This window comes from Chiroxiphia lanceolata, chromosome 4 (assembly GCF_009829145.1).
Source record: "Chiroxiphia lanceolata isolate bChiLan1 chromosome 4, bChiLan1.pri, whole genome shotgun sequence".
NCBI classification, from domain to species: domain Eukaryota; kingdom Metazoa; phylum Chordata; class Aves; order Passeriformes; family Pipridae; genus Chiroxiphia; species Chiroxiphia lanceolata.
In genome coordinates, this window is record NC_045640.1 from 24,670,555 (window position 1) to 24,799,740 (window position 129,186).

Genomic DNA, 129,186 nt, shown 5'->3' on the forward strand with positions numbered 1-129,186 from the left:
AGCTGGAGAAATGAGGAAACATCAACTACCGTTACCAACTTCACTAAATTCTGACCCTGGCATGGGGAGGAAGAGATTTTTATTTTAAGGGATTCTCATCAAGGAGGTGATTAGCTTTATAAAAACCCTTGGTTTGATAGGCTGGCATATTTTCAGATAGGAGGATTAGAAATGCAATGCATGTTCTATAATTACTTGTTGGAGTTATAAGTCTTCTTTTACATAGCAACTAAAACTGAAACAGTTGGTAAGTAAATGAGACCTGCTTTCTCCTGAACATTGGGATTTTCACATCTCATCAGCTCAGAATCCTAAAATCATTATCTCTACAACAAAATAATATTTGCAAGGTTTTTCCACTCAAGATCCTGAAAAGAAACAGAAGGGGATATAAGAGGAGTATTACTTTAAGACATAAAAGGGGGAACTATTTCTATTCACAATTCTTTCCTAAAATGTTAATTAATGGTTTCACACATTTTTATCATGTTAAGGATGAAAGGCTAAGCATACTGACTCCAGAAAGACCTAAAGTACTCTTGTACAACTGATGACTTTGCTATGGGAATTCACTGCATTGTGTGCAGATGCTGGTGAATCATTATTCATGTGGAAGCTGGAACTCTCAAAATTTCTAGAATTTATAAGTGTTGAATTTAAGTAATTAAACTCTTCAAGAATAAAGGGGAAGTAATAGAAGCATAGAATCACAAAACTTTGTTTTGGAAGCAACCTTAAAGATAATCTAGTTCCAACCCCTGCCGTGGGGAACCCCTTTCACTAGACCAGGTTGCTCAGAGCTCCATCCAGCCTGGCTTTGAACACCTCCAGGGATGGGGAATCCACAGCTTCTCTGGGATTCACTGGCTTCCAGTGCCTCACTAGTCTCACAGTAAAGATTTTTTCCCTAATATCCAGTCCAAACCTATTATCTTTTAGTTTGAATCCATTCCCCTCTGTCCTGTCACTACATGCTCTTGTAAAATGTCCCTCTCCAGCTGTCTTTTAGGCTCTCTCTGGGTCCTGGAAGGCTGCAGTTAGGTTACTCCTAAACCTTCTCTTTTCCACACTAAACAAACTCAATTCTCTCAACCCTTCCTCATAGGAGAGGTACTCCATCCTTCTAATCATCTTGGTGACCTCCTCTGGACTCATTCCAACAAGTTGATGTTCCTCCTGTGCTGGAGACCCAGAGCTGGATGCAGCACTCCAGGTGGGGTCTGAGCAGAGGAGAGGGGCAGAATCAGCTCCCTTGCCCTGCTGGCCATGCTGCTCGTGATGCAGCCCGGGATACAATTGGTTTTCTGGGCCGCAAGTGCACATTGCTGGGTCATGTCCAGCCTCTCATCCACCAGCACTTCCAAGTCCTTCTTGGCAAGGGCTGTTCTCGATCTGTTCATCCCCCAACCTGTATTGATACTGGGGGTTGCCCTGACCCAGGTGCAGCACCTTGCACTTGGTCTTGTTAAAACTCATGAGATTCCCATGGGCCCACTTGTCCAGGTCCCTCTGGATGGCATCTCATCCTCCAGGTATGTCAACAGCACCACTCAGCTTGGGGTCATCTGCAAATTTGCTGAAGGTGCACTCAATCCCTTCATCTATGTCATTAATGAAGACATTAAATAACACTAGTCCCAGTAGGGACCTCTGAGGGACATCACTTGTCACTGATGTCCATCAGGACTCTGTGCTGTTGACCACTACCCTCTGGATGCAACCGTCCAGCCAATTTGTTATCCATCTAATAGTCCACTCATCAAATCCAGCTCTCTAATTTAGAGAGAAGGATGTTGTAGGGCACTGTGTCAAAGGCTTTACAGAAGTCCACATAAATCACATCTGTAACCCTTCCTTTGTCTACTCTTGTGGTCAATCCATCATAGAAAGCCACTAGGTCAGGCAGGCAGGACTTGCCTTTGGTAAAGCTGTGCTGGCTGCCTCAATCACCTCCCTGTCCTCTGTGCCTTAGCATAGCTTCTAGGAGGATCTGTTACATGATTTGCCCAGGCACAGAGGCAAAGCTGACAGTGTGGTAGTTCCCAGGGTCCTCCTTTCTAACCTTTTTAAAGGTGGTTACAGCGTTCCCCCTTTTCAGGCACCTGGGACTTCACCTGACTGCCATGACTTTTCAAATACCATAGAATGTGGCTTGACAACTACATCAGCCAGTTCTCTCAGGACTCTGGGATGCATCTCATTGGGTCCCATAGACTTATGTATGTTCAGGTTCTTCAGGTGGTCACAAATTTGACCGTCTCTTACAGTGGAAAGCACCCTGCTCCCTCAGTCCTCATCCTGCTGTCCATCTACTCAAAAAGTGTGGGAAGACAGGTTTACATTGAAGACTGAAGCAAAAAAATTGTTGAGTGCCTCAGCCTTCTTCTCATCTGTTGTTACCAGATTTCCAGCATTGTTTATGGGGGAGGGTACACCTTCTTTGACGTTCCTTTTCTGGTTTACATATCTGTGATTAACTGTATTTTTTATTAAAAAACCACAAAAACTTTCTTTGTAGACCTGGTTGATATGCATTTGATTCCATTCTGATTGTGATGCTTATATCAAATACATATTGCTTAGAATGACAGAAATAATGTTGCCTATTAATTACTTCAGAATAATTAATCAAGAATTTTACACAGCTAAAATTCTAATTTTTGAAATTGTATCTCAGAATTCATATTCCTGAAATAGATGAAATTTGAAAGAAATTCAAGATATTCTTTCCATATCTACTGAAAATGAAGTAGGTAAAAAAATCAGATATCTCTCAGGTTTCACACCAGCATCCATGAGTACTTGCTTGTAAAACAAAATCATTCCCTAGTAGTCTGCCTAAACAGCATTCAGTGTCCTAGGATAGCTAAGACCTAAGTCCAGAAAACAAAGGATAAATAGGCAAATGCCTTTAAACCTCTTAAGGTTTTCTTTTCAGTGGTTATATAGAGTGTTATAAAAAGTGCTGAGAATACTTTTTGAGACAAACTGCAAATGCAAGCAATTGTGTCTCCCATACTTCTGTTTCTTGTTCGCAACCAACACCTGGATAAAATGTACCTAGAAAAAGAAAACCTTATAGATTGAGGGCTTCACTGATTTCCTGCTTTAAACATCCCCAAAGTGCCTTTTGCACACTTAGAAGTCTTTGTCACATTGACTTACTTGCTTTCAGATATGTATATCCAGCAGTTGTGATGATACTTGTACATTGAAGAGACTTGAGCATTCCTCTCCATAGCAAGAAGGACACTGACAATCTGCAGGAGCTGTAGTAGCATCATGCTGGGCACAACGTGCTCTGCTTACTCTGTTCTTGCTTTCTGTTGAATTTGTTTCATTTCACATTCTTAAGTCATACCTCTTCAGGAGATTTGTAATTACTAATGTTGAAGACTTGGAACATGTATAGAATTGAAAGTACATTTATTTTAAGATATCTGAAGGAAAACAATGTTTTTCAGTCAGGATAGGTGAAGAAGGCTCTCTTACATGTTGTGATGCAGGCTTGGCTAGAAGCATTAGCATGGCACTGAATGCAACAATTGCTCATTGAATCATCTCTTCCAATGAGATGTCATAATGTGTTTCCATCTTGTTCTCTGAGTTTGGCTGTGTATTCACTGAAATATGTTGCTTAACCACACTAACTACTTATATTGCCTTGAAGTACTGGCAGAAGAAAACAATTACAGAACAACGTGTCGACATATCCCATGGTTTTTTCCTATGTATAGCTCCCCACCAAGAACAGAGTCCAGATCTGATTGTACCTCAGTCATTACTATTGGATTAGGACCAGCTGTCTCAAATGGCAATGTAATATGCTCCTTTTTTTACAGCTCTGGAGTAAGCCAATATGGAATTTCTTGCTAAAATTGTTCCACGTTCTAGGAACGTTCTTACACTAGCTCTTTTATATTAGTTGAGGGACTGGCTCTTGCACTTTTATACACATTTTCCAAAAGCAATAACCACAGGATGATTGTAGGATAGTCTGACTTCTCATAGCTCTATTATAGCTATAAATTGTACTAATCCCTCTTGCATTTTGTCCATCATCTTGGTTCTGCTCCAGAATAAAATGACCTTCCTTAAGCTACAGACAGCTGAGCAATTGGCAAAGATACTTCACAGTACCTTGCCAATTATTGGCAGGCAAGCAGCAAATGTCTTCCAAAGCACACAAACCAATCAGTATATGTGGTTATAGTAGAATTTTAATATTAAAGCACAAATTTTTTTTTGGTTTTAACAGCTTTTATACCTCATATCACCTTTCCCAACACTTGAAAAATAACAGCTATTTAAGCCTGTAAGATTTAGGTCAGTGTTGTAGGCTAACATTTCTAGATGGCAAATCCTATGTCATTATGGGCAAAATAGGTTTTTTCAGCCCACTAACACTTTAACTTCTTTTTTTTTTCCTTGGAAGTACTAAGCTTTCATTTCATATATTTGTTATGGGTTGAAAAGAAGAAAACAATATAATGGCATTGGACAATTGCTCAGAATTTTGCAGATGAAAATGAACACTGTGAATACTGCCTTTCTTAAATAAGCCACTGCGCTCAGAGATGCTTAAGACAAGGGATGCTGTCTTCAGCTGAGATGGTGATACTTTGTTCCCAAGATAAATGATTCTATTGTGTCAGAATGAGTGTAGTTGCAGAGTTTGAATAAAAGTTCAGGTTTTTACTACCATATTTTGCTCAAGAAGAAATAATTTTGCTTAGACCATAGCATAATGTAGGTGTGGTCATGCTAGGACATTTTAAAGAATGACAATATCCATGTGCCATAAGATATTTAAGCAGTTTAACCCATGATTTATCAAAGTTCTTTTCCCTCAGAGATGAGTAGTTGCTGCTTCTTTATTCCACAGGGAGGTTTGTTTGGGTGTAAATGCATTGCAATAATTTAGAGTTGTGTTCTCCACCATGTAGTTGGTCTGATATTTTCAAAGTAGGCAGCTCTGCAATATTTGTAAACTTAGAAACTAGTTCATTTGGCTTACAAAAAAACTTGCTCTTGCAGTGGTTTGCCAAGGTGGGTATTTTGGACTCTCATGAAAGCAATATTTGTGTTTTCTTCCTCTAAATTCTGTGAACATGGAAAAATCATCCGGGCAGATTGATGAATGTGATTAGATGGAACAGAAACAATTAGATAATGCAATTTCTGCAGTATAAATGTTTGTTTACTGTCTTTTTCGGAAAGATTTGTAAAATATATAACACTTGTGAAGTACCACGTATGAATTCTGTTTTAGCAGTCTTGCAATGGGAGTTCTGTGAATTCCTTGCAAACACAAAGTTTAGGTTGATACATTATGGTCTGCTTTCTTCTTTTTTTATTTTCTTGTCTTCATGATCTTTTTACATCCTGCCTTTTCAGCCAGCTGCACTGTATTAGTGCAGAGCATTAGTCTTAATTCTTTGTAGGGAGCTCTTAAACTCTGAGGAACTCACTAAGAACACAGATGTTTAGATGTACCATATTTTGTGTTGCAAGGTGGATGTGAGCTTACCAGGAAAGCATATGTTTTCAGGGGATGATCCTCTATGCAGATACTCTTGTGAACATGACACGTTTTGGTAGTGTTTTAAAGGGATGTTCCCACTCTCTTCTAAATTTTGGAGAGAGTGAAACTGGTTCTGAGTTAGTATCTAAACTGTTGCCTTTCAGTCTTACTTCTTCAGATACTGGTTTAATCTCTGTTTTTTGTGATATAGATACAAGCTAAAGAAATTGCTTTCTGGGGAACCTAGAGCTGTCTTCAGCCTGCAGTGGTAGTTGGGAGGCTTCCCTTTACTTGCAGAATCTGAGGTATTGTGCTGTCTTCCATGACTCAAGAGTAATGATCAAGAGGAAGATACTCGAGTCTGTCAGCACTCTTGTAACCAGGTAGAAAATTTCTCTAATTCAGTTTGTTTGGAGCATCAGGCAGTCTATCACAGCAAACTTGTTATCTGGAACAGTGTCTAGGCCCAGAGGTTGTCTTTGTGTAGAGCATAGATCCTGCCATCAGAAGCATGTTACAAAGTTGAAAAAGATCTGTATATAAAATAGCTTTCTGATAGCTAAAATTACATACTAGTTTTGTTCTTAATCCTGCCAGATACCGATAGACAAAATATTAGTCAGCTTGTAAGCAAGCTGATGAAAAAGGATTAACATGCTGCATTTTAGACCATATTAAATAATACCAGACTTCTAGGTGCAAAAGGTTTCTCTTCAGGTGCTGTGAGGTGGTCAGCAGAGCTGCCTGTGTAAGGTCACCCAAATAAAACTTATATTCAGAAAAAATCCACATGTAAATGTAGCATGTAAATGAGGATTTCTCATCCCTGGAAAATGTGGTTAATATTCTACATTATGTCATGACCTAGAATTATGAATGCTTCCTAAAATATATCCTATCTTCCATGTGTACAGGAGGGTGGAAGAAAATAAGAATGAGTATGTTGATTTCTGATGGAAGGGGATTTTTAGAGAGAAGGAAGGAGCAGTCAGTAGGTGGGTGAGAAAAAATGAGGTGGCGAGAAACACATTGCATCTAAATGAGGTGCTGTATTCTCCAGAGCAGGCACAGTGAGGCTGTTCCTGGCAAGAAGAGCTGTTGTTACTTGTACTGTTAAGACCAGTTAGACTAAGGAGGGAAGTCTGACTCTGAATAGCTAGTGTGCTGCTTGACCCTATCACCCTGTCACCCCTTTCTGTAGCAAATGCTGTGAAGAACGTGAATGCAACAGCTTCTGTGGAGAAAAATTGGCAGGAAGGCAAGTAGAAGCAGACTGTGAGACACTTCTTACAAACTGTGCTTAGAAACCAATCTGTTCTTCTTTATTGTTCTCTGATGAAGGGAGAGGGTAATAAATGGTGTTGTGTTGGATTGTAGAATGATTACTTGTGTGTAGATGGCCTTGAGGCCTCAATAGTACAGTATCTGTAGCTTTTCCAGCTGGAGGTTTAAAAACTCTTAATACATGTAATGCAAAAAAGGGTAAGAACCATTAAAAAAAAGTCTGAAAATGTAATGTCAAAACCACAGGCTTAGGAGCAAATTATTATTTTATGTAGGAGAAGAAAGATTGAAAAAACAAAATTTTAAATACAGTTTTTACATTTCTCTACTGCTTTGTTTATTGTTTGTCAAAGATAAAGATATAAAGTTGGAAGTTTTAATATGAAAGAGATTTCTCCCTTGTCATCTCCACTTCAGTCTGTCCTTAGTGTGCATGCAAAGTCAAACTTCCCTTACACTAAATTTAGATTTTTTGATGATGTCTTGATAATAGCCTGTGTGTGTCTAGAACCATAAAAAGTTACATGTGTTATGTGAGGGTGTAATAGCTCAGTGCACCAACGAGTGGACACTCTTGTCCCACTGAGTGTATGCATGGACACAATGTTCTGCGATGTTAATAGCCCATACTCATTCCCACAAGGTCAAATGCTTGAACAAGATATCTGGAAGGAGGCTTGGATATTGTGCCGTGGGCCTTAATCACTCTCTGCATCAGCAGAAGCAGCCTTTGGTCTGAACATGGTTTATATCATCGTGCCATTGTTGACAATGAAATATATTAGCTCACCCTGAAACCCTCTTGTGACTGGTCTCATGTATGGCAGGCAGACGCAAGAAGGAAGTCAGGGGAGATCCCGGATTCACCCACAAAACGGTTTTGTTTCTTCTGCTTATCTTTCTGTTTAAAAGAACATCTTGTCTCACCTTGTCTTACATCAAATGTAAGGCAATAGCCTGTGAAATTAATCAAAGTAGACTAAAATGCGGTGTGATTTTTTGTGATAGGCAAAAATTGCCTTGGCTCTCTGGGTCGATCAGTAGACTGGGTGACAGGGCCATCTGCTGGCAGAGGGACTCTAACAACATCCCTGTGAATTCTGCTGGGAACGACTCAAGTTCTGGAAGGGATTAATGGCCTGATTCTAACTTCCAAACACCCGTGACTCTTCTTAGATTAGCTTCATCATCTTTTATATTAATTCTTAACTTGGTAGCAGAACTTCTTACTATAGAGAACTGTTTAACTATAAATTTAAATGGGATGTCTGATCTGGGAGTAGTATTGCCATAGATTACATCACAATTTAAAACTATGTTGCAAGGAAGCATGGGTTTGTAGATGAGCCTCTCAGATCAATAAGAAACTATTAATGTTAATGCTTGCTTTTCACACAAAATGTCTACATTAGGGACATTTTGATTCAAATACAAATCAGATTTCCTGTGAACAATATAAGGAAGCCAAATGGTCTGGCATACTAAGATTGTTAAATTCATTGTGTCTTTAATAATAAAAAGCCTTTAAAATGTAATTTAGTTTTACTTTTACAAGCACTGTGCAGCATCTCGAACATAACAAGCATGTTCTTGTGTATGAGTGCTCATGTTCGCCTGTCTGTACATCCAATGTGATGGAAATAAAGATTATAACTGAGAGATTATGATCTATCCCTTTGCAAGTTTATAATTAATAACATGAAATTATATATGCATATAAGAATAAATTGAGTAAACCACATGTAAACATGCTTCTTGATTTTGTCTTTTGAGAGCCTGAAGATTTTGTTACAATAAATGAGTAGGGTTCTTTAATATAAATGATCTTATGCAAATTAAATAACATGAGTCTGCACAGCTTGGCAAGTGTGTATTGCTGGTGCAACAGATCACAAGGTTGTCTCAAGCCTGTGGTAAAGCAAGGTTAGTCGTGGTTCCTGTAGTGTTTATATCAGCTCACTTAAAGCAGTACCACGATCACCCTTGTAATTACAGTAAGAGATGTGAACCAGTAGCTACTTGTTGACAGAATGGCAATGTACTACAGGTATATGCTACAGTGGACTATGGGTGTCCCCTGAGGATGCACTGATCTGACTGTATGCAAGAATCTTTCCTCTTTGTATCTGATTTTTGTTGTCTCTAACAGCATATACCTTCATCCCACAGAGAGAGCAGTTTATTATTTACTGCTCAGGGACTGTGGGACCTTTTTGATTTCTAAACTGTTTTCCACTTTTTTTTCATCTGACAATTCAGCAAATAAAGTGATGTGGATGGATTTCATTACACGTGCTTTGACCAAAAATATTTATTGTTCACCTAGTAAACCTGACCATAAATGTCACTGGCTTATAGATTCCACAAAAGCACAAACAAGCCAGTGACTACCTGGAGTGCTACTATAGAAACTATGCATATTGAGGGATCACCTTTCTTCTAGCCAAAAAACTATGCCAAAAGACTATGCAAGAGTAAAGAAATAGTATTTTATGTTTTCTGTGGATCAAGACTATTCTGAACCAATTGGGTTTTTTCTGATAGTTCATTCTATATTTTCACTTTCTGTTTTAGTGACTGTTTTCTGTTACCTGTTCTAAAAGGATGGCAAAATGGACAGGAAGGATGGGTTGGAGTGTGAAAAGGAGGTTTGTGGTACTAGGAAACTAACTTGGTATCATGAATAATATAGACAGAGTGAATGAATTTCTGACCATCAGGGTAGATGGCAAGACAGGTGTGGTATTGTTTCATATTCATTTCTCTCATGTAACTCTTTTGGCCAAATGTAAGAGCTGTCTAGTAACTACGTAAATTTTTTTTTAATGACTCGTCAAGTTCACCTAGTAAAAATTGTACCATATAGGGAAATAACATTTTATCTGCAGAGTCCAGTTTTGCTCTGATTTACTGTGCTGAGTACTGGTCTCAAAGTTGTCTACATCCATTGAAGCTCTTCTTTTCACAGTGATACTGGGCTACTGCAAATATTGCCTGTGTTGTCCGACTTTGGTGTAGCTGCATCTCTTCCATGTGGCATCACTTCCGTAGGTGAAAACATTTTGTCAGCATAGGAGTTAGTAGGTCGTGTTTGTTTTGTTTTTTTTTTTCCGTGTGATATTGGACGTGTGATGTACAGTGTAACTATACCAATTAAAGTACTGAGAACATTTTTTGTGAGGGTTCACAAGTTCCACAGAAATGGTTCTTAGCAGGTTATTGCAGAACATAAGAGCAGTGAAACATGGCCCACCAAAGAACTGTCAAAGGATTTTATTTGTTTTCTGACTCAGTATTAGCTTGAGAGCAGTCAGCGCTCAGGTTACCAAGAGAGGGGAGGGTTCATCAGAGCCCCAGGCGGTGGCAGAGACACAGTCGATGCTCTTGGACTCTGACAACTCCTGAGGGAGGACTGAGTTGCTTCTAGCAACGCAGTGCATCAGCATCTTTATGCAGCCGTGCAACTTGATTTACTTTTTTGGTTAGTTTTGGATGGCGAGAAACACTTTTGTGCCTTTGGGTGAACAGTTTTATTTAAGGTCCAGAAATGAAGAGAAAGAGCTTGTCCTCCTTCTACGTCTCTCTGGGGTTGCTGTTCACAGCAGTGATACTCAAAGGTGAGAATACTGCTAAATGTTGCATTGAGGTTTATTTTATTCAGATGGGATCTTGTGACCTGCTGTGCTTTACATCGTTAATCTCCCGGAGTATTTAGTCTGTTGTGTTTTACTTTGTCTCACCAATGCATAGGCAAAATGATAATGCAGACCAGAATTGCAATGCTCCTTGTGAAGCTTTGATTTGCTGGGATATCTTTTTATTCAGGAATATTTGCTTTCGACTCTAAATAGTGCAGGAAGTCAGTGTGAATCACCAGAGAGAGATGTTATCCAAAGAACCCTTGTTCCCTACATTGCTCACCTGGCATTTGCATAAGTCTTGTGAATGTATGAGAGATTGAAATGTGAAAGGGCTAATGATGCAAACAACAGGCCATTTGCAAAAGCAGCAGGTGCTTTGATGAGGCCAGGTTTGCACCCTCCAACCGAAGGGAGGAAGAAAGGTTTCGAATGGCTGGTGATCGGCATACTAACAGCCCCGATGCAAAGGAGTTGAGAGCTCGCCACCGGAGGGTGACCATGACAAAACAACCTTTGTTTAGGAACAAACTGGGTTTTGAACCAGATAAGGGAGGAGACTGATAAGAAATAGACCTTGGGTGGGATAATGGTTTTTATCATATATGGTGATATCTTTCTTCTCCTATATCTACTCTTATCCTTTCTCTTTCTTTCTTTTTCTTATATGTTCTCTTAAGTGATATCTTGATACTTTTATATTGTTTCATTTCTGTAGATAATAACCAAAACGGGTACATACCTCCTTTCCATTGCAAACAAATTTTCTAAAATAAACCTGCCATGTGTACACACACCACACACACACACACACACACACACACACACCACACACAGGTCATTTCACTCTAATCTGCCCGAACCTCAGTTACCTCACCTTCAGTGGTGGTTTGTAACATAGTGGTACTGTTCTTTGCTTGCAGAAATATGTGAATCTATATAAAGGTGATACAGAGGCTACCTGGAGAAACTGTGATGTACAAAACAGTATGGAACAGCCAAACACTGTCATTTAAAACCTCAAGTTTCAGTGAATTATCCTTAGTGACTAAGTCTGGATAACAAGAAGCATCTCCAGATACATGGTTTTGAAAAGATGTGCAAGGATGTGTTCATACATCAAGCAATTGACAATTTGTGAAGAAAAGCAGCTCAGACTTTTTACAGGTGATAGTTTAAAAATAAAAAGACTAAATTCTGAAAGTAGCATGTCTTACCAGTGCTGCTTTTGGGGAGACACCGAAAGTCAATAATCTGGGAGAAGTTTGACCGCAGATTTTGCTGACTAAGTCAGCAATCTCTGCCTATGAAAGATATTGGTAAAATAAGAGTAATGATATTTATCTTCCAGAATTGTATGATTTGCTGTATACAGGTGTTTTTCAGTGGATGTGAAAAGCTCAAGTTAGCTTTTAATTTACCCCAGGTGGATGCTGTCCTTATTTGAATAGGTTCATCAGACGTACTCTTGTATCAGAACTAATGATGTTTGACAGTATATGAATGATAAATGTATCATCTTATATATACAATATAATATATATAATGATTATATAGTTATATCAAATACTACTTGAAGCAGTAGAAAGAGGATGTTTTCTTATACTGCTTAGTATACTTAGTCTGATTTACTGAACAAATCTATGTTATCTAGCTGTAGAATCAGCCAAAGGAAAATATGCTCATATGCTGTTTAACGAACTGTTTGAAGACTACTCCAATGCTCTAAGACCAGTTGAAGACACAGATAAAGTACTGAATGTCACCCTTCAGATCACATTGTCCCAAATTAAAGACATGGTGAGTAAAAGTATAGTTCTGTTTTTCTAAAAATATGCAGAAATGTATTAGGTGTAAGCCTTTTGTTAGGAGCAGGAAAAGTACCCTTCATTTTGTTATGACAAATTCAGTAATGCTTCCTCAGGAGGGTCCTGTTCTCCAGTTCTTTGTAGATTCTTATCTGCTTGCAACATTGAATTTTTAAGACTTCTTTTGTAGTTAGGTGTTGGCATCAAACCCTCCAGGCAACTTCTGCTGAGTTTTAAATATAGCAAATGCTTTTTCTAAGATGCAATTATTTTCTACATAAAATCCCTAAAATCAGCCTTCAGTAATTTTTTATAAATATGATTCTGCTAGATATACTTTTAAGGCAAAACAAAATGTGTCTGGAAGGAGAAGGGAAGATTATTTTTGTGACTTCAAGGCCTCACCAAGCTTTCAAAGAATTTCTTAGCCTGAATCTGTTAGCTGTTTGGTATTTTAAAGCTCACAAAAGGAAATTCTTAAGATACTGCGAGCCTTAGACACTGTGATTAAAGCTAGGGAGGGTGCAGGGGGAAGAAGGTTTGGCCAAGAGAAAGTCCAAAAAAGTGATCTCCCTATACAATGTATAGGCATATATACCTGTCTGAGAATTACTCTTGTGGCCTTGCTAGTATTCTGGTCTGTTTTGAGCAGTACATCAAAGCTATACCACAAGTGCTGTCTGCATCTAAGACATGATTTTGTCACCTTCAGCTAGAAATATTTCTACGTTTTTATGCAGGATGAAAGGAACCAAATTTTGTCAGCTTACTTATGGATTCGACAAAGCTGGTATGATGCATACCTCAAATGGGACAAAGATAAATATGACGGGCTGGATTCTATCAGGATTCCAAGCAGTTTGGTTTGGAGACCAGATATTGTCCTATATAACAAGTGAGTGTGGCTGGAAAATATTAGCTTGCATATTTGAGGGAGGGAGAGGGTTGAAGGAGGAATTGACCCACAGAGTCTGAACTTTACCTTACCTTAGCAAGGGCTATATTTGTTGTCTTAACATTTGTTGTTGATCATCTAAATATTTTGCAATAAAGCTATAGCCAAGATTTGGAAATTGATTATGCTACACAACAAAGCTGTTCTGAATTTCTCTGCACTGGGAATTGAATACCCTGGCAGTCTGTAGTGCTTTCTGCTGAGGCTCCTTGAGAGCTCTGGAAGATTGTCCACAAAAAGGTGGTACATGAAGGCTGCACTTCTTATCTGCCCTTCGAAGCCAGTAGTGACCAACAGGTTGTTTTAATCTTTTAATGGACTCTTATCCTACTGATTCCTGTTTAAGATCAAGTTTGAGGAAGCTATAGACAACAAATACAACATAGTTTAGCACCACTGGTGTTTGACATTAATGGGCCGTGGTACCTGTAAATATTACTTAATAGTAAGTTCCTACTAAAATTCAGCGTTAATATGATTTCAGAGCATGCTTTTAATGGTGTGAAAGGAGGGTCTTCCCCTTGCCCCCTCTTCCCTGGTCCACACTCTTAAGTTGTTGCCTGTCAGTCCTGGCTGTCATTTTTCTATCTTTTAGGGCTGATGATGACTTTTCAGAACCAGTGAATACTAATGTTGTGCTGAGATATGATGGAAAAATCACTTGGGATGCACCTGCTATCACGAAGAGCTCATGTGTAGTGGATGTGTCTTATTTTCCTTTTGACAGCCAGCAGTGCAACCTTACCTTTGGTTCCTGGACCTATAATGGTAATCAGGTAGACATCATCAATTCTCTCGATAGTGGTGACCTCTCTGACTTTGTAGAAGATGTGGAATGGGAGATTCACGGTATGCCAGCAGTTAAGAATGTCATCACTTATGGCTGCTGCTCTGAGCCTTATCCAGATGTGACCTTCACACTGATTTTGAAAAGGAAGTCATCTTTCTACATATTTAATCTGTTGCTTCCTTGCATTTTGATCTCTTTCCTGGCTCCACTGGGATTCTATCTCCCTGCAGACTCTGGCGAAAAAGTGTCTCTGGGTGTTACCGTTCTTCTTGCTCTGACTGTGTTCCAGCTGATGGTTGCAGAGATCATGCCTCCATCTGAAAACGTACCTTTGATAGGTGAGCTTTACATGCTTTGTCTTTAAGCATGACTTGTTAATAGCAGGGCTGTATGTCATGGAATCTATATGCAATTTGTGGCTTTTAGGAAGATGAATTTGCTACATTTTTAAAACATAGTGAAATACTTAAAATGTGTGTGGAAGTTGTACAGGTATGCTGCAGTTTTTTAAAGTTATTTTGTGTTTATTTTAAATTATGTATTAGCTATTTTATATTTATATAGTTAGATATTTAGAAATAAGGTATCATGTCTTGAAATAAAGCTAATAATGGAAAGCTATTTTAGAACCAACACATGAAATGTAAGCAAGAGCTATAAGCACAAGGTCAGACTGTTTCAAGATATTGTTTCTGTCAGATGCAGATGGTTGGATGGCCTGGCTGACACACTCACAGTTGACTTAATATCTGACAATTTCTTCACTGAATTCCTGGAAATCCATTATGCTGAAATTTAATCTATGTCTGAAAGTTCAGAAGAACTCGTGTATGTACAAAAGGGACCTAGCTTCAGTCTGTTTTCTCTGTTCGCTCACTCTCTCGCTATTCTTTCCAATTCCTTTGAAAACTGAGATCACATCACATTTATCTGTGGTGTGTCCTGTGTCCTTGCTGCCAGACCTTGCTTTTCCTGCAGAGGCTGCACAGAGGCAGAGCAGGGCTGGGAGCTGCCTCTTGGCATAGGCACAAGGCAGGGTAGGTTGGTTGGCTGGTCAGCTCTGCACTTCAGTTGTGAAAATCAAGGGCAGAGGAGCACAGCTTGTATTCACTTCAGCTCACCACCCTTCAGCTCTGTGCTGTGACATCTTAGCTGTCAGCACACTAGCTGTGGATACGAGCACAGTCTGGATATTCACTGGCCTGTGTGAGTGTGAAGGCATTGATCTGCTGGTGTGGGGTGCATCAATAGCTCCAACAAAGCATTATCATTGCTTTTGTTAATACATTGAGAAATGGGATTCCTTGTGTGCCAGGTGAAGCTGTTTACACTGGGATTTTGCAGACACTAGGAAAAGAGCAAGGCTCCTGACAAACATTTTTGAGCTGTTTTCTGAATGGGTGTGTTTCAAGAAATCAGAGGTTTGGGCTTGTAGATATTTGCAATGCTGATACAATAGTCACTTACTCATCTGATAACAGGTATACCAGCAATGAAGATGAGATTTTATTTTAATGACTTTAATCTTTGGTTTTAAGTGGCAAATTAAGTGTGATCTCAGTACAGAGAATTGGCATGATTAAAAATTTGTTTCACTTGCATTTATGCTTAACACTATTTTGTCACATTGTTTTTTCTCACTGATTTTTTTTTTTAGTAGGATAGCATCTCTAATGTGATTTTATTTTGTATTCCAGGAAAGTATTACATAGCAACAATGACCATGATCACAGCTTCCACTGCATTGACGATCATTATAATGAATCTCCATCATTGTGGCTCAGAAGCAAAGCCTGTTCCACAATGGGCCAGGGTGGTTATTTTGGACTACATGTCAAAAATTTTTTGTTTATGATGTGGGTGAAAATTGTACAAGCCCAAAAAGAGAGAAAGAAGAAGAACGTAGGTTTGAGGGGATGATGGGTGTCGGAGGAGGCAGAAAGAGGTAAGGAGTCCTCTTTCCAATAGGAATGATGACTGTAATCTTGGGGAGAAGCTCAATGGAAATTTGCATGGAGTTCATGGTGAAAATGTTAGGGAGACTGTTAATTGCTGTTCCTGTTACAAAATGCTGATTAAAAATATCGAGTATATTGCTAATTGTATTCGAGACCATAAAGCAAACAGGGCCAAAGGAATTGAGTGGAAAAAAGTAGCAAAGGTGATGGACAGGTTTTTCATGTGGATTTTCTTTGTCATGGTTTTTTTATGAGCGTGCTTATCATTGGGAAAGCAGCTTAACTGAAAACGAACACATTCCTTTTGTAAATCTGAATAACTGGGTCAGTTTGTTTTGTTGGACTTCTGGGAGAGGGGTGCTTTTGAGATCTTTGTTTTGCATTCTGTAACAATAAACAAATTGATTCTGTAGGCTGTGATAGTGTGTTGAGATAGTGTGCTGAGGACTTTGTTGGTGATTGTCCTTGATGTCTAGTATGGGAGCCGACTCCTGAGAGATGTTTTTCGGTTCTGGGCTTACCTGACCAAAAGAGTGTGTGACCGGCACCATGTTCTCTGAGGCTGCCTTCCTCGTGAAGCCTTCTTAAGGAAGGCTTAAGAAGCTGCTGAGCTCTTTGGGCTGGAAGTCAGCTTAAAGAAGACAGAAGTTCTCCATCAACCAGCACCTCAGGAAGTCTTCCATCATCCCCATATCACCACTGGCAAATCAGAGCTCAAATCAGTTCAGCAACTTAATTACCTAGGTAGCCTCATCTCCTCGGATGGTAAGATTGATGGGGAGATAGACAACAGGTTAGCAAAGGCATATAGTGCTTTTGGAAAGCTTCATAAAAGAGTTTGGCAAAATAAACACCTGAAGAAAAGTACAAAGATCAGTGTTTACAGAGCCGTAGTGCTGTCTACTCTCTTATACGGATTTGAATCATGAGTCATCTACCGCCACCACCTGCATCTCCTAGAACACTTTCATCAACACTGTCTCTGCACAATCCTAAACATCCACTGGTCTGATTATGTGACCAATACATCTGTTTTAGAGCAAACAGCAGTCACAAGTATTGAGGCTCAAGTATTGAGTATTGCTGAGAACACAGCTGTGCTGGGCAGGGCACGCCTCCAGGATGAAGGACCACCGCCTCCTTAAGATCTTGCTTTATGGTGAACTTGCCACCGGCTGCCGCATGAGAGGAGCCCCGAAGAGAAGATACAAGGACTCCCTGAAACAACATCTCAGCCTTGGCCATATTGATCATCATAACTGGTCTCCTCTGGCCTCCAATCGGGAGGTCTGGAGACACACCGTCTATAACGCTGTGGATGCTTTTGAGAAAGCACGCAGGATCACCCTTGAGGAGAAAAGACAACACAGAAAGAATCGTGCCTTGCAGAATATACCACCTAAGGAGTCTTTCTGCTGTGCCTTTTGCAACCAGACGTGCCTGTCTTGTATTGGCCTTTTTAGCCACCAACGCGCTTGCAACAAACGTGGGTAGAGCCCTTCCCAAATCTTTGTTGGCGAAGCCCAGCCATGATGATGCTAGTATGGAAGTGCAGCCCTGATGAGGCTGCAGGGTAAGCACTCTGTGTTCCACCTTGATAGGTGGTGGCCATGACTTCAAGATGAATGGGCTGGAGCATTGCATCAGTGGAGCAGATAGCCTAGCAGGGAGCACTGTATTCACAAGCCTGCATCTCTGCACCTTATAGTTTGATCAGCCCTTTCTCTCTCCCAGGAGGAAAAAAAAAAGTGTTTTTGTAACACAGTGGCATTTTCTGGAAATCACCCCTTCATGGCATTGCCCTTTTGCCCTTTTTTTTTTTTAGCTTGTCTTCACTGATCACTGTTCCTATCATTTTATAGGCTCTGTATGTCTATTTGCAGTGCCTTTCCCTTGTAATACAATTGAACTTACTAAATATGATGGCTACCTCGATCTTCTTCTTTATCGTTTCCTGATGCTGAGTATTACTGTGTTGTCACCGTGGCTCCAGTATGCCAGATCACCAGGGCTTGTTCCTCACCGATCAAAGGGCCTATCTTCAATTCTTTTTCTCGAGCCTAAAAATAGGAAGAACTTCTTCTGTCCCTCCTACATGTCTCATTGCCCTGGGCATTTGTGCAAGATGGGCCTTGAAATGCTATTTGCCACTGCTAAAATAGGAGGCTGTGACTTTTGTCTCTGCTCATTTTATTTACCTTCACCAGTGTTCACCTCATGTGTCCTTTGTCCACTGTTACATGCTCTTTAATACTTAAATTTTAAACTGTTTACAGGAATGCCAAGGTTGTTCTGTGCATTACTTAGCAGAAAATCATGATCTTACAGGCTTATTAAAGTAGTGCCATTATCAACATTCCTTGCTCAGCACCTTAGTACTTACATGTATGTGAATGTGTTTGTTGCTGACAACACCAAAACCCACTCTTCTGTGTGTTAATTTTTCTTAACCCTCTCAGATTGACAGAGCTCTGAAGGATTTCTCTTGTAGTAAAGTGAGAAACCAGTACCCTGGGCATGCCCATGGCAAATAAATTACTTTTACAAAGCACCCTGAACTTTGAAACCATGATATTCTAGATGCAGTGGGAGAGGCAGAATGACACTGTAATGGATACCAGTCAAAAGTTCATGTGATAAAACTAATTTTCATAATTATTGCAGTTAATAGGAGCACACCTGTGAATAAGTAACTTAAGAGCAAGGAGCCAAGTGGCAAAGTGGGGCAGTTGTTATGCCCAAATTTACTGGAAGAAAGGGAATCTTCATTTTATTATGATGATATAAATGATGCATTGAATTGCTAATGGTAGGTTTTCTTTTGTGTGGAATAATTAATGCTGTAAACTTATCTGGATTCTCATACATAATGCAACACTTTAAGTCCAGGTTTTAATGTAAAGCTAAACTGGGTGTCTAGCCAAGAATAAACTCAGTATATGGAAAAAGTCTCAAGTGTGTTCTCTGCATATTATCAGTTCCCAGTCAACCAGGGTAACTTTGAATAGCTCCTTTAGAAGACAAGCTGTTCATTTTCACTCATGGTGCAGAAAAATGATTGCACCCATTTGCTATGCAATTCAGGGTTTGGCACTTACACTGCCTGCTTGAGCAAACTGATTTGCACTTTGTTGTGGAAAAAAATATTGTTTATAAAGCTGAGAGAGCAAAGTATGTAAAGATAAGGGTAAATATTCAGAACATGAGTCTTCATCATGGAAAACTCATGACCAAGGGTTTGTTCAAGGCTTATGGGTGGCATAAAGAGTTATTGTTCACAGTCTCTTACAATATAGGAACTGGGTACATGAAATGGGTGCAGTGTGGAGTAGTCTGTACAATATATAAGAAGGCTGAGGAACTCTACAACAGGATTGGTGAATGCTGAAAGACTACATGGATTTAAAGATGGGAGAAATATGGAAAAAAATCTATTGGCATACTTCTAAATACAGTCACCAAGTATTAAAAGGTGAAGCAATATTTTAGGGATTCATAACTACATGTTCTTCAGTGCTCTTCATCCCACTGGTGACAGTTTCCATGTTTAGACAGACCTTTAGTCTGACTCAGAATATCTTTCTTAGGAATTCAGATTGTGTCTGTGCCATTCTGTTCAAAACAAACTGCTGCAGTTGCGGGCTGTCCATGTGTAAGGGAAAGTTTGCAACCATAGGTGGATCGTGGGCCTCTATCATACTGGTACTTTTCATGTGTTGCATGCTTGGATGTTGAAATAATACTTTGCACTTCCTTAGTATTTTTATGTGAAAATCTGATGGTACTAAAGAAGTATCTTACAAGAACGGGATTTGAAAAATACTGCTGCTATTTGAACCTATTAACTATTAAATTTGCTTGTTAATTATTTTGTTATCCTTTTCTTTGGATCAGAAGACATTCTCAAGTGTTTCTTTCTTCCTTTATTTACATTTAGTGATTGTTTTTGCTCTTGTAAGAAAAACTTTTCTCTTGTAGTTCATAAGAGGATTGGATAAAGATTGTGAGCAGCAGATGAGGGGTGCCAGTAGAAGCTGGTCCCTGAACTTTTGTGCTAGGACCCTCAGAGTCACATCTTTGGACTTGATAATTTTCCAGGATAAAAAACATAATGTGATGCCACATGGCCATGACTCTGTTGACAAGGCCCAAGCTACTGCTGCCATAAAAGGGCTACCTGGTTTAAAGCTAGCTCAGGATTTTCTAACTAAACTATAGGGACAGTAGCTTAGGTGTCTCTCCAAGGTCTTAATGTTTGCAGAATCACAGAATCATTTAGGTTGGAAAGACCCCTGAGATCATCAAGTCTAACCTTTAACTGATCACCAACCTTGTCAACTAGATCATAGCACTAAGTGTCATGTCCCATCATTTCTTGAACACCTCCAGGGATGGTGATTCCACCACTTCCCTTGGCAGTTCATTCCAATGCCTTACAACCCTTTCCACAATGAAATTCCTCCTGATGTCCAGCCTGAACCTCTCCTGACACAGCTTAAGGCTACATCCTCTAGCCCTGTCATTTGTGTATCTGTTATGTAGTTTGTATATCTCTGCATTTAGCTATTTCAGCAAGAAGAAACTTGGTCTAAATCAACCATGTATGTTAGTAGTCAGAACTGTACGTGACAACTCCAGTGCTGAGTGGAGACAGGACTGTTTAATGTAATTCTATCTGTTTTGCTCTCTTACTTTTTCTTTGTGCACCTCGTGCTTAGATCCAGTAACCTTTCAGGAAGATTAAATGCAGAAATGATGAATGTGATTATAGTAACGGAAAAACAACTATTTATACACTTGTCTGAGTAACTCTGCAGGCTTAACATGAAGGCAGCAGGGTGACTTTTATTTACTAAAGAAGACAATGATGCCATAAAAATAGGGCTGCAGAGACCTTTGAGGAATGAGCTGACAGATTCTTTTGTTGTACCATCTTTTTGCAGAGAGATCACCTCTCCTCTCTTGTGTTGAATCATTGCAGTATTGAAATGAGGAGAACCTAAGCTATCGCCTATGATGCCTTCACTGCTCTCTTCACGAACAGAATTACAGAGTTGAAGTGTGAGGATGTTGGGGTATTGCATTTCCAGTGCTGCAGAAAGTTAGGAAGAAGTCCTTTCCTAACCTAGAAAATCTGTTTCTGTTTATGGAAATTGCAGCCTAAGGATTCAAACTAAACCCAAGAGGATCATCCTGAACGTAAATGACATCATGAGATAGAGACGTGATTTTCAACATGCTTCAGGAACACAGACATCTGTAAGCATCTGTGTGTTTGTCCACTGGTTAACAAAGCTTGGTTCTCTGACCCTGCCAGAATTATGGCAAGTGTCTCAGACATGTTTCTCAAGAAATGCAGAAGTGTAGCAAGAACTCCTGACTCTGCATCAGTCCCAATTTGAGAAGCAGAAGACCTGCAATGTGATTGTTTAGGAGATGGGAAAAGGAGACTAGGGGGTGAAAGGGAACTCCTTTCATTCTGTTTTAAAACTGGGAAGAATCCATCTTTTCTTACAAACTGCTATTACTCATTGAAGAAAAGAATATATTGACTCTTGCTTTCGTTCTTAAAATCTTTCATCAGTGACAGGATATAGGACCAAAGGCGACCTCAGGAGTTTGTGTGCAACCACCTCCTTTATATTTGCAGGCAGAGTGAGTGACCTAGAGGTCAATTAAAGGAGGAGAGCAAGCTGAACATTTCTTTTCTCTATGTTCTCTGAAGTCTACTAAAAAGGAGAAATCTTTCTTCTTTGTTAGAGACAAGTCCAGCCGCGTGGAAGGGACAAGAGGTAGCAGAGGAGTTTATATCTAGTTTATACTGTGCAAATTGATTGTCATTGTCTCCAGACACCTTTTAAGAACTCCAATCTGCAAGACGGCAGTGAACAATACTGTTTTTACATTGCTTGCAGTAAGGAATAACTGAGATAGCAAGTACCTAGCTCAGGTTTGCCCTAATGTCTGTCTTTCTAAATACTTTTCATGATTTGCATTTGATTCTTAGTCTGTAGGCCACAGACCACTTAAGATCTGCAAGGCCACCAGGAATACACTATACCACAAGGGTGAGTGTTTCAGTGGTGCAACCTGCCTCCTGGTTATCTGGAATGCAGGGACTGACCTTGCAGCAAGCTAGTGGTGAACTAAGTCATGCCTAAGTCACACGGGGCCCTGAGTTGCTTTGGCTGGACATGACAGCACGGTATATTCTGTCAGGTGTAGTTCTAGCCATTGTGTTTGAGAAGGCAATTCAGGGATATCATTGCAACTGGATGAAATAGGAATATAACTGTTGAGGGAGGGATATCAGCTGAGGCGAAGCATGGCAGTGTAGAGAATATGGTCTGTGCAAAAACTGCACTTGGGACTGTCATGCCGTGGTCTCTTCTTGGGTAGTCCTGGTTCAGAGCATAAGTCCATCTAGTGAACAACCAGAAAATGCAAACTGAGATTAAAAAAGGGCAGCTTCAATTTCAAATAGGGTTTTTAGCTCCACTTTCAAATATTTGGTTTTTATTCTAGCTTCTGAAAACATCTATTAAAAAGTGATTCAGTACCTACTTTATAAGTAACCCATCTAGAATACGGATTTTTCTGGGGAGCAGGTATTGCTGTTTGTTTCCTCTGCCGTTACCATGTTTTGTGCCTTTGACAGTTCATACAGCTACTCACCATAACTTTTGACTCTGTTTTGAAAGAACTTGGAACAGATTTTTATATGTCATTATTTTTATTCATATCACTCTTCATTGAATAAGATTTTATCTATGGTGTTGGGAGTTGCTCAGGAGACAGCACACTACTAAGTCTTTCCTGCATTACACTTTTGTTTGAAGAATGCACTGGTTTTGATTAATCTAAATGCAATGGCAGAGCTGGCAACGGAAGAACAGAACAAAAAATCACATGCTGTTTAAAAAATTGCTTAAACCTAACCCAGATTATTGTTTTCAGTGAATAAAATGATAAACTGGGATTCACTGGGTATTTGCTTGCTATGTGTCATCACTACCAGACAACTTTGATTAACAGTGGTCTTAAAATACTGTATAATCACATCATTTCTGATTTTGTTTGCTTTTGAATTATCCATTATAGGATAATGGATATCTTAGGAATATGTTAGCAGGAGATTTTTGAGACAATATAGTGTGAGCAACTAAAAAATGATACTGTGATTAACATACACATCTGTATGGTTCTGTTGTTATTGTGCCATAGGTAAGTAATAGATCTGGCTCTTTTATTCATTCTGTTCTAGCTGAAAATACAGAATGAATAAACTACCAAGATATTCACTGTATTTCAGTGACAGGAGTGCCTTTTGCTAGTGTTTCACTGTAGCAAAATGGACTCTAACAATAAAGTTAAATAGATGTAAAGTAATCTGGAGTAGCCTCCAGAATTTAGAAAAGACCTTCAGAGATAAAGCAGTTGGCTATAGTGTGGAGTCCATGTTCAGTGGGATGGAAGTGATCATGTGACTTCCATAGGGCCACAGTTGGTTAGAGGATGACAGCAGACACATCTGTGTTGCTAAGTAATGCTACATAACGCTACATAATGTTTGCAAAATGAAGAAGAGGGAAGAGAGGGGAAAATCTAACTAAACAGGAGCTGAAAAATGTAAAATTACTGAGACTACTGTTCACTAGAGCACATTCTAGCAGTGGAATAGCCTTACTTTCACTGTACATGTCCTTCACTGGCCAGTCTATGTTCAGGGATGGACTGCCCAGCAAGTTTAACACAGTTCCTACCCTGGGGCTTGTACTGCAGCAGCGGGTCTGTTCTGGGGTAGGGGTTTACTGTGTCAGTCAAGGACAAGGTGCCAGCTTACCCTGAGTCATGCTGATGTGTCGAAGCCTTCACCAGCTTGATGGATAGGTGGGCCCCTGAGGACCTGCTGCCATCATCTACTGGTAAAGTAGTTTCACTTCATCTCAGTTCCCAAAGGTAAGTATCTGGTGGCCTCAGTATGAAGATTGTCACTTATATGGTTGGAAGGTTGGCTTCCTCTGTGCTACTTCATAGCCTAATTTCCTTCTGAAAGCACGATTATTCAAATAATTTTTGATCCAGCTCACCCACTTTTTCACAGAAAGTTGGTAGCTTCCTCTACAGGAGGCCTGACAATTGTTCACAGCTGTTTTAAGCATATTGTCCTGTCCTGCAGGTTGTGCCTACTTTTGTTTAGCATTTAATATCTGTTGACTGCCAGCAAGATATATGAGGTGAATGAAACTGAGTTGCTTTTATTAGGTATTTTAACATAGCTGAAACATAATGGTGGTCATGGAGACCAATCCCTTTCTTCATAGTAAGGATAGAATTTATGAAAAACTGTATGAAAAAAACTTGACACTAACATCCCAAACCCAAGGGTAAACTGTTTCTCACCCTCTTGCACTGAAACAGTAGTTGGAGTGCAATGAGCTCAGGGGTGTGTTACTCAGGGGTTATGGGCAAAACTTAGTCATCTTCAGGTACACCCTCCTCAGTTCTGCTTCTGAATGCTATGTTCACTACCACGGCAGAGATTGTTTGAACTGTAACAGATAGCATTTCTCAACACCGTGGTTTTAAGTGTTTTGGGCTGGACAATGTCTATTTGGCACAGCACCCCTGAGCTGTATGAATTCTCAGCAGTGCTTCCAGCCAGCAAATTTTGTGTCTGTAGAAGCATTACACTGGAACCTTTGGTTCCCAAGGCATCAGCAGAAAACCAGTCTAGAGGTTCTGCCCCGGGGGAGGGATGGAGAGGTGAAGGGTGATGTTAAGAATGAGTCCAGGGCCCAAGTGTCTCTGCTGTGAAAGCACCTTGCAAAAGTTCCTCCTGTGGAGTTAATTTCTCACCTAAACCCTGAGACCTCTAGGGGTCATACAAGTGCTGTTCTAGTTGCTGGGGGTGATTCAAGGCCATGCTTGTAGACAATTTTTAAAGATAAAAAACCAAAAGAACCCCTGCTCTTACTCTAAATGTGCTGTTTTCTCCAAGATGTAAGAAGTGATTTAGTCTTGGTGCCCTGTTAGCTGAATTATTCCTGTTAATCTTTTATTAAGGACTAAATAAATGAAGAATTCTATCCTACGGGCTAGTGCAAAGACTGCTGTCTGAAAGGCTGCTTCATTACTTCCTCAGAAGCCATGGTTTAATTTATACTGTGATTCCAGAGGCTAGCAGTTTAGGAACAGATCTGATTTGAGGTAGTCTGTTAGCCCTTGAAGTACTGCAAATTAAGGCTTCATGAGCTGTGAAGGTTGGTCCTACACCTGGGCAGGATAGTCTGGTATATTGCTGGAACCAAGAGAAAATGCCTGCTGGAGGCATTGGGTGCTATGGCAGAGGAACTCGAGCCCTTGACCAGGTTGTGGAGTTAATTTTCCCCCCTAGCAGCTCTCACAGTGCTGTCGTTTGTATTGGTAGCTAGAAAGGTGTCAGTAACACACTGGTGCTTTGGTTGCTGCTGAGCAGCACTTCACTGCATCAAGGCTGTCTCTCCAACATTCCCCCTCACCAGTAGGCTGGGGTGGGCAAGATCTTCAGAAGGAACAAAGCTAGGACAGCTGATGCACTGACTAAAGGATATTCCATAACATATGACGTCTGTTCAGCTATAAAAGCTAGGAGGAAGGAGGAAGGGGGGTTGTAGAGGGGGAATTTTTCTTCTGTAGCAACTGCTATGCATACTGAAGCCCTGCTTCCCAGGAAGTAGCTGGACACTACGTCTGGTGGGAAGTAGAGAAGAAATCTTTTGTCTTCTTTTGCTTCTGCTCATAGCCTTTGCTTTTGCTTTATTAAACTGCCTTTATCTTGATCCATAAGGGGTTTTTTTTTCCATCTTATTTTCTCCCTCCATGTCCTGCTGAGGAGGGGAGTGATAGAGTGACGTAGTGAACCTGTCTGGTGTCCAGACAGGGTCAACGCACCATACCAACTTAAACTTTCACTATTGCATCAGAATGACAATCCTCTGGAGGATTCCTGGAGTGTAGAGACTATGCAACTGCTCCTATGAGGAAACAGATGTAATAAGACTGTGTTGGAGGTAATTTGGTGTAGTTCAAGAGACCCACAGCACTTAAGTTGCAGCCTGGTCCTTGTCTATGCTCTAACCTTCCCCCATGACACTGTTTCCATTGTACCTCTTCCTGCTCTTTGCAGGTGGTCCTCCTGAACCCAGCCAGGCAAGGTGACTCCTTCACTTCCCTCTCTACCCCAGGGCACTCACACATGCATATTATGCAGAGGGGAGGAGGCAATGCTGCTGAGCAGGCAGAAGGGCTGACAGATATACTAACAGATTGTCATCAGTCTGGGTGTATTTTCTTGAATGGTCTATGCCCAGCTGGGAAGCAGGACTTCATCTTTGTGCAGCAGCAAAATGTCAGCCACTGTTCATTTCCACTGTGCTGCAGCTGGGACTGTTACACTGCTGTTTTATAATTTGTATTTCTTTAAAAAATCAACAAACAGAAAAAATAGTGGAACAGGTAGGTAAATGTTAATCAGATCTGTATGAGTATTGGCTCAAATCTATAAATACATGAAGACCTGCCTATAGCAAAGGACCATAGCACAATTGCTGATTTCAGAAATTCCTGTCATAAAGGACATCTGAGAAGTTACAAGCAGTGAACTCGAAAGAAGGAAGCCTTGAGGGGATGCAGTGGGACCTAAAATTGACAGTTTTTGCACATAGGTGATAGGGCTTTATCACATACTGTAGAGAGCCAATGCAATTGTGTGGCATTACAACTAGTTTTGATGAGATGCTTTAGGATGTTAAAAATAAGGCACCGAAATATGATTATACCTCTGTGGCTATGGTCTTGCTGCTGCTGGCTCTTGCTTTGACTGAGGTCTACTCTTGTGGCCTGCCCAGCAGCAAGCAACCCCTATGGGGTTTTTTTTGCAAGGGTATGTGAATAACTTGCTCTAGATGGGGCTGAATACAAGACAAAACAGAGTGATACTGGGGTTTTTTCATTGCCTGCTATGTTTAGTGGGTGTGCTAAGCTAGGACAGCACGTATCATTAGTGATTTCCCTATTCCTTTGACTTTAACAACTGTAGCTTTTTTTTTTTTTCTTTCAAAATTAAGCATCTCTTTACAAGTTTAGAGACGGTACTTTTAAAATTAGAGCGTTATGCTAGAAAGCTGCTTGGTTAGGCTCTGGGTCCTTCTGAGGCTGCTGGCACCCATGAATGCTTCATGCCTGGAAGAAAGACCACTGCTTTGGAGGTGTCCCAAAAGTATGCTGGGCTTACATACAGCTCTGCAGTTCTCATGTGTTGACCTTTCAGGTGCACCAGGTGTTATTGGTGAATAAACAAACACAAGCAATTTGTATTATAGATATAAAGATTCTCTTAAAATGGTACTAAATCTGCAGGGAAAGGAAATAGAGAATTAATTTAATCCAGAAAGAGCTGTAGTGGGGAGAGTGTGCAGCTTTGTTAGAATTTTATTACTTTCTATCTGGTACATGAGCTTCCTCTCTTTTTACCACTCCTATGGATTATGCTGTCTCACTGTAAGTAGAATCTCTCCAAAGAGCAGTTTATCTATACCAAGTAACTCACTAATTGCATGCTATTTAGAGAGAAGAGTTTTACTCTGGTACCGAGCTGGAAGTTCCAAGGTTTATTGCAAAACTAGGAGAAAAGTATCTTATCAAGGATCTATACAATCACTCATAGTCTGCTTTTTTTCTCTTAAATACTGTCCAACAACTCTGAATCCTGCATGAAATAAATGGGTTTACTTTTATGACCTTGGAATATATAACAACTGATGTTTTGCAAACCTGTTCTCCTGAGAAGATCAATGCTAATTCCTTTTGCTGCTGTTGGGTGGGTGTAGCACAGCCCAGTTTATGCCTTGGCTTTTTGTTTCCACCTTGCTAATTGAATGCCAGAGGTTTATTACCTACTTTCTATCTGGGTTAATTTTTTTGGCCTCTGAATCTACTAATTGCCGTTTGTAAACTTTCCTGGTGGTAAAGGTCATAAAGATAACTTGGCCCCTATAGCTTAACCTCTTCATACAGGTTATGAATGGTGGTGTTGAAGTCTGCTGATTAAATTAATTACTCTTCGGGGGTTTCATCATAAAGAAATACTCTATTGCTTTGTAGTTCACTTCATCCATTTTTTCATCGCATCTCAGAGTCGGGTTAGGAACATCTAATTTTACTAGGGCACAATCCCATGGCACAAACAGCTTTGTCAAACATAAACCTGATCCTGAACTGGGTGTTGCATAGGTGCCATTCCCTGCTTCATGAAACTGGAAGGCATGCTGTTGCTAGCTGCATCTCCAGGCTGATGACATGGAGCAAAGCCTGAGAATAAAACGACAGGTGTTTTGGTCCTAAAGTCACACAACCCAGCACTCCACATTCACTCTAGCCCCCGCAGACAACTTAGTCATGGAAGTGTGTGTTTGTGAGGGTCAGATACACTTTCCAAAGCTACATCTAAGTGCAAATAGGGGACCCAGTGCCCTAAATTAATCCGTTCCTCTTTGACGGAACCAGGAGCAAGTTAGCACCAGGGTGTCTTCATAGAAAATTGAGCTCTTCCTTCCAATCTGGCACTCCTGGTTAGCCTTGTTCCCGTGCACTGAAATGCATAGGGCCACCTCTGCTGCTATTCCTGACAGTCACACTGGCAGAGTCCAGCAGGGCAGGTAGAGCTGAGTTAATCCCGATCATGCAGAATAGGCCCTTATGTGAGCTGTTGGGAACAGGTGGTGGTAAGGGAGGACGTGCAGGGAGGTGAACGCCCTGTCCCTTCTGCATGCTGTCCCCTTCTGCTTATCTTTGCCAAGGCGGTCCTTACTGTGTTTTATTGCTGGGTACAGCATTGAAGAGGTGGCATCACAGCTTTTCTGGAGCTGTTGCAGTATAGCTGGTCATGGTGATGTGCTGACACTTACTGAAGTTTAGAACTTCTCAGTACAGCTGTAGATAGAAGGCCACTATCTGCAGAGGTAATCAGCCCAGGGATGTCTCAGCTATCTCCTCTTTATGATCTGTGGTCTGGGGTCCATGGACCAGCATTGCAGCCTTGCCTTTCCTGACAAAAGAATTTCCAAGGCAGTTGCAGCAAAGCCATTGTGGTACCTGTAAAATGTACCTTACACATTTAAAACTAATCACTAAGGTATACTTATGGCTATATGAATCACAAGGCAAGAGGTATCATTGTATTCATAGACTTACAGAATGGTTTGGGTTGGAAAGGACCTTAAAGATCATCTAGTTCCAATCCCCTGCCATGGGCAGAGACGAGTTTCACTAAACCAGGTTGCTCAAATCCCTATCCAACCTGGCCTTGAACACTACTAGGGACGGGTCATGGATAATTTCTCCGGGTAACCTGTTTCAGTGCCTCACCACCCGCCATAGTAAAAAATTCCTATTATCTAATCTAAATTTCCCCTCTCTCAGTTCAAAGCCATTCCCTTTGTCCTACTACTATATGGCCTTTCGAAAAGTCCCTGTCCAGCTTTCCTTGTAGGCCTCCTTTAGGTACTGGCAGGCTGCTATAATGTATTCCTGGAAGCCTTCTCTTCTCCAGGTTGAATAACCCCAACTCCTCAGTCTGTCTTCATAGGAGAGTTTCTCCCGACTCATTACCATTGTGGCCCGGCCTCTGGACTTCTTCCAACAGGTCCATGGTCGTTCTTATGTTGGGTGACCAAGAGCTGCATGAAGAATTACGAAATGCTTACGAGAGTTCATGCAGAATAAGTAATGTGAATATTTTTGACCTTCAAAGCATTTTGTAGGTACTTCTGTACTTGTGTACTTACTTTAGTGACTCAGCTAGAGGTTCATCCATATTCCAGTGCTGTACCCCAGCTTAGGCAGTGGGGATGGGACCAGGGTGCTGCAGCTGCAGCCCAGGGCCTGACCACCCCCTGCTGCTCTTCTCCCTGCAAGTCCAAGCCTGTGGGGATTTTGCAGAGCACATGGAGGAGGAACGTACACTGTGACTCTGTGTCCTGCTGTTCTGGGGAAAAACTGATTTCAGCTGTTTCAGTGCCTTTGCTGATTATGTTTTAGCACAGAAACATGAATGCAATGATTAAATGAACTTTTGAAGCAGCTTTTCAGGCAGCATGGGTGAAAGTTAAGGCAGTTTTAGGAGAAGGGTCTCCAAACAAGATCTAAAGGCAACATTCACAATCATTCTTAAAATGTTTTTGCCTTCCTTCTCTTTCCAGAACAACCAGTCCTTGTGTTTTCCTCCTTTGTTTTCACTTAGTCACTACATATATTTTTCCAAAACCCAACTTCACAGCTCCTCTGCTCCATCACTTCCCAACCTGGAATCATTTGCAGCATGTCCTTGTACTTGATCTTGGATACATGAGATTCCCAACTTAAGCCCGGTTTTGTTGCCTCTTGTGCACAGGACATACTGGATACATGAGTGGTACTATTGACCCAGTATGTCCATTACATCTGCTCCATTTCTGCCAGCTGTCAGGCTGTATTCCTAACCGTACAGTGTTCAGGCATGATCTGAATAGCCTGAGCACCTATGGCAACACCTGGCACTGAAGTTGCTATCTACGTGCCAATACAAATCACTTTCTGCAAACTTGGTGATGTTGTAAGCTTTAATTGTTCCTGTGGACAGAGGACTATTCTCAATATGCTAATCTTGAAACTGCCTTGTGCAAAGTAGCTCTTTCATCACACAACTCCTTCCTTAAAATCAATGGCAGCAAATACAACATTTCAAAAGTGCTCAAGATGAGATTTTCCAAGGGCACATTGCTCTAACTGAGTTTAGTGTCTCAAAAACAAGATAGAATGAGGGCTAAATCTTCAGAATTGCAGAAGAGCTGCTGTTGGACAGGTCAGCTTGTCAGAATAACTACTACAGTCTCCAAAGGTGAGTGTTCCTTCCCACAATGAGACATTATTCTCCTTCTATATTTCAGGCCCAGCAATGTATAACTTAAATAAAAGCAACTGTATGACAGAAAGAAAGGGGAATGTATAAAGTACCTATGCAAAATAAAAAAGAAGAATGGCTGATTGAACTGCCTTCAGTTTCATTTGAGAGAGAGAGTACTTGTCTGTTGACAGGTACTAAACAAACAGAAAACCAGTTCATCTGCAGAAATCCCCTGAGCTGGAAGAGTCTGGAGGCCAAAGGAGTGCTGGGGCACCATAGATAAACTTGTCCTATTCTTTCTCTTCCCTGGCTACTGACTTCTTCCCTTGCTGGACACTAAATCTTGGGTTAATCCTGCATAAGAATCAGCACAGATGCCTGTAAATTCTAATACTGCATCTGCTAAAGAGAGCGAAAGATCTTCCCAGAGAATTAATGTATATCCTTTTAGGTTGCAAATGGTATAGAAACAAATCCATCACTCTGCTTCTTCTACACCATTCATCTTGGGCTACACTGAAATACCATCTTCTCTCTTAGCATTCCTTGTAGTAGCAAGCAAGTTGGGTGAATTCAAACTGCTTTGCAGTGTGGACCAAGCAAGTGTAGAAACAAGAGTTTAAGGTAGTGACAGTTGTCTCTGTTCTAGCAAAAAAATGCCTGTACTACGTTGGACCAGAACAGTCATTGCATGAGGCTCCTTATAGTGGGAACGTCCAACCAAAATCAAAATTTCACACAAGTAGTTTCTTTGGCAACAGCCTGCTAGCAAGCTGTCATCCAGCAAGCTGCCAGGGTAAGTCTTCCTACTGAGTGGGGAGGTGTTGGCAGCTCAAACCCACAAGAGCAGAAGTAATGGGCCAGGTCTGCAGTACAAGGCTGACACTACGGCTGCCCAGTGCAGCACTGCTCACTGAATGTGTGTGTATCTGTCCTGTTTGGGTATGCAGCTCAAGTGGATGCCTCTGAACAGCTTTTTGGCAGAATCTTACAATGGTTTGCCCAGCTTTATCATTTGCTAGTTCCTGTAGCAGTTCATTCTTGATACGGAGCCTTTTATGTCAATTCAATAAAGCTATTTCTAGCTTTCATCAGTTTGAGCCTTTATGCCAGCTGCTAGTTGTCCAAAAGTTGCTTTCTTACTAGAAAATTGTAATTACTATATTTACCCTTCAATTTGAGATATTAGTTCATTTGGACCTGGCTTTATTTTTTGACCAATAGATCCTATAACAGTCATCAAAAGCTTTGTTCCATCTGATCAAAGTGGAAAAATAAAATGTAGAGATCACCTCCATTTTCCTTAGCATCCCTCTGCTTTTTGAGAAGAGCCCTATTCCTTTTTCTGCTTTCTCTTCTCCGCCCTCTCAAGCCTCATCTACTATTAAATCATATAGTTTGGGTTGCCATTATCTTCTTGGTATAAGCAAAGCCCTAATTACACTGCATTTCTGTATTAAAAGTACTGGGCAGCAGTGCCTTATCCAGCCCTGCCATTTCTGGAATAAACCAGTGCTTGAATAAAGCTGCCCTTTGTTTTCCTTGTTGACCTCTTGCAGGTTTTTCCACTCTGTCTGCACTTTTTTCTTCCCCCTTCTGGTTTCATTAAAAGAGAAGCTTTCATCTTTTGTTTTGGGAGGTGTGTGTTCCCATGTGCACATGGCCATGCTGGTCCTTTTGTGCTGCTTTCATGTCAAACACAACAAAAGTGGAAAACTTGCAGGGAACAAGACGTGAGATCTCTAAGCCCTGTCCAACCCCGCGACATTGTCCTGTCCATTACACCAGGGTTGGAATGTCAGACTGCAAGCAAAAACATTCTGGAAGTGCACATAGATACAACTTTGTCAGAAAATGACCATACTTCCATCCCTTCTACTCATTTTGGGGCTTATCAATTAAGCAATTAATAAATAGCCAGGTAACAAGTAATTAAAAAAAAAAAAAGAAAAAGTACTGTTCTAGTAAGACTGAATCAACAATGGGAAAATACAGGGGGACTCTAGGAAAGCCTGTCAAGCTTAATTTATAAAAATGCTTTTAAGTTTATAATTGAACTATCAGAAGGCTGTTCTGAAATATCTTTCTGGTAGGCATGTTCTCTTTTTTTCCCCAACATAATGTGTTGTGCCAGGATGTTTTAGTAGCCTCTTCGAAATATCATTGAGTTATGATTATTTAAGACTATTATATGTGATCGCTTATCTTATACAGTTTCACAGAGTTCCTAAGTTTTGTTAAAGTCAAATTCTGAAATGCTTCTTGGTAGGAATTTTCCATGGTTGTGGTAAGATGAGAAGAAAATACTTCTGCACAGGTGCAGTCTGATACACCATTCAAATAAGACCCACAGAGGCGTGATGTCACAGGAAGCCTGTTCATCCTTTATTTTTCATTAATACTTTTGTCTGTTCCCTATTTAAAGGCAACACAGCCTCAGGGGATCACAACGGTCAGGTCAGCTCTCCCTGCAGCTTTCCCCATTTCCAGACATGAAAATCCATTGCTCAAATGAACTGGAGGTAAACCTCTTAAAGATGAGGAGGTGATTGCAGTGTCTGGGAGCACTGCCATCAGTAGGATCCTGAGATCATGGCAGGAGAAAGCTGGGGGGAGCAGCAGCTGGGGCAAGGCCGATGTGTGGAAGGGCTACCAGTGCTTGATCCTTCTCTCACTGATGGCACTTGCTGCTGGCCTGCAGCTCCTCCTAAGGATTGAGGAGATGTGTAATGCCATTGTGCAAGCAGCAGGAAAGACTAGGCAGAACAGATGAGAGGAGGATGGTGGAGCAAACCCCAGGGGAAACACAGCTGGCATGGAACATGGGGCTCTTCTGAGCCCAAGAATTATCTTTTGAAAAACTCTACTCACAAGAATAAATGGGAGCAGGAGAGCTGCCAGTTAATAAAAAATGGCTCACAGAAGGAAATATTGGGGCTGAGTATCAGAAGCAACCTGATGGGAGGAGTCACAGTGCAATGTGGCATTGCCCAATTTCATGTACAAGATGTTCTCTGTGCCAAAGGTGGGGCTTTCACATTGCTCTGCCGTGCCACGCTCACCTGTCCAGGGCATCACTAGGTGTGCTTCTGCCACTGTGCCCTCACCATCCCCCTGTGAACGGAGGCAAGATGAGAGGGGAGCAGATGCCAGGCTGATCCTGCGGAGTTCCCTTGGGCTGTACAGCCTCTGCCTGTGCCAGTGCAATGCCTCCTGTGGTGACGTGGCAGACCGCACCAGGAAGCTGAGACTGGTTAAACACAAACCCTTGCTCCTCCCCTTCGGCCCGTCCTGGCCAGTGGGGGCTGGTGGAGCCAGACCGGGCTGGCAGCAGCGGTTATCCCAGTAGGTGCAGGTTGCAGGTGCCTGTGGTGTGTGGCTCACCTGCCACTGCTCTGGGCTCGTCAGAGCTAAGCCAGCTCCAGTTTGGAAACTTGGATGCCATACTCTCATAGCACTTGAGATGAAAAGCCCTGCTTACCCTGTACAGCTGGCATGTTCCAAGGAATAGCAGCAGTGCCTTTACAAAGGTGCTTTTCAACTTTAGCTGTTATCTTGCTTAGACCAACGTTTCTATGGATCGAGCAGACTGTAGCAAAAAGCTGTTTAAATAATCAGACTAATATTGCTCTAAAGAAGATATTGGTATGTGTTAGCATGTGGGAGTGAAGCCAAACAGGAAAAAAAAACACAAACAAAAAACAGAAGAAAAAAGCCACAGTTCTCAGAAATCAGCAAGTATGCCACCCTCAGTGCTGGAGAAGACAATCTCCAGTGCCTGGCAGTCTGACAACTGCTATCGCACCCGTCAGTCATTTGCGGGCAGTTCTCTGAGCAACCAGGAAAATCAGCGTGTCCCCTCCGGACCGCACCGGGGGCGACTCATGTGCTGCAGAGTTTCTCGAATGTGTTCTGTCTCCATTAACATTTTGCCAGCCTGGGTCCTCATCTCAGCTGACAATGCTAATTACCCATTGCCTTGCCAAGGATGCCCCCTAGTCACGACCCAGCCTACAGTGTCTCAGGGGCAGGGACTGCTCTTGTGCATGATGGGTCCCTGGAGGTGCTCCATAAGGAGGGACTTGCTGAGTACCCTGGCCTCTGCCCACATGCTCCTCTCCGGGATCATGTTCCCGATCCAGGGTGGAGGCAGACGTGTGCCTCTGGTTGGTCTGAACGGGCTTTCCCTATCACAGTGCAGCGAGTGCCCTGCTCACCAGGCGCCCAGCTGTCATTTCAACAGCCAGTAATATTCTGGAGATGAAGCAAAAGTTTTAAAGCTTACTGCTTTCCGGAATGATATGGCGTTAAATAACTTTCTGTGAGGGTAATTGCTGCTGCTTTAGCTCAAAAAGCAATTGGCTTTTGGAAGGTTGTTATTCATACTCTGGTTACAAAAGCAAATAGTGGGCAATTCTCATCTGCAATGAGCTGACACGTCCCTAAGTGCCACAGGCGGGGAGAAACAATGAAGCTCACTGAGTTTTCAAGCTAGGGAAGGGTATTTGGTCACAAACAGCTGCCCTGTCCCAGCCCTCCCTATGTTAAACCACTCCGTTGCATTTTTTTTCGTCTTACGGGCAAATCATTTACTGTAATTTAATGGTCGCAACCACATGAAATTCACTTCCTTGTGGTAAAAAAAAAAAAAAGGAAGAAAAAAAGAAAAAAGAAAAGTAGGATTAAATGTCTCAGTTTATCTTTCCACACAGATCACATGGCCAGAGCTGGTTGTAAAATGTTGAAAAACTAGTTTGAGGTGTAACCAGTGCCAAGTGCTGTACATTTCCGTATTCTCCCTCCCTTCCTATTGCTCACAAAGATGTCACAGAAAGACAAGGAAGTTTGTTTACTCAGGGAGTGGATTTTTTTTTTATTTAATTTTGAAATACCATTTATTACTCTTAAATTTAATCCTTTTAGACCTTGGTGGTGTTCTGCTTCCAACTCCAAAAGGAGCAGACTGAGAAAAACTTATATGAAAGCCAAAATGTGTAACAGTCACTTAATCAGTGTCTCGAAACTTCACACATGCTGCGGGGGGGGGGTCCAGGTCTCAGTCACCCTGGTGAAATTAAGAAATGCTAGGTGAGCTCAGCAGGAGATCCTCGAGCAGCACATAGGCTTTTTTGAAAATAGGAACAGAGCTCCCCGTGTTTTTGTGGTATCTGTTCACCCTTGGAGCCAGGTAGTGGGCTCAGGAAAAGGCAAGGTGAATGAACCTGGTGAAAACCTGCCTGCCAGAGATGCTGAGGAGGTTGATGGTTTGAATAAGCATGTGTGAATTTGGGTCCTGAGTAAAGGTGATGGGTATAAAGGAGTTTGGGACTTGAGAGAATACAGTGCCAAACAGGAGCTGATTTTTCTTTCCAACTACAAATTAGAGCAGATTTCCATGATTTCTTTTTCCATGAGCAGTAGCTCATGTTGGCTGTGGTGGAAGCAGCTCCTGGGGTTTCACTGTTCCAGTGCTCTGCCAAGCTCTCAGCAGCTGTACAGTTGCTACTTGGGTGCCAGCATTTCGGCTGCTGACCAGGATTGTGACCCTCTGTGTCCTGCATGAAGGCTGGTGAGCCAAGGGATCTGTCTGCTTGGAGTGAAGCCAAGCTTTAAGGGAATATTTAGCTTATCCATGTGGCCAGAAGGCCCTCTTGCATGGGACAGCAGCCGAAAAGTCAAAGACTCGAGAGACTCAAGATGTCCTGTGTACAGCCAGTGCATGCATAATAAGTTTAATAAGTAACCCCTTGCTATTACATGCCCTGTTGAGTGCCTGTAAGACACCCTGCTCCATATCCTACAGATTTGTTACAGGACTGAGAATTGCTTGTGGTAGTTATTGCTTCAAAGTTTTGGAACAAAGGACCTGCTCTAAGAGTAGGCTGTTTTGCCTCTGACCAATTTAAATGCATATTTCTCTCTGCTAGTTAGCTTGAGGTCACTCCTGTGGCTTGTATAGGCTGTTTGCAGGGATTTATTTCAGCTTCATGAAGATGTTCTGGCTTACCTGTGGCTTCCTGCTTCCCACCAGTGCATGGATTGCTGGCAGCAGCTGAGCTAAGGCTGAATTTCCGTGACATTGCAAAAACACACAAGGATGGGCTCAAAGTGCAACCTATCTAGAAAAAATTACACGAGTGTGTTTGGAAAGAGGAAAAAAAAAACCCCGAACAAAAGCATATCTCACTTCAAAGTAAAAGTACAATGGTGTCAGCCAGAACATGAAAAGTGACCCAGCTTCCTTCAGTGTGGCAACCACCTGCATGCAGAAGAACAGGAACAATCAGGATGGGCACCAGACCACAACCCAAGTTTGTGATTTTGTCTCTTCAATACCCTGGGGAAAGACAGCTGTGGGGAGTCCTGGGCAGATGGAGGTGAAGCCCTGGGGCCCAGCATGGGGCAGAACATAAACTGGTGCAGCCTATATAGATGAAGATGTCTGTCGCTATGCTGGGAAGACACAGCCATTTGGTGCACATGGGACAAACGTGAGCACACCTGAACATTTTTCCCCTATCAAGTTTTCTAATACAGACACAGTCCTTGACTGCTCACCTCCCACATGTGTGATCTGCGGTTTTGTCTGAGAGAGAAATGTGAGACAGAGCTTCTGTCTTTGATTAGGAAACAAGTGAACTCCAGTCCTGGTTTTCTGTCTGGAGAAAAAAAATATCTGATCTAATTCATCAGCTTGTCAGGAAATACTTCATGTGGAAATACTTCTACAGTACCAAATTTCTAAAACTTTCCGTAGTCTCTTTCCTCTTTGGCAACTTGAACAATCACAATTGTATGGCACAGCCTGCCTTTGTGCCAAGAGGGAAGGACTTGGTGCCACAAAACTGCCTTTTTTTATTCCCTAGCTTGCTGCTTCTCCCTGCAACACCCTTCCAACCATTTTGGTGACAGGCAGGACTTGGCCCTAAAACTCAGTCAAGTATGATTCAGCATTTAATTGACACACTGGAGCATAAACCCTGACTTTTGCTAGCTTTTAGATGCACCGCAGAGGTATTTTCTCTTGTTATGAGGTAGGTCTGAAGTTTATTTATTTTACAGGTCAGCATGATGGTCCAGTTTTGTGGCTGATTGGCACACAGTAGGTACTCAGGACCCTTCCAGACCGGACATGCTAGGGGTGTAACACCAGCCACAGAGAAGGAGATGAGGTTCAGCATATACCTTTTTGGATGTATCAAAAATGCATTTTGCATATACTTTGAGCTCTAATGTTTATATCAATGAGGTGTTCCTATTTCAGAGTGGTGCTAATGCACTTGAATTTCTTGTTAATCTGTTCATATAGCAGTTGTATCACAGTTGGTGTTAATGGGTGGTGTTTCCTGAATCAAGTCAAAGATGGTTTTTAGCAGTTTAGGACAATACCAGCCAGGGAAGTGCACGCCTGCTCTTCAAGATTGCCAAGAAAGACATTCAAAAAGGGAATGGGATCACCTTGGCAGCATTTTGAGTTGTCACAGTGCCTAAGGCCTCAGCAGAGCTCTTGACATTCCCAAGGCAGCAAGGTCATCTTGAAAGAACAATTGCATTTCTCTGGTCTTGTGTACGTTAATATCCTGAGAATGTCTTGTATATTTCAACCTTATAATGAGTTAATCATTAATGAAAATTTTACAAAACTGAAGTCAGAAATCAGCAGTCTAGGAAAATAAAGAAATTAACTTGTGAAGTGTATGTTTAAAAAAACCCGTGTAGATTAATTTTAATCTGGGGTAGCTTGGGTAAAGGGAAAAGGAAAGAGCCAGAAACACATTTCAGTGTGGCACAGTTCTTCATCTCACCTGGAAAACACTGCCTCATGTTTGAACACCTGTAAAGGGCCATGGTTTGCTGGGGATTTCTTTCTCATCTAAATGAATAATAGAAGCATTAAGGTTGGAAAAGATGTCCAAGATCGTTGAATCCCACTGCTAACCTAGCACTGCTGCATTCACTGATAAACCATGTCCCAGGTAGCACATCCACATGCTTTTTTAACACTTCCAGGGAATGGTGATTCCACCACTTCCCTGGGCAGCCTGTGCCAATGCTTGACAATGCTTTCAGTGAAGGAATTTTTCCTAATAACCAGTTTAAATCCCCGCTGGCACAACTTGAGGCCATTTCTTTTTGTCCTATTGCTTGTTACCTGGGAGAAGAGACCAACCCCCACGTCGCTACAATTTCCTTTCAGGTAATTGTAGAGAGCAATAAGGTCTCCCATGAGCCTCCTTTTCTCCAGGCTAAACAACCCCAGCTCCCTCAGCTGCTCCTCATAAGATTTGTGCTCCAGACCCTTCACCAGCTCTGTTGCCCTTCTCTGGACTTGGTCCAGTGCCTCATTGCCTTTCCTGTAGTGAAGAGCCCAAAACTGAGCACAGGATTTGATGTGTGGCCTCACCAGTGCTAAGTATAGGAGGAGGATGATCACTGCCCTGGTCCTGCTGGCCACACTATTTCTGATACAGGCCATTGGCCTTTTTGACCACCTGGGCACACTAGTGGCTCATGTTCAGCTGCTGTTGACCAGCACCCCCAGGTCCTTTTTTGCTGGTCTGCATTCCAGCCACTCTGCCCCCAGACTGTAGCACTGCCTGGGGTTGTTGTGACCCAAGTTCAGGACTCAGCACTTCACCATGTTGAACCTCGTACTGTTGACCTTGGGCCATTGATCCAGCCTGTCCATATCTCTCTGCAGAGTCTTCCTACTCTCCAGCAGATCAATACTCCTCCCTAACTTGGTGTCATCTGCAAACTGACTGAGGGTGAACTCAATCCCCTCATTCAGGTCATCAACAAAGATATTAAACAGGACTGGACCCAACATGGAGCGTTGGAGAACACCACTTGTGACCAGCTGCCAGAAGGATGTAACTGTTCACCACCATTCTCTGTGCTTGACCATCCAGCCAGTTTTTTACGCAGTGAAGAGTACGCCCCTTCATGTCATGGGAAGCTAGTTTCTCCAGAAGAATGTTGTGGAAGACAGTGTCAAAGGCTTTACTAAAATCAAGGCAGACAACATCCACAGCCTTTCCCTCATACACTAAGTGTATGTACACTAAGATCACCCCTGTTAGTTTCCTGGTTTCTCCTTCTGCCCTGTCTTGTACATGGATGTCAGATTTGATACCTTCCTGGCAAGTGGGACCTCTCTGGTTAGCAGGGCTTCTGGAAAATGACATAAAGTCATTTACCTCTGCTGCCTCACACTGCTTTTCTCTCCAGAATTGGTATTTGCAACAAATTTTCTTGAGGTGGACTTACACCAAGGATACAGCCAGGGATTCTGGAGAGCTGCAAATACTGCCAAGAGGCACAGCTTAGCTTTCTGTGCATTTGAAGCAAGAAGCATGTTGAGATGAAAATGATGTGCCAGTCCCCAGTGCTCCTGCCCTGCAGTGAGGACATGCAACAGAGCTACAATTGTTTGTGCACTGGGTGGATGGAAAGCACAAAGGGATGCCAGCTTCAGCTCCATCCACATCCAGGCATTGACTCTAAACTGGATGCAAAAAGAGATTTAGGCTGTTCAGAAGCTGCTGGAAGAATGGGGAGATACCCAGTATGCATGCTGGGGAGGTCACTGTCCTCTGCAGTGGCGGAGCCAATGGGACAGTTCATCTCTCCTCCCTGCAGGAGCTCATGGGGATCCCGACTGCAGTGTCCTGCTCACCTCTTGCCCCAAACGCCCTCTTCCCAGCTCAGAGAAGAGCACAGCCTTGGCAGAATGGGATGTTGCAATGAAATAACAGTCTCTGTTTTTAAAGAATGCTTTATTCACTACATCCTAGAAATGTACCGTAAATGGAGCAAGAACTAAATAAACTCAGAGGCTTCTGACAATACAGAGAACAGAGATACAATAAAATATCTAAAATATCAGCTCTTTTGAGAATAAGGCACACTGGCTTTGTTTTATATATTTTTTTTTTCCTTAGAATAGTTTGTTCTTAACCTAGAGATGTTCACATTTCAAGTTATGAGACTTACCTCAGTAGTAGTGTACATGAAATGGTTTAGAAGAAAGTGTAAAAGACAGGCATGGGCGGGAGGCTCAGCATGATCTGGCTGCCTGCATTCCCCAGGTCCTGCCTCCATCCCTGGGTACTCCCTGCTCCTGCCCTGACTAAGGCAGCACCCAGTGGTGGCCTGGGGCACATCAGGGTTTGCCCTTATTGGCTCTTTTCTCTTCCTGCCACCTCTGTGAGCAGCAGGACTCTTGTCCTGCTGGCAGAGAGGATTACTGGGAAGGAAGCCATCACCCTTCCTCCCTCCTCTGTGAGTCAGCCATGGCATGGGGCTGTAAGGAGGCCAGCAGGGGCCCAAAGTACTAGACTGCCTTTTCTTGCCCCCAGGGGTGTTTGTACATGGCCTAAGGACCCATGGCTGAGCCGTGGAAAGCCTTACCTGGAGGACTGGAGGATACAGCGCTGGCATCCCCCTGGGGGCTTTTCCCTCCTGCTCCCCAGGCTTTGCCCATATCTCCTCCTCTTCCCCTACACAGGGGCAGGGCCTAGGGACTGAGGTCTGGATGTGCTTTCAGATGGGCAGGTACAGACAATAAAAAGTATCCCGGGAAGGGGCGTGGAGGGGCAGAGTCCGACCTAATGGTTAACCTCACAGTGCTTTTGGTAACGGGTCGACAGGGTCAAGGGGAGCTCAGCTTGTCTGAGCAAGAGCACCTAAAATACAACTGCTCAATTTTGGGGCAAGCAGAAGAAGTGTATTAAAAAGGTCACTTAACTGAACTGGATGCAGTCTGAGAGTGATTCAGTTTTCAAAATATACTCAATGCGAAACCCCTTTGGTAGGTACTTATACCACAAAAAGTAAAGGAACATTTTTTACTGACTCCCTGCTATGCACCTTGTGCACCAGAGCTGTGTTTGCAGAGCTGATGCACTTCATACAAAGGGCAACATATTTCTTTACCATTTTACTGTGTTTTACATTCACTGCACTACTAAATAAAAGCCTTTAAACAGGCCACAAAACACTGCAATAATATATTTACTTCTTAATAAAACAAACTTTTTTATAATATCGCAATAAAAGGTTTTTGTTTTGTGGCAAACCACATACTATGTAAATTTGCAACATAAAATGACTTTAAAAATGTATATTAAAAGATATTTACAAGCTCTATGTCTTAAAATCGTTGGGTCTAATCACTCCCGCCTCGATGTGCATGTACAACTCCAGTTGTGGAGAATGGAAATTAAAAGTGGAAGGGAGGCTGGGAGGGGGGCTAGCCCCTGTTTCACTAATTCCAGTATCACTACCACACCTAGTACCTTTGAAATTTCTCATGGAACATGATGGAGCAATAGGTAAGTAATGCTGCATATCGTCTCAGTGAGAGCATGGCTGCTCTTGACAGCATACATTCTTAGTCACTACAACATATACTTCAAAGAATAAAATAAAGAGCATTGAAAAAGAACCTAGGCTTTATACTGGATGAAGATCTAAGTCAAGACACCTTGCATAAAATAGCAGCTACTCATTTCTGCACATGTTCCAACTACAAGTAGCTTCAATAAATAGAAAATCCAGTTGTTAAGGAAAACTGGGAGCCTTTTCTTTGCTTAAGACAAGCCGGCAAATCACACTGTGAAGAGGTATGTGTGAGAAGGCTTTCTTTTCGTTTTCTCTTTCTCCCAAACAGTCAGTATTAGTTACTTGTGATTTCAAATAAGAAAAAGCAAATTGTATTAATGCCAGCACAAAACTGCAGAGGTCTTGCACATTTTTCAAATTGCACTTTCCAGTATAATTTTTAAATAAGATACATGTTGTCTTTTTCTTAAAAAACAAAACAAAACAAAACAAAACACTAAGGTATGTATTCCTTAAATATTGAATATATTCTTCAAAATATATTGTTAAAACTTTCCCTAGCTGCTCAGGTGTGCTTTTTAATATATAGCTGATATATTATTAAAGGCACTACAAAATAGACATCTCTGGAGTGCAGAAATTACTAAAAAATAACCTTCATACCACAAATATATTGAAAATATAACTGCTAAAAAAAAAAAAGACCCTATGCAATCCCACTACAATGCGTATAAATGCACGTCAGCGGTGGGCTGGATGCATTGAGGTCCTTTGGAAATGTATGAATATAGGCCTGTTAAATTTTAAAAATAGCCTAAAAAAGTTAGTGAAACCTTCAAGCATAGAAAATATTTCGAACACATTTTTCTATGGCATTCTTCACTTTCTGCATCAGTTTACCAAGCCCAAATATTTACTCTTTCGCAGACGGTTCTTTCTTCATAAATAGTAAAGTGTTCCTTCAGTGTGTGTTTCTCTGCCATCCTCCTCCGCTGGCAGTCTCAATACGTCTGGTAGATGTCATGGATGGGCACCTGGATGGTGGCAGCTGGGAAAGCTGGGGGGATGTAGCCAGCATATCCTCCATAGGCGGCAGCAGCAGCGGCAGCAGCGGCGTTCTTCTGTAGCGTGGCTATTGTTGCTGTTGCCGCAGCGGGTGCCGCGAATGGCACATAACTTGTCCCATAAATCCCGGCTGTGGGGATCCGCTGCACATTGGGAGCCATGGTGTACACTGGCGTGATGGGGCGACCCTGAAAGGAAAGGGTAAAGACCTCAAAAGAAGTGCTTAATTTGTTGTTACATCTTGCTTCCACACTCTGAATTGCAAACCCCCTAGAAGAGAAGCAGATAATGGGGGGGGTAGGCAGTGCATGCCCTCTTGATTGAGAGTTATGCCATCATGGGAGGCTGTTCCCTCCCTCACAGTTTGGGTCCCCCATAGTGGGGAAAGCAGTCGCCCAATGTGCAGATGTCTAAGACAGGTCGGATGAACTGCAGGGCTGTTGGGCACCGTAACATCCTCAACAGCATCTCCTGAACAGAAGCAAGGCAAGAGACTAGTCTTCCCCCCCCCCACATAGCAGGATGTATGGGAAGTGGGATGTATGGGAAGCAGGACTTCCATGCTGAGCTCACCTGGAAGGGAGGAGGCGTTGAGACCGCTGGTATTACAGCTGCAGCTGCGGCTGCTGCGGCAGCTGCTGCACTGGCTGGGTCCTGCTGGACAGCTATAGGGTTGATGATGTGTTCAACAGTGTGGATTTTACCGTCTTCCATCATCTTGGCTGGTGGTGCAGCCTGAAACATGGAGTACTGGGCACCAATGGCAGGGATGGCCACTAGGAGAGACCAGACATATCAGATGCATTGGGAAAGAGTTTCCATGACCTCATCTCAAAGAGCTCTCCCTCCCAGATGTGCAAACTCTCCAGCAGTGATCCTGTGCTGCTCTTACAAGGGCAGCTAGCCTCATGTGCATGCAGGAGATCTGGGGCACCTCTGTCCTACCGATGGCTGGGAGCACCATGGTTGATGCATAGTAATGGACTTGCTGCTAATTGCTTGGTCTGGAGTTTTCTCCCATGCTCCTGGCATGGATGTTTTAGGACCAAAGTCCTGCTGGGCACTGGAAGCTGCGACCCAGATATACACAGCCCCTTCTGATGACCTCTTGTCCTCCCCTCGACCAAGAGTGTGGCCTGAGCACAAGGATGGGTAGGAGTGTGTAATATCCCAGTGGGGTCCCCACTCCAGCTGTTGAGATCAATAGGAAGAGCAGCTTCAGGACAGAAAAATGTAGTTTGTACTCCAGAAGTTACAGGCAGCAACTGATCTGGTTTACATACCCTCCTTTGGCCAACTCTGTGAAATATCAGCTGATTTACTATTAGGCATTTCCCAGGACTAGCTTGGCTAAATATGTTTTATCCCACCTGTCTGCTACAAAATCAATCTATTTAATGAAAAAAAAAAAATTGCTCTTTGGAAGTCTCCATTATGCCAAAATTGGACAACATGAAATAAATTGAGCCACAGTCTTTCAGACAAAGGGAAAACACTCTGGTCAGAATGATAGTGTTCAGAGATGGTGAGTTTGTATATGGTTCAAAGCAGAGCTTCATGGCATTGCTTAGGGAAGAAATGTGCTTTGCCAAGCATTTCCAATAATCAAAATAATTGCACATGACCCAGCAACATATGCCTGTAGCCCAGAAAGCCAGCTATATCATGGGCTGCATCAAAAGCAGCATGGCCAGCAGTTCAAGGGAGGTGATTCTGCCCTTTTACTCAGCTCTGGTAACTGTCCACGTGGAGTACTGTGTCCAACTCTGGGAATGTCAACCTGTTGGAGAACATTCCAGAGAATGTTCAGAGGGCTGGAGCACCTCTGCTGTGAAGTCAGACTGAGACAGTTGGGGTTGTTCAGCCTGGAGAAAAGAAGACTCCAGGAAGTCCTTATTGTAGTCTTTCAGTACTTAAAGGGGGCTTACATGAAAGACGTTTTAGTAAGGCCTGTAGTGATAGGACAAGGCGTAACAGTTCTAAACTTCAAGAGAGTAGATTTAGATTGGATGTAAGGAAGGCGTACTCTATGATGAGTCTCTGGAACAGGTTGCCCAGAGAAGTTGTGGATGCCCAGTTATTGGAAGTGTTCAAGTTCAGGTTGGATGAGCCTTGGAGCAACCTGAACTAGCGAAATACATCCCTGCCCATGGCAGGGACATTGGGTTAGTGGTCCAAAGCTCTTCACTGGCACTTCACGCAGCATTCAGCTTGCAAGCCTTCTAACAAAGAAAACAAAGTAATCAATAAATAATAGGTGATGGACTAAGAGGTGATGTTGGCACCTAGGGGAGGTGCAGCCAGTAAGTCAGAAATGAAGCCAAATATGCACATGGGTTTCTTTCAGTGCAATGAAACTTTGCAATGAGGAAGTGTGCAATTCTGTTTGCTGGAAGGACATGCCCGAAAGCAGTACTCTTGTTTTGATCCTGGAGACTGCAACCAGATATCTTTCCAGCAGAGATGTTTCCTCCACGAGTGGAATACTTCTATTTCCTCAAGCAGAGACCCCCACTCATGAGATTTTCCAGTTCTCCTTTTACACCGAGTCCACCTGGTCAGCTCAAACCAGTTTTATTTCTGGTTTAAATATCCTGGATAATTTCTCACCAGGCAAAGGCAAAGAGTTCACATGCTCCATTCTGCAGTAACCTCTAGCAGAAAAGCAGGAACAGGCAGCTAGGGTATTGGGGTGACCTCTCAGGAATTTTCTAACCATTTGCAAAGAAATGAGCTTTAAGATTGTTCTAGGCAGTAGGTAGGAAACTTTGCAGAGTTGGTACATCTTTACTCCTCTGATCTGGTAATAAGCTTTCAGAGTCATACCCTCTTCATAAGAGAGGTAAGTCTTGCATGTGGTACCTCTCACTGGATCAGCTGATCTGGTTGGGGAAAACAGAACAGGTACTTCTGTGTTCAAAGGCTGTGCTGGAACTATACGAGCGGGGAAGGTCTGATAAAAAAAATCTGAATCTCAACATGCTTTAAGTGTAGAAACATTTAGACTTGAGGTTCAAGCTTTTGTTTGGCAGTCAAATGAAATACAGACACTGCTAATAGGCATTAATTTCAAAGATCACCTTTCAAGCATCCTTTAGTAATACCTGGAATCCCTGAAGTATCTCTGCAAACAGACATAGCGGTAATATTTTCTGATTTTGAGTGGGTAGTTTTCTCAGGAAATCTGATCTGTCTTTGGAAATAGCTCCAATCTTAACAGCCTTCCTTTGTCTCTAGACTTCTCACATTGTCTCACCCAGCTGTTATGAAGAACTCTTCACAGCCTTGGACTTGATGATCTCGGAGGTCTTTTCCAACCCGGTTGATTCTATGATTCTATGATTCATTAGATGCAAGCTGCAGTTTTCACTGACAGTATGGAACATGTTTTGGGAAACCACTGTAGCTCTATTATTAAACACCACTTAGATCCTGCAGTTACAGTTTACATGGAAAGGAATGAGGAGAAGACATGAGGACTTCTGCAAGGGGGTTTGTCCCCATCACCTGCAAGGACCTTCTTTCCAGGCTAATTTTCCAAATAAAACTCTTTCCAAACAGGATCCTGAGTACTTGCAGATCTCCAGTCTTCGTCACCTGGGAATGGCAAGGGCTGGATAGTCAGCTGAGAAAGTGGCAGAAGAGGCCAACTCCTGCCCCAGCCCTTGGGCTGGCTTGCCAGAGCCCAGAAGAGATGAAGACTCTCCTGTATGCACTGTATTGCTGCAAGCTGGACCCTGAGTGGTCCTTGCATTGCTCCTTCTCCATGCTGCTGATGGTGATGGAGGAGCTTGCCTCAGACAGGGACTTTCCTGCAATGGGAAAGCCCCAGGTCCTCTTCTCAGCCTCATAGCACTGGAGAAAAACAAATTTAAAGGGGAGAGTTCTGGCCCGGCTGGAAATCTAGGATAGGAACCTCCCAGAGTGAAATTAGCATTGAAGACATTGAAAGAGAGGAAGATTGCTCTTAGAAACCATGCTCTAGTGTACATGACTAGATGGAGAGGAAAGTCTGCTTCCTCCTGAGGAAGTGGAAGAGGGGACGGGAGGGGTGGGCATTGCTTCAGCCCTTCTTTTCTTTGGCCTCAAGGGTTCCCAGATGATCCTGTCCCCTTTCCTGCCATGTGCCACTTGTTTGAAGAAAGCCTGGCTAGAGCCAGGAGGCATCTAGCACAGGGGAGCACTGGGGCTGTCCTCATCGCTGCAGTCGTGGGCTGGCCCTGGAGGAGCCCTTGCATGCCTGACAGAGAGCTTGGAGTGGAGACTTGCCCGCCACCCCTACTTTCCTCCCCTCCTTGCACATACTAACCTGCACCAGGCTTAATGGCCACCGGATTGACAGCTGGTAACTCCAAGTTGGGAACCAGCTCGTATCCTTTCTCTTGCTGTTTTCCTTTGCCTTCATGGTACCTGCTGTAGATTCCACGGCCGGCGGAGTATCCCCCCAGGTAGGAACCCCTGGGGCCTGGGGCTCTGTTGCCAGCTGCACCTCGCCCTCTGCCTCGTATGCTGCCTGCTTATGATAACATAGAAGAGGATGGTGAATAACGGAGAGCAACAGCCCCATGGGGAGCACAACTGACCCCAGGCTGAGATCCAGAGAGATGTGCTTAGAGACCCCAGCTGAGATCGTGCTTAGAGATGTGGCTGTTGAAGTTAGCATGATCTGAGTCCTAGTGAACCTGCTTAGGAAAACAGAAGTGCCTTAGAAGCATCCAGTAAGCCTATGCTTGTTTTGCTTTTGATGTTTCTGAGCATTTATACTGGTGCTCATTTATACTGTGCAACTCTTGTGGCAGGTGTTAAGGGTTCAATGCACTCAGCAGAGAGGATCCTCAAAGTGATTTCTGTGCATTAGGAACAGCTTCTGCTTTCAGCTGTCCTCCAGAGGAGACCCAATCTTTCAACTGGCCACAACAGAACCCTGTGGAGATGGTACCTGGACCCTCTACCTGGCCTTTGACCAACTTTGTCCCACCACTGCATATATTTTTACTAGTGTTGTTTGTTTTCTCTCTATTTTATTAGAAATGTGAACATAGCCCATCTCCAAAAATACTGCTTTTATTTATCTTGTTAACTCTACAAGTGTTACGACAGTACTTTGAACACTGCAGTATTAATGCACTCAATGATGTTCTAATTGAATATCTAGGCTATCAGTCAACTCCTTCATAGTGCATGGCAAGTACAAATCTGGAAATTGAGGAGAAGCTGAAATTCTTGATAGACTAAGGTTAAAAATACTTGATTTACATAAGTACTTAAGAATATATTCATGCTAAACTGCCTGTTATATGGACATACACATCAAATTTCAGGAAACTCTAACTCCTGGAAGTACAGTGTAATTATAATTATAGCACCAGGGGTGCTGATAGGGTTCTTTATGAATAACAGATTTTTCATTAATTTTTAATGACTGTAACTGATAACTAATGAAAGTATACACAATAAAATAATTATTTTGCACTCACGTGATTCCTTTTGCTTGTAGCTCTTAAATTACTTTGTAAAGGACACAGCACGACTGTCATTTTAATGTAGTGGGTAAACGATACGTAGAGAGCTCCTAGCTAAGGCTTTCCCTGACATCCCTCCCTTTGGATGACCAGGTCATCATACCCACACTTCCAGAGCACTCTGTCATGATTGCTAAAACCTAGGATCCAGCTTCCTTCTTTGGAAGAAGACATCAGAAGCTGGAATCCTTAGACCTACTCAGAGTATAGCACTCATAACACCCAGATCTCTCTCTTCCCCATCCCATACTTGGTCCATTATCTCATTCTTAACCATATTTTTGATGCCTCCCTTCTACCAGCCTGTACGTTGCCAGTTATTTATAGATAACTACAATTTGTATAGTCACAAATTACAGTGAGACCAAACAGAAATATGGCAAAATATACCTATAAAAGAGTATTTAAGAAAAAATTGCATAGCACCATCTGTCCTTTGGCTCGGGCAGACCTTGGGTTGCATCAGCCTGAGATCAAACCTGCCCATCATATCCCCTAATTGTGCTTACTAACCTTTCACAAAGTAATCTCTGTTGGGCCCAATCAAGGCATTGTATGGATATCCGTAATATGCTAGTGTGTATGGATCACAAGAGTAAACATAATTAGGTTGCTGAGTTACTTCGGACGTTGCTGCAGCCCCTCCTTTTGCTGCTTTCTGGTAGCGAGTGTATTGCTCCTTGTCTACCGGCTTGGCCAAGGTAACCTCCAGGCACGAGCCTTCCAGTTCGACACCGTTAAGGTTGTTCATGGCATGAATGGCATCTTCCCTGGTTGTGAAGTGCACAAAGGCGTAATCACGTATTTTTTTCACTCTCTCTACACAGCCAGGGTTAAACTGACCAAAGACCTTTTTAATGGTGTCCTCTGTGGTCTCAATCATTAAATTCCTTACATAGAGAATTTTAACAGTCTCCATGACATCTTCATCCACATCTATCTCTGGTTCTGCCCAGTCAACAGCAATCTGATGTCCCCATAGCTGGATCCTTCCCGGCATGAGTTTCCTCCTGGCCATTGCTGCTGCTCGATGGCTCTCATACTCCACAAAGGCAAAACCTCTGTTTTTCATCTTATCTGCGGCGCTGGCGTACACAATGACATCCAGCACACCTTCTGTCACCTTGGCGATCTCTTCCAGGATCTCCTCTCTCTTCTTCATCTTGGGAATGCCTCCAATGAAGAGCCGGCAGTTATCCACGCTGCAGCACACACCCAGCAGCCTGCCAGGGCGGATTTCATAGTTATTCAGCTCCCTGACTGCACGCTTTGCCTCGTGCTTCTGTGTGTACATCACGAAGGCGTACCCACGGTTCTTCCCATCAAAGTCCATCATCAAGCGCATTTCGTAGATGCGGCCAACAGACTCAAACACGGGGACCAGCTCATCTTCATAGACATCACGGGGGATTTTGCCCACGAAGACTTCACAGCCGCGAGGAGGGTGCAGGCCGTCCCAGCCTGGAGGAGGGCCACCGTACTTGCGTTGCCCATTCTCCTGGATCATGCTATATCCAGTGCGGGCCATGAGAGCCAGCAGAGCTGCCTCATTGGGCGCACCAGCAACGCCTTCAGGGACTTTTGTGGTAGACACATTGGTGGAATCATTGCTCATCCTTGCAGTGGAGTCCTCAGCGGTCATGGTGTCAAACTCATTCACAGCCTGATAAAACCTGGGCAAAGAAAGAAGGACACTTGTTAAAATCTGTTAGCTACCACCAGAATTCCACCTCTCTGTTTTGTTTTCCTATAGTTCTACAAGTTTGTTTTTCAAACTGTCACTAAGGCTTCAGAAAAGAAGAGGAACTAGCCACACCAGCCTGAGGAGTGATACTGCAGAAGGAGTGTATCCTGGACATAGGCACAGCCCCTCTTTGAGGAAGGTGGTTGAGGATCACCTGCCTGTACCTCCCTGGCATCAAGAGCTGCTGCCACAGGATGCCAAAGTCATTCCTCAGTTAATATACCAGGTGGCATATTCCAGGGTGAAAGATGGAAAATGCATGAGAAGCATGTTTCCATAGGATAACAGCCCTTTGCTCCTCTAGACCTTTGCAGTAACTGTTGAGTACAGTTGAGTACATTTCACACATTACATTACATATTAGCCTCAGGGGAGGACAATTCTTGTTGTCTTGTGCAAAGGGTGATCTGATAAGCTTCTGAGTTGCCTGCTGCTTGTGTTACAATGTCTGACATGTTTGTCTTCCATTATTACAATAGGACTTCACAAAAGCTGAAGAGAATCACTCCCTTAAGACAGGCAACAGAGACCTGCAAGCTAAGCCAGCAAGAGGAACGCAAATCTCAGAAACCTGATTCTGAGCATTTGAACACAGGCGAAGAGCAAGAAATGCAGATATACAGGAGGAGGTGATCATGCTATTGACCTTAGCTGCAAGGCAGTGGGCCTCCTGTCTGAGCACAACTAAATAACACACTCTGGGACTCTGAGAGTTGTTAATTCATTGACGTTTAAAACTGGAAAAGTCCACCAGACTATTTAATATGAGTGATTGTATATGACATGGACCATTACATTTTATTGTTATTTGCACACTGAGTCTTATAATATTTATCTGAGTAAATCATATCTTCCAAAGGGACCTTGGCTTTAAGGAATCAAAGAGCTGTAGACTCCTCTCCTCCTTATATGGCATGTTTGCTAATCACGTCATCAGACAAGCAAGTATGCTGTATTTCTCATGGAAATTTGTCTGGCTTTGCTTCCAGATAGGATTACTTGTTTAAACCTTTCTCTGATAGACTAAAGAGTCTTCCAAGACTTCAGCTTTTGTCTTATAGTGATACTTAAGTTGTGCAATCAAGCCACAACTCTGTTTTTAATAAAACTTGAAGACTGAACTCTTCACCATTAGTCTTTTTTCACTAAAAATTGCTTGTGGGTCTTTGGGCAATTCTCTAGGGTTTCAGCTTTTTTTACCTTTCCTGTATACAGGGATGAAGAACATTGCTACTTCTTCTTCCCACATCTCGGTATTGCCAAGGCTTGTTTCTTCACACTTACTAACAAACCACATGGAGTTGTTTTTTTTTCCCCTTCAATTTTAGCCTCAAATCCTTTATAGAAGCACCACTTAATGGTGTTATGTCCCGTGTAGCAGGCATGCCTTCTGTTTATTACTCTTAAATGCCACAGCCTTGCATTCAGTTCTATCCCTTTTGAGTAGATCCCACATACTGAGTGCTACATGATTGGCTCCTCCTAGTTGTTTTTTACAACTCTATCAGCCTTTGCTTCATCCACTGATTTATTTGTCATGTTTTGCCTTCATGACCGATTTGTGGATGGAACTGTCAAAATACACTGATCCTTGTAGGAAACTCTGCAAACCACCATAATAAATGCTCCCAATCTGGGTTTGACAGGCTTATTTTCCAAAAAAAAGGACAAAGCTTTGGCCAGATTTATTTATTCTATGTAGTTCTGTTATTCAGTGGGACACAGGTTTCTCTCTTTCCCAGAGGGACTCAGATATATATACCCTTAATTAGAATGATTTGGCCATTGCATTGGTTACACCATGCAGGTAGGTCCTTCACTAGTACAGCAAGCCCAAGTCCACAGAAATATGGCACAAGATTTAGGCACCTAGGTCTGATTTGTATGGTCAAAAAAATCCATTTAAATCCTAGTCAGCTCAGCACCTCAGATTTTTTTTCAGTAAAGCTCTTGAGCTGCCCAGAATTGTGCTGGTCTGTACCAGAGATGCCTCTGCACCAGCCAGGGCAAGCACCACTGTGTTTAGTTTAGGTCCTAGATGAATTTGGGATTGGGAAACCAGACCTCTGAACCATGGTCTGTGGTAGGACCTTATTCTTCGTGTGTTTTTGGACCATGAGTGTTACACACTGATGCTTCTCAGCCATTTTAATTTAAAAATATGGAGAGCAGAGGGAAAGATAAAGAAGATGGAGGGCAGTAATACTGATGCTGATACTCAGCAATACTTTAGAAAGCATAATTCCTTTGAAGTAAGGTCTTTCATGGAATTGCCTCAGTTTTGATAGCTTCTTGCTTTAAAATGTTGTTGATTAACATGTTTCTCTCAGATTCAAATGTTCCCTTGTAACAGTCAGACATTTCAATTTTATTCCTGGGAATTATTTGCCATAATTAAGAAAATTAAGGCAGAGTAAAACAGTTTCATTTGCCATTTGACAATTTGTTACTAAAAAATGTAACTTCACCTTTCCCAGAATGAAAGCAAAGCTTGTTATACAAACACTTTGTAGGGAAATAATCATTACCTTTACGTGGGCCACCTGTTGGCAAGTGAAGTACTTATCACCCCAACTTTGTCTAAGTTTAGAAATGAGTAATTGCCATCAGTTTTGGGTCAACTTACAAAATAAAAGTCTCTGTATTCTGTTGTCTGCAGGGCTTGGTTGCTGAGGCAGAAGCCTAGAAAGCTACAGGTGAGCAGTGAGATTGCAGAGTGAGGAGAGATGAAGCAAAGCCTCTCTTGACCACCAGAAACCAGCTGGTAATTCAGTGGCCATGCAGGAACTGGCATGTTCTCCAGCACTTTGCATCGCACCAGCAGGATGATTTCTAGTACTGGAAGCTGTTCTCGAAGTTGCTCCTAAGTTCTGATGGCAACCTTTGCTGCAGACACTATCATACACTGTTTGTGATAGTGCATAACTAAAAATTCCTAGTGAACCTAAAATGGATTTATTCCTATCTAATTTACTAGGAATCAAGATTTATGACCAAATGTGGTTTGGGTTTTTTTTCCTGTGCAGCTCCATAGAGCTGGGTTTCATAAGTAAGTACTGCCTAAGAAAGTCAGCCCATGTAGCCCCAATTGATTTAACTAAATACACACAACAACTTATTCATTGTCACATGTCACAATCAACACCTTCACAGAGTTCAGATTTCATATACCCTGAGATTAGCTCAGTTGGTTAAAACTTGGTGCTAATAATGCCAAGGTCAGTGGTATTAATGCTAATAATGCCAGTGGGTACAGGTCATTGACTTAAGAGTTGGACTCGATGATCCTTGTGGGTCTCTTCCAACTCAGAATATTCTGTGATTCTACCTTGATGAGAAAAAGAACACAAGCTTGTCCGGTCTGAGAGCTCTCCTCTCCTGTTATTACTGCCTTACAAAATGGGCTACCAATACAACCTAACCTTTTCATGTTGAAAAGCAATCCCTCTCAAGAAAATGGTTTCCAAAAATACCATTTTCTGAAGTGTTCAACCCTACTTGTGCACTTTTTTTAGTCCACGGTAAACTGGTTGTGAAAACTTGCTATCATATGTTGTGGGTGTACGCAAGACATGAGCTAATACTATGGGCCTAGTGACCTCAGAAAAGTCAAACTGATTTCAGTACATCCACTATGTGTGATGAATGCTAATAGAGGCAAAATTTAAGCTACATTAAAATGTAGTGTCTTACTTGATTTTTAGTCTCTGAGAAAGAAGGTATACCTGATCTTGATGACATAGATTCATAAAAGAGAGACAGACAAAAATATTGCTAATGAGAAAGGTTGTGTTTTAGAGACAACTTACTAGACAATGACTCATTATCAGGACCTGAAATAAGACTGTCTTCTTTTCTTCTCAGAAAAAGGTAAATCCTGCTTGATTGTTCAACACCGTGTTAGATGGATGTTAACAACTGCCAGCCTACCAGGAGCCAGGCTTACGAGCCCCTTGGTTCAGCATCTCTGCTCCAAGGACTCTTCCTTGCACAGGTGAACTATCAGACATAGTGGTTTCACTGAAACCATTCAAATTTCATTTTCCCTTGCTTACAAAACTCCTTCCCTGCTGCCAGTAGGACACGTGTAAATAGTTCTTGCCCTAAACATTAATTACCTTCTTTTTAACCTATATTTTTCACATTACAGCTCAGAATATTAAATGGGAAACTTACTGTGTTGGCAGTGACTGACCTAAAGCATACCATGAGCGGGCTGATTAACTGAGGCAGATCTTTTATTAAATAGAAATACCACACCTTGATTAGCAACAACAAAGGGCCCAATACTGATGTCCCTTTTGCCAGGGCAAAGGCAGCTTGGGGCCCCAGTGAGAAAGCAATGCCCTAACTCCATATATCAAATAACCCTTGGGCTAGTCCAGATCTGGGCAGTGCCCTGTGAAGTTAGGTAGCCACGTGCTCCTCTGTTGATCCCGGTGTGGTCAGATAGGTTTTTACAAACACAGGGACACAGCAGTGTCCTCGGGGCAGTAACTGTGTGTCCACTTCACTCACGTGCTCCTATAAAATGAGGCTCTTTATGTTTGGACTTAATTCATCCCTCCAGTTTTGTACTGCATAGTACATCATGTGTCCTTTTGTGGGTGACACAACCTCCAGCAGTCACATAGCCTGGGGATGGGTGCCAGCACCATGGGAGGCAGCAGGAGAGACCAGGGAGACCTGTGTTTCTGTGATAACTGTCAGGGGGAGGGGATGGGGGTACCCATCCCCCACTTGCAGACCATGTACTGAACAAACTCTGGCTGAGCTGACAGGGTGTGTCTTTATGGACAGTGCACAGCCATCAGCTTCTTTCAAGAAACTGCCACAGTTTTGCATTTTAAACCACAGCTGCTGCAGAGGGAAGGTTGGTTGCCGAAATTTTAAATACACTTTGTTGGCAGAGGGAAATAACAGCTACTGGTTTAGATGTGACCTTCCAAGTTTTTTAGTTGAAATAATAAGGGAAAATGTTAATCCTGCTGCTGCCTATCGTCAGCAGCTCTGAAAGCATGGCTGTCATTAAAGTTCTTTATTTTCAAAATCTAACTCTATTCTCATGACAACTTTATATACATAAAATATATACAAAACCAACAACAGCTTACTAAGAACAACTGTGTAACTTTATCACAAACATCAGATATCCACAGAAATGTTCCTGCTGAAAACTCAGTTTGCTTGTTTAGAGATTATTGGCTGCACAGAATAACTCAGGGGCCTTGTCAATTCTAACTACAGTAGTGACTTGAGCATTGCATCAAGTGTAATGTGCCAGTCACCTTCCTATTTAAAGATAACTAAAATATCATTATACAACAGTTTTCTTTTTCTTGGCAAGACTGTCACTCTGTTCCTGCTTATTATTTGCATAAATGAGCTGAACAAAGCAGAAATCTTTGAGATTGTTGCCGAAGCTGAGCCATGGTGTGCCCAACTGCAGGACCCAGGGACAGCCCAGCGATCCTGCAACTGCAGCCATGGCAGGAGCTGATGAGCAAGGTGCTCCTTCCTAAACTAAAGGTGAAATAGGATGTCCCACCTCTTTTACAAATGGGCCTAACATGGCTACTGGCCCTGCAAGTGCTCATTGCCATCCCATGTGCTTTTCAGCAGAACACTTTGCCCTGTGTTTGCAATTAGTTTAGGAGACATCCTGCTGGAGGCAGCATCCTTGGCTCCTCTCCATGCACAGTGCAGAGGCCAAGCAGGCAGCAGGTGCAGTTAAAAAAGGGTCTGATCTTTGGTGCAATATCCATGCAGAGACTTCGCCTGATTCCAAATTAATTTATTTTCAAGTGTAAAAGGCTAGTCCTCAGAGTTGTTTTCAATAGGAATTGGACCACATCTCAGTTTCCCACCTGCTACTTCTAATGAAATGCCAGTGTCTGAAGCTGAATCTTGTGGAAGGTCAGTGCAAGAGAGTGCAGCATTTCAGCACAGCTTTTTAGTCAAGGACCTTTTCTGAAGGTCTTTCATACAGGAAAGGGAAGGTTACTTGGGATGGATAATGTCTTCACACTTTTACAAAAAGCAGTACCTGAGGCCAACAGTCCATGACAATGTTTGCAGTGTGCCAGACATATTGCTTTGCCTGCAGCTGAACTGGGTGAAGAAGTTGCCCCAGGCTAGACTAAACACTTTGAAAAGGTGGATTTTCTTAATCTGGATCATTTTGGCAAAACTCTGTGGAGTAAGTGCTGGACTGCATCAGCAGATCTGAAGGGGCAGGAACACTGGTTGGCAAGAGACTTGATGAGTAGCTTGTGATGAGCAGCTTGGAAGAGAGTAATCTCAAAGATCAAATCAGCACTAGTTATTGACAATGACATGTCTGTATGCTGTGCAAGTCATCCTGCTGGTAGCACCTCGAAAGCACTGCTTACTCTCAACATCATCCATGTGCCTGAATTAGGTCATCAAATTTGTCCCTCTCCAGCCAGGGTCACCTGGAAGGAATCTTTTGGCTCAGGTGGTGCATGGAACACAATGAGATGTGTATGCAGCAGCATTTGCTGCACTGAATCATTTCCCGTATATGTTCAGGCAAGAACATGTACAGCAGGAGCTGTACACTGCCCACTAGAAGTACTATACTTAAATATGTAGAGAGCAGAAGTGTAAAGTACCTGAGGGATAGGATAAGACCAGCCCACTAAATCCTCAGACTAGCTGTTGAAATTAGGACAAGAGGAAATAGTCTTAAGTTGTGCCAGGGAAGGAAAAATTTCTTCATTGAAAGGGCTGTCAAGCATTGGAACAGACTGCCCAGGGAAGTGGTTGAGTCACAATCTCTGGAGGTATTTAAAAGGCATGTAGATGTGACATTTAGGGACATGGTTTAGTGGTGGACTTGGCATTGTTAATGGTTGGACTCAATAATCTTAGAGGTCTTTTTCAACCTAAAAATTCTATGATTTTATGAAATTCCCACTTCTGCTAATGGTGACACTTGGCATCTTAACCTAGGGCCTATCATCAAGGTTCTGACTACTGATTTAATTGCAAGAGTTCATACTTCATGCTTAAATTTCAATTTTTTTCTAGTCAGTTAGTCAAGTTCCCCTTATAAGCGGCAAGTTAATGTTCTGGGCCTGAAATGCGGTTTTCAGAGTGGATCTACTGCAGAGAGGGTCTGTGCACAGTTTTCAGTTGCTTAAATTTGTCCTAAGTGGCTTAAGCATGTTAAAAATGGTTGGTTTAAAACTCACTAAAACCTATTGATTTTGTCTTTTTATAGTATTAGATTCAAAGAAAGAAACAGAAAATGAAGTGTGATATTTTCAACAGTACTCAGCAAATAGTACTCAGTAGATAGCGCTACTCTTCTGACATCAGTTACAGGACTCTAATGACTGCTATAATATTAAATTTAAGACAGTGATGAGCACTACTGAAAGTCCTGCTTTAAAAGTCTCGCAGGGATGGGTTATGTTCTCCATGAACCAATCAAAAGCAATGTATTTGGCTTAAAAAACTGTAACAAAATTACTAGAAATCTCTTCTTTTGCTTCTTGCTACTTTTAAGAGGAAAACACCTGAAATTATTCTGTAAATTAACATCCTGGAATTTCCCAGGTTAGAGTTTGAATGTTAATCAGATAATTCAACAAGGAATTTATACATTCAATGATTGGCTACAACTTCAAACCAGGATTTTAAGGTTAAACTTCTTATTTTCATCACCATCATTAAGAACAATAACGATCACAGATCTAGTTCTCTTAGCCATATTATACCAGTTCCCTTAGCCTAGTAATCTTACCTCACAGTAATTTTATGTGCAATTTAAAAAATGGAGCTGAAATTATCCCATACAAAATAAAGTCACCTTGTATTGTGCCAACTTCCTGCCTATTCTGTTATCACCCCTCTCTTCATCCTTCTATGGCATATTTAATCTGGTGTGTGATTCACTTTGCATTATTTGTAAGCACTGTTAACACCCAGCAGTGAACATTCCCAGTGTGAAGGTCCCTCAACGACTCAGCCTCCTGGCTTCAGAACTGCAAAAATAGTATTCAATGAGGTATCAGAGCCACAAGGATCATTGAATCCAGCTCCTGGCCCTGCACAGGACCATTCCCAAGAGTCACACCATGTGCCTGACAACACCGTCAGGCTTCACGCTATGACAACTTCCCTGGGCAGCCTCTTCCAGCACCCAGCCACTCTCTGAGTGAAGAGCCTTTTTCTAATATTCAGCCTAAACCTCCCCTGACACAACTTCAGGCCATTCCCTCAGGTCCTGTCACTGATGGCCATGGAGAAGAGATCTCCTCTTTCCCTCACGAGGAAGTTGTAATTGCAATGAGGACTCCTCTCAGTCTCCTCCAGACTGAGCAGACCAAGTGACCTCCGCCGCTCCTCATACTGTTTCCCCTCAAGGCCCTTCACCATCTTCGTTACCCTCCTTTGGACACTCTCAAGAGCTTAATATCTTTCTTTTTCTCTGGTGCCCAGAACTGCACACAATATTTAAGGTGAGGCCACACCAGTGCAGAACAGGGAGGGACAACCACATCCCTCAACTGGATGGCGATGCTTTGCCTGATGCCTTCCAGGACACAGTTGGCCCTCCTGGCTGCCAGGGCACTGCTGACTCATATTCAACTTGCCATCAACCAGGACCCCCAGATCCCTTTCCACAGCACTGCTTTCCAGTATCTCATTCCCCAGTCTGTATGTACATCCAGGGTTGCCCCATCCCAGGTGCAGAATCTGGAACTTTCCATCACTGACCTTCCTCTGGCTGGTAACTGCCCAGCCTTCTAATTTGTCGAGGTCTCTCTGCAGGGCCTCCCTGCCTTCAAGGGAGTCAACAGCTCCTCCCAGTTTTGTATCATCTGCAAACTTGCTTAGTATCCCTTCCAGTCCTGTGTCCAAGTCATTTATGAAGATGTTGAAGAGCACAGGGCCTAAGACAGAGCCCTGTGGAATCCCACTAGTGACAGGTCACCAGTCTGATGTTACTCCATTCATTGTTACCCTCTGTGCTCGACCCATGAGCCAGTTGCTCACCCACCACATGATGTGTTTATCCAGCTGTGTCCTGGACAGTTTGTCCAGAAGGATCCTGTGAGAGACAGTATCAAAAGCTTTACTGAAATCCAAAAAGATTACATCAACTGGTTTCCCTTGATCAACTTGGTGGGTTACCTTGTCATAGAAAGAAATCAGGTTGGATAAGCAAGACCTCCTTCTATGAAGCCATGCTGGCTGTGACCAATGACTGTGTTGTCTTTCAGGTGTTTTTCAATAATTTCCAGAACAATCTTCTGCATAACTTTACCAGGCACTGAAGTGAGACTGACAGGCCTGTAGTTTCCAGGGTCCTCCTTCTTGCAAATCAGGACAACATTCACCAGCTTCCGGTCATCTGGGACCTCTACGGATTCCCAAGACCACTCAAAAGTCCTTGAGAGAGTTTGTGCCATGACATCAGCCAGCTCTTTGAGGATTCTGGGTCAAATCCCATCAGGCCCCATAGATCTGTAGGAATCCAGCTGGAGCAGCAGAATCCCACACAGTTTCAGACTCAGTGGGGAGCTGATCATTCTCACAGTCATGGTCCTCCAGCTCAGGGCACTGAGACTCCTTTGGTCCATCATCCATGTTGAAGACAGAGGCAAAGAAAGTGTTAAATACCTCTGCCTTGTCTCTGCCCTGTTTGTGAGGTGACCATCCTTATCCTTTAACAGGTCGATGATATTTCTATACTGCCTATTGCCATTGATGTATTTGAAAAAACTCTTTTTATAGTCCCCCACATTTCTGGTTAGCTTCAACTCCAGTTAAGCTTTGGCCACATGAATTTTCTCCCTACCGTTGCAAGCAGAATCTCTGTATTCTTCCCAAGGTATCTCAAATAATAAAGTAAGAAAACTTTCCTGAGCCTAGCTGTGCTTCTTACCATCACAAGTGAAAATTTATTCATGCATATATGGTTTTCTCATTATGAGAGTGAAAAATTATCTATGTACCAAAGGACCACCAATACCAAGAGCATCCTACTGATGTGTCCCTGCTTCTACAATGTGAATTCTGTCAATGCTATGTGTGCTTCTTGAGTGTTTTTATGCTACTGCAGTGCCAAGCTAGCCACCTCAGCTTGTACCACTTCTGAAGGAAGTTTAGGTAAGCAAAACCCAGTCTCCTCCCTAATTTTATAATCCACTTTGCTGCAAAGTCATTTAGAACTTTGTCCAACAAGTTGTGTAACCCCTATGTTGTACCGTTTGCCCCAGCTCCATTTTTTACTGAGTCCATTTCAAAATAATTCTATAACTCTCAGCTATTTCAATAGGATTGATCACTGGCTGAGGCCGAAGTTATTACCTCGCAAAGTATTGAAGCCACATGTTGAGGAAAGCTTAGAAGATGAGAGATGGTTTAGCTCTTATCAGCTAAATCAGGAAACAGCACAACCCTTCCTTTCTTCCCAAATTCCCATATTTCAGTCTAGTCAACATAAGCTATTATTACCATGGTCAGACAGGAAAATGTGTGACATATAAATAAAGTTCAATGTAGTCACTTGGTATGTAACAAGTCTTTCCTATTTTGGATGAGCCATACTTGATGGAAAACTTTTTGTGGTGTTTCTTTACCACAAAGCAATTAAACTCTGTTCTCAGCAGAGATGCTGATACGGGTAAGTATGTCCTGCTTGTATTAACTTTTAAAAAGCATTCTACTTAGAAAGGGAGAAGTGTTTCACTCAGGGTGGACTAGGAGTTCACAAGCTTTTGCCATAAGAAAGATAGTAAAAACAATGTCCTGCAACTGAAAAACAAAACCACGACTAGACTCATCTGTTAATTATTACACAAGAAAGATAAGACATTCACCTATTTCACTGCTTGCCCCTTTGAAGAAAAGTCTTACATATGAACACAGTGATTTAATTCTATCATTGAAAATGTCTGTGAAAGGCTTTGCTGAACTCTGGAGTAGGGGTATGTGTGCATGTGCTTCTTTGTTGTTATAACACAGAACACTCTATCTGTCTGTCTACATAAACATTACAGTAAGATGTTCCACCCCGCAGTGCAACCAATAGTATCTAAAAAAGTTCACAAACTACAGTTGCCTTTTCAGCTTTTCTGGTCCAGCCTTTTCAGCTAACTCTTCCGGAGATCCCAGAGCGAAACATAACACATCCTGCCTGTTCATATAAAGTCTACTCGCTTAATCAAATTTATTACAACAAAAATAGCTATGGACTTTTCAGTTTGCCCTAAAGTTTGCCCTAATCTCATGCACTATTTTTATTACAACATTCTCAATTTTGTGTATACCACGTGAACACTGCAACAATGGGGGGCCCAACCTGCAAATCTGCTTTCAGCAGGAGGCCAGGATTCCAGGGAAAGCTGAAAGTGGCTCAGTATGTTCCCTCCCCCTCAGGTCACAGAAATGAAAATCAACAGAAAGCAAACCACAGTTGGGATGTGAATGCTGGCTGCTGAAAGTACATTAAACTCAAAGCCTTTGCCTTAGTCCGTGGCTGGCGTTTTTGTTCTTTTTTTTTTCCCTTTGTGCACTGACATTTGACCCTTTTTATAATATGCACCTTGCACCACTGAAACCCAGTTAGTTATTAATTAAACTCAGGTACCAATGGCTGACTTGTACATATCATGCTTTTAACTGCCTGGTGTTGCCCGTGCATGGAGGAGAGGGGGATGGAAGTCAATCGTCTTTGCTGTGAAATTCTGTCATATCGGCAGAAAGGAGCTGCAAAGTGCAGCAATTTGTACCTGACCTCTGATCTAAGACGTTTGTACAGACCTTTGAACGTTGGATTGAAATTGAGAAACCAGGTTTACAAGTACAAGGAAGAGGTTTCCAGCACTCGTTACCTGTGCCCAGGGTTAATATTATAAATAAAAAAAAATGTTTAACCAAGGCAGGAACTTTCTCAGGGGGCACCATTCCTGCACTGGGTTAATTCAAGACAACATGAGTCTACTGAAATTACAGCTCAGTTGGAAATACCTATGGTTTGGAAATGAAATTTCTGTTCGCTCTAGAAAAGGAGTGGATTTGAGGTAGATATAATTTGAAATTCACCTTTTGTTGACCTTAACTGAGATTATTTTTTTTTTAATTAAAAGCTGAAGAAAGAAGACAAGGATCATTTGATTCAATATAATTTCTTCAGCAAAGAATGGAGTTGAAATGCAGAATTGAATAGAAATTATTAAAAAGAGTAGCAAAATGGCTACTTCTTTGTTAACTTTATTTATTTTTATATAATACGTTATCTAATCTTGGTTATACAGTATATGAGAAACACATGGAAAAATAATCAAACCAACAATATTACAACAAGCTCTTAACAGACAGTCATGTGGCCTTGCCTTGACAAGCAAAAAGGACGTTTTGTAGTTCTGTTAGATTAACCGCCTTAATTTAATTAAAAACCTCTCTCACCTCTTTCATACAATGGCAAGGTCTTCGGTTCAACATCATCAGCTAACCCTAACATACACCACTGTGGACCATGCATTGGGTGTGAAGGCTTTCAGAATCAGTTGTGATAACATGATTAAAAAAGATACCCTTTCTGCAACCCAGCCTCTGTCCATGGAGTACTGCAAGGGATGGCAGTAACAGTTTGCCATGACATCCCTCACATGCTCTGAGCACTGGCTGTCATCCTTGGCAAGCTTGGATGTGCAAACAGTGAGGGAGCCCTTTACACACACATTTTGAAGCATGGCTTCAATCCCACCTAGCTCAGGACAGGACACCACTATATACAGCTGCTGCATCTGGTCCACATGCAAACTAACATTTTTGTCATTGATTTTAATTGAGCTTTACTTACAACATCTACATTATTTTTTTTTCAAGTTTAAGTTCAAAATTCATTATTCTTATCAACACTGACCCCAATAAAACAATAAATTAATAAATAAATAAGCGCGAACAGATTAGTGTCATGTGTCCAATGTCATATACAAGTCTTACACATTTCACATGCTGCTTAAGCAGAATATGAATAGAATAATATCAGAAGTTGATATTCTTAAAATACTATCAAATTTCCAGTATGCAGGATGAGTTATATAGATCAATTTGTAACCATAATACTTGCATACATACCCTGCTTGCTTAACTGTCCCAGACACCTTCAATCCATAAGCCCCAAATTTTGTACCAGAAGCTGATAATCCACTTTTAAAGTTTGATTTTTTTATGTCAATCTCTTGAAAAAGCAGAACAAAATACCACACAGCACAAACAGACAATGGCAGAGACGGACTGATTGAAAACACAACAGCAAACAGTTGTAATTGGCTACCTTTCAGTCCATTAATTTAAGGTAGTAGAAAAAATATCTTTGAAATATGATTTTGTTTTCTTCTGTCTAAAATATCAGCAGTTTAGTTTTCACTGTTCAGACATTTGCTTTGTTGTTTGTTATGCAAATTCTTTTAGATATTCACATGTTGATCTCTTAGTTCAAGCTTACAAGCAGTTGCTTCCTTCTCAAATAACTCCTTAGGACCCTCTGAAGGAAGGCAAAACCCCAAACCAACACCTTAATGATGATATACTTTTGGTCTCAACTCCCTGATAAAATAAAAACCAGATAAAAAGCCCTACAGAGCAAACAAGATTTCCCTTACCTCTCTGGTCCTGCGATCGAAGTGCAACAGGTTAAGAGGACTTGTGCCTTTGCCCGAGCAACCTTTCCTCCTAATGGCAAAAGCCGTGTAACCTGGTTATACAGTTTATGCATCTCTTTATTGGCCAGCGAGCGTTAGCCATTTAAATTCCTTGGGAGTCATTTGTTAAGGGCTCTTAGGCTGAGGCTAAGTGGGTGGGACGGGAGGGAGAGGGGATGTTAGTGCTGCCAGACACAGAGAGCTCTCCAAAGTGGTTTGAAGATTAATAGAAAACCATCTGCAAGGAAGGGATCTCTGAAGGGAGGGCTGGGTCCAACCTTCAGGGAAGCACAGGAAAGAGAAACCATAACATTTTTGCAGGTAGAAGGAATTTGAAGAAAAAGATTTCATTCAAAATTCAAAACTTGGAAAAAAGGGAGTGAAACATGTACAAACAACTCCTTCCTAGCACAAGGCGTTGTGCAAATAGTTTGGGTTACTCACAACAGATAAGATAAGAAAAGGGCATATTTTGCTTGATGGCATGAGGCTTTTTCAGTGAAAATTTTTTTTTCTTTATACATGTCTGGCAAAATTATTTTAGGCTATACTGAATCAATTTATCTTTTGTTGTAAGAAAAACAAGGGGTCTGCAGCTCCTGGACTGAGAGGTAGATTTACTGATCACGTCAGCAGTGGGACGGTAGGAATAACTCAGCCTGTGCTGTGTACCCGACATGCACTGTTTCAGCAGTAAACACGGAACTCCAACGTGTTTGCTTGAAAGAAAAAAAGCACCCAGTGCAGAAGTAAAAGCACAAGGGTGGTAAAACATGATTCATGGCAGCAGAAATGGTCTGTACATAACAACGGAGCATTAGGCCCCGGGAGCACTTAGGCAAAGCAAACAACACACCTTCTCAAGCAGCCAAGAGGAGGAACCACTCTGAAACACTCTCTGGATGATGGATTTGCCTAGTTGGCAAATAGTGTGCATAGCCAGCCGGCGGGAGAAGAGGGAGCAGGGCATGCCTTGGAAGATGGCTAATTTCAGGGAAAGGACACTCTCTAAAGGAGGTGAAAAGCAAACAACATATTGCAGAAGCAAAACAATTACAGTTTTCAGTCCTTTTCCAGTTGTTTTTACTAGTATTGCCATTCCTATCTGCGCACACCCACCCCATGTAGTAAAGCTTAGTCCAAATCTCCATCCAAGCAGCACACAGGCTCAGGGTAACAACCTCAGGGCAACCCCATGTGCAAGAAGAAGTGTATTAACCTCTTCATGACAAACCATAAACTGGAGTAGATTCTGCAGAGGAAGCACTGGCAGTTTGTATCAGATGGTTCTTCATAATAATTTATTCTTGTCCTCCGAGTGCTTTGGTCTGGGCACGTAAAACATAAGAGACATCCTCATACTGCTAAGTCAGAGGTTCATCAATAGGGAAGAGGGGTAGGGGAGTCAGCGGGTGTACAGATAAGAGTTCTAAAACTAGAAGGCTCCAAGTTAGAGAGAGAAATGTGGAAGATGGCGAAGACCGGCAAAAGAAGTATCTTTGTGGCAGTTTCTGAGAGCGAACAGGAAGGAGAACTGTTCTACTTACACTGCAAACCAATAGGTGATTGCTGTTCTGGCTTTTTATACTTGTTTATCCACTGTACTGCGGCTGTGGTGTGTTAGGCACTGTACAAACACACCTGCAGCCTGGATCCAAGTCCCAGAGTGCCTGCAGACCAGGTCTACTGAAGTCTTTCAGCTTTAGAATTCATCTCTGCAAATGTTAGCTACAAAAGCCGCAGAGAAGCAGGTACTCCCTAAGGGCAGGGAAGTTGCAGCATGGAAATTTAAGAAGTTTGCCCAAGACTATCGAAGGAATCAGTCTCAAAACTGGGGATAAAATCTAGGAGATTCTGCCACAATCCGATCCATGTCTCAATCCCACTGAACTCTATAGGGAAGTAAGTATTAAAAATTTAGCAGGTATGAATTTGCAAAATTTCACCAGATTAATTGATTTTTAAAATCAGTATCTTTCTCTTGCTTTGCATTTTTCTGTTTGAAAACAAACCAAACTTTTAACCATAAGCATTGTAAAGTGAGCTTGTCTGTGTTGCATGGGGTCTGTGCAGATAGCCCAGCTGAAACAGAAGAGAAAAAAAGAAAAAAAAAGAGAAGAAAAAAAAAAAAAAAGGAAAGCTATGAGATCCAATCGTCCGTGTACTTAAATATTCAGTGAAAACTATTCTGTGTAACTGGAATTAAAAAGCACTGATGCTAGTGAGATGATGGGCTCATTTTTAGAAGGCTCTTCAATATACCATGTCAATTAGGATCACACAAGGAGGCTGCTCAAACACTTGGCTTTTATTTCATACTTTCACTTTTAGCTGCAGCTTGTTGTTAGTGTCCAAGTTATTTCCCCGTTATTGTTTAAAGCAATGAACCTCAGCAGATCAAGGTGCAGGTTATTCTGAGGTGTTAGCATCCCCAGTGGCAGAATTTAAAAATATATTAATTTGTCCTTTTATAAGGAACTTTCTTAAGTTGGGCAGAATTCTGCAAGTGTGTCTCTCAGCTTTCCCTGACATTAGACACCTTGTTTCTTTTGACTTCATGCACACTGTGTTCATAATTATTGCAGGACTCTTCATGCACTGCTTTATGATGACACCTAAGGCAGAGTGGAAAAGTGTTAAGGGCAGAGCCATTTAAGTAGCAAGAATGATGGATTCTGTATACACCACATGCTCCTCTCCTCATACAGCATCCAATGCTTGGGTGTAAGAATATAAAAACAGCTTCTCTCCTCATGTACAGGTTGGCTACAATGGTGAAAACTCACCCTATGTAACAATAATATTGTAAATATTTAGTTTTTTCATCTTTTTGATTATTGACAGTGAAGCAGGGGCCAGATCCTAAGAGAAGGGAAAGAGAACAGCCCAGACCATGCCCACGTTTCCCATAAACCTTCCATTTCCTTTCATTTGTTCTTGTGGTGGGATTGTAGGTGAAAGGGTTTTCCTAAATAATTATTCTCCTGAATACAGGAATAGAAAAAGCTGGATATTTCAAGAAAAAAAGTGAGATTCACTGGAATATGCTAATACCTGTCAATGGGAACCTTCTCCCTGATGCAGAAAAGACTTCCAAGGAGTCGGTGTGCTTCCCGTCATCTGTCTCTTTTCTACAAGCAGACACATGAAGTGCCTTTCCTGATGTGGTGTGCTGGGGTCCTCCATGTGATGACATGCACTAGTAAAGCATTGGATCTGCTTTCTGAGATTTTTAGAAAGATCAAACCCAAATGCTTTGAGAGATCCAGAGGCTGACCACAGACTCATCATTTTATTGGGGTGATGTCATTATCTGGGTGAGAGCATTTTTTATGATCATGGTAGTAAATAGTTTCAGGAGATATTTCATGATGGCAGCTTAGCATCATGTAACAGTGCAGACATGAGCAAGTGAAAGGAGAAGGGAGAGTAAGCAGCGAGCAGTGGATTGGCCTTTATGTTTTTATTTGGTCTTCAAAAACTACTGAGACACTGCAGTGTAATGAGAAGGGAATGTGCCAAGTAAAATATTTCACTGAAAGGATACATGAATTTAAGAGTGACCGGCAAGGTGTCTAATCTCAATCTCAGAAAGAGACACCATACAGAGATCTCAATCTCTGTATGGTTTATCAGTATATTTACACATAAGCCCATTCTTAGGCACAACACCACCACAAAAACTAGGATCTCATCATGTAACAGACAGCATTTTCTCTCCTTTCTTTCATTTCCTTCTCTTTTTAACAAAACCACTTTGTATTTGGTGGAACAGGTTCCCACACGTTTATAGAATAATTTTATTGCCTATTTGAAGTTTTAAAGAGACAGCACCACTTTATTTAAATGAATAACATATTATTTTACACCTGTTCTTACACAATGTGAGTTGATACAGAAGAATTTGTCATTTCCTGACTTTCCTAAGCTACTGGAGACCAAAATCTGAGGAGATCCTTTAGAGAACAGAGTCAGTAACAGGTACCACAACAACTCGGGTTTTTTCAGGTGGACAGTACACAACAAACATACATCTAATTGTATGTCTCAAATCAGCTTTACTATATTGTCTCTAGAGGTTTTCAAGGTATTTAGGCACCCAGGTAAACACCTGGAGACAACAGCTTTACAAGTTCTCTCACACCAAAGCCCTTTCTTGCATAACCTATGTCAATGCTTTGACCTTAATCTTGCCACGTCACAGAAGATTCCCAGTAAATGCCCTTTCAAAGACGGACTCCTTGTCTGCTCTGCCAGCCAGCCAAATACCCCATCCCACTACGGACATGACAAAGTCACAGCCCTGAAGGTGGAGTCTCAACAGGGGGAAATTTGTTCAAGGACACCTTGGGTTTTCTCTTTTTGTTTTTTAATCTTAGGCTTCTCTGGTTCATGGGCAGTGAGAGTTACCCTAATAACCTTTTCAGTCATTAGGCAAATTTTTTTTTATTTTTAGCAAGCACTTTATTGTCATTCTGCAAGGAAAGTGAGCACAGAGGATCACCCTAAAGAGTAGGCTCAGTTTCCCCATGTGCAATGTTCTGCTTTTATTTAAACCTAAAAGCAGGTTTTAGGTTCCAAAATCTAAGAAAACAGATACTGAATAAACCAATGGAGTGGAACAGATTTTAATTAGCACATAAGAAAAGAAGGAAATCAGCAAATCCCAAAGTTTTTTTATATAACCATAGCCATTACATTTCTGTGGCATGTTTGCTTTCCATTTTAATAAATACAGGGAGGGTTCTGGATAGATATATCTACAAGGGAGGTTAATATGATAATTGCCTTTCAGTCCTACGGTAAATAAAACACTCTACGAGAAAAAGGTTTTGCCCTCACTAGCCTGATGCGGCTGCTCAAGACCACTGTTTCACACCACAGTCTCACAAACATGTTAAACTGGTGTTGCCTACGTAGAGTCTCACTCCATTCTTCCTGCAGCCACTCTGCATCCTCTGCATGAACTGCCACAAGTGTTTGTGTGGCTGCACCATGCACCCACACCACCTGAGCACCTGTGCTGGCAGAGGGGAAAAAGAGGGTGGGACCTGTCCTTCTGCCAGCATTTCTGGCTTAAAGCTTTTGTTGGGTCACAACATTGAGCAAATTCATGGGAAAACAGGGGAAAGGTTTCTTTTGAAACCTGCTGAATCTAGTTTCACAGCACAGCTCCTGCAATGGAGAAGACGATGAGATTCCACAGTGGGGTAGATAAGAGCCTTTCTGTAACACCAAGATGCTTACTGAACCATTCAGAGACACCAGAGGGTAGAATAGCAAACTGCTACTCTTTATAAGTTTGTATGTAGCTGGTGAATTTTAGTTCTGTAGGTATTGAAAGGGTGAAGGTCCTGGAGGACTCTTATATTATATTTTATTACATGTTCATAACTTCCATTTCTCAGAAAACTAATTTATTGTCAGGATTAGAAAAAGCAGCTTTTGGTGATGTCAATGGAGTCTGAACTGCCATGCACAGCAAAGGCACCATTATCAGAGAAGTCTGTGTTAAGCAGACTAAGCTTTATAACAGCCCTTTGCTTGTCAGAACACCTATGATGGGACTTCACACAGAAAAAAGCTGCTGTGACTGAGTCACCCATTGGTAGTGGGAGCTGCCATGAGTCAGGACTGGGGTCACACCTCTTGGCTCATGGCCATGTGTTGGCACAGCGGACTTTGTCCCTGTGGCCCGACACGGATTCGCCCAATGTTGTCACATGCTCTTGCCTTACCTAACCTCAGCCCAGCACTCTGGCTCCTCCTCTGCCAGTGTCTCCATCCTGTCTGCTCCTCTCCACTGCTGACCTTTGCTATGGGCAGGCAGGACTGGGGCTGCAAACCTGCCTTCAGCTGAGCTTTCTTCTCAGCAGCCAACCAGAAAACATCTGCTGGCATGCTGCTCCCAAGCCACTGTGTCCCAGCCCGGTTTGGGGTGACTTAAGTTATGTTGCTAGTCTAAGATGTGCTTCTGCAGTGTGGGAAACAGGATTCATTTGCCTGTTATTCCACCAAACATATTATCTAAAACACAGGCAAGCCCTAGAGCTATGTCTATACCAAGCCACTTGCACGGTGCAGAAACAGAAGTGTAACATAAATGACTATTGACAGGAACTTTGCAAACCCTGTGGTAAAACCACTCACCCTAACCAAACATGCTTAAATGGTAAAAGAGCATTTTCACCTCTGCAGCTGCACCTGGGCTGGGGCCCACCACTGGTGTGGGGCTCTTGGGCATCATCTCCCTGAATGCCAGAGCTGCCCAGGTCACCCTGTGGAGTAAAGCCAGCCTAATTAAACTTGAAAGTGTTCAAGGGATGTGTTAATGGGTAGCTCTCAGTAATCACAGGAAGGTGATTTTTACAGGACTACACTTCTGCTATATAACACTTCTTTCTCAAAGAAAGATCTCAGAGCGCTGTTGACATAACTTACCTCGATAGATATTTGACAAGATAAAACAGGCAAGGTGTCTGTGATTTCAAGGACCACACACAATAGCCGAAATATTTGGGAATGAGAAGAATGGTCTGAATGGCTGTAATTATTAAATTCATTAGTTAAATGGGTCTTTCCCTTCCTCAGTAAAGAAAATGTCTTGAGGCATTGACATTACTTAAGCGGGAGATGTGTCTCATTCAGGATGCACCTAAGCTCCACACTTCCGATCTCTAAGGGAAGGTTTGTATTTTCAAGAGGACATTTCCAAACTGGCAACAATCAAATCCTTAGATTCACATTTAGAAGCTGCATGAAAAGGTCCTGAGAGAGGGAGATACTTGAACTTTGGCTAAAGGAGGGGCTGGAGACACAAAATGAGCTCTTCTGAGCAGTATGTGCACTCTCAGCTCTGCCTTATTCATCTCTCAGATTTCTTATTCTTATCTGCAGGGTGGATGCATGTAGACCCTGGAACTGCCTGAGATAGGGACTGTAGTGGGTAAGGCCACCATGTTTTGGTGGGGAAGGAGAAGACTTCATCTAAAAAGTTGTCTGCTGTGCTGCCTCTGGGTTCAGGGAAGACATCCTAGCATGTTTTATTTTTAGCAGAGATGTCACCCATGGGAACTACTGTCCTCAAATGTTGGGCAGAAATAATGCTCACTATGCACCTGAGATATGAGCTGTCTGCAAGGAGACATCTGCAACTGAACAGGAAATTGCAGCTTGTCAGTGGGTTAAATGAGTGACAAATGACCATAATCCTGCAGAGATACTCTCTTTTGTTTGGAAAAAAACAACCAACCAACCAATCAAAACCAACAAAAAAACCCCCAAACCCCCAAACAAACCAAGCCAAAATTAAACAAAAACAAACAAGCAAACAATTAAAAATCTTCTCAAAACTTTAAAAGGTCAGTGACTTTGCCCTTCTTAAGAACAAGCAAGGTAAACTCTTAAAGGAAGTACATTTAATTGGTGGGAATCCATACAGGTTACATTTTAAAGGTAAGAGTGTTACCAAATATACAGAGAAAGAGCTGCTATACAGTCTCCATGCAAGCTAAGATGGTTGAAATCTGACCTTTGTAGTGCAGTGTGCTTTCTTCAGAGCACCACTGGAGGTAAGCAGAGACTTACATTTAAAGATGTTGCCCTTCCTATTACATTGCTGGAGAGTATTCCAAAAGAACAATGAAGACATTTTTTGCAGTTTATATCAGTCTTACCCCACTTGTTTCACCAGTACATGATCTAGCACAGAATCTCCGAATATGAAGATGTAATATATTGTTGTCTAGTACATAGATTAATGTGGCAACAACCAGGTTGTCACCTGTCCTTCAGCTGTCCAAATACTTAGACTTCCACATCACTAGTGAGGTTTGAATTTTCTATCTGTAGAAGGAACTATTTGCTCTGTTTGTGTTTAGGGGTGTATGTAAAGAGGTGGTTGACATTTTTTTGGTGTATAAGTTTATCTGAATGAAGCCAATACATTTGTGGTGCCACATCATCATGCTTGACATGCACAATGTTACATCAGGGATTTAATTTGACTTCTCATATGTTTCATGGTATGAAACTGGTGTTATGTACAAGATAGTGCATTCCAGAATATGCAAGTAAAGCCATCAGGTGGTGAGGTTTGCCTTGTTTTAATTTCTGGCCTTTGAAAAATGAAGCAAAACCTTTTTCTGAAGATGTGCCACAAGAACAATAAAGAGTAGTAAGGTCATATTGAGGTCATATTGAGATTCCTTTTCTTTGTAAATTCTCAATTCTTTTGGGAACAATTATTGCTAAAAGTGAAATATAAGTGGATTAATAATTTCTTAGAGTATATCAATGATGCCAGCAAAATAAAAGTAATTTCTTTATGCTGTCACTAAGCTACATCATTTCAGAGAGGAAAAAACGTAATATTTTGACTTTGTGCATTTAATTCTGAAAAGACCATTTTATAGACTTGAAAAGGTTATTTTTGGTCTGTTATTGATTGCCTTAGAAGATTAAACATAACATTAAAAGAGCAATTGAGTATAGCATGAGGGTTGCTGTACATGCCATGTGCACCTCCGCAGTACAGAAGAATGCAATCTGAAGAACAGAACCCTCCAATGATTGCCATTTGTAACAGGGATGCTCAGTTGTGCTCAGAGCATAGTCAGCTTCACAAAAGGAAAAATTTTCCCATCTAAAGCAAAAGATGGTCTCCTGCACTTAGTGACCAAGACAGATTTCTTTGAAACAGGATCTTCCATAACCACCTCCCCTAAGAACACTTACATTGCATTTTAGGGATCTACTCCTTCCTAGGAGGCTGAAACAGGTGTCTCACTGACCAGGCTCCCTCTGATCCCTTCTAAATACCACAGGAAATATAACCATAACCATAATACTGTCACGAGGTACGTTACTAACCTGCAGGTTGTTCCTCAGCCAGCTGGCAGAAGTAGGCTCGTGCCCTGCTAAGCCGTCGTACACCTGGTGCCACTGTCACCGTCACGTCCCCAGCACCCAGCCGTCCACTGCTTTGAGACCTCAGGCACGGACTTCGTAGGTCACAGAGAAGCAGCAGGACAGACCTTGTGCTTTCAGATGCTCTTTTACTGAAACTATCAAGGGAACCTAAATCATTACAACCCCTAATGATGACTGGAGCTGATTAAAGGGCACTTTACAAAAGGTTCCTCCCTGTCACCGTGTTTTGCCAAGAACAACCAGCTCCTCTCCTACCTCAGCTGGCCAAAGGTTAGCACGCCGAAGTGAGCAAAGTCCAGCAGTAGCTCATGGTTAAATGGCTAAAGGCACTCTGGCTTACAGCAGGTGCTCCAGCAGTAAAACTGCTGTGACACTCAAAGCTCACAGATAGAAACTACTGTAAAATTTGGAAGGGAAGGGAGTGCATTTTGGCACAGAAGACAAACAGCATTTGCTGCTGTAACTGAACAAACAGGCAATAAATAGACTCGGTGTCTTCACCCAAGTTAATTTCCCTGTTTGCACATCCTAACACTTATACGCTGTTCCTGGTTTTGCTGAATGTGCGGTGTTCCGACCCTGGTTTCCTAAAAATTGTCCCACACCATGCCCCCCTCTCTGGGCCTACAAACTTGTGCCATGTCTGCCAGTCTTCCATCTCCACACTCCCATTTGTGGACCTGTGGGCCAGCTGCAGCCAAGCCACTTCTGGGTGGAGAGAGGTCTCAGAGTTCATGCAGCCTTGGGGAAGCCAAGACGGAGAGAGATTACATTTGTATGCAGCTGAGGGAGAGGCAGCCAGGGCCGAGCTTTTCCTCCACCCTGAGAAGCAGTGGCCAGCAGAGCCCTACACCATGCAGGTGAGGGCACACACGGCCCCCAGCAGTCACACAGCCTGCAGAACAGGGTGCAAAGAGGAGCACGGGAGAAATGCAAAGGTTGGGAGGATGGGAGTTTCTGAGGACATGGGCTAGAGCTGGAATTGCTCTGCATTCCTGGGGCAATATTGTAGAAAAGGAGATTTAATAAGTTGTGTTATTCATAGATTGGCCAGCTATGATATTAAATCCTCTAGTCCTTGTCTGTGAAATTCACACTGAGATAAGTAGGAACTAAGCATGCTCAAGAGCCTTTGAAGACTATATGGGTGCCTAGATACTGGCCTGGGGAGGTCTGATTTTAAATACTCACATCTTAAAACAACAACATAAAGAACAACTTCTGCCTTTCAGACACAAACTTTAATTACTATATTGCCCAAGTCACAGAAACCTTATCTAAAAAAGCAGAGTTACTTTCTAACCCTAAGTAAAAGTCAATTTTCTGAGACTATGCTGCACTTTCATTTCATTAAGCACATAACATTTTTTAACCTAGACCTAAAATGGTCTTTCTGGCTTTAAAAACACTAAATTTAGGCTTCCTTAAGTATACTACAGATACAAATGCAAGGTTACTGGAATGCCACAGAAGAAATAATGAAAACATCTAAAAGTGTGGCCTAAAGCAGAGAGAGAAAAAAATGGATTTTTACACTTCTGAGACAGGAGGACAGGTATGGAAAATCCTGGGTGCTGTTTTTACTATTCTCAGTTCATTCATAGAAGCATTGTCTCCAGAGAGAGCACCTTTCTTTCCTCACCACCTTCTCAAAATGAAGACAATGCACAGAAGGAATATCTTGAGGGAGAAACTGTTTTTCTCTTATCTTTTTCCATTTTTCAGTTGCTCTTTATAATAGTACCTAATTTTAAGGCAATAGTAACACAAGAGACATACTCAGAAAGAGCTGACCTTCTAATGAAACAAGGAAGTGACACCTAGGACAGGTAGAAATCTGAAGAGTAGATGATGTCTTTTAATAAGGGAACAATCCCAGTAGTTGTCTGCCTGGTGGTTTGGAAACCCCTGACAGCTAATGTACTGCACGCTACTGTGCCTTTATTTCAGCAAAGGGAAAACCCATTTTATTTATTATCCCATTATAGGGCTTTGTTTCTGATGTCCTCACACTCAAAAGAAGCAAAACCACCAAAACAATGTACTGTTTAATATCAAACAATACTCTTGTTTCTCATCAGAACAGGAAAGCCAACACTTCCTCAATTGCTCAGCTAGAATGAATATAATTACACAGTTTGACTGGCCTTACCAAATAAAATAAGGAACAGCATGAAAGTAGGGAAAATTTATAATAGGAGCAAGGGGAACCCATCAGTACCTATTAGGATTTTCTCTAAGTGCTTGTCAAGCTAGGAGTACAATGTATTATAAAACCTGGTGTCAGTTCTCAGCTCAGAAAGGGGAACCAGCAGCTGGAGAGGTGGCTTGGGGAAAAGGAACATGTTGCAGTTCACTGCAGAGTGGCACACAAGCTGCACCTGTTGTAGCTGGGGCACAGGTTGCTGCTGGGGTCTCACAACTCAGATGGGTTCTCTGCCTTGCTTTGGAATAGTTCTTTTTCTTGGTTTGACCTATAAACAACATATTGGACATGAAAGTTCTATTGAAGCTGTGAGTTCTTAAAAGAACACTTTTCGTTCTAATCATGTATGCTCTCCACCAGAACTGTGTGTTTTGTTTTTAAAAAAAATCTCATCAAGCTGTAACATAAGCCCATAACCCCTACTTAGCTCTTGTTCATTTAGGAGGAACTGCAGATACTCCTAGAGGGAGGAGATTCCTGGTGGAGGAAGTGCTGGACCACTGCCTGTGCTGCACCTCCATCTGACCTGTGAGAGAGCACGGGAAGGTATGTGTCCTGTCCATTCCCAGCCGATGAAACCCTCTGCCTGCTTTGATCCCTGGAGCAGCTCAGGGCAGTCCCATGCCCTCTGCACATCAGCACCATGTGATAGCTCAATTCTCCAGGTCATTCTCTGTCCTGGTCTACTGAGCATCCACACTGTATCAATGCTCACTTTTGGGTTTCTTTTAGAGAGAATCAACCTATTCTTCCTGAACAAAGTCCAAATATGGCCCCAGGGACAGACAAAATGGATTAGCTAGTGCCAGGTTTGGTTGCCTGGGCTGATGCAAAAAAGTCTTCCAAGAGGATTGCCGTACTCACCGGTGACCCTGTGTGACACACCTTCAGTTTGATGACACCCTCTGCTACACTTCAGGAGCTGCCAGCAAACTAAAAGCATATGAGAAATTATAACTATGCCTTAGGACTAGGAGGGTCATGACAGGTGCTAGAGAAGACACAGGGCACATGTTATGTGGATGAGCCACCCTGCTCTGGAGGGGTTAGCAGAGCACCCACAGTTTCTGATGTAAAAAATAAATTTATATCAATTTAAATTAATAAAATTTCTGCTACCTACTTTTTGTTTTCCCTTAAGCAACACAGCATAGTTAGTAAACATAAGTAAAAATTCTTGGTTGCAAAAGTTACTGTAAACCAAAACAATGTCCAGGAGGCAAAATTAATTTTAAAATCTGAGGCACAAGCTGCAAATGTTTGGTGTCATACCTCCAAATGACTTTCTGTGATCCTACTGAAATCTGCCAGGAAAAACCTACCCTGGGCTCAGATGAGGTGAAACTTGTTTTCCTTCTGGTTTCTCAGAAGTGGAGTAGTTATATGAAATGTAGGCCTACAGCTAAAAGGTTATTTAATTTATAAATGTGAAGAAACTTGCATCTAGCATTGAAGTATTTTAAGGGAGGTGTAAACACTATTATACACATCTCCATGCCTGCCCCCCTCTCATGGAGAGTTGCAGTGCAAGTGGTTAAAAAAAAACCCTACACAAATGGAAATGGAATCTTCCCCTAGGAAGAGACAGGCAAGCAGAGAAGACAGAGGCACATCATGGCACAGCCTGCTGCTGAGAGCCTTAAATCACCAAACAATAGGAATAAAATACTGTGCCATGGCACCCAGCTTGCACAGAAAGGATCCCACTGCTAGTAGGTGAATGGAAAAGTCATATTTCACAAGCAGATTTCAGCAAAGGGGTCATGCTTTGGAGATGAGAGGCTGAGCAAAAGAAACAGGCTATTTCTAAAAGTCAAGCCAAATGCTTGGAGAAAAGCTTTTAAAAGGGAGCCGCCAGCACAGCTGTGTTTATGGGTCTATTCATCCAGTGAGTAGCTGGCTCATAGATTTTGAGTGCAAGTAATGATTTAACATCATGACCCAAGCAAGAAACTGGAACACTCCAGAAACTATTTTGGCAAGGGTGTACTTCATGAGTCAGAGTGTCCTGTTACCTGATGGCGTGTTTTTGCATGGTGGGAGCTATTTTAATTGCTGTATAATAATCTGAGAAGCTGTGAAAGGTTGAATGCTTCCCCCTTCAGTATCTGCCCAGTCAACACCACACGTGTTTTTGCATTGGGTCCTCCTCAGCAAGGCAAAATTGCTGTATCTCCATTGGACCTATGTGGTCATACACCTGGGTATGGAGCCACCATGCACATGTCCACCAGACAGCTGGGACTGTGAGCTGGTCTGCAGCTCTCCTGCCCTTTGCTCTGCATTTTCCTTGCTTTTAGGACTGGGGAAGGGATCTCGTCTTCCAGATATTTGTGTCTGTCTTTTTCATACGAGCAGTCAGAGGAATAAATGAGAAATAAAGCATGTCCGTGAATCAGAAATAAATCCTGTTTGAAAGATGACTTGAACAGATGATCCAGATTGGTACATTTGTTCTAGTGATGGTTTTCTTAAAAAACCTCACCTCCTAGCCTCTTTACTTGATCCCACATTAATTAAAAAAAAATCAAAAAACAAAAAACTTGACCTTATCCATCTTTTACTGATAGAGCTGACAGAAGACTTATACACACTATAAATCAAGTATATGACTACAAACTAATATTCCAAAATATTTTTATAAGAAAACAGGACAATCTATTGCATATAAGAATACCATCAATGTAATATGCTAATTTGAGGTCTCAAAAAGCTGCCCTCACAGTTAAAATATTTCACATTTATAAAGTTGCTTAATTAAAAAAGTAGCATGTTTTTTGCTTTCCTAATCAGATGAAAGTTAGATCTAGAATGGTCAAAAGCCAGTTACTGAGCTATGTGCAATGGGTTTTCTGTCAGGAATTGCTATCTTCTCTAATACCAAAACTCCACCTGCAGATATTGGAGTATTAACGCCCTTCCAGAGGCAAGGTGATCAAATGCATTAAAGAGGAGGAGCAGTGGGAGGTTGTACTCATTGATTTGCTTGAACATTTGTTTGTTAGATCCTTGTGGATGCCACCCTTACACAAACTCACACACCTTGCATGCTAACAGTCTGAAGGACACAAACTAGAGACATTTTCAGTTCTTGCTGTCTTGACACAGAAACTAATCTATAAGCTAGAATTTTAAAATTTTAAAATTACTCGGACTTCACTGACAGAAGCATAACACTAACTTTGAGTAATTTACATAATTACAACTCTGGAAAAGATGAGTTTAAATAAAACAGCAAACTCCCGGGAACTAGATTGGACAAGCAGAAAAACAAAAGAGAAGATACAGATCCTATCTCCCATAGCTTGGCATGTTAGCACAACTCTATTCCCAAAATACTGTCAAAATTTGACTTCTTCAAAACAATTCTTTTTTCTGCCTTTTTTTTTCTTAACATACCTCTCCAGTATATTCAAGAACAAAACCATCAAGCCTCAAAGTTCAGCACCATTATAAGATTAAGTGCCAGTTAATAACTTGCCAAGTAGAGCAATCATGGACTCTGGACACAAAGTCTATTGAGATTGCTGGAAAGCCCTACATATCCAGTGCTAATGAAGATCTCCACCATGAAGTGCTGTTATGGGGTGCTAGCACAGAGTCCCTTTCCTTCTTCAAGTAGGAGTTTAGAAGGATGCTCATCTCCGTAAGGAAAGAAATGGAAGAATTCATGAAAGCATGAGTTTACCAGGTTTGCTAATGTCCATCAGAAATTCTAAAATTTGACTAACAATGATTGTTATGTATGGTTTGGAGATAATTCCTTCTTAACTTGTTTTTAACCTAGTTATTTAGTTTTCCATAAACAAAGCTCTAATTAGATTCCCGATGCAGCAAAGAATCTGGGCAAGTGAAAACAGTTTAAATCTCATCCACATTAACACATTTACACTATGTCTAAAATGACACTTGTGCTGTCTGGGGTGAACCCCACCTGCCTCCGACAAAATGTAGCCAGAGGTCTCAGTAAACTCCCTACCACTGCAGTTAATGAAGAGTTTTCCCTGTGTTTTCACGCTGCCCTAAAGACACTCCCAAGTAATTCAACAATTTCTTTATTGAAACTTCCTTGTTTAAATGCAAATGAAGAGCAGAGCTGAGCCTACAGTGTTGAATGAACATAAATTGAAATGCCTTAACTGGATTTAATTTCCATGTCTTTCCTCGCTTTTTCTGCAGGGGAGATGTGTCATTGTAAAGTTTAAAAGAAAGCTCTCTATGTATCCTGCTTCTATTTACAGATGACTGCTCACGTTTCTATTTGCCATTTTAAAAACCAACTAAAAGGAAACACATTCTTCATCGAAACATAACCTCTACATATGTGTAGAAAGCAGTCACTTTGAAAAATGCTCAGTTGCAGACATGTACATTATTCCAGTCATAGCATTTGTATGTAACATCAGCATTAACTCACCATTTATATAGAAATATTCTGCAGTAGAAAATAGATTACTACTTAGAGTGAAAAAACTTAGCATATAGAACAGCACCATGTTCAACAGCTGTGCTTGACTCTAGTTTTAATGTGGGCTATCTGTAATGATGGTGGTTGTATAGAATCACAGTGGTGGTTTTCATTCTGGCTGATCTGAAAGAAATTTTCTTCAGCCTCATTGTAGCAACTGCACAGCACAAAATGGACCAGGAGGGTCTTCATTGACTTTAGTCCAGGGTGAAACCCCACTGGGCCTTTGAGGAGGAGGACTGTAGCCTGCTGAGCCTGCCAAAATAGGTTTCCACTGGATGTACTGATCATTTTCCTTATCTCCAGATTGTGAAAAGGAGGAAACTGTTGCCTACTGTCAAGGAGACAGGCTTGTTTAGGCCCCTTTTATTGCTCCTCAGCACTCTTGTCCTGGATTTCCACCTAGATGACCCCTCTCTACTATAGAGTATGATAAGCCTCTGAAAAAGGCAGCTCCACTGAAGTCCACGCATCTGGACAATCTTATGGCTCCCCCACTCCCTTCACCCACCACTCTACCTGTTTGTTTCTGTGACATTGCTCCCTTTCATGGAATGTTTTTACAAGGTTTTCCTGATACACCAGGTGCCCAGAGCTCCTTCTCTGCCTTTCAGCCTTCCCTCGACCAAGGGCATCATGTCCTCTCCACAGAGACCTCTGGGATCAGCGATACTCATTTGGATAGATGGGCTTGATCATCTCACACTCCTCCCTACGATACTGGTTTTGCAGTCACCGTGATATGATAATGTCTGTAATTACAGCATTGCACAGTTTCAAACAATGTACCCCTGGCTAAGAGTTTCCCAGCTGACTGCTGAGACAGAGCTAAGCTTTATGTTTCTATACAGATTGACAAGAAGTTCTAAGTAAAATCATTGAGCTAATACCTCCAGTAACTTCCACTGTACCCAGTGTCCACCATCCATACTGATGGTACCCACTACCAAGCCAAACAAGCTGTCCATGAAGTAATCCAAGACATCCTTCCTACATTTTCATGGTGTGGTGCCTAAATGGGCTTGTAGAGGTCCAAAGGTGCATCCTATAACTTTTTCAGTACTACAGCCTGTTTTTCCCTGGAAATCCATTCAGAGCCATCCTTGACATTATGCCTATTTAATGGCCCAAGCTGGTATAGCCCTTTCAGACATAGCATTTACTCATAAGCATACCCTGATAAAGCCCCTTCAGTATGCAGTATGTAATGGCAATGTAGGTCTCAAGGATAAACTTAGCATATATAAACATGATAACAGGTAGAGAAGGGTTTGCAGAATCAAGATTTTATCTATTAATCCCACCAATTAACACTAATAGACAAAGTAATACTGTTAAATTCAACCTGAAGATGCCTATCAATAAATTTTCTATTGTCAAGCCCTTAGTTTCAGCTTTATAAAGTTGTCTGCCCACAAAGACCTAACTACAGGTGTGAAGAGCTTCATGATAGAGTGACTGCCCTGAGTATTGCTTGGAGAAGCATTAACAAAAGTGCCATAAACCAGGTTAGAAAAAGTTGTTTCTGCGCATTACAGAATATTTACTTAGCAATGTTCCTTTTAAAGCATCTCCAATCTTTCAGGTGAAAGTATTCTGTTCAGTAAAGCTTAGCATGATGCCAGCTGACAGTTTGTCTAAGGGCTGCTGCAGGGACTGCTTCCTGTTGCAGTAAAAGAGACTTCCCAGAGTGAAGAAGATCCAAGAAAGACGTGCATTTTTTCTGGAGACCATTAAAAACTACATCGCTGCTATAGTGCCACAGCATTTGTCTGATAATATCTTTGCAGGAGATAGAAAAGACTGGAATAATGAATAATGACTGTTTTCTGCAGTTCTTCAGAAGGGGTGAGAAGTCAGTAGAGGATCACTCTTCCCTCAACATCAAAAAGTTTTGGTTTGAACAAAGCCTTTTTGTTTTTAACCTAAATACTCATTAGATACAAGAGAGGTAATCTGTTGACCTCTCAGACTTGTTTCTTTCCAAATACAAAGGTAAATGGCACTGTGGCATTTCTTTTTGTTTTTCGCTCTTATAGCCTGGAAGATTCATGGAAGAAGAGCAGTAAATCCATGAGTCAGGATACTGTGGTATGAGAAGTAAGCTGTTGTTTAGTCAGCCATTAAAAAGAAACATTTCTGCTAAAATTATTTGTTATTGTTTCTACTTTTACCTTCCAGAGTGTAAGTCAGTACTGATACTATTGAATTGTTGTTTAATATTGGAAGTAAAAGGAAACATTTTGACTGAGCACTGGGGAGGGGAAGGCAGAGCTGCCATTCATTTGGATAGATATGTTTAATCATCAACTATATGCTGCACTCTGATCTGTGCAACATCTGACTTCTGAGCAGATAGAAGTTCTGAAAGTTATTACAGGAAACAACAAATTGCATAAAGAAATATTCTCATTAAAAGTACACATTGCAAAAAAGGAAAAACTAAATCAAGACCTAAGTGTTCTTTTCTCATTGGCACCATTGAGAAATGCATTGAGAAATCTAGCACAAATTAATTTTTAAAATTAAAATAATAAAAGTTACTTCATTTTGCAGAAATTATATTTCATCTTCAGCTGCAATTCATGGGTTAACACTTTGTGTTATTTCAGCAAAAATGAAAAGCTGGGGTTTCGATGCATTGCTAGTACTCCTGCTCAGATGGAAATGTGCAAGGGTAAGTTTGCTTGTCTCTGATCACTGTCCTTTAAGGTTTGCATTTTACCTGATAATTTCATTCACTGAAACAGCTAATTGACACAAAAATATACTTCTGCAACTGTCTCTGAAAAGGTAAATAGTTTCCCTTAGAAAACTGTTACTCCTATAAAAGACAAAAATCCCCCAGCAAAATTCACACTTCTGCCTTAAGGAAATAAACTACTTAAATTCCAGTGTTTTAAAATTGCTCCCAAAGTAACACAAAGGAGCTTTTCTAGTCATGTGAGTGGTGTAAAAGTGCACATCTATATAGAAAAGATTTTCAGTATTCAGAGAGAAAAGCAGGGAGCTTGCCTTATAGAAGGAATGAGACTTCTGCCAGAGACTGCAGAGCTGCTTGCTCTTCTGTCTCAAGCCCGAAACACCTGCAACGTCCTTATCCAGGTGCCATATGGCTGCTGTGTCAGGGGGAAAAAATAATGACTGTGAAGTTGTCCCTTGAGGTGTGTTCTTAAACAAAGAGGTCCAACACAACAAACCCCAAGTTACCCGTCTGATCCAGGTGATTTGTTGTCAACGTCTTTGTAATAGGGAATCAAGGAAAGCAATTGCAACATCTCACCAGTGGTGTGATACCTGCTACACAAACAAGCACAGTAAACAAATGTAAGCCACTGGAATGAGCGCTCAGGTGCAGGAGGTCACTGAGCACATGGCCCAGATGCTCCTCCTGGCACCCTCCCAGTGACAGCCCTGTCACCCCCCCCATAGAGAGCACGGACCGAGGCTACTCCTGCTTCCCAAAGGGCCCTGCTCACCATGTGGGGCTCTGGCACACGTGGGCAAGCTGGGAAACCCTGACACTTTCTGGGAGGGAGACAGTGGAGTTTTGCCATGCCCCATTCTGTAATCCTGGTTGCATGGGGATGTTCGTTTGGTGGGGTTTCTTTTTTTGTCATGTTTTGGCATTTCTATTGAGGGCATCACTCCCTTATAAAGTATCTGAAGAGATTATTCCCAATTTAATATATCCCTTTAACATGATAATTCCTGGTTCAATTACAAATAGGAAATTTAAAAAAGCGTCACTGTGAAATCTTTGTGAGATCCAGGACATTTTGTTTCATATAGGTCTAGCATTAATACCTGTGTCACAGGGACTGCCTTGAAGGGTGAAGAGAGACTTCTTTTTAATTAACAACTCTCTGTAACTAGCCCAGGCTAAGTATTATTCTCAGTCTTTCCACCTTGCATATCCAGAAAAAGATTTTGCAGACGAGGCTGTCCTCATGATCCCTTGCACAGCCCTGTTCCTTTCAGTCTATGTACACAGGTTTAACCAACTGAAACTTGGTAAAAAGCTGTGCTGAGAATGAAGCACAGGGGATGAAAACAATTTCCTTCATTTTAGCTTGCAATAATATGTCATTATTTGCTGAAATAAATGAAATTGTTCATAATTTACAGATGGTTATGGCCCCCTTGACCTGAAACCTACCTATCTGGTGATGGGGGTTTTTTTTTACTCCTTGATTCAGAGACAAAAAGGGATTGGTTTTGCTCTGAAATAAGTCTTCTGTAGAGCAAACAGGACTCAAAGACTGAACAGATTTTGTCAACAGTCCTATACCTTACATTTAAGTCACATAATCTCTCTTATAGTCATCAGCTAGAACCCTGTCTTTGTATGCAAACAGACAAGATAACATTGTCATCACTATCTTTTGTTTTACATATTTATTTTTTAAAATTCAGTCACTGTGAACTCTGAGATAAGATTCTGCTGCTTTTTTTAGTCATTGCAGAAGAAACTTCTACATCAATCCAATTTACTGTCAAATACTGGAACCACTGTTCCTGGGAGGAGAGGACAAGAATCACACATCACTATGACACACATGAAAATCACAGGATTTAATCATAGCCATGCTTTATGTCTACACATTCACCAATAGATTGAAACTATGGTGCAGCCTTCACCAAATTTTTTCTTGAATCATATTTCAACCCTTTAAAGCAGAAATTTGTAGGAATCCAATTTCTTTGTTCTCTACACTTTTCCCCTGCACTTTGCTGTAGGAGTTTTAGTACCACTAAGAGCTGGAGCCACACTTAGACTACTTTTAATAAAGTAAATGTGTTACCACACTTCACTACTACCTAACACCCCTGAGCAGTTACTGAGCATAAATATCATGTCATGTGCAAGCCCAGTTAGCCAACACATCAGGAAAATCTCTGTCACATCAGGGAGGACTGAAGCAAGCAGCGAGCACAGCTAGGGACAGACACTAATAAACTGAAAGCAACAGATTTTTTTTTTTTAATCTACTTCTTGCATTTTGTTTTGCACACAAAACATACTGTGAATTGTGAATACTGACTACATGCCCCTCACTTCACACTGAGCCCTCTTCAGGATTATTTGTCAGTTACCTGGGGTGTCAAAGGTAGTTTTTGAGGAGTCACTAACCATTTGTACTTATATAAAGACACATCCAGATCAGCAAAGCACACATGGAGGATGGTTCATGCATGAATGAGTCAGTTTCCACTGAGTGGTAGAAACTTTCAGTCACTGAGCAAAATTAAAACAATTATTGAATGTATTAATCTTCACCTCTCTGAATAGCATATACATTCTTGGAACTTAAATCCTGGTATTTTTCTGTGTCTACTGTCTTAAAACATGGAAAAAAATCTTGAAAAATGAAAAAAAGTCTTGAAAAATTAGTCACTTTGCCTATTTTTGCAAAGCTCGTTCAAAAATCAGCAAGTATTTTTCAGCATGAGTCACCACCCACAATCCTGTTGCAATAATTGGTTTACACATTTTCATTAGAATCTGACTCCTATTCCTACTCTTCAGTTAGAAGAAAAGCAGAAGCCAGCTGGTTTGAGTTAGTTATGCACTAATTTTGTTTGTTTAAAGATATAACAAAATCCAAACAACTAGCTAATCAAGTGTGGGTTAATCAACCCATGCTTCAGAGGACACCATGCAGTCAGCTACTGCTCATGAAAGCAAACTGCAAAACAACAAAGCTAACTCCTCTTCTGACTTCCAAGGAGAGAAACTTTGGCAAACCCTATAACTCAGCACTGTTGCCCTTCTGCCTTTCAAAGCTGGGAAAATGAAAGTGGAAACATTACCTGGGGAGAAGCTGGAGTGTTCCCGTGGGTGCTGGCTGCTGCTGGGCTCCTGCTGCCTGCCTGCCTCCCTGGGCAGCCCTGAGCTTCCACAGCCTCGTCTGCCTGCGCTGGTCAATGTTTTACCAGGCTGTGAACAACACATGTTCCACCCTCCCTGCAAACACCTGTGGGGGAAGGCAGTGCCGGGACACGGGTGCAGAGCCAGTGCTGAAAAGATCACCCCTCTTCTGCTTGCCCTGTCCACCACAGAAAGAACAAAGCACACAAAAAAAGGGAAACCTACTAAGAAGGGGACCTAGGAAAGCATGCCATGAAGGGGAAAAAAAAAGTACGTAAATGGTGCTATTAATAGATAATTTGTGGCAGGTAAATCACGATAGCCTTTCTCCACATTGTTCTAAGGTTACATGCAAGCCTAGACATGCCTTGCTGAGAGCTGAGAGGGAATGCCTGATTTGTGGGAGTACATAAATTTCTAAGTAAATCTTTGGTATAAGAGAGCAGTCATTCAAATGACAGCTGAAACTTCAAAATGACATCAAAAAGACTTGAAACAGTATGATGAAATAATGCAAAGGGAGCCTAAACATGAAGACGGGAAAGAAGCAATCTGTGATGTTTTACCTTGCTCTACTCCTGTGTCTTGGCCTCTCAGGAGTGTCTCAGAGTTAAAGCTCTACCTGTGCTAACCAGAGCTTTCCTACTCCCAGCAAGTTAACAATTACAAGCAGAGGGCAGACGAAATGGGCTGGCAGCCAAGCGCAGAGCTGACAAGGTGCCTCTGCCGCTCCCCAAGGAGTAAAGGGTGGCTGCTGTCATGGCACAACTGCTCTCAAGGACTTTTGAGAGGTCTTGGGAATCTGGAGAGGTCCCAGATGACTGGAAGATGGCGAATGTTGTCCTGATTTTATAGAAAGGCAAGAAGGAAGACCCTGGAAACTACAAGCCTGTCAGTCTCACTTCAGTGCCTGGCAAAGTTATGCAGAAGATTGTTCTGGGAAGTATTGAAAAACACCTGAAAGACAACACAGTCATTGGTCACAGTCCCCACAGCTTCATGAGAGGAAAGTCCTACTTATCCAACCTGATTTCCTTCTGTGACAAGGTAACCCACCAAGTTGATCAAGGGAAGCCAGCTGATGTAATCTTTTTGGATTTCAGTAAAGCTTTTGATACTGTTTCTCACAGGATCCTTCTGGACAAACTGTCAGCACACAGCTGGATAAACACATCAGGTGGTGGGTGAGCAATTGGCTCACAGGTCGAGCACAGAGGGTAACAGTGAATGGGGTAACATCAGACTGGTGACCTGTCACTAGTGGTGACTAGTGGCTCCATCTTAGGCCCTGTGATCCTCAACATCTTCATAAATTACTTGAATGCAGGACTGGAAGGGACACTGAGCAAGTTTGCAGATGACACAAAACTGGGAGGAGCTGTTGACTCCCTCGAAGGCAGGGAGGCCCTGCAGAGAGATCTTGATAAATGAGAGCACTGGGCAATCAGCAACCATAGGAAGTTCAACAAGGGAAAGTGCCAGATTCTGCACCTGGGATGAGGCAACCCTGGATGTACATACAGACTGGGGAATGAGATGCTGGAAAGCTGTGCCGTGGAGAGGGACCTGGGGGTCCTGATTGATGGCAAGTTGAATATGAGTCAGCAGTGCTCTGGTAGCCAGGAGAGCCAACCATGTCCTGGGGGGCATCAGGCAAAGCATCGCCAGCCGGTTGAGGGAGGGGATTGTCCCACTCTGTTTTGTGCTGGGGTGGCCTCCCCTTGAATATCATGTGCAGTTTGGGGCACCACAACATAGGAAAGATATTAAGGTATTAGAAAGAGTCAAAAGGAGGGCAATTTACACGGTGAAGAGCCTTGAGGGGAAGCCATATGAGGAGCAGCTGAGATCACTTGGTCTGTTCAGTCTGGAGAAGAGGAGACTGAGAGGAGATCACATTGCACTTCCTTGTGAGGGGAAGAGGAGGGGTAGGCACTGATCTCTTCTCTGTGGTGACCAGTGAACCCAAGGGAATGGCCTGAAGGGGTGGTTTAGGTTGGATATTAGAATAAAGCTCTTTACCCAGAGGGTGGTTGAGTGCTGCAAGAGGCTACCCAGGTGTTGGTTGCAACACCAAGCCTGACAGATTTCAAGAAATGTTTGAACAATACTCTCAGGTACATGGTGTTACTCTTGGGGATGGTCCTATGCAGGGCCAAGTGTTGGACATGATGATCCTTGTGGATCCCTTCCAACTCTGCATACTCTGTGATTCTGTGATTCTATGTTAGGCTCTTGGTGCCTTGCTGATCCCCCAGTGGAAATAAGAATACCCTTCTATTCCACAGAGCTGCTTTGAGTCTCAGCTACACGGCTATCACCTCAGAGACCCCAGGCAGAAAGAGGGGTTTTATCTGAAAGAGCTTATCTGGGCTCAAGATGCTGCCTAACCAGCTCAAGGGAGCAGGAACTTCTCATAGCAGTCTTGCTCTGCCTGGTAAGGACAGCTGCTCCCAAAGAGGTGCACTAGGTGAGGAAGGAGGAGATCCAGGCAAGCTGTTTCTCTTTTCTGCTTTGATAAAGAATTCATTCAAGATCTCTCAGATCTTCCCAGAAAAACCTGGGTGGAAGAGACAATGTTTCTGTGAAAAGGTCTGCTTTTGCCAACTTGCTGTTTCCTGGTTGCAGTAGCATTTCTGCAAAAGACTCTGGAGGAGAACTGCCCATACATCTGCATCAGATATAGTTTTTATCACTGCCATGTTGCATGGTATGGTCCAGTCTTTGAAAACTGAGGCTGCAGTGGTGAGATTTGGAAGTGGAAGAGTGCTTGAGCACTGGTCTTGAGTTATGGAGCCAGCTCAAATCTAGTTTGCCTGGCAGCATAGACAAGGTCACTGCCTGTTATGGGAAGGTTGTACAAATACTCACTTTTCCAAGGTGCTAATACTTCTACAAATCATGTCAGCCTGGTACAGTCCTAAGAGAGTCAAATAGTGTGTAGTATTGACCCCCCCAAGGCCAAAGGACTTCAAAGAAACTCAGTTATCAGTTGAAGCTGCCAGGTGTAGCTACCAGAGAAAAGTGATGGCTTTAGTACAGCACATCTGTAGTTGTATCATGTCACCCTGGGCAAACAGAGCAGTGGAAAATTTGATGGGTCCTCCTACTAAATTTGCCCTTGTAGATAAGCTGATATAAAGCAACAGAAACCAAATTTTTTTTCATTGTTTCACAAGCAATGAAAGAAAATTCTTCCCTATATAGCTACTACCTTGTGAAAACTCAGTCTGTCATTCACACATTTTCCTCTCTCTGAGATGAGGTTTTCACAGCTGAGATCTCAGAGAGAGGTGGATGCTTCTCAGGTGGCTGAGTCTGCCCTTTTGTCACCTGGTCCAAAGAGTCTCACACCATGCTTTTGCAGATCACTGGGGATGGGTTTCTGATTCATGCATGGCTGGTAGGAAGGTCTGTGACCCACAGAAACTTGGCATTTCCACCTCTTCTCAGCATAAAACCTTTGTCACAGAGCACAGGTTTCAAGGGCAATGTAACGCTTGCATATTTACTTACTGCAAATGGAGGAGGTGCTGGATGATACAGCACACAGACTATATAGTCAAACATTAATTTAATACAGACACCATATAACTTCAGACTGGCTTGGGAGTAAGTAAAAGATATGGATGTTAAAAGTGAAAAAGCACCTAAAATTCAGAAAGCACTTTCAATGAAACACCAATTTACCTTCAAATTGTTAGCAACCTTAACAAAACAGAGAGCAAAAAACAAAACTGAAATGTGGGGGATCATGTAACACAGGGGAAATTTCTGTGAATCTTAAATGGGGTTTAAGTTTGTTCCAACTCTCTTTCATCAGATACATTTGTATTTCATCCTGCGGGGCAACGCTTGCTTTGGAAAACACTACAGGCAGATCCAGAGAGTCTACTGTGGAGGCTTTGAAAACTTTCCATTCCCAGTAAAGAACCTCCATCTGAGCATATGGGGCTATCAGGAATATGTTCAGACCCATCCCTAAGCAACGTGTTGAAACCACCTCCCCAGGAAATACCGGTACAGCACTGATCACCTCCGACAGGAGGTACATCCCCTCCTTCTGGAGCAGAAGTACTAGCAACTACCTGCTGCTAAAAAAACAAATGGGAGGAGAAAAATAATCTCTGTGAGCTGTGGGAAATCTTTATCATACAGGAAAACAGAAGAGATCTGAAGCATGAATTGAGAGGGCTCTTTCAACAGTGGCCTGAACATGGCACACATGAGGACACCTCTACAGCTGTGGGTTTGACTGGCTGTCTGGGCTCTTGGAAATCCTACCTGGCCATGCCAGCAGTGCAAGATCTGCAGCCCTGCCATACCTACTCATCCCTTTGGTCCATAATTTAGTATCTTGTGCTGAGCTTTCACAGCAAAATGCCCTGTAGATATTCATCTACTGGGGAATGAGTCCTTAGCACTGGACAGACAAAGTATTCCTCCAGATTATAAAAGAGATAGTAAGGGAACTACTTATTAAACGCCACTGCTAGCTGATCACATAGCTCTTTTGCTAGTGGTTTCACTGGATAGGAGTTTCAGTCATCACTATTCCCTTGGAGGGAACAGACCTTGCAAAATACACAAGATATGTAAGAAAACTTGCTCATGATTCAAAGGAAAACTCGATGTTGATGGGAAGGAGTATTTACAAGCAGTTTCTGTAAAGTTGCTAACAAAGAATATGCAATGCTGATATAAAATCATATGTCAGGCTAGAAAACTCCCTAAAAAAAGACTTTATTCAAAGAACAAACCAACACATCTCACCTTTCTTGTTCACTCCCTTATTTGCAGCTTTTTTTCAAAATAGTATTATAAAACCTTATCATCCAAAGCTTTCAGGGAGAACAGCCTGTTTTTACTCTATCTGTGTTTTGTAAGACCAGACTACACGAATGATTTAGCAACTTCACAGTGCAGACAAGTATTTCAAAATATTCCCTTCTTCACAGCTGTTCAGCCACTTTTACATGTATTGCTGCATTGCATGATGCCACCCCCAGTCACTCTTAGGAAAGGATCATGGAAACGCAATGGTTTAAAATCACATATGTGCATTCCCCATGGGTTTGATTTTAATGCAACTGTCTCTCAGCTAAGCTGCTTCTGGGATTTCCCTGATGGGACAATTTTGTGTGAACAGGGAGAATCTCAGGCTCAGGCTTCAGTGGTGCTGATTTAGTAATGATCTTCACTGGGCAGTTAGGAGGGGTCTCTGTGGTTTGAGTGCTTTAGCAATGTCCCCATCACATCCCTGGTCCCTTGTGTCCGCTTGTGGAGACCAGTTGCAGAGGAGCAAGTGGACAGGTTATCGGTGGTCTGGGGGTAGATGCCTCGTGGAGCACCCGTGGCACGTGGAGTGCCTGGCAGGCACACCTGCTCTGGCAGCCATCAGGATGGCATTGGGTGCAGGTAGAGGTGTCTGTAAGTGCATTGGTGTGTAGGGAGCACAACAGAAAAGTACCCTGGCAAAGCTGGAGAGCTTTTCAGCTGCAGTGGAAAATCATTACTATTGCAAGGGGAAAACCAGTGTGCATTAAACTACATTTTTAGAAAAGCCCAACTCTCACTTTAGGTACCAAAATAAGCCTACGCAGAAAATGGAGACCCATAGATTACCTGGGCACACAGGTGGCCACAGGAAGAGTTATGAAGAGCAGAGCAATTTTATAAATAAGATCCTTTGCCAAGGGGCCTGGCAAGACAGCTGGTACCTCTCAGTCTGTGTTCAAGCACTGCAAACACCAGCCCAGGCCATTGGGCTTCCCAAATTCCCCGTGTCCCACAGCATCCAGGCAGGGTCCATGGGGAGTTTCTCACAGCGGAAGCCACTTACCATACAAATGTGCTGCCAGATGTGAAGGACAGGTAGACTATACAGTGCAATAAAGTATTGCTCATCCTTATAGGTTTCTGTGACTATTGCCTACAGAATGTGAAACTTTTAAAAATTAAACAACTCTAATATCAGCCCAGTGTCTTTACTAATTTTTCCCTTTAAACGGGTACTACTAGGAAGAGAAATTTTTTCCACCTGCATTTCAGTTAAAACATTTTTAATTACTTGGTTAAATACACTTATTATGCATATGAATTAAATAATTAGAAGCCACAACTTGAAACATAACGATTTTTTTCTCTGTAGTTCCTTTAAAATAGGAATAAAAGTGTTTATGTTATACTGGGGAGTATTTTAATCAACATCTATAGACTGTCTGCCTATATCTATCTATTAATTTATTATTATCTATTATCTATCTTTATGTCAAGATACATTAGGTTTTAAAATGCTTTGTGAGAGCTGACTGGGCATGTGAAGCTCTAAAAAGGAAGAACTTCTAATAAAAGTGAATAAATGCATTGCTAACAATACCTTAATTTTACTTTCTTGGGCATTTACATTGGAACTGAAAGCCTGTAGCCTGTAGCCATTCTAGCATCAAGAAGTCTTTTTAGCGCTGTCCTTAGCGCCTTATGTTAAATGTGAGCAAATATTTGCCATCAATATCAATGCCTAACATTTGATAACATGAAACACCTTCACTAGACTCCACAAATGCAGCTAGTTGCTTTGAATGAACCCAGGAGACAAGTAACATTTCTATTTTAAAACAACGCCTAAGAAGATAGTACATACAGATATTTTATAGCTGAATGGAAAAGCTGGGTCTGAATCAGCCTTTCCAGAACATACTGCCAAGTAGATGAATGAAATATATTTTGTTCCTATTTGCTCTGCTCAAAATCTCAGAGGAGATTTTGATACAGATCTCTCTGAGACCAGTTCCTGAGGACTGTACTTACATATTTGGAAGCTATTATTTACTGCTTAATTATCTCCATGCAGCCCAAAATATCCCTAAACTTCAGTACACAGATGCCTTTAACAGCACATCCACCTCGTCACCAAATTCAAAGCATAAGAAAAAACATTTGTAGAGGAGTGGGATGAAGGTCTGAAGGTCTGATCAACACAGTGGACCTCTTGCTTTGTGGTTTTCCTATCATCTGCCCATGAGAGGTGTCTGGCTGCCTCTCAGTCCTCTCTTTTGGGGGGAACCCAACAGAGGGTTCCTGAAACAGAAACAGCCTGAAGGGAAAATGGTGCCTAGAAACAGCAGCATGGCTAAGACACAGCTGGAGGTAGATGGGTTACCACAGAAACATGAGTTAGACTGAGGATGCCTAGAATAGAGTCAGTGACTTGATAATTGTCTGAAAAGAAGTTAATAGAGAATCACAGAGATTAACAGACATGGTTCAGGAAGAACAGGAGTTGCAAACTGCTTACAGGACAAGTGATAGCTGCAAAGGAAGGCAGGGTAGAAATGGAAAGTGTCTTGCATGTAGAAGAGATAAGAGGAAATCCACAATTTCTGGAGGGAAATTAAAAAATAGGATGAGGCAATCCAGCTGCTGGGTTGAGGTAAATTGTTTTAGAGGGACAACTGATTAGACATAGTAATGCTTGTGAGAAGGGAGAAAATGAGGGCTGAATTGGAAAGAGGAACGAGTAAATACAGGATGTGTAGATGACAGCTCTGAAAAAATGCATGTGACTCAGGTAAAAGAGTACTGGAAGAACATAACCGAAAGGACATTTAGTCTCTGGGTGAAGGAAAATTGCCTGCTTTCAAGCCAGGTATCTGGCACCACTGTACTGGGTGCTGGAAGCCATACTGGCTCAAAGGTGGAAGAGATGGAGTCCATCTAGAGAGAGACAAAAGGAAAAGAGCCAGAGGGGACAGTACAGTGGAGTCCAACCACGGAAAAAGGAGGTTAGGGACAAAATTACTCGTGTGGTGCAGCTGGTCCTGGGACAGCTGGAGGGATGCAAACCATTCAAGAGGAACTAATGGGAAAACCAAAGTGATGAGAGCTCAAATCAGAAAATAAAGTACCTATGGGGGCCTGATCAGCTGGTGGTCATTTTTGTGGCCAGGATAACTCATGAAGTGAAGCAAAACACTGAGGTTGAGAAGGCAGAAAGCTACCAGGGACATGGGATATCCAATGACAGCCACTCTGCTGAGAAATGAGAGATCCTCAGAACAGTTGGAGAGAGTGTGAACTGCAAAATATGGGGAGGAAAACAATAGGAAGCAGCATGTCTGCAGGTAGTTATCCAGAGGGAAGAGAGACAGGCAATGCTGGGTGCACGCTAAAGGGGCTTGAGGACACAGCAGTCCTTTGTTGACAAACAGCGGTGCAGTGTCAGAGGCAGATGCTGCTGCTGCTGTTGCTGAGGACTGGCTGCTGCTGAGGCAGCAGGGAGAGCTGGGGAGGACCGGGCCAGCTGCTGCCAGGGTGAAAGGAGGAGCAGGAACTGGAGGGGTAATGGTCGAGGAAATAAAATTAAACCATGAATCTTTTTACTGTTTATGATAAAAATAGCCCCAAGCAGATTTTCATACTTATTAAAAATCTTCACATTAAAGGAGCCTAGGAGAACTAGCAATACCCTCTCTACAATAACTACATCACATGTTCAAATAAAATATGTTGCTAAACTTGTTTTTTTCCTACGTAAGGACTAAAACCAGATATCATTTACTCCTATGCACACACAACCAGTAACAGTTTATGCTTGTAGAGTTCCTGTCTATTGTATTAAAACTAGAGAACTGAGTAACACAATGTTCTGTACCAGAAAACTGCAGCATTTAGCCAGTCTATCAGTTTCCCAGAGCAGTTTTATGGTATTGCTATTTTTTAAATCTTCCCTTAACACTGAAAGTGGATCTGTTTTTCCATGTGAAGGAATGATTTAAGAGACAATCTGTAATGCATCCTCTGGCAAGCACATTGATGCATTTTCTGAGCTCAGTGGCAAATTGGTCTTCAATCTGGCTGTCCTGAGGCTCGCAGCATGGCTAGTGGGAAAATCTTGATTCAAACTCTGAAGTTACAAAATCCACCTCGCTCCTGTTTAGATTTTAGAATTCAAAAACCTTTCACCAGATTATGCAAAATTCACATTGTAACATTTCAGTTTAGGCAGACACTGTATTTTGAGAGCTGACATACAGAACCCTTCTACTCGGTACTAAGAAATCAGGAGCTGTTTGATACATGTATTTCAGTGAAAAAACTGCTATCTACTTATAAACGCAGGTATGGATATTTGTGGTTGACTGGGTTTCAGTCTGGATTAGCTGCAGGTTGCAATTCAGCTTTGAGGCTTGGACTTGATTTATGTTAAAACTGGAATTACACAGTGTGCTCTCAGTAATCTTTGCACAAGATGGAGGGACTCTCAGGACCTGCTTGTTCTTGCAAGACTTCTGCTTAGAACAAAACTTCCCAGAGGACAACAGTTTGCATTTGAATTGAGCTTCATCTGTAATTGAGCCAGATCTTAAAATCATAGAATCAGAGCAGTTTGGTTTGGAAGGGATCTTTAATGGACACCAAGTCCAGTCCCCTTCAATGAGCAGGTACATCTCCAACTAGATTAGGTTGCTCAGACCTGTGTCCAACCCAAACTCAAACACTTCCAGGAATGAGGCATATACCTCTCTGGGCAACTTGTTCCAGCATTTTACCACCTTCATCATAAAAAATTTCTTCCTTATATCTAGTCCGAATCGACCCTTTTTCAGTTTAAAACCATTACCCCTTGTCCTATTGCAACAGGCCCTCCCAAAAATCTGTCCCAATCTCTCTTTTAAGCCCCCTTTAGGTATAGGAAGGTGTTATAAGATCTCCCTGGAGCCTTCTCTTCTGGTTGAACAACCCCAACTCTCAGCATTTCCTCATAGGAGAGGTATTCCAGTGCTGTGATCATCTTCACAGCCCTCCACTGGACTCACTCCAGCAGGTTGATGTCCTTCCTGTGCTGAGACCTCCAGAGCTGGATGCAGTACTCCAGGTAGAGTCTCATGAGAGCAGAGTAGAGGGGGAGAATCACTTCCCTCGACCTGTTGGCCACATTTCTTTTGAGGCAGCCCAGGATATGGTTGGCTTTCTGGTCTTTGACAGGATATTGCCAGGTCATGTCCAGCCTTTCACCCACCAGCACTCTTAAGTCCTTCTCTACAGAACCACTCTCAATCCCTTCATCCCCCAGCCTGTATCAATACTGGGAGTTTCCCTGACCCAGGTGCAGCACCTTGCACATGGCCTTGTTGGGCCTCATGAGGTCCCCATAGACCCACTTCTTGAGCCTGATCCCTCCCGGTGGCATCCTGTCCCTCAGGCATGTGAACTGCACAACTCAGCTTCATTCTATCTGCAGATTTGCTGAGGGTGCACTCCTTGGCTTTGTAGTTTCAAAATGGTCCTCTAACCAGTGAGGAAGAAGAACTGGGATATAATTAACGCCAGAAATTAAAAAAATAATACTTAGTTTCACTATGGTTACTGTGACCATTTTGAGTGATACAATGCATTTACCTGATCTGACACATAGTCATCTACTTGTTAAAAATGTAGGGATGGGAAACTGGGAGTCTTATCCACTTCTAAAGAATTTCTTCTTACTAAAGTACAGCACTGACTCCAAGAGTACCAGCAGCAAGCACCATTCATCCTAGGAAAAGTCAGAATCCTCTCATCTGTTTAATAATTAAAATTAAAACCAGATCTAGATCATGAAAAATGTTTCCATACCCTCACTCATTGCTCAGGCTGGCAGCAGGGGCATGAGACTGCACAAAAGAAAAGAATTGCAAAGGACAAGAACAGGTCCAACACAATAGAGAGCAACATCTCTGCTGTATCTGGTTTGGGGCCAGCCAAGGCTGCATCTGAAAGTTTCCTATTTGCCACTTACATTTGCTTCATTAAAAGCAATAAATTATCTCCTGCAAGACACTGTGTCTGTTTCAGCCAAGGTAAGAATTGCTGTTGCAGTGTCTTTTGCAGAGGTACAGCACATAGCTGGCATGAGCCTGCCCTCCCAGCTGGCATTGCCTCTGACCAGCCTCACTCCTCTCTGCAAGCTCATGTCTAGGCTGGGGCACTGGTTCAAGAGCTGGACTTGAGAGCCTGCCACCAGGCAGATCTCTTGTGACTGTCTCCCACCCCAGTGTTTGCTTCCAGCATGGCCGGGAGAAGGTTGGGAGAGCAGGCAGTAGCTGGGGAGTGCCTGCCAGGCTGGCTGGGCTGAGCTGTAACCTCAACACATTCAGGGAAAGGTAAGGTGTTTCTTCACGACAGGCCTCTCTCAGGAGCGAAGGCAGTGGCATGTTGGAACACCATCACTTCTAGATAAAAACAAGTGAGGGCAACTCAGCCAACCTAAATAAACAAACAGAAGCACAGACAGAGGAAAAATTGCACCTTTTGGATTTGCTACTATTCTTCATGTGCACATCTGACACTTATATGCTATTACAATGGATGCTACTGCTCAGTTATTGATTGAATCCGAGTTACTGAGCCCATTTCTAGTTCTTGATTGATGCTGCTTCATTGGTAGGTTGAACAGAATTTCATTTGCTTACAGTTAAGTAAATCATCAGTTGACAGTACTAAGCTCACTAAAAACATGCACCAGGCAGAACGTTGATGAATCTAAACCTATGGGATCACACTGTGTATGAGCCTAAAATTCCAGACTGTGAATCAGTCTGTGGACTGGGTGGAAGAGCCTGTAGTGATCTTTTGCAAAAAATGGCACATGGTCTAAGACTTGCTGAAACTTCATTTTCATCAGCATGCTAATCAATGTTTTGAGTGTTAGCATCTTGCTGATTGCACTCTTCATTAAGGAAAAGAAAATAAAATGATAGCTCATAGTTCCTTTGGTGTGCAAATCTGCTACCTGTGATGCTGTATTTCTGATGGAGAGAAGCAAAGGAGAGATGAATATAAAACCCCAGAGCTGTACTGAGGAATTGCCACTGTTTACACAGAGCTCACTCCAGAGCTGGTCCAGAGAGGACAAGAGGAATTCTCATAGCCTCATGAAAAGCACATATCCTTTGGACATAGAAATTAAATTTTCTACTGATTTCATTCCAATTGAGTGAAGAAGGAGACAGTGGGACTATGGCAGTCACTCAAAAAGAGGATTCAACCCTTTAATAATATTGGTGACATTGTTTTAGAAACCTGCGTCTCCGAGATCTTTTTTGCCTCGTGAATAAGATGCCGAAGGAATGTTCAAGTTAAATGCCTGCATTTCTAACATAAAAAAAATTATATTGTGCTCAGTCATGCAAATTAACATATCAGTGAGAATCCACTGAGTTCTCTGGGATATCAGATTATGATTTGAGAAAACTTATTTTAGCCTAATGAGTCTGGATTCTTTGTTAAAGCAAAATAAGCATAATTCTACTAGACTCAAGGTAGCTGTACTATTTCAGATACATTCTTGTACTGTGCTTATCATCTGAGGGCTTCACAGCAGAGCTTCAAGTAATGGGACTAATATCAAGAATAAGTTGCTTTATCCCCTCTGAGACAAACCCCAAAAACGCTTTAGCAGTTAATGTAACTCAAACAATGCAGATACCACTTATAAAACTTCTTATAAAAGCCTGTATTCCAGAGAGTACAGGTTTGTACAGATTTCAAAAAAAGTCCACATGAAAACATGCCTTAACTGCCTGCAGCCACAGCAAGGAAACTCACAGCTTATGATGACATGTATCTGTGCTCACATTTGACACAATGCTCATGATTTTGTGTGTATGTGTGCACAAAAACCGCAGTATCACTTTTTTAAAAGTGTTTGTAAATAAAAATTATTTATTATATTTTTTAAATATTAGAATGCTTATTTCAATATTTTTTCTAAATTACCAAGCAATAGGAATATCAGAGTGATTTTTTTCTTATTTCATAATACATATTGCTTGTACTGTGCCATACTGGCGCTCAGATGATAAACCGGTAAAACACAGCGCGCCAGAAACAACTTGTCAGAGTTTCCCCTTCTCACAGCTTCAGACTTTAAGGCAATGGAATTGCACTGATGCTTTAACAAAGTATTTATCATTGCTGCAGTATAAAAGAGAGGGATAAATAATGCTTGTTTTTTCTGGTGGTCTGAAGATAAGTAAGTTAATTTAAACTACTGAGTACAATGTTCTGTGCTCTATGTTCTCAAGCACAAGGGCAATACAAGTTTTGCTGTATTGCTGTGATGTGTGTTTTACTAATTTAGGGGACAAAGGAAGAACTTGAGGTCATTTGTTAACCCACAAACTTTTCAAAAACTATATTAGTTTCATATAAGAAAGCACAAAGCTCAGTTCTGAGTCTTCCTATGTACAAAAAGGACAAAATGGGGCAGAGGACAGAGAGCAGAAGGTGCTCTTGGCTAGATCAGTCTTGTCAGGCTAGTTTAACAGGATTAAAAAACCTTCCTAGAGTAAATAACTGGGAGCACTACTGCACATGTGGGCCGCATGGCTTTGCAAAGCATAGCCTGCATCTTACTGGACCCCCAGGCAAAATACACCACCATGCAAGGTTGCTCTTGCCACCGAGCCCTACTCCTACTATCTTCCTACGCATCTAGTACCTCTAGCCATGGTGTAGGCTGAGGGAATAACTTGTTTCCCCACAGGTACTGTGGTACCATTGCTCCCTGCAAGTGCTGTCCCCTCCAGCTCAGGCATAGATGGGAAGAAAAAACACCTTGAATTCATCTACACATCAGAAAACTGGTACACAATTGACTCACCATCCAAATAAAAATGTAGGAACAATGTTATTATTTCAGATTTTTGGGGCTCATGTAGCCAAGTAACCTGTCTGCAGCAGTGACCACAAACTGATCCCTGCAGAATAGCAAAAAGAGCATGAACAGAAGCGATCTTGTCTGCAAGTCCTCTTCCAGCCTCCAACCATTTTCAGCTTAGGGGACTTCTTGAGCCTGATCTAGTTTGCCCAGTGGCAGACCTCTCTTCCAAGTACTTGCCCAATCTTCCCTTGAGTGTCTGAAAAAATTGTCACATGCTTTGGGAAAGAGTTTCACAGTTCCAGTATTGTTGCATGAAGAAATATCTTCTTTTATTCTGAAAATGGCTCCTAAAGCTTTGTCTAACACTTGCTACCTCCTGCATTGGAAGAGACCGTGAACGGCTCAATCCCACTCACTCACTCCATACCACCCTGGATTTTACAGACCTGAATCAAAGAAACACCCCACAGTGGTCTCTGCCTGAGCCTGACCTACTCAGCCAAAAGCTGAGTATCACATGTATGTTTTCACTGCTTGTTTCCAAGGGACTGAGGAATTTACTAAAATGTTCTTGTTGCCTAGGGTCCCTGCACACCTTGCTGCAAAACTTCATACTCACTGGTTGGACATTGAGCATGCTGTGCACAGCAGCCACACAAAGCTTGGTGTGGACCAGTGACCCCAAATATTTAATTACTAGTGTGTAAGTGCTGAACTGCTCTCTTCTCACAATTACTCTCTTCATAGTATTCTGCGAAGTACCAGGATTTTGCTTTACTCGGTCTACTAAACTTGGGCTATTAAAGCTAGAGATCCCCTCATTATTTAGAGGCACTCAGTAGCTTTCAATTATACTACCTGGCATCATGTTTCCTTTCCATCACATCATTCTGCCACATTTTCATTTGGCTTATGGCTTGCTTTCAGTTAGCTGTAAGTAAGACAGAAAGTGGACTTTTTAATAATGTGAACATCATCAACACTGCAAGCACTCAGATATTTATTGCTGTCTGCAAATTCTCCATGTGATGCTACTGAGACAAATAACACAACTGACTGGACTCTGTAAGCTCTTCAGTTGCCCTCTGAAAGTCATTAGGAAATGAACTCAGTCAGCAGACTTTTTTAAAAGCTGGCTTCCTAAGGAACAATTTCTAATACTTCATGTTTTTGCTATTTTAACTTCTCTCAGTAAGTGGTCTGCAATGGAAATCCTGCCTGATCGTGCAGGTCTTGCTCAGGCAACACGCCTTCAATTGATTTGACATCCGTTCATCAAAATGATTTGCTTTAAAAACTGATTTTATGTCTAGCTAGAACACAGACAAATATGTTTAAACCAGGTATCCTTTGTTTACATGTACACCATGTGGCTGCCCAGTTTTCCTCCCATACTGGAACAGGAGGACATTTTACATTGTTTACAGCAGGGGTAGCTCATCATAACCACATCTGTAAAAACAGCTTGTCCAGCCATATTCCACACAGGTCTGTGGGACCTAAGGCATTCCCAAAGGTCGTTGTGCCCTGCTCACTATGCAAGCCTTCCAGGCATCTGCTCCCCTGCTGAGGCAGGGCCACCCAGCTCTGAGGGTAAGCACTGGCTTCCTAAAGAGGAGCAGCTGGAGCCAGGGACAATTATGCGGAGAGTGTTGGGAGAAATGTATCGAATATCTCAGGTTAACTGGCAATCAATTACAGCTGATGCCCAGGAAAGCTCTCATGATATTGCAAAGTCAAGCTGTAAAGGATAGATGTGGAGGGCTCAACCCTCAGCAACTTTAAAGTTAAATGAAAGATGCTGATATTATTTCTCACTTATTTATGTCTATGTTTTGAGATTCTCCAAAGTAAATGTAACGTGAGAATAGGCCAAAAATAACTCCATGGCAGTACACTCAATGGGGGTGACTTGGTTCGCATTATTCCTACTAACACAGATGTTTCAAAAACTCCACAGTGGCAGACACAGCAGAGGAAGATAATACTGCTGGAAAAGTGCAATGAAGTGATATCGCTGTGTCACCACTTATGGCCTTTCCCTCCAGTCTCAGCTAATCATGATATTGCTCCTGTTTCCCCAGAGACCTGCTTAAGGAGCACTGCTAAATGCTCCACATAGCCCCACAAGATCCCTCTGAAAGAGACTGCTGGAGAAACAGCTTGGACCCAAGAAGCACTTACGGTTGCTCATGGGTGGGCTTTGCATAGCATGGCCCTGATTCTGCAGAAGAGCTAGTCCCAAGTTAATAATTACATGTTTAGCATATTACGCAAGCATTTTACTCTTGTTTTTTCACTGGTGTACATTCTTCCACTTTGTGATAGTCACTCTTTTCCTCATTGACTTCATGCACCAGAGGAGCACAGGTCCCGTTGGCATCAGCATTTTCCCCCCAGGACTGCCTGTCCTGCAGAAGTGACTCCGTGCTTCCTGGGTTAGGACTCGTATGCTGCTCAAGCCATATTTCTTCTGGATTCAAATTACTAAGATCAAAAGTTCAGCAGGTTCAATCCTCAGTCTGTTACTGTGTTTATTTGTTCCAGTAACCTGCCAGGTCTTCACCAATTTTACCAATCCCGCGAGAAGATCCTTGCCTCTCTTCAGAGCTGGCTTGATTTTGCAAGCACAAACTGAGGGGCTGCTTTGGAGGGATAGCAGAGATGAGGGGCTAGTGAAGGATCACAAAACACTGTTTGGAGCCAGCAAATTACCATTAAAGAATGTTGCCCACTTATGTAGAAAAACTGGGTGCCAGCCACTCATTGACCCTGCTATTCAGGTTCTGCAGCCTGCAGCAAAGGGCTCCTAGAATTAGCTCTACCAATCTGGTGGAGAGACACCTCTGATGTCTGAAATGGGTTTGCCTTGGGGTTGTTAAATACCTGCTCCATGTGATTGGGCTAATGAAAAGTTTTTAGCCAAACAAATCCCTGTTTGTGAGTGTATAAGAGCTAAGAGGATTAGATGTTAGTTAAACTAGACATAGCTGAGAAACAAAGTTATTGCTGTTAATTCTAAAAAATGCTACCCTAGTGTGTGGGAGTGAAAGAAGTGGATAAAAAAATTAATCTGTGAAGAAAAAGATGACAGTTAAATCAGTTATATCCCATCAGAAATAGTGCTCCCTTGAATTCAATATTACCATGTAACAGGGAAATATATATTTATTCTACAAAGAGATGGCAAAACCAGAATTAACTAAAATTGGCCTTGATCTCCTGTATTCTTCTTGTAAAGGAAATGTAGGTATTTTCTGTTATTTTGTAGGTTTACTACCATAGCCCATTGACTGTACAGGTGTATACCAATAGTGCCAGAATCTGGCTAAGCACAACACAACTCCACAGTTCGATCAGAAGGATTGTCTGCTACTAAATTGGAAAACTGGCCGAGTCTCATTGTTGTTGTACTGACCAGCTGAGAAGTCAGTGCCTCTCAATGACTTGCTACTCTGTTCTTCCAGGGGTGTCTCAGTTATAAAGAATCAGCTTCTTTTGCGTTTCCGTGGGAATCAAAAGTCAAGAGTTTTCTTCTTCCGATAAAGAATTGCTTGCAACAGCACCCCCAGTAAGGATAGATTAAGGAAAATTGAAGTTAGAGTAACAGTATATTTGTGCTGAACAAATGTTTCCTCCCTACAAAAAAACCCACCAAAACCATGCTATTAGAGCTTTCAGCCTCCTCCTCCCACTTTGAAAACAGACTCATGTCTTATGCCTGCTTAGAATTCTTGACTTTACTCCCAGTGAAACTGTTTGGTTCAGCAGCAGCCAGCAGCCCTCTCCATCAGCATCTGCTGCTACCTGTCATTCTGCCTTGTTTCACTGCTCTTTCTGGGCAGACATCCCATGAATCTCAGGTTCTTATCTTGATGACTCTGTTCTCCCCTACCAGCCTCATTCTAGAACACCTGCTAGCATTAATTATACTTTTATTTGAATATAAATACCTTGCTTGGGGACATAATAAGTATACACCTGATTTTGGAGCCTCTGAAAGAAGGCTGTTGTGCTGATCAGTGCCAATAAGGAAGAAGATGTAAGAACTACCTCCACGGAAGTAAATGAAGTCAAATAACGTCAGTGAGCTTTCCTGGATGCTGGAAACTAATTGCACCTTGTAAGGTCCAGAACAGTCCCTGGCACACTTTGGATCCGTGTCATTTAAATACCAGTTGCCCAAACCAGAAGGCAGATATCACTCTCCCAGGCAGAGGCTGGGGGTTAGGGTGAGCTCTGGATTGTTCCTAGCACACAGTTTGGTTGCAGTCATTTGGTTTTGGCAGGCGAGACAGCATCCTCCTCTGGAGGCAACAAGCCTCTGTGCCAGAGAGCGATTCTAGGCGCGTTTGATTTACTAGCAGAGATGTAGCTACTGGGGAGCAGAGAGAGAAAACCAAACCCCTCCTATAACAACCAGAACAAAGAAATCTTTTACATCTGGAAATATTGAGGCAGATGATCAAATAATTAGCACTGCAACACGTTTGTACTGCCTGCAGCTAGAAGAACTGCTCTCTGTGGAAGCAGGAATGTAGTTGAGCCTGCAAAAACGTGATAAGGGATCTATACCTAATATTTTTTGGATGATCTGTGACCATCACAAGTAAGTTTCCATGGAGCTGAAGGAACATTCAGTATTGAACTCCCAGGGAAAATTTGCCTACTCTAACCAGCAGAGGATGGCTTGGCAATTGAGGGCCAGTGCCACATCTTTACTCCTTCTGGGAAAGTGAAAGTATCAAAAATAGAGGTGTAGAAACAACCTTTTTTGTTTATATCACAAGCTGACTGTGGAAACAACAATAACAAATATTCTTTTTACTTGCTTTTCTCAACAAAATAAAAAAGTCAATTTCAGTTTAATTTTTTTCTGTAGCACTTTAAAAGTTTCTTCAATTTCCACATAAAGTGCTCCAAATTGAAAAGTGGAAATATTTTCCTTGGAATTTTTATTTTTACACAGATCAGACTGTTTTGCAAACTTGACCAGTACTTAAAAATGGTTCTATTTTTATGAAATCTTCACTTTTTGGTAAGTATGCTGTTTACATATATCTTTAACCCAGCTGGAATCCTGATGAGTTTGCATATCATAAGGAAAAATGTACAGGTATGAATTTCTATGCTGATATTTCATCACATGGGTGGGCTGATGCTGGCTGTAGCTATGAAATACAAATGTAGTATATACAGATCTTGCTGATCTAGTAGAAGTATTAAATAGCACATCTCCTGGCCCTTTTACAGAATGATGATTCAAGCAATCCGTAGGTTCCTAGGCTGCTGCACAAGATCACAGCGTGATCACACGTGTATGATGGCATAAACAGATGAATAATAGCAACTGCATTTTCAGTCCCACCCACATTTCACCTTATTTTTTAAATCACATAACACCTACACACAATGCTTGGCTAAGACTGACAAACACAGAGCACAAGAAAATCAATCTGTTGTTGTCTGTATGTGTGTATTTCGGGAGGAAATAATAGCTGGGGTTTCTTTTTCCTTTTTGTTTTTTCTTTTTCTTTTAAATAAATAAATCTGAGAAAACAACAGACAAGTGATAAAAGTCATTAGTTGCTATAGGACTTCAAATGCTATGTTCTAGCACAACTGCAGGTAGGATTGGACCACAGTGGGAGACCGCTGACCTATTCAAAGATATTGCTGCTTGGCTTCCCAGTTGGGCTGCCATAAGCTCCAGCACACACCATGACCTTGCCTCTGTTGAGAACTGGAAGAGTATTGCCCTTGACTTGAATGGAAGCAGGATCAAGCCCATCCCAGACAATTTCATACGCTACGTGTTGGTTGTGCATGCCAACATTATGCAATGGGGTGAAAAATGAAAACCTGTCAGGCACAGAACTGGTGCACGCAAGGACATACTGTTATTTGTTTTGCAGCTTTGCCACTCTAACAGGGATTAACAACATGCCATAGATAGCTGCCATAATAAAACCAACCAAAACACTTAATTTTCTAACTTTCAGAACAGGATCTAAACTTTTGAGGGAAATGGTTTGCTTGGCCTCAAGTTTTTATTTAAAAAAAAATCCTGAGAAAGCATTTACTTTTTCCAGACTTCTCTCCCCACTTTTCCTCTCCTTTGTCCCCCAGCTAACAGAGCAGGAGATTGAATGCACCTCCCAATTCCTTTATTAATTATTTTTTCAACCAAGTTGGTAGGTATTGTAAGTCGCCAACCTTCACTCTCTGGAAATTCTTTGCTGTATTACTGCATAGCAGAGTGGTGTGACAAGGATAAAGAGATTAGAAGTAATTTCATATAACTCCTTCTGTCAAAATCTGCAGAGGGCTTTTACTGGTAACTCTGAGTGTTGCTGAAATTCTTCATTAAAAACTTTCAATACATGGGCAGGAAATCTGTAAGCAGGGTAACCAAAAAACAGGGAAAGAAGGAATTTTGAATTAAAGTCTGAACAGAGAGAATACAAAGGAAAAAAACCCAAAACATTGCTCCAGTGCAACAGTAATAATGCATGTTATCTCCAAGCAAGTTGATGCCAATTCAGCTTTGAAAGCCAGAAAACTACATGCTGATTTTCACCAGTTTCAAGTAATTGACCATAACCACTGCAGACACAGGCTCTCCCTGCCACCATTAGACAGCCAAGGTAGCTGTAAGCTTCTGATGAATGGTCACTACTACAAGCTGCCATAGTCCACAAAAAATTCAGACTTGTGTTTTCCCTGTTTATTGTATCAGCATACTGCACATACAGTCTAGACAGGCAAAATCTGCCCAGCAGATCAGGACCTTTTCCTAGTAAGGTGGTCAGGTATAGCCCCTAGTTTTGTCAGTGTGGGAAAGCAAGAGTGAAGCACAGGGAGAAGAAGAAACTACATATGATCTGGTCAACCCAGCTGGGCCAGCCTGCAGACCTGAGCAAAGCTCTGAAGATAATAAGAGGGTGGCTTGCATTTTCTATGATTGTCCTGTTAAATGAATAAGGGAGTGGACAGACATGAAATGACAATGACAATCCTTCACTTTTTGAAAAGCTATTATCATGTGTTACAAAGCAATCATCAGGCATTGCAGGTCCTCCTCAGAGCCCGTGACCTTGCACAAGAACAGAGAGTGCCGGTGAGCACAGGCACAGGTGCATGAAAGGGAACACACCGCTACCATGATGCGTTAGGAGAAGACGGGTTAAATGCTTTGTCCCCTATTAGAGGTGCAAACTCTTCTTCTGCTTTTTTAGGAGGTCCTTTTGTCATTCACCCATTCTCCTCCTGTCCCCACAGATCCCTGACTATGCAGTGGCAGGGGGCTGGCATTTCCCCACCCCAGCCACTTGCTCTGGTGCACCCTGACACAGCTCTACAGCCCAGGAGGGACTGAAACATTGCATGGCTTTCCTTGGGTACCCTCCAACCTGACAGGCAGTATCACTTCCCTCACTCCCATGTTTCACCAAGTGAAGGTGCCAGCCTGGGTCTGGATGTATCCTGCAGACCTGTGCATGGGAAAGCAAGTGGTACAATGTGCTGATTCCCCTGAGAAGTGTCAGAGGTTCCCTGGACCACCTCATATTTGGAAGATGGGTGCTGAAAACTGGATTTCACACTGCTCTGGACCCTCATGGGAGACAGTGGCCTCCTTTACTCTCCGTGCAGTACAGGGAGTGGCCTTGCTCCTGCAGAGAACCTGGGCTCAGGCACCAACGGTGGCTGCTGTCCCCACATTGTGCCAGAGGCAACAGGGTGACACAGTGTCTGATGAACTTCGAGAAAAGGGAACTCATAACTAAGGAACATAAAGAGGCTCTTGATTGCAGCTTTCTGCCCTCACCCTGCACATGGATCCTGTGTATCACTGGCCAAGTCATTTGAACCAAGCTTTGTGCAGATGGTGACCAACTGCATGTTCCTCGTTTTCATATGGGAACATTTTCTGGTCTGCAATTTGCTTGCAGATGCAGTGAGCACATAGAATGCAAACGAACTGGCTGGGAAATGCACTTTGAAAATGTGGATCTTAAGCAAAACTAAGTTTTCTGAAAAGTAGAGTCATGAGGTAACTAGCGTGACTGACTCATATTGGTAACTGAAGTGCAAACAAAACAAGAAAAGGAGGCAATTTGTTTTGCCTCAAGGTAAACATTTAATTTTTGGATTCTCTACCCCATATCTATTGTTAAATTTGGTGAAATTTTTTAAATGAAATTTCATTCTAAAGCAAAAAAAATGTGGTTGCATTATTTTGAAAACATGGAAATAACACATTAACTTATTTTCATAATTGTATTTTTGATCACCCAAAATAACCTCTTAGGTTGACATAAGCCTATAGCTAGAGATTGTTTACCCTAAAGCATATTGTTCCGCGAAAATAACCTTTATCTAAGCAAGTTCACCTGTGCTTGGCCCTAGCATCCTAAACTGTATGGTCAAAACTATGGCAAACTTTTTAATTTATATCCCGTGTCCCTATTTTTTTAGTAAATAAATATCAAATGGTTGTTGTGCAGATTATCTTATTACTGTTTGTAAGTGTTTAAATGTTATAGCAATGAACACCACTAAAAAGTCCAAGAGTAATAAATCTCTCTTTAGAGCAAAGCAATACAAGAGCATGAACAGCAGAAGAAAAAAAAAATTAAATATTTAAAATCCACTGACCATCCTCCTTTTTATGCATGGTACATATCATCAGTACTGAATGTCTCAAAATCAAACTATAATAATACATACCAGAAGGCAAATTAGGGTTGTGCAGACTATAAATCTGGCACTGTCTGAATTCCACACTACATATTTTTTATGAGTAGGATATAACTGCACAGTTTCCTAAGCTTCTCTGTATCTTTTTTTTTGGATGCAAACTGAAAACCAACCCCAAATTCCATCATGGGGCATCCTGCGGATGCGTGTGCCACCAGGGGGGCAGCACATGAGATTTACTGCATGGACTTCTGTTTCACAAAGTAAGAGTAAATGACCAGGGCAAAGCAGCAGCAAGAGGGAAGAGGCAGGGGGACTCCTTCTAGCTTCCTAAGGGAAAGTCGGAGTGCAGAAAAGCCTTGTATTCACATCCCCAAGCACTTTTGTTTGAGCTTCATCCAGAGTCCTTGGATGACCTGTCCCTTTCTAGTCCTACTCTTGTTTAATACCAGTGCTCTAAACTCACACCATTTCCTTCCTCCACTCATTGTCTCTAGCCCTGAGACCCTCTGCCTGACTGGCTCTGTTTGCAGCCCCCCCATGTCAGACTTTGCTCCCAAATGTGCTGTCTTCCTGCCCAGCCACCAGTTCTCAGTCACTACGGTTTAAGTTATCCCCTCAAATCCCTCTTTCCATCAGCCTTCTGACTCTTCATCAGCTTTTCCAGGCAGATAGTTTTCTTTCCTCTCCTACCTCCATGTCTCTCTTCTCTCACTTCTCCTCCCTTCCTGCTCTTCTGGAGCCTAAAGCCCCAGTACCTGTTTTTTGCTTGCTTTACCTTTAGATGCCCTATATACCGTTCTTGAACTCAGGGCACAGAGCCCAGCAATCTCACACCAGACCTGCAAATCAAGTCTTGGTCAGAGCATAGGCAGTGTGAACAGTGGTTTCTGGGACTTGGATGTTAAAAGTTGAAGTTTCTACTAAACACATGGAAACTGATTTTCAAAGGTTTATATCCTGCTTAGACCTGGCTACCCCTGCACAAGAGCGACTTGAGATCAAGTCACTGCCCTAGGAAGAGGTTGCAAAGGTTTGAAAAAAGTAAATTCTCTAACTTCGATTTTCAGAAGCAGTCAAAACATTTCAGGTTAAGAGACTCCTGGGCCTCTATCCAGGAAAATGAAGAACAATTCACAGGCCCCAGGCAGATATTTTGCCATGCAATGTTTCAGTGTAGGGAATTAAAGCTTTGCAAAATTATGAACAAATGGAAATACTCTCCTACTAGAAAACACAGGACATCCTGACTAACCAGAGCTGCTCTGTCTTCCTCCTTTTACATTTGCTTGTACAGTGGGAACATTTGGATGTACAGTTTCATGCACTTGGAGCAGTTACAGTCTGAGATCTCTGTAGGTTATATTGTGTGCAGGTTTTTTCCACAGTGGGCTACAATAGTTATATCTATTTATTAACACTAAAGCTACAGGTCCTTTAGTCATGCATTTCAAACTGCTTTTCCAAAGCCAGTGATTTGAAGCAGAAAACTGGGACTTATCACCAGTTGTGATCCCCTGGGGACTCATGGCTCTCCCCCACCCATGGAGTTTCACAGCAAGTGCTGCTCACTGCTCTGGCAGTGGGACCTCGCTCTCACTTCACAGGGACACAGCTGGATCATGAAATGCAGTCGGCTAGGCACTTCCTTGTCAGTTTGTACTATCAGTGGTTACAAAGATGCATAAAACACCATCAGTGCTTCCCAGAGTCCCCCTCACCCCGGGGCTGTGGGGATGCGAGGATAGTGTAGGAAGAGTGAGTGAGAAAAGGAGCCCAGGGGCTGCCAGAGTCTTGGGTTATGTGTCCAGCTGTGATTGGCACCTTCCCTCATCCTTTCCCAAGGCTCTTACAGCACAACTGCCCATGCACAACTGCCCAAGCCTATCAGAATGGAGGCATAAGCCACACACAGAAAAATCCCTGAGATTTGCCAAAGCTCCCCACAGTTTGGCCATAGCAGATCCTGCCGCAAGATGTCACGACCCTATGGGATGTTCAGCTATACTGCAGAGACCAGTAACCACAAAACAGATATCCACAGCAACCAGAAACAACCCACTTGACTGTATCATTGTTAACTCGGGCATATAATTTTCTGTGGAAAGGTAGGGATGTGAACCCAGGTTTCCTCAGTTTATAAGGGTGCTTTTCCTGCAAAACCAGTCATTCGTATACTTTTCACTTCTTGCCTGGCTTGTTCTACACCTTGTTGCACATATGCATACAACAGTAAATGTGAATTCAGAAGAAACCTTCACTTAATGGTGATTGACATTTGCAAGAGCTTTAAGAAAGCAATGATTTTGGCATCAGTTACTTTCCAGGTAAGGATTAACAAACCAATGAGTTAACCACCACCTGATGTTCTTTGTTTAAACCAGGCCACGTTTCAAAATAGAGACAGCTTTGGGATTTTTTTGCAGAAAGATTGTGTTTTGATTTGGAAATAGGGAAGCACATCAAGGATTGCAACATGAAACCAATAAGATTAGACGAAGAGAAGATGTGATAGAAGTGGATAGTTTGGATCTATAGAAGCAGCAACAAAATGCTGTTCGTCTCACATTGTCCATATCACAGTGCTTGATTAAGAAGACACAGAAGCAGTGCCAGCTTGTCAGAGGTCAGGCAGAAGATAAGCCCTTCCTGCATTTTGGTGGCTGGAACCCAGATTCAAACAACGTGGAAATGCAGTGAATATGAAAGCCTGGTTCCTTCCCCTTGCCTGTCATTCAAAGCTCCTGATGTTGGCAGACAGGGGGTTCATCCCTTCTGCTTTTCCATGGTATCAGCATCTCTGCATCCAGCTGCTTAATGCTCTAAACCAGCTTATATAAGCCCTGGTGCTCCACAGACCACTCACTTTGCATTCTTGCAAACGGATCCCCGACCATGGACCCAAACTCACTGATTGACACAGAGAGAGCCAGTGGAGAGCGTGAAAGCCCCAGAAACTGGCGCCAGTGCCAGAAGGTGAAGGTGAACATCAGAGGATGGGGAAGTGGTGAGCGAGCAGTAAGTGCTCTTGATGGCTGTATTGCACCATATGGATGGAGTCCAGCCACAGAGGAGTTTTGATTCTGTGGCTTTGGCCAAGTTTTGCTTTGAACACAGAACTCTGAAAGAAACTTGCACAACAGCAACTAGCAAGCTTACCTAATCCTCTTTGCACTGGCCTCAGCTCTGGAAAGGGCTTGTCCAACCTGTTTGTGGGTATTCCTAGGGTATAGGGGACAGATAGCCTCATATCCACCCTGTAGTGGCATGATTACAGCTCCCAAACTGCAGCAGGATCCTTTCTGGTTACTTTGGAGTACAAGAAAAAGAGAACATACAGGTTGCCTATGTATTAAAACCATGAAGGTGTGTCCAAAGTTACTATGAACTTACATCTGGCTTTCAAATCCCCTGTGCAGTGCCTGTTTTGGGTACCAGCAGCATTCACAGAGCTGTAGTCTTTAACTGCTTTTCACTATTACCAGTATGAAGATTTATTGCAGACCTAACCTTCTAGGCTTACAGATACATGGTATTTTTCATAAAATTAGGTTTATTACAGGTAAGTAGACCGCACCATCAGCAGTTTTGCATTAATTTTCTTTGGACGCCCTGTGTTTTTTACACAACTTATTTATTTAGATAAAAACCTGTTGTGTCAGTTGGAAAACATAGAGGGAGAGATGCTTCATGATAGAATAAGGTACATCCCTATTACCTCTTCTGTATATGCAGTATATTCTTTAACTACTTGTCTCTTGTGGCACTCCTCAAGAGTGTATTTCTAGTGTACCACAGGAGGAGAGGAAAAAAACACATACTTCCTGTCTCTCAGTGGGGAAACTATGGCACAGTGGGGGAAAACGATCCCATCGAGATCATCCCTCTGAAAGAGAAGTAAATATGGTAACTGACAGACTGATTTGTATGGATACCTACAATGCATATACTCTTTATATATTTATATAAATATACAAATATAAATAATTTTTTTTTAAAGATCAACTACCTACAAATGGAAATGCCAGGATCTGGCTCATATTTCAGTTTCCTTGGTAAAGGCCAGTGGGATGGACACCACAACAGTGGCAGCAACCTGTTCTCAGCAATCCCATAGCCCAGGGGCCAGCGGAATCACGGGTAATGCCTTTCAAATCCCTAACATCTTTTAATGGTGCCTCTCTTACCACTAGCACACCACCACAAACTCATCTTTAGGAGATAAAAGGAATCAAAAAGATGCTGTTAAAACTCCAGATAATGCTCTAGATGGGAAAGGTGGAGGGGGGATGGACACAGGGGGAGGGTGAGGAGGTGGAGGGGGGAAGGTGGGAAAGCCCTGGAACTGCTCTATGAGAAAAACACTTTCCCTGGGCTTTTTTCATTCTGATACAAAAGCCAACAGACAAGGCCACCAGTGCCTCCAGTTTAGCAATACTTAAACGCACATACTCAGGGCTTCTGGCAATACATTCCACATCCCTCAGAGCTGCATGTTTTATACAGAGCCCCGTATATCAACCAGACAGTGACCTGATAAACTTTCACCGAGACAGGTGGCCATGGGAATGGCCAGGAATTTGCACAGGAATTTCAACAGGAATTTTCCTACTTAGACTCATAAGGTCAGCAGACAGTAAAAACTGAAACTGTTTGCCAGTCTGTCTTGCTGCTTACCAGAAATGTAAGCTTGCAGACTACCTGCAGAAAACCAGAGCTTTCCAAAGAAATAAAGACTGACCATGGTCTCTACAACAAGGACCTGCAACCACCTGTGACAAAACACAAATCAGAGAAAAGACCTTCCAACATCAATGGGGGCTCTGGGGGCCACAGGTTGGCACATATTACAAGGCAGAGAGGAGCAGAGCAGCACAGTCACAGGAGTGTTCAGGAACTGTTGCCTATCTTGGACCCTGTTCCCACTGATCATACACCACAGGAGGCAGGGCACTCTCCTGACATCCCAGACACCCCTTGACACCCCTATGGTGCTTAGGAAGATTTATTCTACACCCACATGTCTGACCTGTGACTCACACAGGTAAGTTGAGACTTGGAACTTCAGTATGTGTAAGAAGCACGTAGAAGCCTTTTTGTTTATTATTGCTCAATACAATTATCCTCTATGAAAAACACTTTTTTTTCCCCTTCCTTGCAGGACAACTGTGGCCTGTTAGGGCCATGCCCAGGTTGAAGCTTGCTTCTGGGCCCTGGGGTTGTGCAAGGCTGCTGGGTATGTCTGCCGCCACCCTGGGCCTGGGTGCTCAGGGTGAGCAGACAACCTTGTCAGCAGCATCTCCTCTTCCCATTCACTTCGTAAACACTGACTAAGACACCACACATGGCAGCAACAACAAGCATGTTCAGATCTCCTCAACCCAGACTGGGGTGCCTCCAGCTTACTATCCACTGAACGTGTGCTCTCAGCAAGTCAGTGTCTTTTCTTCATGAGGTGAAGAAGCCAAGGGCAGAGTCCCTCTTCCAGAGCCACAGACTGTATGGTACTCCCAAAAGTTTGAATACATTGACCCATCAAGTCTACCTCTGCTTGCAGCTTTACCTGTGACTATGTTCCTGTGAGCTTCAGGCACTGTATTAGTGCTACCTTTAAGGAAATACTAATGACAGTGAAACGCCTCCTGTGGAGACTAGCACTCACATTAGGATGTGGATAGCAGTTTATGAACTCTGGTGGAATTTCAGCATACACAGTCAACAGAAATTTTACTGCCAGAAGCATGCACATGACATGGACATGGCCTCAAGTCATGGTAATAATGTTAATATTTTATTGAGGTGAGCTGAACGTGCTCTTTTGTTGCAGAAACATCTATAGGACATGTCCCTGCGTGCATGTTCGTGTTTAACTCTGTCTTCTCCCCTTGTCTTTCATTCCTTTTTTCCCAGCTCTGGCTCTTACTCCCTTCCCAAGCTGGAGAGTTCCCTCGGCTGCACCCTGCTGCTCAGTCCTTATGACCTGTTTGTCACCCCAGCACACCCTTCAGCTTTAAAGACCTGTTAGCCGCAGTCTCTTCATACTTCCCTCCTTACAGGTTCTGAAATCTTGAGCATGGCTTTCAAACCCTAATGAAGTACCTCGGTCTCACATTTTCTGTAACTGGGATCAGACTCACTGAGTTGATGTTTTCCCTGCTCTATCCCTCCTCCTCCTCTTTTCAAGGATCCCTCACTTCTCATTTCCTTCCTTCCCTTCACAGCAGATGCCTCCCCTTCCTCCATCACCTTCCTCTTCCGGTTTTGATTCTCAGTTTTTCTTTTTTCACTGTTGCTGATTTATGCTGATGACCCATATCACCCCTCTGTCATGCTGTATCCATCTCACCTATTCCATTCTCTGCTGCTCAGATCCTTTTCTTTTCCTAAAAAAATATCAAAACAACCCCCGCTTCCCTCTCCCCCCCAAAAAAAACCCAACAACACACGAACAACAACAACAAAAAGCCTGTTTATTTAGACAAACCTGTTTATTTGCCATGCACTGTTCAGGCTCCAGGGTCTCTACTGCTGAATTTTCTCTGCACTAACCTTCAAGTGGTCCCATTCAACACCATCCATTAGCCTCCCCCATTATGTCCCACCATTCAGCCTTTCTGTGATTTCCACTCCATCAACCCTGATGCATTTTCTTTTGCTTTTAACCCTTATCTTTCCACCAAGTTAAATTGCAAATTCTCCCTACATTTCTATTTCCTTAAATTTGCTTCCCCACAATATCCAGTTCGGTCAATGCCCCTAACCCAGTTTTTCTGATAGAAAGAGTGAAAGACTAGCCATTGCTTCCAGCTCAGCATGCATTAAACAGTCTCTAATACCCCCACTCTCAAGGGATACCCAAAGTCTCTTTTCTCTCCTTTCCACAGAGACCATTTCTGCTCTGTTTGCAGGCAGGGCACAGCGTTTATTTGGGCAGCCTTGCTTTCAAGGTACAGCTAAGATCTGTTGATGCTTTCCGCTTGCATGTCAAAGACATTGGCTATCTATCTGCCCTCATAGTTTAGACACTTCTCTGGGGTCTCACCCTCACATTAGCTCATTAATGGCAACATTCTTCTGCTTTCATAACTGATCTGCTGTTGATCTACAATCTTGATCCACTGTTTCATCTTCAAAATACTATTTCAAGGGTCATTTTCATAGCTTTGAGTGTGGCATTCTTTTTTTGTGTTCCTGTTGACCATCTTTCCATTCTCTAACAAGTAAAATAAAAGGTGTCCTTATGCACAGCACTTGCAGAGGCAGGCAGAGCTGAATAGCACAAATGGGTGCCTTTTGGAGCTTTTGAACATCCGCTTTATGCTTCCCAACAAGTGCCTTTCTGTTTTCCCTCATAATTCCTCCCTTGGACTACCTCCCTGGTCAGAACTGCAGAGGAACTTTGCTCACCTCTCCTAAATTCCTTCTAAAATCTTTCTCTTGCTACTGAAATAGTACAACAGCAGCCAGTCTGCTGGCATGCTGTGCTCACTCTGTACCCAGCTGACCCCCTCACCACTTCCTTGTGCTCCACCCACATCTAATCCATTTCTTGCCTCTCACCAGGTATTTCATGCATAAACCCCACATGGCAGTGACAGTCCTTCCGCTCTGCCTGCAGAGCAGGTACACGCACAGCAGAAACACCCAGGTCAGGAATCCCAGGTCTATGACACAGCAATCATTAATGGCATCTTGAATGTTACTGAGAGCTCAACTTGTTGAAACTCAGCCTACACCCTGACTTGTGATAGAGCTTACTAAGTTTCTTTAATAAAAGATAAAAATGCAGAGGAAGTATTTCAGTTTATTTCAAAGGCAGAACTCAAGCACATCCATTAGGTACTCAAAAGGTCAAAACATGAATGCAAACCCTGAGCTACATCACTTGGCATTTTGCTTCTCCAGAGTAAACCTCCCAATGGCCCTCACATTGGCCAATATAATAGAAAGCATTTTGGTTGTCAGTGGTTGGCTAAGGCATTCCCCTTTTGGAAACAGATAAAAGTTTCTGTTGTCTCATTATTGGTTGAGGATTCTTGTGCATTTGTAGTTTCTTTCTATCTCATGATAAATAAGCGTGTCTGTGCTGATTTTGTCTCAGCTTTATGACCTAGCCAGGTGAAAGATAACATCCAGACTCTTACTATGTAAAACACACTTTAAAAATATCAGAAATCTCTTTCTCCTTTTCAAATAAAATCTTGCTTGTGATCGTGGCAAATAGAAGCCTCAAACGGACAAAAAATGCCCTCAAATATCAGGTAGTCAGCTTAGCAGTTACTAAGAAGTTGCTTTGCTCTGTTGAGTTTACTGTGTCACCAAAACCCCACCAGCCATAGCTATACAAAGCCTGCATTGTCTCAGCAAGACTACTGAGATGTTCCTGATCTTGGCAAGAGCTAGGTGTACCCAGAAGCATTTTATTGAAAAAAATTGCAACAGCAGAAAGAAATATTATTTTAGGTCTCGTACTGAAAAGATAAAGGTCAGAGTCCTTCCTTCTGCTAAAGGAGCCTACAAAAGTATTCCATTCACAGGATTCATTTTACAACCTTGAAAATTGCACTTAAAAATCCCCATATGAAACAAATTCTGAAGTGACTACAATTTAATAAAGGATTTGTGAGTTTAGGTCATCAGCAGTTTGGAGATTTCAACTTCTTGACAAAAAAGTCAACTACACACACCCATATACAGGCATGGAGATAGACTCTTCATAGTTAATCTGTCAGATCTGCTTCCTTGTTACAAAGCAAACCTGATCTTTTTGTTCATCCAAGTAATTGATTTTTTTTTTTTCAACAGGAACAGGATGTGGCAATGTTTCTTCACAAAGAGCACATACTTGCCCCTATTAAATTTCTCAATAAAACAGAGCAATGTTGTTTTGGGAAGCTATGCACATATGATCAGGGCCAGCAGTTTGAATTAAAAAGCCAAGATTATGGGGTTTTTTCACCTATAGGTGTTGTATAACATCTGCTGGAGTTTGTCACTCAAACAGTGCTGTGGGCTCCTATGGTAAACCAACAGGTACTCACATACCCACTCCAGAGTAACCCCTAGATCTTCTCCTCTAGCTGTAGGATATTAATAAATTTTGACCATGGCATTGCCAACCCAATGAACCCAGGAATTCAGTATTCACTTATGACCATAAAAATCAACTTCATTTGTTGTCAGAGTCACTAAAAGCCTATGACGGTAGAAGCAAGAATTGACATCTATGTTGCTTGGATTAAATATTTTTATTCAGCTACCAAAAAAGCATAATTTCCAGCTTTTTCCAGCTTTTTACCCAAGTGATCTTAATTTTTACAGGGGGAAAGAGCTGACAGTGGGAAAAATATATCCTAACAAGCAAAAACAACCCCCTTCTGCCTTCTGTCAGATGGTGTCACAGCTTTTATGTAACACCGTGTAACATTTCACAGAGCTCAAAGTGAAGGGGCTCTGCCATGTGAGGAAACCAAAATTCCAAAATGTGGGAAGCTGCAAAAGCAGACCACAGTGCCAGCCAGGCATGGTCCACACAAGGTCAAGGTTTCAGACCAAAATGCCATAGAAACCGTATTCCCTGAAAGCTCTACCATCTCCACTGCTTATATTAAATACTTTTATTCCAAGGTTTTCAACTTTTTTTAATCTGTTGTATTGAAAGCAGCTCATTTCTTTACTTTCTAAAACTTCAAACAAAGATTTTGCATCCTCAGCTGTAGCAGGGACACTCAGAAATTATTAACAACCCTATTTACATGCCAGTCAACTCCAAATATTTCCCTAACCACTCCTAGTATGTGTCTCAGAAGAAGTCGGACCTCTAAAAGCAGGGGAGGGGGCTGGGTTCTCCCCGGGCGAGAAGGCGAGGTGGGAGCAGCTGCCCTCGGCTCCCAGCAGGATGCACAGCTCTGAAAAAAGCCAGGAGAGCAACCTCTCCCAGGACGGGAATATGCCGAGGAGTGGGGGGAGAGAGAACGAATGTGCAAAATGAGTGTTTGTCTCTTGGTTTATCTCCCAGTTTGTTAGCTTTAGTTTCGAGTCTGCCGGACACCAAGCGGCCCATTCCTGGCGTTATCTCCCTTTGCTCTCTGAGAGTACATGCTGCTTTCTCGTTTTCCAGCTGTATACCAGGCTCCGCTTAACACCGCCTGTGACCTCTCGCCCCCTCTGGCCCGGCACCTGCGGCGCGGGGTCCGGGGCGCAGCCCCCGCTCGGTCCCGCGGCCTCCCGAGGCCGCCGCGCTTGCGAAACGCACCCAGTTCCCCCTCTCGCATCATGTGAACTCGGCCCGACTGGTAAAAAATAATTGCAGGCTTGTCCAAATTATCATTTGCAAAGTCTAGGAGGCACATAAGAGCACCGATACTCAACTTGCGTTAGCCTCAGGCGGCTCATTTCAGCCTGGTCTAATGCTCCTGCCCTTTGCCGGGTCAGCCCAGTTGAGCTGATAACATTTAGGAGGGATTTCGCGACCTGTTAGGTCCCAGCCCATCTTTAACTATTACAGTAGTTTGGTTTTAGCTCAGAGTTTTCTTTTACATTCCTAAGAAGAAATGAGCTGTGTAGCCTTACCTCTAAAATAAAAAAAAAAATTTTAAAAAAATCTGCTATTTTTTTAATGTGAATAAGGAGACCTGGTTTTTCTCATCTAATCACACATATCTCAGCATGAAAAAGATGCTTGACCTCCTGATAGATACATGGATTTTAAATGGTCTTCAGAAACTTTTCACAGATAAGATTCCATTCTTATGCTAATGTCTATAACAGACTGGCAGAGAACAGCCTCAGAGCCCTCTTGTCACTTCCCTGTCACTTGTACCACCGATCTGCGTTCTGTATAAATACAGTATTTTAAATGTTCAAAAAGAAGCAGCCATACAAACAAACTACTCCTTTCGAAATTGACTCCAAAGACATGAGGCACATCAAGCCGTGGTTCTTCTTTGACAGGGAGCAATATACATCTTTTAATTTAAAACTCTCAGATCTGCAAATCACTTCTCACTCTATCCTTATTTAATACCTGCTTCTGCCTCTCATCTCTCGGCTTTCTTCTGAATCACCAGAAATCTGTCACTTGGAAAGACTCAGCAAAACTTCACCAAGAACTTCTGCAGTCCTCTTCATTTGCCTTTCCCCCCTAAAAATATTTTAAATGTGTTTTCTGAGTGAACTTCTGTTTGCTTACATTGTCAACCCAATCACAGAAGAGTAAAGGACAATTCAATCCTCAGGTAAGGACAGAGCAAGTGTGGAGCAAACCGAAAAGCGACAGCACCTACCTGGAGCCCACCTCAGCGCCCAGCACCATTCGCAGCAGCGGCAACGTTTTGGGGCAGCGACCTAACGCATTGTCCTTCCTATCGCGCTGCTCAATGAGAGTTGAGCAACTCCTTGCACTGCTGCTTGGAGCAACAGCTCTCCAGCTCTCCTAACGTTAACCCCCTCTCTTGGCTCTTTTCTTTTTTTTTTTTTTTTTTTTTTTCAGAGTTTTTGAGCACTAAAACTTGCAATTAGTACCAGCTAAGCCAAAGCCCCTGCTCGCCCCTGCCCTAAGCCGCACATTCCAGGGCGCTGAGCGGGGTCGCTGAGCTCCCTGCCAGCACCGCACAGCTCTTCCACCCCAGACCCGACTTTCTGCCTACAAACTCGATAAGGCTGCAAGAGCTCAGGAACACGCACGGAAATTCGGACAGGGGAAAAATTGGTCTGTAATCCACAGCCTGGGTGGTTTTTATTATAGTCCTCCCCCCTTTCTCCTCTCTTTCTCTCCGCACTCACAGTAGGAAGGTTGTCTCTTGACTACTCCCTGCCTTAAACTCACCAAACCAGATTTTTACTCCCAACACCTTCCCGTAAATCTGAACTGAAATTTTACCCTGCTTGCTGAGCTTCGGCTGGCTGAGGGCCAGTACAGCATTCCTGTTGTTTTAAGAGGGCAGATTTAAAAAAAAAAAAAAAAAAAAAAAAAAAAAAAAGAACGAAAGGACTAAAAGAGAGAGGGAAACCTGAAGAGATGCAAAGGCTGGAAAGAAGCAAACTTTTAGAGCACCTTTACTCAAAATACTGTGGGAGGGAGTGATTCCCATTTTTCTTTAAAGACCTAAACCAGTGATTTTTTTTTTTTTTTTTGGCAGTGTCAGTCCTGAGAAAATACCCTTCTGAGCAATCTGCATCCTTCAGGTAAATAGATATTTGAAAAGAAAATAAACCTCTGGTACTCACCTGAAGGACATCATCACCGGCATCAGCATAGGAGGGAGAGGAGCCTATACCTTTGCCTGATCCAGTTACCCCAAGGCAGTGGTAACTCTGGTTAAAGAAGTGCCACATTTTACACTTTTCTGACCTAAAGTTACATGTGGTTTCTAGAAAAGGAAAAAAGATAAACCAGCTTATAAAAAAAACCACCAAAACAAAAAAAAACCCAAATCAACCAAACAAAAACCAAACATCAACCAAGCCGTCTTTTAACCTCCGGGTGATCCCTCTGACCGTTGTCTGGAAGGCTTAAAGAAACAATGAAGCAAGACTGTAAACTTTCTCACTCCCTTTTACATTACCTGTCTGTGCCTGGCTATGGGCTTTGATGTATTGAAACAAAGCACAAGACCTGTTTATAGTAAACGAAACCAACCAACAGAGAGATCTAATTCAGACTTGTGACTAAACAAACTGGAACAGGAAGCACACACCAGCACATTTTTTTTTTTTTAAAGTAGTAATTCCTGCTTGCATTGTCATGCAACAGCACAAAAAAAAAAAAGATAGAAAAAAAAGTTTTTTGCTTCTCCCTTCAGTTACTCTTGTTCAAATGCAGTTCTTTTTTTCCTTTTTTTTTTTCCTGCTGAAAAGCAAAAAAACCCAAACCCCCCAAAAAACTGAAAAGACAAATCCAAAAAAAGCCAAGCAATGTTCCATCATATATATGCAAATCCTTAACAGAACAACACTTACCACTAATAATGATCTCAAGATCTTATTCATCTATTTGTTTCCCTGCGTAAAATTAATAAAAGGATGTGATCGCAGTTTTAGCAAATGCATCATGAATAAAAAAAAATCTTTCATAACATATCTGTATTAACGAACAAATAATCATTAAGAAAATTTTCATGAAATACTTGAATTAAAATGAGAATTCAGAATTAGCAGCAAACATTTTATGCAGTTAAATTCTGTAAAGAAAAATAGTGCAGAATAGCAAATAATGGGGGTTTAGTGATACAAAAATCTCTTAAGTATTCTATCATACTCTTCTTTAAAGTCATGATCCATTTGTCCAAAGTGTTGCTTAGCATATGTCCTCATCCATTAAGTTTGCCAATAAAGGTCTCAGGCAATCCATCTCATTTAGAGAGAACTTATGCTGCATTTGCTCCATTTAGAGGAGCAAAACTGGCATTTCTGGCAGCAGTAGTTCCTTGCCAGCACGTACAGATTACTTCTAAATTAGTGCCTCTGTAATACATTGAATAGTACAGAAAATGGAAAGACATATGAACACACTGTCCTGCATGTCCAGAACACAGCTCTACTATCAAAAGTCCTAGGTGCATCAGTGTGGTAAAGCAAACTATTTTAAGGTTTGCTGCTGAAAGTGTAGCTCTGCCTGTTCTACTGACTCTTCACGTGTGCTTATGGGACTTGCCTGTGACTGGCATATCTCTGAATAATAAAAAATTCATCTTATTGTAACAGCTGTATTGGTTATCCTACCATGAGATACCCTTGTCAGTGCTGGTCAGACTGGATTTGCTATCCTCTCTGAAAGCCAGTTTCACACCTTTCTGGTTGAGAATTCAAATAGGCTTTCTTGGAAGATACCAAAGATAAGAAAGAGTTTGACTTTTTTCTTAGTTCAGTTCAGCTGCCCATGAAGAGCATGACAGCATGAAGGGAGTCCAGTTAGAGCTAGTGCCAGGCAATAGCTCATTCAGCAAGCAAAATACACTTTACTGCTCATTGTGTGTGATGAGACACTTTCGGTGGACATTTTTTACATTTTTTTGATATTAGAATAATTTTTCTCTGTCTTGTCCCAATTGTCCAGCTGACAAAGTGTTTTAAGTGGTTGTCACCTCTTTACATAGGAAGGAAAGAGTGACCCAGATGTAATTTGCTGCAGCACCCTCCGGCCAATGGGTTAAAATGAAAGAGCAGTCACAACCCTGCAGCATGGAGAAGAGATTTCCTGTTCCTCTGCCAAGCCATGGTAGGGTTTCTGACCAAAAGCAAGAATTTAATGAGTCCATAGCAAAGCAAATTAAGCTAAGTGCAGCATGATTAGGCTGTGAACACTAATCTTTAAAGGCAATAGTATTTGACTAAGGAAGGCGTCCTCCAAAAGTGATGTTAAAATTGCAATAAAAGACATCTGGCTATGAACATTCAATATCAGGGGGATTGGGGTGGGGTTTTTTGGGGGTGAGCATGCCTCCCAGTTTAAGCATGCTTCCTTCTGAATATGGCTTAGTGTGGTATCAGTTGTGTAATACCTACTGTGCAGTTTATCACTACTGCCAAGAGCTGACTTTACTGCAGCAAGAAACTGCATGTTGAAAGTTTGGTGACTGCATTTCATTCAGGAGATTATGAAAAAACATTTTTTTTCTCTCTCTCTCTCTCTCTAATGGGAAAACTATAAAAAACACAAGTGAGTGTGTGTTACTGAAGAATGAATGTCTATTTATCAGAAAACTAACTGGAGAAGTAGAATATTTGTTACTTTTAAAAAAAGTTAAAAAGCCTCTAGTTCAACTCAGTTTTCTAACACAGAATGTTTCCTAGTACAAGTTCAATATTTTAACATAATTCAGTGAGCAAAGAGTCTGTAATTAAGTCAGTCATCAGACAGTGTTTGATTTTTTCCTAGTTAAAGCTGAAGCTTGGAGAGTGAACATTTCTGATAGTAATCTGTAAAATCGTGCCCCTTCTATGTAAAAGATCTCAATATGCTTAGTCGGTAACACAGCACCTTCTCCTCCAGATAGGTCTTGTGCGGAGCTGATCTCTCATATTTTCTCATCTCCTCTGTTTTCTTTCTGATACTTCTATGCACTCTGTTTACAACCCCAGTCACTGTGGCTTTCCTCAGTCCCCAACATCTCCTCCCAGTCTGTACCTCTTGCTTTCCCACTTAGTGGTTTGACTGTCCTAGCCCTCCCAAGACCCGCTTCTTTTATTTACACACGTTTCAGATTCAAGCCTTCATTTAAACTGGTAATGTCTCAGCTCTTCTCATTCTTGTCTCCATCTTTGCCTCTGCCTAGCCATGACTCCAGGAGCACCAGCCCAGGTCATAGTAATACTTCTTTTCTGCAAGTAACCTCATGCATTCTTCCGGGCTGTCCTCACACCAAATACAATCTCCAAACAAAAAGAAGCAGGTAGAGCCACTGGTGCCTTTTCCTTGAGTCCCTCATTAAGGCTGTCTGTTGTGACAGCAGTGAGAGATTCTCAGTGCTGTGTTTTGGGATGGGGATGACATGCCTGGAGGTGTGCCCTCACCTGGCACTGGCAGAAGCTATGCAGCCTGCCTGGCTGTGCTGCAGCAGCTGTCTTCTCTTTGCCCTTCATCTCACAGCAAGAACTCTCCTCCACCTCCAAGTCCCAGCTCTCAGTCACTGTGTAGCCAGTTACGCCTGTGCGAGCTGGGTACAAAGAAGTCTTTTGATCTTAGGTTTGCATTTGCTGTGTGCAAGAGCCCCCAGTCACAGAGATGCAGCCACAGTGGCTCCAGGGCTGCTCCCCTTGCCCAGGGCCTTCGAGCTGCCAGGGTGTCTGCCCCCAGCAGCCCCAGGGTGGGGATGGCACAGCTACGCCCCTCTTTGATAGCAGCGGCTCTATTTCATCTTTGATGTAAGCCCTTTACTCAGGGCAGCGGGCATGTCTGGTATGTATGCCACGTGCTCCTGCTGAGTTTGGCTAGAAAATACTCTTTGGGGGTTCCTGGAGCCAGAGAGGTAGATTGAGGTGTTTTAGTTCAGGGCTGTCTGCATCATGCACCTTGGCTGTATGTAAACATGCCCTTACATAACCCTCCAACCAAACCCACAACTCACAGAGTGCTGCAACAAGCTGCTGCTCTTCTTCTCTCTTGATTTTATTAAAACTTTGGAGGAAAGAGAGCTCCACACTTTCACAGACCCACAGGCAGCACTGCCTCCAGCACAGAAATAATAATAGTAATGTAATTTCTGTTATTATTATGCTAAACTCTCTCACACATACAAAGTGGTTTTTCAGTCCTCATAATAAAATGAGGACCTGGCAATGCTAGGGCAAAACCCTCTCGATGTAGTATTACTCTCCTCTCATAATTTCTCAGATCAGAAGAGTAGATAGTTTGCACAGGAGATCTTGGAGACGTGCTCTGCTTTGCGGACGGCTGAGAATTCACAGGTGAAAACTTGGGCTCTCATTTCATAGCAAACATATTTCTTTAGCTAAATACTGGAAGCCATTGCTGGTGAAATCAGAAGCTGGGTAAAGTCACAAGGCTATGTGGTCAGATTTAACCCTGCCTAGGAGTCACACAGTGCTGGTCTGGTATTTACTCTGCAGTCACTTCTCTTGGAAGGGAAGTGAAACAGGCAAAGTGCAGCAGAAGCAGTTCAGCAGGAAATTATCGTTATGTACCAAAGCAAGCCCTAAGAACAGAATAAAAGTCAAGCCAAGTAGAATTCAGCTACTTATTAATCCTTGTAAAAGGGGCAGGGGGAGGAGGGGGAAGAAAAGACGTTGCCTATATGCATAGCTTCTCTCTCAGCACACAAAAGAAGCAAGGTCTGAGTGGCCACCGAGACAACATCAGATATCACTGTAGTACATGTAGGCACTTGAGTGCTTGGCTGGGTGTGAGCTTCTGTAGAGGTCAGAGGAACAACGAGGAAGGTTTGTGACTGTGGGAGAGAGGGGGTGCTCACACACATCCCATAACAGTCATGAGTGGTTAGCAGAAAAAAATGTACTCAGATGACTCAGGGACTCAAAAGTAATGGTGAGAGCTGAACCCCCTCCACCCTCCAATGGACAGAAGTACTCCAGCAGGACACTAGACACAGACTGTGAGACTATAATGCAGAAGAGAAACCCATCAAACAGGAAGGTCACCCAGATCTCTGGGTGATCTCTGTCCCACATAAGGCTCATATTAATAAACACTGATATTCCTTTTGACATATACCTAGGTAAAATTAAAAAGAGCGCTTTCCCCCCCCCCCCAACAAAACCATTGCAATTCAGACTATTTACAAAAATATTTAAGCATGTGATTTCTTGGACACAGAAGAAATCAAATAATAATGAAATAGTTTATTTGCAGCAACAGATGATTCTAAACTAGAAGTCTCCTCTGCAGGCTTTCAGTAGGACTGTTCACCTGCACTGCTGTACACTTCTCTGTTCTCCATGTTAGCAAGCAGCTTCTGAGCCCTCAGTTGTCTCCAGTCTACCTACCCACCCATGAATAATCATGATATTATAGAATGATTTGGTTTGGAAAGGAACTTAAAGATCATATAATTCCAACCCCCTTTCCATGGGCAGGGACATCTTCCACCAGATCAGGTTGCTCCAGGATGTGTCATCCAGAACTTCTCTGGGCAATCTGTTCCAGTGCCTCAACTCTCTTATTGTGAAGAGTTTCTTCCTCAAATCTAGTCTAAATCTACCCTCCTTCAGTTTAAAACTCTTTTAAAAAACACTTTAAGTAACATTTTTACATAACACCTTTTTGTAAAAATGTTCATGTTTTTTTCATGTTCTTGACCTTCTAACCCTAGAAGGACATATGCTCAAAGTTCAGCAGGAAATTATGGTTACCTTTGCATTTACCTTGGCTTTCATCAAAGCTCTGCATTAGTACTCAAATTTGGAAACTGCTCTTATTTCTAATACCCACTCTGGTACAGGAGTTCATTCAATAATGGGTGACAGATGTCACAAACCAACCTCCACGAGATCAAATTAATTTTTTAAGTAATTCCTTAAAATACATATAGAATAAGTAAAATATATATAGTATAAGTAATAGCTAATAACAAAAAAGGTAACTCTTGCTGGTTTAGCTTTCCAGTCCAGGTGTACTCTATGCTGAGGAAGACCTGTTGAAAAAGTCTATTCAGATGATAACTTCTGTGGGGAAAAACATGGGATGTGATCCACATTTGGCAGTGCTTAGCATAACAAAATGCTGATCCAAGGCCAAGTCCTTCCAGATCTACAGTAAGATAAGCTACATTAGTGATCATAATAAACATTATCTCCTCTGTTGGTTTTCTCCTCATATGAAACATTTGGCAGGTTGATTAATTAGAAGAAAAACTAATGGCTTAGTCTGGTCTTAGTAAGAGAAGGTCAAATAAATCTGTATGCCCTAAAATAGTCTCTTCCCAAGAGAAGTAAGAAGTACAAGTTGCCACAGACCCGATGACTTACACTGCTTGGAAGTCAGCCACCTTCTGTGCTGTGTAATGAGACTCTGCCATCCCTGTCAGACTGCTCCTACAAAAGTAGAGAGTTTATATGAATTTCACAGGCGTTAACTGTGAGGGCTTTAAAATTCTATTAGCTTAGTAATTAGTGGTTTGCTAATAATTACCTTGACAAAGCCAAAATATCTACTGGCATTATAGACAGAATTGTTTTAAGCAGGAGAGACAGAGACGAACACGATGCACAGAGTCAGCAGCACCTTCCCTCAGGCCAATGCTGACAGGACTGTGTTTTTAGCAGAACTTGCTACTGCAATGGCAAAGATGCTTTTGTGGGTTTGCTTTGTTGTTTGTTTTTTTTTTTTTTTCTCTTCTACTTCCATAATGTTTGCTACATTTTTCTTTCTTTCTTTTTTCTCTTTCTTTCTTTCTTTCTCTTTCTTTCTTTTTTCTTTTTTTTCTCTCTTTCTTTTTCTTTCTTTCCTTCTTTCTTTCTTTCCTTCTTTCTTTCTTTCCTTCTTTCTTTCTTTCCTTCTTTCCTTCCTTCTTTCTTTCCTTCTTTCTTTCCTTCCTTCTTTCTCTCCTTCCTTCCTTCCTTCCTCCCTCCCTCCCTCCCTCCCGCCCACCCGCCCTTCTTTTCTTCCTTTTCCCAAAATTTGCCACTTAAAATTGCAGGTAGCAAAAATAATAGATTCTACCCAGCGTGCAGCAGCAAGTACAGAAAACTAGAAGTAGGCTTTAAGCCTACTGTGAAAAGGTTTCAGGCAGACACCATGCAAAACCCTATAAGGCTCTGACCTTGTTCCCTCCCATCTGCTACCACTTCATTAGTACAAGCTGAAGTTGAATCAACAGAGAAAAGTTATGTAAGCACTCCCAAAATGTTGTTCAGGTCAAGTCATCTAACTCAGCATAAATAGCCCCTGAGCTACCAGCATGGTGCTACTGAAGGCACCAGGGAGGAAATGTGTAGCTATTGAGGAACAGCCACCACCTGGGAACAAACCCATTCATGCACACAAGCTACTGCAGTGGCACCAGCTTCATGCCATCACACCTCTGTTTACATCAGCACCAAGAAAAGTTTCACCAGGTGAAATATTTTTCCCCTTTCAAAGCAAGGATCTTTACTAAAACATTGAAATTTTCATTCAAGTTTGCTTTTGTTCTTAGTTTTCTTGTGGAAGATAGAAAGAAGAGCAATGATGACAATGGCTTTACGAAAATCTCAATATCTGAGATGTGGTGTTTCCATTCTTCTTTAATATAAACTTGTATCCACTGAAGCACATAAGAAAACAGTACTTTTATTACACATAGTTGGGTTGAATACTAAGAAAGTTCATTGGGTTGAATTCTCTAAACTAACAAGGTAGGAGGACACCTACCACAATCCAGGCTCCATTTTCCAGGCTCCGTTTCCATAAATTACAGCTATCACAAAAAGCATCATTCTGAACAGAGAACCTGCCATTAGCAGCTAGCATTCTAGTACAATTGTGGTAATAATTGGAAGAAAATAGTCAAATATTCCTGAAAATTTTACATGGCAGGAGAATTTTGCATACCTATCAACGAGTTCTGCTTGCAGATGGAAGGATGCTTTTTTCCTACCTGTTGGCTGCAGCCCTGCAAACACCTGGCTACTGGAAAAACAAGCTGGGCACCTTTTGTCCTCATGTTGTCACAGAGTCACAATACTAGAAGAGGCTTTGAGAGGTCATACTGTGTGTCCCCCTTCCTAAAGGGATGATCAGTTATTCCCACACTATTTCTGACAGATACATTGCCATTAATAATCACTGTTAATTATGAGCCTGGAGATCATGTTGTGCCCATAGTGCTTGCAATGGGGACTCTACTGTTCTGATGCATGATACTGTAGGAAAAAGATCAACCTCTCTGTTCCTTACGTGTGTTGGCTTAGAGGATATCAAAACAATTCAGAGGAGAAGGGAAGTAAATAATAATTTACACTAGCAAAGAGACAGGATTCTGAACACAAAGGAAATTCTTGTGGTTTTTGTTCCTTTTAATTAGGATCATAGTTTGTAATAGTGATCATGGGAGCAATGCATGACATTTCCTAGCAAAATCACTCAAATTCCTGCAGGAATTTTTGCAGTAATGCAGCACTTTCAAGCATAATGGACTTAAATCCACGAATTTGCAACTTGTAAAGTATCAAAACTATAGCAGAGAGATTTGGAATCACAGAAAGAAAAGCCACTTGCTATCATTTCAGCTTCTGTTTCTGCAAAAACCTATAGTCACCATGTGCGTGTGATGGATCCAAGCAGAAGACTTTTCCATGCCTATTGGTGTGAGGCAGGAGCCAAACCATGAGGTGTTCACATTTTGAATAGTCCAAGGAACTGACTATGCAAAGTAACAAATAATGAATAAATGTGCTAGACAGGATGGCAAATGGCTGAAGAAATGTCCTTTGTAGAGGCAGAAGGCCTAGAGGGCGAGAAGAGGAAAGGAAGGAAGGTCAAGTGACTTATTCAGCTTCTTCTGCCGTTTTGGATAAGAAAAATATTTTCTTTGCACCAAGTCAGCAAAAGCGTTTCCTGACGTCTTGAACTCTTTGCTACTGTTTCTTTTCCCAGTGAAAGCAGTTTTCTAAAAGGCACCGAAAAATGTGGATGCTGGTCAAAGGAATGTTTTAACTGTCCATCT

General features: G+C 42.1%; 2 protein-coding genes across 10 annotated transcripts; one reads left to right on the forward strand and one right to left on the reverse strand.

Moving 5' to 3' along the window:
* The first annotated feature begins 10,355 nt into the window (after positions 1-10,355).
* Positions 10,356-16,240, forward strand: CHRNA9 (cholinergic receptor nicotinic alpha 9 subunit). Its single transcript, XM_032686379.1, is given in 8 exon segments — positions 10,356-10,425; positions 12,101-12,246; positions 12,995-13,149; positions 13,805-14,337; positions 15,697-15,838; positions 15,840-15,913; positions 15,916-16,197; positions 16,200-16,240. Coding segments are annotated over 8 exon segments (1,443 nt in total).
* A 19,382-nt stretch (positions 16,241-35,622) lies between these two features.
* On the reverse strand, positions 35,623-120,732 carry RBM47 (RNA binding motif protein 47). 9 transcript variants are annotated; one of them, XR_004356816.1, is made up of 8 exons: positions 64,204-64,331; positions 49,327-50,486; positions 47,601-47,807; positions 43,865-44,067; positions 41,294-43,479; positions 37,439-37,539; positions 36,888-36,995; positions 35,623-35,945 (listed from the first exon to the last, which is right to left on the reverse strand). XR_004356816.1 is itself a non-coding variant. In XM_032686374.1 (6 exons), the coding sequence occupies exons 2-6, from the start codon at positions 120,319-120,321 to the stop codon at positions 43,228-43,230; spliced, it is 1,851 nt and encodes a 616-aa protein (XP_032542265.1). In that variant the 5' UTR covers positions 120,322-120,435; positions 120,631-120,732; the 3' UTR covers positions 40,643-43,227. The 9 variants fall into 9 exon arrangements, 7 of the variants coding, with proteins under 7 accessions (XP_032542265.1, XP_032542266.1, XP_032542267.1 ...); XR_004356815.1 differs by having other exon boundaries at positions 36,888-36,999; XM_032686374.1 differs by lacking the exons at positions 35,623-35,945; positions 36,888-36,995; positions 37,439-37,539; positions 64,204-64,331 and adding exons at positions 120,293-120,435; positions 120,631-120,732 and having other exon boundaries at positions 40,643-43,479.
* Between the last annotated feature and the right edge of the window lie 8,454 nt (positions 120,733-129,186).

What these genes read in the sequence shown, in the direction of transcription:
- RBM47 (XM_032686371.1), bottom strand. Translation starts at nt 64,316, where the DNA reads ATGCATAAACTGTATAACCAGGTTACACGGCTTTTGCCATTAGGAGGA. An exon ending in TCGATCGCAGGACCAGAGAG is followed by an intron (nt 50,487 to 64,203) that starts GTAAGGGAAATC and finishes TTCTTTGCCCAG; the next exon opens with GTTTTATCAGGCTGTGAATG. An exon ending in CAGAGATTACTTTGTGAAAG is followed by an intron (nt 47,808 to 49,326) that starts GTTAGTAAGCAC and finishes TGTTATCATAAG; the next exon opens with CAGGCAGCATACGAGGCAGA.